Source organism: Mirounga angustirostris, unplaced genomic scaffold (genome assembly GCF_029215605.1).
Source record: "Mirounga angustirostris isolate CCGP_5_RB_7025 unplaced genomic scaffold, mMirAng1.0.hap1 SCAF_13, whole genome shotgun sequence".
Taxonomy (NCBI): domain Eukaryota; kingdom Metazoa; phylum Chordata; class Mammalia; order Carnivora; family Phocidae; genus Mirounga; species Mirounga angustirostris.
This window is the reverse complement of record NW_026991721.1, coordinates 6,957,669-7,076,579: the sequence shown is the minus strand read 5'-3', so window position 1 is coordinate 7,076,579 and position 118,911 is coordinate 6,957,669. Positions and strand designations below refer to the sequence as shown.

Genomic DNA, 118,911 nt, shown 5'->3' with positions numbered 1-118,911 from the left:
CTATCCCTGAGCAGCCAGGCCTATCTGCCCCCTCCCGGTCTGCCCGAGAAATGGCAAGGGCCCCAGGGGCCAGCCTGCCCTTCGACCCACCTGGGCCCATGGCCAGTTCCCGATTCCCCCACCCAACCCACCCTCCTCCTCACGATCCAGGCTCCCCGCCCTCCCAGAGCCTGCCTGACAGCTGAGAGGCCGGCGGCTGCCTGGGCCAAGGGGCCCCTCAGAGGTCTCTGGGACAGCTGCTGCCCAATGACTCTGCTGACCCCTGGTCCCTCTGCGCTGCTCCCGGAGGGCCCAGCCAAGCCCTGTCTCCTCTGCCTGCTCCATCACTCCCAGATCTTTCCAGGGTCTGAAGCATCTGCTCAAGGGTCAAGTCAGCAGCACCCACCCCCCGCCCAGAAGAGTGGGAAGGGGGAGATGCTGGGCTGGCGGAGGCGGCCCCTCAGGGCAGTGGCTCTCTTTGGAAGCAGGCAGCAGTACCCTCCTGGCTTCTCTGTTCCAGGAGCAGGAGGAGAGCTGGGCCAGGGTCTAGAAGGCACGGCCATTCCTGATTCCCACAGGTCCTTCCCAAGGCCCACGTTCCCCTTGAGGACTCCGTCCCCTTCAAATGCTCTGCCCCTTAGAACACTTCTAGTAACAGTGGTCTGCTTCTGGGGATGGGTATGGAAGGGCTAGGGGGCAGGGGCAGGAGGACTCGGAGAATTAGTTGTCATGTCCATGCTCATAGCGCATTTGAAATCTTTTGCCATGTGCTCAGATTACTTTCAAAGAAAATATACACACAGCGATCTGGCCCCTCCACTCTGTTCTCCATGTCCCGTCCCGTGGTAACCCCCTCCCCAAGAATCCGTCAGGATGCCTGCTTCCTGAGAGCAGGGATCCTGTGCCATCCCGATAGAGGACATCGCAGGCAGCAGGCCCACGGGAGATACCTGCAGAAGGAATGCCTTCCCTTCCACCCTCCCAGACAGGCGCCCAGAGAGGAGGAAGCAGGAGTGCCTCTGCCCCTGGTGTGCGGACCTGGAGCCCGAGCCCATCACTTCCCACGCTCGCTCCTGTTGACAAACGCTGGCTGTGGGCCAACTCCGTGTCGGGATGGGACCAGGCTGCAGAGGGGAACCGAGCAGACAATGCCTGCTCCCTCCAGAGCCCCGCTCCAGTGCAGAAACCGCAAACAAGCAAACACCAGGCACAGAAGCAGGCAGACGCTGTGGAGAAAACCAAAGCCGGGCCCAGTGCAGAGGGGGCGCCAGGGCGGGGCCCGCAGAGAAGTCCTTGGCTCCGGGCTCTTGCTTCCTAAACCCCGTCTCCGACACGCCCCCTTCCTGCTGTCCCCAGCCTCATGTCATTCATTCGCGGATCCATTCGTTTGCTTGTTCAGTCAGGTACCTGCTATGTGGCCCGCACTCTGGGGAGACGCTGGTGGCTACCGTCCGGGGGGGGGCCGGACGTGAATCAGTGGACGGTAGCACAGAGGGGACAGTGGTCCAGGGTTTCTCCAAGGGATCACAAGGGGACTTGACATCAAATGGGGGTGTGGAAGACTTCCCTGGGGGAGAGAGGCCACAGCTGAGAGCGGCATGATGCGCCCCAGGGAGGTGGCCAGGTGAGGCGAGGGGCGGAGCATGTGCAAGGGGGCTGCCCCTGCGGCCGAGGGAGAGGGGGCAGCAGGGGCCCTGCCCAGGGACTGTGGACCCAGAAGTGTGTAAGCAGGGGCATGTGCGGTGGAGAAAGGGCAGGAGGCACATCATCTTCACCCCCAGAATCTTCCACCTCCTTTGGTGGCCCCACCGTCCTCCCTTCCCTCCCCCACCCACTCCACCCTGAGTCATCACCCTGGATTGGGCTCGACGCCCCCCTTCTCCTCCCTCCATGGGCCCCGTGGCCGGTCTGTCACCAAATTCCAATCTTTCTACTTATTATCTCCAACTCTGGCTTTTACGCCACAGCTCAGAGCCAAGTTCCATCTCTTTCCTGAACCAACTGTCCCCAGAGTGGCCCCTGCCTCCGGTCAGGCCTCCCTCCAAGGTCCCCCTTTCTGAAGCGACCTTCCTAAGCGAAACCGTGCAGCCAGTCCACAGAGGAGGAACAAGGAATGGCCCCGAAACCAAGGAAAAGACGGCCAAACTCACTTCGCATAAGAGAAACACACACTAAAGCTACACGGAGGCTCCTTTGGCTAGGTTTAGTTTTCCCTTGCAGACTAGCAGAGATCAAAGAGCTCGAGAACCAGGCGCTTGGGGAGGCTGAGGAGAGAGGGGCCCCGCAGTCTGTGCAGGGGCCTGGTACCCAGCACATCCCCTGGGAGAACCAGCAGACAGAGCTGACCAATGACAACAGCGTGTGTCCTTTCACCGCCCCCACCCCCAAGCACGTAGCAATTATTCCACAGCTGTGCTCACGTGTGTGTGAATGCGCAGCTGTACAAGGTGACTCAAGGAGCCCTGCTTCTCATAGGAAAGGGCTGGGGGCAACCAAAAGGACGGCCAGCTGAGAACGACGTAGGTATACCATGACACCCTGGAAAGCTAGGCAGCAGCAAAAAAGGGAAACTGAGGACACTTTCTGTGTACTGATATGGGGTGGTCATACATGTAATGTTAACTGAAAAAAAGCAAGGTGCAGAACAACCGGAAGGGCAGAGGCTCAATGAGACGCAGTTTCCCAGACGCCCTGGGGGTCACCTCCACTGCTTCTGACATTACGTAGAGCCTGTCCTCCCCCCAGGACCTGCCGGACCGGGGTGGGGGGGCCCTACTCACCTAGATATTGCCATTTGTGTAGAAAGGATGGGAGGGGCTTTGCTTACACAGGCAAAGAGTATCTCCAGAAGTGTTTACAAGCTGATAATGCTGGTTGTCTGCCTGGGGGCAGGGGTAAGAGGGAGACTTTTGCCTTGGGGGTGGGGTTAGTCACACTGGAGACTCTGGAAAACTGAGTGGTGGGCACCAAAGTAAGAAGGTTGATGGGGCGCCTGGGTGGCTCAGTTGGTTAAGCGACTGCCTTCGGCTCAGGTCATGATCCTGGAGCCCCTGGATCAAGTCCCGCATCGGGCTCCCTGCTCAGCAGGGAGCCTGCTTCTCCCTCTGACCCTCCCCCCTCTCATGTGCTCTCTCTCATTCTTTCTCTCTCAAATAAATAAATAAAATCTTTAAAAAAAAAAAAGTAAGAGGGATGCATGCTGGACAGGGAAGACAGTGCTCACCCACTACCCTCTTGGACTTTCCGCCTCTCCTATGCCATGGTCTACTGGATATCTCTTGTTTCCCAGATCACACCATGCATCTACTTGTATTCTTCCTGACCTTTGCCTTTGCCTCTCCCTGCTCCTTCTGGAACATCTTTCCCTTTCCCTGCCTGGCGAACTCCTATTCATCCATAAACACCCTGCTCAAATATCACGTCCTCCTTGAAGTTTTCTTAACACTCCCATCAGCCTCTACCCCGGAGGACCTCCTTTATGGCACAGAATGTGTTGTTTTAGCATTGGCTATTTGTTTCATTTGGGGTTATCTGTTCCCTGCAAGCCAGGGACCAGCCTTGGCCACCTGCGTCTTCGCTAGTCCAGCATAGACATAGGCAAGAAGTAGAATCAAATAGGAGTTTTCAAAATGAACAGTGACAGAGTGTCTTGAGGAGGTGGGAAGTGGTGAAGACTGCCCCTGCTGATTCTGTGTTCCCCAGGCCAAAGGACAGCCATGCAGCTGGGATGCTCCCAAAGGCCTCTGGGGGAAGTGCCTGGGCTGGTCCCTCCTAGGACAGAGCTGTCCCCACTCTGGAAACCCCCATGGTTCTAGGCCTGGGGCCAAAATCCAGACCCAAAGGAAAGTCCCCCCACAAGGCCTGACACCCAACTCCCCAGGAGGGGTTCAAGACAGAGGCGAAAACTGGGGGAAGCTCCAAGGGGACTCTCATCTGGAATCCCAGCCTCTGGCGGATCAGAGTTCTCTAAAGGGGGGTGAAGAGCAAGGAGTGCAGGGCTGGAGTTGGCAGGAGCCCAGGGGAGGAAGGAAACAAGAAACAATCAAGGAAAAATCCAACCCAGGCCTGGGGTTGGCGGAGGCCATGGGGCCCTGCAGACTGAGCTCAGGCTGAGGTGGAGGAGGCTTCCTAGGGGCGGATGGAGCTCCTGCCCGGCTCCCTGCTGCCCTGTGGCCCTGGGCGGTAGGGGTGCTGAAGCCCCTTCCAGATACTTTGTCTTTTCCCACTGGCCCCCTAGGTCCCCCCAAGATTATCACTACCCTTCCCTTGTGACCCTCTGCTCCCAGACCTGCTCCCAGACCTGCCCCCAGACTCCTGGTCACTATTGTCCCACCTGCATCCCAGAGCCCTAGCTTCCCAGGTAGGTGGGGCTATGGAGAGCTGGCTGCAACCTTGGGGTCCTTCCCTGCCAGCCCCTCCATCCTCCCCACTTAACCTTGGAGGAGAGGGCTTCCGACTCTCTCCATGGGGGCTCGGGCTGCTGACGTAGATGATTTCCAGGAAGAAGGGGCTGGGAGGGGAAGGAAGGGCTGAGTCAGTCACTGTGTGGTGATTACAGGGCCCTGTGGGGGAGGGGGAAGCAGCCATGGGGTGGGAGAAACCAGCTAGACCCATCTCCGGGCCAAGGAGAGCTCCCAGAGGAGGAGAAGGAAGTTGAATAGCCCATTCCAGGCATTTCTCCATCAGTAGCCTTTCTTGCCTCTAGCCCCTCCCAAACGCCCTTCAGGGTCCTGCCCCTTCAGCTACCAGGGTGTCCAGGAGTCCTTCCAGTGAGAACAGTCCAGGCCTTGGCTGAGGTATTAGACCCTGGACATGGGGTGCAGGCGGGGTAAGGGGAGGACACTTGACCTGATTGTCTGTTGAGTCAGAAAAGCAGGACACCCTGGCTATCCCCTGGCCCAGGATCCCAGCCTCCCCGCCCACACTCAGGCCCTTACACACAGCCTGAGAAGTTGCGTAAAAAAAGCCAATTTTAGCAAATGAAATCCTGTTTCATAAATGCACATTAATTGCAGGGCTTCCACAGCCACCGGGTGTGTATGCAAAGATCCTGCCTATTCAGCAAAACCTCAAGGAGAGGAGCTGTCAGCAGGCTCCTGAGGGATTCCTCCAGCCCCAGCCAAGTGACATAACCTCATCTGTGCATGAAGAGGATGAAGCACTCACCTGAGTGCTTGCAAAGCATAGAACCCACCACCAGGCCCCAATCATGCCTTGGATGTAGGCTTTGTGCGGGCGGGCCCTGAGCTCTGGATGATGGCAGGGGTGTACCGAGCAGCATGGGGAGCCAGCACTTAGCTGGAACCTTGTCACATCCAGGTGGACTTAAAACAGTCTCCCCCAGAGCACAGATGGTCGTCCCCATGACTCTGGGCCCTGGTTAGGAGTCCTGGCCTGGCAGCCAGGCTGGAGAGATGGCTCCCTAGTCCCTGAGGGAGGGGAGCAGGGGCTAGGGCCAGGCTGCGGGGGCCAAATCCACTGTTCTCTACGCATCCCCCAATGTTCCCCAGTAGCCCCCCCCCAACCTCTCTGGAACTGGTTCCCAGTGTCATGTGGCCTCCGATGTCTTTGCTGTCCAAACTTCCATCCCTGCAACTTTCTATTTTGTCACCAGCTCTGAATGGAGCTCTTGACCCTTCCCAACCTCCTTCCCCCAAAGGAGGACTCTCAGCAGATGGGTAGAGGGTAGGGGGCCATGTCTCAGCCACATTCCTGCAGGCTCAGGAGGTCTCATCTGTGGAGTCATTCCAGGTCAGGTGGTGAGGCCAGCCTGCTGTCCCTCAAATCGACTGTTCCAATGTTTGCATGAAAGTGGCCTCTGTGTGGGCTCTGTTCCCATCCACAAAGCACACACAAGTTTCTTATCTTGTTTGGGACTCATGTAACTCTCCTTTTACAGGCAAAGAGGCTCAGAAAGGGACTGTCCTTTGCCTGTGGCCACAGAGCAAGTGGGGAGCAGAGCCAGCACGGCACCTGTGTCCATGGCTCAAAGGCAGTGCTGAAGGCTTGGCACAGAGCAGGGGTCCCCTCAGGGCTGTGCTGTGGGAGGAAGTGCAGGGCAAGGGGGCTAGTGGCTGGGTGAGAAGCCTGAGGCAGGAGGAAGGCCCAAAGACCACAGGTCTTGCCCTTTGAGGCGGAGCAGATCACCATCAGGGCCCTGAGCTTCAGTTTTCTGGCTTTCCTAGAGCGCTGAATTCCCAGCGACAAGAATAGCAGCAGGTGCTGCTAGATGCTTCAGTCTCTGTTGAATCACTGAATGGAGGGAGGGCAGGTTCCTTCTGCCTATGTCCCGTGCCCCGTGCAGGGCCTGCCCTTCAATAAATGTTTCTAGTACCGAATGAATGAATGAATGAATGAATGAATGAATGAATGAATGAATGAATGAAAGAAACAAAGTTAGAAGGAGTCTAAGTATGGGTTCCACCCCCGCCCCGGAAGCCACCTAAACTGATGGCAAACGGGCGTGTCCAGGCCACTCTCCCTGCACACCCTCTGTGCCCTCTTTGCTAGGGGGCGGTAAACTCCTGAAAGCTCTTGCAAGTTTGTTAATATTTTAACTCGGGTGCCTCCAAGGCCTCATTCATTCCCTTAGTGGCCACTGAATACACTCGTGCGGGCGCCTCCCCAGACCCAGCCCTCCAGGGAGGGAACGGGTCCAAGGACGCTCGGTGAATTCTGAAGAACTACAATTCGGTCTTCCGGCTGCCGCCCCCTTGGCCCTTCGAACACCGAGAGTTCTGGTTCCGACAGGCACAGCCGGAGTCCGCAGAGTCCAGCCCGGGCACCCGAAACCGCCCGGCCCGCAGCCGCCCGAGCCTACACTGGACCCCGCGCCCCCGCGGCTGCTGGACCTGGGCGCCGCGCCACGGAAGGGGGAGCACAGGCGAGGCCCCGGGTGGGGCGGGGTGTGGGCGGGGCCTGGTTGGGGGCTGCCCGGGCATTGGCTCCCCGGGCCAGGGGCGGGGCCTCAGGGGCCACGGACCTCACTGTGAGTTCAGAGCCGGGATCGCGTCCCAGAGCCGCGCGTCCAGCTCCCGAGCTTTCGCAACCCGCGGGTCCGCCGCCTGCGCGCCTCAAGGTGAGTTCGGGCCGGGACTCTGCAGCGAGTCCGCGACTCCCGGGGGCCCCCTGAGAGGGCCATCCCCGTGGCGCCCCGGCCCGGCTTGCGCCCCGGCCCCTGTGTCACCCCCGCGCATTTCCTTTCCCGGGAGCCTCGGGCTCCATGGTGTTTCCCGCCCGCGCCTCGATCCAGGCGGCCACGCCCGCGCCCCCTCCGCCTGCGAGGCGCCCCGCATCCCGAACCCGAACTTGTGGTTCCGCCCTTCACCCTGAGCCCTCGCCTCCGCCCACACCCGGGACGCGGGAGCGCCCTCCCGCCGCCCAGCGTCCCCGCCCGAGCTGGGGGTCGTATTTTTAGTCGATGGTGAGGTGTCCTCCTATCTTTAGCCGCGGCCTCGAGTGTCCTGAAACGGATCCAGCCTGGGCGCTCCGACAGAGGGCGGGGAGGGGTCGGCGCCGGAACCCGAGCTGGGGCTGAGGAACCGGACCCGCGGGAGCCAGGGGTGGGGGCCTGCTCGTCCGAGCTCTGGCCCTGCGCCCAGCGGACACTCGGACATCGCCCAGGCCGGAAAGCACGGGGGAGGATCCTCCCAAAGCTTGGAGACCCTGGCAAGATCCCCGATCGTCCCTTTTCCCCCCTACTGTCTGGTTGTGAGGCCAGAGCACCCCAAAAGAAGAAGACCCCTCAGACGATCCGCATCTGATACGCGAACGTGCCACTCCTTGGGGGGCCCCTGCCTGGACGGAGTCCGAAGCGCGCTCCAGACTGCGATGCGCGCCGGGACTCCTCCGAGATGCGGGGCGACAGAGCGCGCGCGCGCCACCTAGCGGTCATCGAGCCGTGCGCCGCCCCGCACAGGGACCCCGGGAGACTCCCCGCCGCCGGCGAGCGGGACTCTGCGCAGGCTGCCTCCAGGGCAGGCGGGAGAGGGCGGTCGGTTGGAGGCTGGAGGCTTTCGTTTTTGGTCTTGTTCGGAGCAGTGTCCCCGATAACCAAAATGCTTGAGGAAGCCCCTACAGCTATTTGCTGTAGTGGCCACTAAGTGAATGACAGGGCTGACAGGGACCCCCTAACCCTGTCTGTCGTACATCTCTCATTTGCGCTGTGGCAGTAGGGTCTTCCAGTAGCCCTCTGGTGACGGCTTTGTCAGCCCATTTTATGGATGGGGAAGGTAAGGGCCAGAAAGGAGAGGTGTCTTGCCCAAGTTCACAGTGAGTCCCAGATGGAGATGGATTCAAGGTACGGCTCCTGATTTCAAGGTCAGGGGGTGGCTCTTTGAACACCGTTGGTGGGGAGTGGCCTAGTACTCCTAGCGACAGAAGGGGCTGTGCCTCCCGGAAGTATTTCTCTCTGAAGGAGGCCCAGGGCTCCTGTCCAGGGCAAGCTCCCATCTGCTCCTCCCACTTCTGGGGGAAGCCACCCTCAGGCCCCCCATAGCCTTGTCCTGATGGAGAGCTCATTCTCATATCTCTGGATCCTTGCAAGTTGGGGGAGAGGGGCAGCCAACTGGACTTAAATGGAGGAGGCCTGGGGACCGAGTGGCCCCAGCCTAGCTGGGAGCCTGTTTCTTCCCGCTCCCCAGTTTTCAGAGGTTGGGTGGCCCACTGCATCAGAGCCACAGGAACCTGGCTGGGTACTGGGGCCCACTTTTCCTCTTCCCAGCGGGCGACCTCAGCAACATTAAGGTCTCTGAGGTTCAGCTTTTGCCTCTGTAAAAGGCGGTGGTGACGCCCACCGTGCTCTGCCTGGGAGCTTTAAAATGGGAACCGTGCAAGGGCAGCTGGAGCCTGGGGTCTCATGCTTGCCAAATCTGAATGCTTGGGGCTTGATGAGTGCAATTCCCAGCTCTCCCCTGGGTGGCTGATGCTGGCCCAACCCTTCCCCCCAGCCCCAGTTCTCCCCACATCTGGAACTGGGTGGGTACATCTGGCTCAGAGTGAGACAGCTGTCAGGGACGCCCAGTTTGTTGTGGAAACACTCAGGCTGTCTTGGCGCCCTGTGTGATGGGGCGGGGGATGACAAATCCCACCAGTCTGACCCACTCTTCATGAGTGGAAAGGAAGGAAAAGCTGCCCCAGGACTGCTTGCCTACCAAGGAGACAGGTAGGATGTGTGTTGGCATGCCCCCAGGTCTGGCATGGTGGTCACAGGTAAAGGTCTGTTCTGTGAGTGAGGGATGGGATCCCAGGACCTCGCAGTGCCCACTGCCTCCCCCACCCTGCGCACAGCTCCTTCCAGGCTTAGCTGGAATCCCGCCACTGGAGAGTCATTCCTTTGTTTCCTGTTAAACTGCAGGTGCTCAGGGAGGGGCAAGATGTCCGGTCTCTGTGGCTATGTGTGACTGACCTGGGGTGTCCGGTCCTGGGTGAGGTTTCCTGAGTGAGGGCCTGGGCTGGGAGTTGGGACTCTGCCTCTCCTGCATCCCCCTTCCTTCTTCCTGCTCCCTCCTGCCAGCCCCTCATTCTCTCCTCACCCTGCCCAGGATGGAGAATGGGGCCTAGGACCCGCCAGGGCTCCCAGCTGTGGCTGGCTCCGCCCCTCCTGGCCAATTTCCTACCTGCTCAGCCCCTGGCGGCTCAGGGAGGGGGCAGTGGGGGAGGGGTGCTCATCTGGTTACCCTCTGGATGACCTTGGACACATTTCTTTTCTTTGCCTTTTGTGCTCAGATTCTACATCTGGGCTCTCTCGTAGCCCCGTTTGAGGCGAGTCCCCCACCGTGGGAACGCCAAGGAGGGCCTGCATCGCTTCCTTTTTCTGTTAAACCAGTATGACACCCCGCCAGAGTGCACTTATTTTTTCCACATTAAAAATAGCTTTATTTTTTCTGATTACATAAGTAATATGTGCACCTAAGTAACACATGCTTATTATTAAGATTTTGAGCTTATAAAAGTATGAAGAAGAAAGGCAAAGTCATCTGAAATCTGCTATCTTGAGAGAACCATCACCAACATTTTGGCAACCATCCTTTTCACAGTTACATATATCATTTTATAGTAACAGTACCAAATATTATAGGTAATTTTTTTCGAGGACACCTTTCCATGTCACTGACCCCACACCCCTTCCCTGACCCCCACCCCACACCCCTTCCCCGACCCCCACCCCAGTCTACATAGCCCATATGACAACTCAGCGCTGGCCTTCCAGATTCTTCTCTCTTTTTATGTAAGATTATATCTATGCGGACCTGTGTCTGTAGGTACACATACATGCATGCATATATGGGGAAGGGGCAGAGGGGAGGGGAGTTGGTCACTGCTGTCAGAAATGGAATTTTTTTTTTAAGATTTTATTTATTTGAGAGAGAGAGAGCTCTCGAGTGGGGTAGAGGTAAAGGGAGAGAATCTCAAACAGACTCACCGCTGAGCGTGGAGCTCAACGCAGAGCTCGATCTCACGACCCTGAGATAGTGACCTGAGCCAAACCAAGAGTCAGACGCTTAACCGACTGAGCCACCCAGGTGCCCCAGAAATGGAATCTTCCAGACTACGCTTTTGCATTTTGCTTCTCTCCCTCGGCAGTGCCTTGTGCAAATCCCTCCAAAATGTGTTCTGACTGCAATGTTTAAATGAGGATGAGAGGAGGGTGGTTGCAATGATTAAATGAGATGTGTTTGCAAGGAACTCAGCAAAATGCCAGGCACAGAGCAGAGCCCCCCAGAATATTTGTACCCTCCACTCCATCTAACCCTCAGGTGCTGGGAGGGGTGGAGGGACAGTAACTATGTCAGACTCGGTCCGGGAGCTAGGAACCGCTAACCCGGAGGAAAAAGGGGGAACTCCAACGTGACCCCACTTCCAGGTGGGACGAGATTGGGCCGATCAGAATGTGTCTACATTCGGCCCTGTTGGCTGAACACCTGCCGCGTGTCCAGGCCTGGCACAGACAGGTGGGCGAGACAGAGGTTATGGGATCTCTCTCCTTGGTCAACTAGGGGATTGAGACAAGTCTGTGAGACCGCCCCCCCAACAATCTTGACACTTGTTACATCTTGGGGCACAGTTGATGTGCAGTAGGGGCTGAGCACCCAGACAACAGTGAAGAGCAAAGCCGGAGACCCAGGGCAGGAGACCAGAGCCAGGACTTGGGATATGACTCCGGGCCCGTCACCCAGGTTCGCGGGCCTCAGCTTCCCCACTGGTCAGGAGGGGGGCTCGGCGCTAGTTATCCAGGCCCCAAGGGGCAGTGAGTCTGTAAGCGAACAGGCCCTTCTTCCAACATGGTTTCCATGGGAGAGTGGCCCCACCTGGGCTCCCGGGGCCGACGCAGGGCCCCCCAAAATGGCGCGGATGCCTCTGCCTTGTGTCCTTCTGTCCCTCACTTATACCTTTGGTATTGCAGCTCCTCAGCCCCCGGGAGACACTCGCGAGGACAAGACCGGAGAGCGTTGCTCCCTGCAAGACCTCCACCTTGCGGCTGCTAATTTTCCAGAGTATTTTCAACTCTTTCGGGAGAAAACGATTTTCGTTGTCTCAGCCCTCTGACTTCATTGATCATTACTCTTTCTTTTTCTCGTCCCTTGGGCCAACGTCGGTCACACCCCACACGGCAGTCTTCGCCCTTCGGCGAGGTTTTGGTGTCTCTGGCCAGGGCGGCGAGAGGAGGTAGCAGGAGGCCGCGGTCCCCGCGGGTGCACCGTCCCGAGCGCCGGCAGCCAGGCCTGGGCGCTGAGGTCACAATGTCCACCAAGGTGCCCATCTACCTGAAGCGTGGCAGCCGTAAGGGCAAGAAGGAGAAGCTGCGGGACCTGCTGTCGTCGGACATGATCAGCCCGCCGCTGGGGGACTTCCGACACACCATCCATATCGGCAGCGGTGGGGGCAGCGACATGTTCGGCGACATCTCCTTCCTGCAGGGCAAGTTTCACCTCCTGCCAGGGACGGCGGTCGAGGGACCTGAGGAGGATGGCGCCTTCAACCTGCCCTTCCAGTTCACCCGCACCGCCACTCTGTGCGGGCGGGAGCTCCCCGAAGGGCCGTCCCCTCTGCTCAAGAATGCCATCTCCCTCCCTGTCATCGGTGGGCCCCAGGCCCTCACCCTGCCCACAGCCCAGGCCCCACCCAAACCCCCTCGCCTGCACCTGGAGACCCCACAGCCTTCCCCGAAGGAGGCAGGGAGTGTGGACATTTGGAGAATTCCAGAGGCTGGCTCTGCCCACAACGGGCTGACCCCCGAGTCAGGGGCTGAGGAGCCCTTCCTGTCCCATGCCAGCTCCCTGCTCTCCCTGCACGTGGACCTGGGGCCTTCCATCCTGGACGACGTCCTCCAGATCATGGACCAGGACCTGGGCCACATGCAGATCCCCACGTAGGAGCAAGGCTGGCCAGGCCAGGTGCTCAGGATCAAACGATTGCTGGGAGGCAGAGGGGCGATGCAGCCCTGGCCTAGAAGTCAGGATTCCCGAGGTCCCACTGTGTGGTCGCTGGCCAGTGATTTCTTTCTTTGAGCCTTTGTTTCCCTCCTTCCCAGCCCCTCCCTAGGGGCAGAGTGTGCCTCATTGCTTTCCCCTAAAACGCACTAAGGACACCTGCAGAAGTCAGCCCAAAGTGCCCTGAGCATCTTGGGCCACCTGGACCCCCACCACCAACTGCTCCTCCTTCCCTCACATCCCTTGGATGAAGGCTTTGCCAAGATGGACTCCTCTTTCCACCTGCCTTCTGCCTCATCCCCGTGGGATGCCCTGATTGGGGGTGGGGCGGGGGGGAGGCACAGCACAGCCAGGTAGACCTTTGGCTCTGTGTCCTGGACTGAGAACATGGCATTGATGACCGAATGTCCCTCGGCCCCATCCCCCTCACATGACCAGGAGGTTCTGGTCGCAATAAAACTTGCTGCTGCTGGTGGTTGTGCTCCCCGCACCCTTGACCTAGGTTCCCTCTGGAAGACAGACCGGTCTCTGCAAACTGGGCTGACCTGGGGGCGGGGGGACCCCACTCCCAGAAAGTTTCGTGCCCTTTGAAATCTTCTATCTGGGAGTAGGAACCAACCAAATGCCAACTGGAGATATTGGTGTTTACAGGAGGTGGCTGAGCACTGGTGTAAGCCAGGCGCCGTGCCCAGACTGCAGGGGTCTATTGGGGGAGACCCAAGAATGAAAGAATAACCCCTAGTGCAAGGGACCAGCAGCTTCTCCAGCTTCAGAGGACTAAGGGAGCACACAGGAGGGAGGGCCGGGCCTGGGGCCGGGAGGTGTCCGACTGTGCTTGTCAGCACTATTTAATGAGCATCTACAGGGCACTCAAGCGCATTCCAGGTGCTGGGGATATCAGACAGACGCAATCCCTGCTCTCCTGTAGCTTAGATTCTAGTGGGAAAAGGATATTGAATTTGTAAGCAAGTAAGAGGATTTCCTACCATGTTGAACAACTATGAAGAAAACAAGATCGAGAATGCCTGGGGCAGAGGTGCAGCTGGTGTCAGGGCCCATTAAGATGGTCAGATGTGATTCTGAGCCAAACCTGAAGGCTAAGATATGCTTGTGCATAAGCAAAGACACTGAGGCACCGGAGTGAATGACAGAGGAGCCGCCAAGTGGTGAAAAGAGCATAGATCTCTGGGTCTGACATAGTCTGTGTGAGATTCAGTTTCTCCATCTCTAAAATGGGTCGACTACCTACCTTGCAGGGTTGTGGGAAAAAATAGGGACAAGGTTTATGAACTGCCACATGGAAGGTACTCAAAAGTGGCTATGGACACAAAGGACTCGGAGATCGGGAGAGGCAGGACTGTGAAAACAGGTTGGAGTCAGCTGGGAACAGCTTTGCTTACAAGGCTGAGCAGAGGCAATGGGGAGCTGCAGAAGGATTTTAAGCAGGAGAGACACGTGGTCAGATCCAGGTTTTAGGAGGGTCACCACCGGGGCCAAGGGACGATGGACTGAAGGTCAGAGAGGAAGAAGCCATTGCAGGATGAGGAGGCCTGGACGGGGCAGGGACAGTGGGGACAGAGGAGGGGAGAGTGCCAAGGTGGGGCTTGTGTCCGACTGGTACAGACCACGCGGGTGGCTGGGGACAGGTTCAAGCCTCGGTTGTTCCCTTCTTCCATTCTCCGCTGGTTCTTCTCCATCCTCCTGACCCTGAGGATCCCAGACTCCCAGCCCGCCCCCAGCCTCTCCTGCCTCCGTTCCCTGTGTCAGATTTCAGAGTGGGGGCTGAATTTGACCCCGAGGCATTTTGCTTGGCCACAGAGCTACGTGTGTGTGTTAAAATATATACAATATGAGACTGACCATTTTAACCATGTTTAAGTGTATGATTTAGTGGCATTAAATACATTCATGTTATTCTGCAACCATCACCACCATCCATTTCAGGACTTTCTTCATCTTCCCAAAGTGAAACTCCATACCCATGAAACACTAACTCCCCACTCTCCCTTCCCCCAGCCCTCAACCACCATCTACTTCCTGTCTCTACGAACGTGACTACTCTTGGGACCCGATGTAACTGGAGTCACACAGTATTTGTCCTTTGGTGATCGGCTTATTTCGTTTAGCCTGACATCTTCAAGGTTCATCCATGTGTTGAAATTTCCTTCTTTTAAAGGCTGAATAATATGTCATTGTCTGTCTATCCCACATTTTGTGTATCCGTACATCCATCAATGGACACCCGGTTGCTTCTACCTCTGGGCTACTGTAAACGATGCTGCTATGAACATGAGTGCACAAATACCTGAATCCTTGCTTTCCATTCTTCTGGGTATATACGCACAAGTGGAATTGCTGGATCATACTATGTCATTCTATATTTGATTTCTTGAGGAACCACCATCTTATTTTCCATAGAAGCTGCATCATGTTACATCCCCGCTAAACTTTGTCTTTTTAGTCAGAAGATTTTGCCATCATTAGAGATTAGGGGTTTCACTATCAGTAGTGGGATTTTACCCAGATCTGTGAGACCCTGAAGCCTATACTCGACTGCAACCCTCTCCCCCAACACGTGTTCCACCCCAGACCCTGGTAAAGTGTGAAGGCCAAGGGCAAGGAGCAGAAGAGCCCAGCTCCTTGCCTGCAGGCTCCCTCTCTGTGCTTGAAAGGCTTGTACCTTATGCCTTGGAAAGGGAAGACAAGACAAAAAAGCAAACCTTCCTTAGAGCTTTGCCCAGCTGGAAGGCTGCACCTCACCCTGGACCTGAGCTGAGGTCACAGAAGCCATGCCTGTCTTGGGTCCGTTGGAACTGCTCCCCACCCATCCTGCATCAGGCACCCGCCCAAGGGCCCTGGAAAACCACTTGGGGCTACTGTGTCAGGCTGGAAAAAGGGAACTAGGCAGGGCACCTGAAGCGTCAGATTAACTAAACTAGGAATACTTGCTTGCACCAAAGTAGCCATGGGTGAAGAGAAGGATCTTTCCTCTTCAGCTTGTATAATGCTGCTCAGGCGCCGTGCCCTCCAAACACCACCCACAAAAAGGAATTCCCCAAAATAGAAGAAGTTGTTGGGCACCCAGTGTCCCCACCGTCCACTGTTTGAGATGCCCAACATCCATGCATTACTTCCTATAAACGTGAGGTAATATAAGCCTCCCTAGTATAATGCATCTACTCCTCTTTCTGTCAAAAATGTATTCACTCTTCTTCCAAAGGGAGACAACTCAAAATCTTGTTCATGATCACACCCACTTGCAAGGCCAGGATTCTCAGATGTTCATTCCTCCCTCCTGCAGTTTTTTTTTTTTTTTACCAACCCATCTCAATGTTTTGCAAACTATGAACTATGCTGTAAAGTTAATTACCACCAGTACACCCTATATGCAAGAGTGGAAAGAAGGAGAGAAGAATGGGAGAATTAAAATATGTAAGAATATACTTGACACAGCAAGAAGAGAAATATATGTAAAAGCGACAGACTTTTTCTACAAAATGTGGCTGGTATGAATAACTTCCCCTCCTTCACTATCCAGTTCATATTCCCCTTGCCTTCAAAGATTTTCTTTTCCTTTTTTTTTTAAGGATTTTATTTTTTTAATGTAATCTCTACCCCCAGCTTGGGGATTGAACCCATGACCCCGAGATAAAGAGTTTCACGCTCTACTTACTGGGCCAGCCAGGGGCCCCTTCCCTTTGCCTTCAGCCTGCATCTTGGTGGTTCAGGGTTTTTTACCAGGGCCACATCGTCCCATACCTCTATTTTTAAAGAATCTGAGTCCTCGGTGGATCTCCCTGTATAGAGTTGACTTTTTCCCCAAAGGTTTTATTTTGAAACATTTCAATCCTACAGAAATACTGAAAGACAAGTACAATGTAAATCCATATACCTTCATTCAGATTTGCCCTTTTTTACCATTTGCCTCATTTGCTTTATCTCTTTGCCCATAAAAATTATTATCCTGACCTTTTGAAAATAAGTTGCAGACATTATAACACTTCATCCCAAATACTCTAGCATTTACTTCCATGAAGTCTTTATTTAGCTCAATTCAGTCTTATTTGGCTTCTTCAGTCTATGGATTCACATCTTTCAGGGATGCCTGGGTGCTTCAGTCGGTTACATGTCTGCCTTCAGCTCCGGTCATGGTCCCACAGTCCTGGGATGGAGCCTCTCAACGGGCTCCCTGGTCAGCGGGGAGTCTGCTTCGCCTTCTCTCTCTGCTCCTCCCCCCTGCTTGTGCTCTCACTCTCTTTCTTTCTCAAATGAATAAAATCTTAAAACAAACACCTCTTGGGGTGCCTGGGTGGCTCAGTCGTTAAGCGTATGCCTTCCGCTCAGGTCATGATCCCCTGGTCCTGGGATCGAGCCCCGTGTCGGGCTCCCTGCTCCGCAGGAGGCCTGCTTCTCCCTCTCCCACTCCCCCTGCTTGTGTTCCTACTCTCGCTGTGTCTCTCTCTGTCAAATAAATAAATAAAATCTTTAACAAACAAACAAACAAACACCCCTTTTAGCATTATTGGAAAATTATCATTTTCTCTTTAAACATTGCCTCTGCTCCTTTCTCTCTCCTTACCCTCTGACATCCAATTAAATGTATATTAGGGGGAGCCTGGCTGGTTCATTCAGTTAAGCATCTGACTTTTGGTCTCAGCTCAGGTCTTGTTTTCAAGGGTCGTGAGTTCAAGCTCTCGTTGGGCTCCACACTGGGCATGGAGCTGACTTCATAAAAACATCTTTTTTTAAATGTATGTTAGATCTCTCTGTATATCTATGTTTCTGCTCTACTTCTGTATTTTCTGTTCTTTTGTCTTTCTATGCAGTAATAAGGACAATTTCTGCCTATCCAGCTTCTAGTTTCTATGTTCTCTCTTCAGCTATGAGTAATCTGCTTAAAGGACTCATTGTGTTCTTAATTTTGATTATCGTATTATTCAGTTTGAGAAGTTCTATGTTGTTCTTTTAAAATTCTGTTGTGGCACTTCTTAATAAGTACTTGTCCCCTGCAGATGTGGGTTGTTTTTTTATTAAGATTTTATTTATTTATTTATTTGACAGAGCAAGAGAGCACAAGCAGTGGGAGCAGCAGAGGGAGAGGGAGAAGCAGGCTCCCCGCTGAGCAGGGAGCCCAATGTGGGGCTCGATCCCAGGACCCTGGGATCATGACCTGAGCCGAAGGCAGACGCTTAACCAACTGAGCTACCCAGGTGCCCCCCCCACAAATGTTTTTATACTGGTTTTTTACTCCTTTATACACAATAAGCAATGTTATTTTATGGTCAGTATCAGATAATTCTGATATGTTAAATCTTTGTGTGGGTCAATTTATGTTTTATATTTTTTGTATTGATTCTTGTGCAAGGTTTCTTTTTACTCTGTGCCTGATTATCTTTGACCATGGGTTGGATGTCATATCTGAAAAATATATTTTTAGAAATAATTTGGGGGGCACCTGGGTGGCTCAGTCGGTTGAGCGGCTGCCTTCGGCTCAGGTCATGATCCCAGGGTCCTGGGATCGAGTCCCGCATCGGGCTCCCTGCTCAGTAGGGAGCCTGCTTCTCCCTCTCCCTCTGCCTGCCTCTCTGCCTACTTGTACTCTCTCTCTGTCAAATAAATAAATAAAAATCTTAAAAAAAAAAAAAAAAAAAAAAATAGAAATAATTTGGGGACTAGGATGACAGTACATTCCTTCATAAAACTCATTACTCAATACCAAATATTTTTGCTTCTGCCAGGTAACCTGGAGCAGTATAAGGATGGTTCTACTTTAATCCAAGTTCAAGGCTTAAGCTTCCCTGAACCACCCAGATATGATTCTGGGCTACAAGTCCATACAATTTAGGATCCCATCTTAAAGCGTGTATGTGTCCATGGTGGGGTGTCCATCCTCCTACCTTGGGCAGGCTTTGGATTTTGATTTTTAACCCTCCCCACCAAAAACCACGAAACAACAGCTCAGTTTCACAGTTATATCTTCCAGATCAGTAAATGTCCCCAGGACAAAAATTGCTTCGAATTCTAGACTTACCTCTTTGGGTTTTAGCTTCCTAAATATTGGTTCAGTTATTCTTCACTATGTCATTATCTTTTCAGTGCTTTTAAGATTTTTTTTTCATTTCCTCTGTTTTTTAGTTTGTTCAGTTGGTAAGATTGGAATTAAATACCTAACTAGGAGCTTGTCTCCCATTAACTACCCGAAATTAATATTAGGGAGATCCCCTGGGTTTCATTTCTGTTTCTCCCTGCCCCTGCTGGGTAATAGCAATCCTATTTTACAACAATAACCTTGACAATTACAATCACCCCAGGGTACCTGGGTGACTCAGTTAAGTGTTTGCCTTCAGCTCAGGTTATGATCTCAGGGACCTGGTATCCAGTCCCACATCAGTCTCCTTGGTCAGGGGGAGTCAGCTTCTCCCTCTGCCCCTCCCCTGGCTTGTGCTCATTCTCTCTCTCTCAAATAAATAAATAAAATCTTAAGAAAAAAAAAAAATCAATCACCCCAGCCAGTAGTAAGTAGTACTCCCTTTTTACTTTTTTTTTTTTTTTAAGATTTTATTTATTTATTCGACAGAGAGAGTGAGAGAGTACAAGCAGGGAGGAATAGTAGAGAGAGAGAGAGAAGCAGGTTTCCCGCTGAGCAGGGAGCCTGACGCGGGCTCCATCTGAGGACCCTGAGATATGACCTGAGCCAAAGGCAGACACTTAACCATCTGAGCCCCCCAGGCACCCCTACTTTTTTTTTTTAAGATTTTATTTATTTATTTGAGAGAGAGTGAGAGAAAGAATGAGCATGAGAGGGGGGAAGCGGGAGAGGGAGAAGCAGACTCCCTGCTAAGCAGGGAGCCCGAAGCGGAACTCGATCCCGGGACTCCAGGATCATGACCTGAGCCGAAGGCAGTCGCTTAACCACCTGAGCCACCTAGGCGCCTGCTTTTTACTTTTTTGCCAAGTGGCAAGCGGAACAAAAAAATGGCCCATTGGTAATCTTAGCTCCTAATTTAGAGAAATCATTATTGTGCCCCCTGGTGGAAGCATTCCTCCCTTGGATCAGGCCGAACCCAGAGGCCCAGGAATAGGAAACATTTTGCAAGAGTCATTCATTGAGATTGCGAAAGGCTGCACCCCACTTGCACTCCTTGGTTCCTTCCTGTAAGAGAAACACTATATACTGGTCACTGGTTCAGAGCATCCGTTGTTCAGTGATGCAGCATTTCTTAAAAGAATCTGAAAAGAACTGAAAGGCATTGATTCTGGGCCCACAAACTATCTTTCCAATTATACAGAACTAGCCTGTGTATTATTTCCAATAGTTTTTATTTTAAATTTCTTATTGAAATATATATGCAGCGGGCGCCTGGGTGGCTCAGTTGGTTAAGCGACTGCCTTCGGCTCAGGTCATGATCCTGGAGTCCCGGGATCGAGTCCCGCATCGGGCTCCCTGCTCAGCAAGGAGTCTGCTTCTCCCTCTGACCCTCCCCCCCTCTCGTGTGCTCTCTCTCAAATAAATAAATAAAATCTTAAAAAAAAAAAAAAAAAGAAATATATATGCAGCGAAGTGCCCAAATTTTGCATAGTTCAATAAATTTTTCTAAGATGAACAAACCTATGTACCCACTACCCAGATGAAGAAAAAGAACATTACTAGTACCTCAGTAGCCACCTCATGCCCACTCTTGTCACTATCCTCCAAAGATAACTACTCTCCGGAGTTTTAGCCCCAGAGATTAGTGTGTCTGTTGGTGTAACTTTATATAAATGGAATCATACAATATGTCGTCTTTTGTTTCTTTTTTTTTTCTCTCTCTTTTTTTTTTTTTATTTATTTGCGAGAGAGAGAATGAGAGACAGAGAGCATGAGAGGGAGGAGGGTCAGAGGGAGAAGCAGACTCCCTGCAGAGCAGGGAGCCCGATGCGGGACTCGATCCCAGGACTCCAGGATCATGACCTGAGCCGAAGGCAGTCGCTTAACCAACTGAGCCACCCAGGCGCCCAATATGTTGTCTTTTGAAACTGGCTTCTTGTATTCAGTATTACATTTTTGAGATTCATTCATATTGCTGTAGAACAATAATTTGTTCTTTCCACTTTGTTTAATCCATTCTACTGTTATGGGCATTGGGTTTTTTTCCGGTTTGGAACTATTACAACGAATGCTGTGGTGTATGTACATCCTTGCACATGCTTTTGGGTGTGTATCCCCACAAGTGGAGATGCTGGATCACAGGAACTCTGTATGTTCAGCTTTAGTGGTAGCATGCTGTCTTAGTCAGCTTGGGCTGCTATAACAAAATATCACAGACCGGGTGGCTTAAACAACAGGCATTTATTGCTCGCCATTCTGGAGGCTGGGATGTCCAGGATCAAGGTGCTAGCAGATTTGGTGGCTGGTGAGAGCCCACTTCCCGGCTTGTAGACATCTGCCTTCTTGCTGTGACATCACATGGCCTTTCCTCAGGGATAGAGATATCTGTCTTCTTCTTATAAGGGCACTAATCCCATCATGAGGGCCCCACCGTCATATGAGCCATCATCTAAACCTAATCACTTCCCAAATACCTCACCTCCAAATACCATCATATTGGGGGTTAGTGCTTCAACATATGAAGCGGGGGGGGGGAGCACAAACATTCAGGCCACAACACATATTGTACTTTTATTTTTTTATTTATTTGACAGAGAGAGAGAGCGCGCGCGTGCACAAGTGGGGGAGTGGCAGGCAGAGGGAAAGGGAGAAGCAGGCTCCCCGCGGATCAGGGAGTCCGATGTGGGGCTTGATCCTAGGACCCTGAGATCATGACCTAAGCCAAAGGCAGATGTTTAACCAACTGAGGCACCCAGGCGCCCACATATTGTACTTTGACTCCTGCTTTGTAGTCACCTCTGATACTCTTTGTCCCCACAATCATTTGGTTACTAGGGGTAAAACAGTGCGCCAGTATTGTTTCTGGGTTTTTCTTCCAAGCTGCTGGTACCTATTCTGCAAGTTTAGTGCAGGGTAGGCAGTGACAAATAGCCCACAACTCCCATCTGCCACAGTGATGATAAGATGGGAGGCACAGTGATGCTAAGATGTCGCCTGGTTCTGAACTATTAAAATAGGGGAGGGGGGCAGGAAGAATGTGCATCTTGGACTTGATGGAATAAGGTATATGGCAAAGACCAAAGACCACACCCTGAGGACTGTGACATTTAAAAGTGGAACAAAGGGGCGCCTGGGTGGCTCAGTTGGTTAAGCGACTGCCTTCGGCTCAGGTCATGATCCTGGAGTCCCGGGATCGAGTCCCACATCAGGCTCCCTGCTCGGCAGGGAGTCTGCTTCTCCCTCTGACCCTCCTCCCTCTCATGCTCTCTATCTCTCATTCTCTCTCTCTCAAATAAATAAATAAAATCTTAAAAAAAAAAAGTGGAACAAAGGACAGAATCAGCAAAAGAGGCTGAAGGAACTGCCAGTGTGTTCAGAGCACAGCCAGGAAAATGCTCATCTCAGACCCTGAAAAGAGCTTGAAAAAGGAGGGAATGTGGGGCACCTGGGTGGTTGGATGGGTTGAACATTGGACTCTTGATTTTGGCTCACATCATGATCTCAGGGTCATGGGATCCAACCCCCTCCAACCCCTCATTGGGCTCCACGCTCAGCTTGGCCCTCTCCCTCTGCTTCTCCCTCCTCCCCTGCGCATGCTCTCTCTCTCTCTCAAATAAATAAATTAAATCTTAAAAAAAAAAGAAAAAGGAGGGAATGATCAGAGTGTCATGGTGTCTTGGTTAGGACCTCTTTCAATGAACCAGTGGGAACAAAATTGCCATTAAACCGGGCAGAAACTGACTTGGAAATAAGTCAACAGAGATAGGGAGGGTAAACAGAAACTTTGCTTTGAAAGGGTGGAAAGAAAGGGGGTGATAATCCCAGGCAACCATGGGCTGAAGGAAGGGCTCTGATTTTTTAAGAGGATATTAAGCCATGTTTGTACATGAATTTGCATGATTCCACAGTGAGGGAGAAATGAGTGGTACAAAAGATTTACGGATAGTTGCGGGAGGAAAGTTCTTCAGAGCCTAAGTGGAGGGACAAAAGTAGGAAGCAAGGGAGGTGGAGTGGATATCACTGAGGTTGGTGGCTGGGTTTGGTGGCGGGAAGGGGTGGTAACTTTTGCCAAGGCTCCAATATTCAGGCCAAAGAACTGCCCAGTTCAGGACGTTAATTTTCCTCTCCTTGAATGGGCACACGATTGCGGCCCCAGGTGGATCGTGCATCACTCCTGTCTTCTGCTACCCACCAACAGCTCCCTCCCCGCGCCCATGAGTGAAGGCAAAGGGTTAAACCACAAGGTTAAAGGTCGGTGAGGTAGCAGAACGTATATGCTCCATCTAGCCCATCTCTGGGTCTCCGGTTTTCAACATCTTCATTCCATCAATCCTCTCATTTCTGCACCAGGCCAGGTCCTCCCTCTCTGGCCCCGCCCTCCCCATGGAAGACACCCGGCTCCGGCAAGAGCCTCGGGGCGCGCGCCCGCTGCCGTCGCGCCTGCGCAACGGGCTCCCTCGGCTCCCTGGCCCGGGCGGACTGTCACGAAGCCTGTTCTCCGTGCCTCGCTCTCGGGCGCGCGCCTTCTGGCAGCGCCTGCGCAGAGGAACGAGGAAACCGGTTCCCCGGTGCGGTCCCGGCGCCTGCGCGCTGAGGGCTCCGGGCCTCCCGGCCTGAGGGAGAGGAGCAGGGAAGATGGCGGCTGTGGTAGAAAATGTAGTGAAGCTGTGAGTAGTCGTTTCTTTCTCTCCTAGGCCGGGAGGTCTTGTAATGGGCCTGGGAGTAGGGGGCGGTGCGGGACAGGACGGGGCGGAGGGAAGGACGTACCCGAGAAGGCCTTGTTGCGACTCCTAGTAGGGAGGGCAACAGGAGACTCCAAGAAGACGTTGCGCTTCTTTGGAAACTTGTGGAGGCCCTGAGGGGGGCACACGGGAGCCCCTTACGGGCAGCCTCCCTGCGGGGCCGTGCGGTAGAGCGGTCCTTCGGGCTTACGGCGGCCTGAGTATGGCGCCCTCGTTGCGTATGAGAAACACAGTCTGGGTGCGCTCCCGAGACCAGACGCCTCGGTCCGGAGGGGCCGGGCTGAGGGCGGACCCGGGACCGACCCGTGTCCCCGCGAAGCCCGGCGCCGACCCCTCCCAATCCGCTGCCCGCGGCCGGTCCTGGAGCAACAGGCTCAGCAGCCCTTGTGCGGTTAAGCACCGCGGGGCTGTTTTGTTTTAACAGCCCCTTGACGTCGGGGTGGGGGGTGGGGGTCTTGAGTATCTGATTCCCAGGACCAGAAACATTATTGGGAGGAATTTGTTGAGCAGATACAGAAGGGAAAGAACTTCAGGGCAGAGGACCTTTGCACCGGTCAGTCCAGCCACCAAAAAACGGGAACTGGACGGAAGCGGTCCAGGACGCCTCTGCAGCCTAGAGGGGCATCTAGGTCGGCAGGCTGCGCGCTGTGCAGTCCCCTTGTGCTGGTCAGGTTTCGAGCAAAGTTAAAGGTAATGGTGGTTGGGAAGAATGGAGAGTGGTCTGTTGGCTGTGAGTTAAAGATGCTTTGGGACTTGATTCAACAGCCTTCTCCCTGAAGAAGATTGAAGGGGGTTCATGCCTGGTGGGCCAGTAGAGCACGCTCTTTTTAGTGGGTAAATTGGGCTGTGGTGCAGAGGTAGGAAATTTGAGAGGTGACCAGTTGTCCAGGCAGGGCTTTTGGATTTTGACTGGATGACAAAGATAAAGGTTTGGGAACTATTCTGAGGGACTTACAGCTTCTCATCTCCCTTTGTGGTGGGCTGAGCCCCCACTCTTCCCAAGAGCCTTTTTAAAGAGTACATTGCTTTGCCCACCGCCCCCCCCCTCCCCGCCTGGAGCCCTTTCTTTTGAGAATGCCTTCCCACTTCCATTAAGCTAAGTGCCTTCTTCTCCTCTTGTGGGTTTTTGTTTTTTTTTTTTTTTTAACTTGCTTTCAGCTCCATCCCGCTGCCTCTTTCAGCTACCCCTCCTCCCAACACTATTATCTTTCTCTCTGATCTGCCCACTCCAGTTTCCCCCAGCTCTTTCTTCAGGCTGACATTTCCCTCAATTTAGAAATGTCGCTGTTGATCTACCATTTATATAGTTATCCTTCCTGACTCAGATGTTCTTTCTTTGTTTCCCTGCCTTTCTCTTTGTTGACTAACCCCCCACACCCCAATCCCATTGTAAAGGGAGGTTTTACACAGGTTTCATGCTTCCCGGAAAAGAATCAGAGCTCCTACCTTGGAAATCTTACTGTACTGGGGGAATGTCAGACTTCCCTAGGTTGAGAATTAACAGGTAATGAGACTTTATGTTGGAAGACTTTCTTCGGGGAAATAGAGTTGCCAACCCTTTCATGTAGTGCTAGAAAAGAGGAGTTGCCCCTTTCAACAGAGAACGACTTATTTCTCTTAAAGGAACTGCAGAGATTGTGAGGGTCACAGTCACTGGTTCCTGAGTACTAGTAGTGAGTGAGAAGCCAACTTTCTCCTCAGTTCTAGCTGCAGAGGCTGTGGACCACAATTAATACATTTCCCTACAGAACTTGCCCTTTAAGAAGGGGCTTCCGTTCTTCCTGTAACGTTCTCACCCAGGAGAGAGATACTTTTCTGGAGCTTCTCTTGATCGTGATGTGCTTGCTTTTTGAACAGCTGAGGTAATACATTGAGGTCAGGACTACTAGCTCATCTTTTCTGACTTGCATCTTGTTCTGGGAGAAGAATTTTCCTATTTATAAATTCTCTCTCATTCTTAGTCTCTCCTCATTAGATCCTCTCTCCCCCTAACCTATGTGTTTCATTCCCAGTTCTCCCACGAGACAGTTTGCACCACCTTCTGAAATCCCACTTAACTCGCAAGTGCTGTGATAGAACGTCTCTCATTGTTCTCCCCAAAACCAATTCTAGCCCCCGTGCTCTGACTTTGCGGCCCTCAGCCCATCTCCCCCCTTCCTTCCATTTGACTTACAGTGTCAGTATCCATTCCCATCAGCAGAAACAAAGGAGCTGCTGCACTCGGCCTTGTTTATCCAATTTTCCTCTGTGTGGTGAGGACATGGCTGCCTCCTAAAGGCCAGCTAATGTGAGCCTGTTCCCTTTTTTTCACTCTCCAACACAAGATTCATGCTTACCTCAAATTACAGTCATTACCACTCATTGAATCAAGCCAGGCCGTCTTGTGTTGTCATCGCCTTGTGTGTGGTGTGTCTTTTTCAGTTGCTTGGGAACATACTAAGCTATGCCTAAGTGGTCTATTGTGACTGCTCTGTGAAAGCCCCCCTCGATTCCAGAGCATGGGTTTGTCAGTGTAGCTTGAGTTATGGACAGAAGCAACAGAGACTCACTGTCCAGCTTCTCATGCTAGGGGGTCGTTAGAGCTTATCTAGTCCGGCTTCCCCAGTCTAGCAGAGGAACCTGAGCTCCACATGGGCTGACTAAATGTCCACATTCGTGTGGTGACTTGCAGCCATGCAAGGTCTTTTTACTCCCAAGTCAAGTCAGGATGTCCCAGACACCTTCATGGGTACTGGGGATACTATGGGAAAGAAACCACCTCTGCCCTCAGTTTATTTAAGATTGACTGAATATGTAAATAGGAATCACTATAGTTCCAATACTAATGTGCTTGTTCAACCCTGAGGATGAGAACAAGGTTGGTTCTATATACATGCTTCTTAGAATCAGGTAACTCCTGGCACTGTGTAGTTTTCCAGCTTTTTAAAGCACTTAAAGGTTTACTCTTGATTTAGATTTCAGACCGAGTCTTTTGAGTGAAAGAGGGTTCTTTCCTATATAATTTGATGGTGTGAGAATGGAAAAGGGCCTCGGATGGGCCTATGAGCAAACAGGTTTTATTTTTTTTATTATTATTATTTTTAAAGACTTCATTTATGTAGTTGACAGAGAGAGACATGGCGAGAGAGGGAACACAAGCAGGGGGAGTGGGAGAGGGAGAAGCAGGTTTCCCGCTGAGCAGGGAGCCCGCTGTGGGGCTCGATCCCAGGACCCTGCGATCATGACCTGAGCCGAAGGCAGACGCCTAATGACTGAGCTACCCAGGCGCCCCAAGCAAACAGGTTTTATATCAGTCTAATGGCACTCAGGAAAAAAGTAGGCTTCAAGGAAGTTCAGGTATTTTCAGATGGTTTCCATTGACTTTAAAATTAGCATATAGAATTAATTAGTTGGCTAAATACAGGTCTCCCCCCACTATCCAAAAGTAGAGTGTTCTTATGAAACTGTTCATAAGCTGACATGGCATAAAGCAAAGAAGCAATTGCTACTTCTTAAAAGCAAAATCCTCTCTGGATCTCTTTTGGTTAGTGAAAAGAGGTACTAACGTAGGTCTTTTATAAAAGCGAAGTGCCAGAAAGTACACCATCAGATAGTGGGAGAAACCTGTACCTAGGGCAGAATTCAAAAGATATAAAATAGCATATGGAAGAAATTCCCTCCCAGTCACCCAGTTTTTCTCTCTGGAGGCCGGGAGTTTCTTTTCCACTTCTTGTTACATAAATGGTAGCATCCTGTAACACTTCTCAGCACTGTACCTTGCTTTTTTTTTTTTTTCTTGTCATCTTGGAGATTGTTTGAGATCAGCACATGAAGAGCTTCCTTCTTTTTTTATGGCTTAATAGAAATTCATTGTGTAGACGTGCTGTAGTTTGTTAAATATATTTTAGTAAGGGCCCCAGACCTTGTTGAACTCTTCCTCATTTGTGAAAAGAAGCTAACGTGTGCTTCTCAGAGTCATGAGGGTTAAGAGAAACAGCATCTTGACTAGCACAGGGCTGGACTCAAGAGAGGCACAGAATGAACATTAGTTTCTCCCTGTCCTTGTGGTTTAGGCTTAAATCTGAGTAGGCACATGAGAGATCATGTGTTCCTGATGGTAATTTATTTATAAAGTGCCTCTCCTCATAATGGCTTAGTGAAGGGGTGTGGTGTCCCATGAGGCAGAAATGGAGGCAAATAGGACTGAAGCCACAGTCTCCTGGTCCCTTGAGCCTTCTAAAGAAGCAGATGGCGAGGAGAGGGGTAGCCCCGCCCTGCACTGACACACACACACCTGATCTTTGTCTCTCCTGCAGCCTTGGGGAGCAGTACTACAAAGATGCCATGGAGCAGTGCCACAATTATAACGCCCGCCTCTGTGCTGAGCGCAGTGTGCGCCTTCCTTTCTTGGACTCACAGACTGGAGTAGCCCAGAGCAACTGTTATATCTGGATGGAAAAGCGACACCGGGGCCCAGGTGAGGGTTCAGACTCAGGAGCACAGGGAAGGAAGAAGCTTCCTCATCTTTTTTTTTTATTTGATAGAGACACAGCGAGAGAGGGAACACAAGCAGGGGGAGTGGGAGAGGGAGAAGCAGGCTTCCCGCCGAGCAGGGAGCCCGATGTGGGGCTCGATCCCAGGACCCCGGGATCATGACCCGAGCCGAAGGCAGACGCCTAACAACTGAGCCACCCAGGCGCTCCTGAAGCTTCCTCATCTTAAGTGATGAGCCAGCTGAGAGTTTTCCTTACTGCTTTCCACGCATGGATGAATACAGTCTTGCCTTGATTAGAAGCCCAGGGAGGATGAGGCAGACAGGTTCATACCAGCATTTTGTTTTCTGCAGGACTGTCCTGCTGAGGCTGTCGTTGGGCTTCTGGGGAATGTGATAGCCAAGGCTCCAAGCTTACATATGTTTGTCTTTTCCATAAACTGCCCTTCCTCCTACCCCCAGGCCCTCACTGTCCATATTCCTCCCTCACTGTAGAACTCAGTGGGCGGTGGGGAGTGGGGGGGTGCTACTCCTCTAGATAAAGTGTTTGATATTATTGCCTAGGACTGGGTTAGGGTTTGACTTTTCTCTCTTTCTTTTTTTCCACAGGATTGGCCTCTGGGCAGCTATACTCTTACCCTGCCCGGCGCTGGCGGAAAAAGCGGCGAGCCCACCCTCCTGAGGATCCAAGACTTTCTTTCCCATCTATTAAACCAGGTAAAGCACACCCCTCCTTGAGCAGGGGTATGGCCTGCTGCATGTAAGGCCTGTTAATCACCTGTTACGTACCAGGCCCAGTGCTAGATCCTGAAGATGCTAAAATGAATGAGATGCCATTCCTTCCTTTAAAGAGCTCAGTCTAATAGAGGAGACAGGTAAACAGATAAGTTACGGTGCCAAGTAAACTGGGGTGTCTTGGTTCCTGGGCAGCCAGGGATCAAAAGACAGTGACTGGCCCATGGCTGGCCTAGCACTGTGTAGACCCAGAGCGGTCTGCTTTCAGCCCTTCTGAGCCTCGCCTCATCCTGACCTTGCCTGCAGACACAGACCAGACCCTGAAGAAAGAGGGGCTGATCTCTCAAGACGGCAGTAGTTTAGAGGCTCTATTGCGCACCGACCCCCTGGAGAAGCGAGGTGCCCCAGATCCCCGAGTGGATGATGACAGCCTGGGCGAGTTTCCTGTGACCAACAGTCGAGCACGGAAGGTATAAGATGAACACTGTGGCTAAGGGAGCTTTGATGGAAACCAGCCTCCTCTTTATCAGAGGCCACCCAGTAATCAGAATGGAAGCAGAAGCTTTGGGCCAGGCGGCAGGCCCCTGGGATTCTGTTCGTGCTCATTCCCTCATTAGCACTGAGTACTGACTGGCTTTGCTATTAGTATCCAGTTTTTCCTGTTCCTTTCCTTCTAAGTGCAGACTCTCCCTCATTCATCTTTTTTTTTTTTTTAAGATTTTATTTATTTATTTGAGAGAAAGAGAATGAGAGAGAGCACATGAGAGGGGGGAGGGTCAGAGGGAGAAGCAGACTCCCTGCCGAGCAGGGAGCCCAATGCGGGACTTGATCCTGGGACTCCAGGATCATGACCTGAGCCGAAGGCAGTCGCTTAACCAACTGAGCCACCCAGGCGCCCTATCTTCTTTTGTCACAGATATTTTTTGGTGCCTGGGGTTACATGGGTGAAGCAGACCTGGTCCCTACCAACAGGGAAGATAAAACTATACACAGAAATAATAAGAGCTAAAAAATATGGCAGGCACTGTGCTAAGTGCTTTTCCATCATTTTCTCTAGTCTCTAAACCGTACAAAGTAGGTATCGTGGCCCCTGTTTCACATACAGGGAAGCTGAAGCAGAGAAGTTAGAAAAATAAACCTCCTATAAGCCCACACAAGTAAGCAACAAAACTCTTTTTTTTTTTTTTTTAAGATTTTATTTATTTATTTGACAGAGAGGGCACAAGCAGGGGGAGTAGGAGAGGGAGAAGCAGACTCCCCGCAGAGCAGGGAGCCCGATGTGGGGCTCGATCCCAGGACTCTGGGATCATGACCTGAGCCAGAAGCAGACACTTAACCGACTGAGCCACCTGGGTGTCAGAGCTCTAATTTAAATCCAAGAAGTGGCTAAGTTGGTACAGCGTGCTACTCTTGATCTTGGGTTCGTGAGTTCAAGTCCCACGCTGGGTGTGGAGATTACTAAAAAAAAAATAAATAGACTTTAAAAAGTAATCTAAGAAATGAGGTGAAAGAAGGGAGCCACTCGTAGTGTGTTCCTAGGGCATCAGATGAGAGGCAGGAGAGGGCATGGCTACTTGGGTTACCAAGGAAGACTGAAAACATGGCATTGGAGTCGACCCCTTGGAGATGGTGGGGAAGGCACTCCAGGAGAGCAACGGAAGAGAGGCACAAAGGAAGGAAAACCCAAAGCATTGAAGAGAGAAGCAATAGGATTCTAGGGTGTTGAAGGGCAGCAATGAGGAATGAGGCCAGAGTGGAGGGGCCGGCTCATGGAGGAGGTTCTGGGTGGCTTGGCCAGGCCCATCGCGGGGGAGCTTTTGGGCGTACATTGTATCTGCCCATCGTAACCCTCCTGTCCACTCAGCGGATCCTAGAACCAGATGACTTCCTGGATGACCTGGATGACGAGGACTATGAAGAAGACACTCCCAAGCGTCGGGGCAAGGGGAAATCCAAGGTGAGGAGGCAAGGCGCTGCCTACTGGGGAGCCTGCAGAGCCCCCTGCACTATTGCTTGTTGCCATTTTTCCTCTCGAGTGAAATTAGCAGCCACTTCCCAGAGAGTTTACTCCTCAGAACTAGACATCTTAATAAGGGCATCTTTTTGGTTTTTTGGCAGGGTAAAGGTGTGGGCAGTGCCCGTAAGAAGCTTGATGCTTCCATCCTGGAGGATCGGGACAAGCCCTATGCCTGTGACAGTGAGTGCCTCACGAGTGGGTGGGTAGTCCCTGCCTTGGACCCAGCCCCTGCTCAGGATCTGAGAGGAGGGAGGGTTGTGTTCTTGCTCAGAGTGGTAACAAAAGGCCTGAATGCTTTCTCCTGCCTGCTGACTGGCTCCCTCTGAGACCCTTGGGAGGCCCCAGCCTCTGCTACCCGATGGGTGGGACCTGCATGCTCTGGGAGAGGTTTCTGCTGTCCCCTGGGGTGGGGTGCTGGGGCCAGGGGCACACACAGCAGGCAGAACTGGCCCCTTGATAGACCGCATCCAGGTCTGCTGGCTCAGTCAAGCCAGGGCCCCCAGGGTCCAGCACCGAGTTTTTCAGTGTCTGCTCTCCCCCTTTTCTCTGACTCGCCCCACTTCTGTCCCTCCGCCCTGGGAGCACCATCGCCGCTGGCTTCTCTCTCGTTTGCTCCGCTTTCCTGCTGCTGCCGCTCCTGTCTCAAGCGTATCAAGGCCTTCTTCTCATGACTTTTCTTTCTGTCTTTCAGATAGTTTCAAACAAAAGCATACCTCGAAAGCGCCCCAGAGAGGTAGCTCTCTCCACTTTTCAGACTTTGGTTTTCCTGTCCCTTTTCCCTCCTCCCTTGTCTCTCCCACCTTCCTCATGTCCTGTGGTGCTAGTGTAAAAATCTCTGGAATGGCATGGGGATCGGAGCAGTGGGCTTTTGTTGTGCTCCACTCCTCACAGTCCTGGAAGCTGCCTTTACCACTGCTTGTCTCCCCCAGACTTGCTCCCGGGGCTGCTCCGCCCGCTGCGTGGGGTGCCTTCCAAAGCGTTCTCAGGAACCCGCGACAAACAGATCCGCCGCTTCCCCTTCCCCAGAGCAGACACGTGGTGGTCAGCTAATGCTTCTCACCCTCCCACCACCTCCTCCCATCCTTCCCCCACTCCTCCCTGCTGGCCCCCTTGCTCTTCTCGGGAGCACTGCTTAAGAGTACAAGATGCCCTGTGCGGATCTGCATTCCTTGCTAGGTGGCGGGGAGTTGGGCAGGGTACTGATGTGGGAGTGTCTTCGAATTGCCTTGGGGGCCAGAGACCCCAGCAGACTTACTGATAGGTGATCCCCCAAGTGATCCACTCCCTACTCCTTTATCCTCATTGGGCAGAGATGAGCTCTGTGGTATACATGGAATAGCTTGAGCTTCCCACGTTTACTGAGAGGTAAAAAAGTTTGGAGTCTCTTCCTTACCTTTTTTTCCTTCCTGCCATATTAACAAGATTTTAGAAAATCCCCTCCCTTCCTGACCTGGAGCTCCCCAGACTATTCCCAGGGCAAGTGGTAACTGGGCCAGGGTTCAGCCTCCCAGACAGCCAGTGTGGGAGAGCAGAGGTGGCTGTGGGCTGGGGTTTAACAGAGGCAAGAGCCACGGAAACTGGAGAGCCCCAGGGCCTGATGCTCCTCGCCGAGGTGAGGGCAGGTGGCCGGCACTGAAGGCCTGTCGCAGACAGAGCCGATGGGGGCAGGGGTGGTCGCTTCTGCCTCAGGCGAAGCCCCATAGCTGGAGGGGGCGGCGGGGATGTGTGGCACCTTTCCTAACACCTCGGGTCCTAACACCTCGGGTCCTGACACCTTTCTCTGTCATCTTTTTCCCGCTCAGTTTGTGGAAAGCGTTATAAGAACCGACCAGGCCTCAGTTACCACTACGCCCACTCCCACTTGGCTGAGGAGGAGGGTGAGGACAAGGAAGACTCGCAGCCGCCCACCCCGGTTTCCCAGAGGTCGGAGGAGCAGAAATGTAAGCTGACGCGTCGGAGGCGGGGCAAGGGGGAGTCAACCTTCTCGAGGAACGCCCTCCCCGCGGGGCTGCTGGGTACCTAGAGGCCCCCCGTGAGCCTCGTCGGAGCTCTCTTCCTCTCCGTAGCCAAGAAGGGTCCCGACGGACTGGCCCTGCCCAACAATTACTGTGACTTCTGCCTGGGGGACTCCAAGATCAACAAGAAGACGGGGCAGCCCGAGGAGCTGGTGTCCTGCTCTGACTGCGGCCGCTCAGGTACCTCCAGCCCCAGGGCCCAGAGTCCCCCGTAGGAGTCCCTCGCCGCCTGTGTGACACCCCCTCCCCCGCCCGCAGGCCACCCATCTTGCCTGCAGTTCACCCCAGTGATGATGGCGGCCGTGAAGACCTACCGCTGGCAGTGCATCGAGTGCAAGTGCTGCAACATCTGCGGCACCTCCGAGAACGACGTGCGTGTCCCCACCCCACCCCCCACCGCCCCCGGCCCACAGCTGCCTCCCAGGGGGGAGCCGGACCCTCCCCAGCGCCCCCGGGAGCACTTGGCTGGCAGGTGTCTCCAGAGCACCAGCTCGGCGTCAGATGCCCTTCCGGGCACTCAGGGCGCCAGACAAGACCAGCGGGGGTCCCTCCCTTGGTGGAACTGCCCTCCTGTGGGGAACAAGCAGCGAGCCAGGAAAGGCGCGACGGCTTTATGGCGTGCCAGGAGGACAAGGACAGCAGCGGTGTGGCAGGGTCGCCGGGTACCTGACGTAGATAGTCAGAGCTGGCTTCTCCGAGGAGGTGGTGTTTGGGGTTGAGATTCGGATGATGCGGCGGAGCCAGTCCAAGAGGGTTTGCGGGCACAGCCTGCCTGGAAGAGGAGCAACGAGGGCAGGGGCCTTCAGGCAGACAGGCCGGCTGGGGCCTCCCTGCAGCTGGAGCACAGTACAAGCAGGGGTTAGAAGGCAGGCATCGCCAGGCTTGAGGGTTTAATTGGGAGTGACGTGCTCTGTCTTAACATTTTTAAAAGAGAAGTTTGCTCTGTGAAGAATAGAATGTAGTGGGCAAGGGTGGAGGCTGTGAGCTGAGTTCCAAAAGTGTTGGGGTTCGGTGGAAGGACAGTGACTCACTTGGTCCGGGTGGGGAAGTTCCTCCAGAAACTCCTGAGTCTGCGCTTCCCTGCCACCTGCCCCGCCGCTCTTGGAAGGAGTAGCAGCGTCTACAGAAGCTCCCACCCTGCCCTCCCCCAGTGGGCTGCCTGAGGCCCACTGGTCGCTCACCTGCCCCTTCCTCTTCCATCTTGCCTCCTCTAGGACCAGCTGCTCTTCTGTGATGACTGTGACCGTGGCTACCATATGTATTGTCTCACCCCGTCCATGTCTGAGCCTCCTGAAGGTAGGTTGCCCTGATCTCTTATGCAGAACAAGTATCATATTAGTGACTTGGAAAATCCCTTGTACGGGACGTTCTCTTAAGTATGCTTTCAAATCAGGGCATAGACACTTTGCCTTCACTCAGAATGCTTTCCTGGCATTTCAGCTTGGAGGGTTTACCGTTTGCACGTTAGGTACATTTAGAAATGCAGAACATCAACAGCCAAAGAGAAAACTGGTGCTGAGCGGAAAACAGTTACCAAGGAGTGGTTTGCTTCCCTCCAGCCAGTCCAGGAAACTCAGTTTGTAGTTTGTCTGATGTCAGGCTTTGGTATCAGCTCTTTGAATGTGACGGGCTTGAGTGTCCATTTCTTCCCTCTTCCCTTGCCCAGTCTGGAAACGTATGGAACCTGGAGCCTGAATGGGTCAGTCTGCCCCTCCAGTAGTGCGCTTAATAATGCTCCAAGTTTGCAGAAGTTCTTCAGCCAAACCAGTGGCGGCACCAGAAAGTGGCTGTCTCTCTGCCCGTCCCCCTCCAGCCAGGTCTCTGTGCCCAAACTCCTCCTTTACAGAAATTCAGGAGCTTACTCAGGAGGATGTGAATGCCCAGTGGCTTTTCCTGTACACAAAGGATGTGGGCCAGCATTACAGACAAGAGAAAGTGTCTCACTGTGTGGTTAGGCTGACTTGTAATATAGGTCACACTGCTGTGTCGTCGTCGTCCCCCCGTCCTCCCCCCGCCCGGAAAGGAGACACGAACAAAGTCTGAGAGTCCTTTGGAAGCTGCAGGCGAGCACAGAGCTATTGTCGTCTGTCATGCCCAGTTTATAAATCTACTCTGGGGCGAAGTAGTGTGTTCTGTTTTTTCTCTTTTTTTTTTAATCATAAAATACCAATTTACAGACAGAATTCTACATGAACTGTAGAAGGGCCTTCCTACTGAAGTACTGTCAGAGGCTGAGGCAGTGAAGAGCTGCAGGCAGCTGAGGGAGAATCCTCTAGAAGCCATGAGATGGTCTAGGCTCTTAAGTCTAAGGGGTCAGCAAACTACAGCTCATTCATAAGCCAGATCCAACCGCAGCTAGTGTGTATAGCTCATAAGCCAAGAATGGTTTTTACATTTTTAAAGGAGATTTAAAAAAAAGAACATGGGACCAAGACTGTATGTGGCTCACAACGCCTAAAATATTTAACATTCTGGCTGGCTATTTACAGAGAAGCCTGCCAGCCCCTGTGGTATTGACCTTTGGGTTAGAAAGGACCTTCTTACATTTTGAGAGCCCTGTGTCTCTGAAGAACTTTTAAAAGGGGTGGATTCTTTCCCCCATACACGTCCACATACACAGATGGACAGTTACACTTAAAATTCTGAGGCATTGAGGACTAATTTTGTTTCTCAAGAAAAAAACACAGAAGAATGCAACCATAATAAATATTAATAAGCAAAGTATGAAACACTTATTTTTCTGCAAGGGACATTTTTCCCAGTTACTCTGAGAGATAGATCATAACACACTGGGACGTCAGAGTTCACCCCCTTTTCCTGTCACGGGTCCTTGGCCTCTTCTCAAACACCTAGTGATGGTGGAGAGCCCATCTCATCTTTCCATGGCTTTCCCAGAAAGCTATCTTATGTGGAGTCAAAACTGGTTTCTCTAGAACCACTATTCATGATCTTCATTCTGACCTTTGGGGCCATGAGAACAAAGTCTGTTCTTCTGTAATCACAAGTCTAAAGCTGAGATGCTTTAAAAAGTTCTATCTGCCCAGGCCCTCCTAGAGATTCTGATTTAAGAGGGCCAGGAGGGTCTAGGAGTCTGTATTTGGAGGTAGGCCTCCAGGTGATGATTTCTTTCATCACCACTGAGAATTATTTTTCATGATATTTGAAGCCCTAAAGGCTTCTTCTAGCTCAGGATAACCGTGAAACTTTGCTACCGCAGAACATCTCCCAGCCTTCCTGTAGCTGATCTGCTACTGGAAGCGAGGTGTGGGGAGTGGGTGGTAGAGGACCCGTCCTGACCCGCTTCTGCTTCTCTGCAGGAAGTTGGAGCTGCCACTTGTGTCTGGACCTGTTGAAGGAGAAAGCTTCCATCTACCAGAACCAGAACTCCTCTTGATGTGCCCCCCACCCCCGCTCCCCCCATACATCTAGGGCTGTTTCCCTCTTCCTCTCTTGTTTTTCATACCCACCTTTCCCCTCCTCCTCTCTCACAAGTCCAGATAACCGCGGGTGGTCGTGCCGACCCGCCTTTGGCAGCACCAAGCAGAGGTGGCAGCTCTGACCGCCTCTGGCCTAGGCCCTCAGGGAGAATGGAGCAGCATACTGCCCCAAGGCATACCTGTGACCCAGCTTCTCACTGCTCTCCGTGAAGTGCATTCACTCTGCCTGCCTTGGGCCCCAGCCCTGGCGATTACAGGGTTCGAACAGTGTCCTCCGAGAAAGAGTGGGAGAGCAGCTCACTTTTCTCTCAGCTCTGCCTCCACTCTGGTCCCCAGGGTTTTCCCTTCCCCTGGAGGCGAGCCAGACCAGGGCCTCTGCCAGGAGCAGCTGGGCATGAGCAACTGAGCAAGCTGAGGCAGCGCTTGCAAGGAGCTTTCCAGGCCCTTTGTGCTGCTTAGCCTCGCTGCCTTCTTCCCCCAGAGCGGCTCTCCCCAGCCCTCTCTTCCTGCTACCCAGGATCCTTTGCCCGAGCCAGGATGCTCTTGGTCACTTTCCTCGCTCTGCCCTGACCCACTCCACCCCACCCCACCCCAGGGGGAGTCGCAGCTTCACCTGATTCTTCCTTATGCTCACCTGGCTCGCTCACAGGCGGTCTCTTAATGACCGAAGCATTCCCCGTCCTTGGAATTTCCTGTCTTCTGCCTCCCCCCCCTTATTCCCTTTGGTTTTGTGGGGAGAGGGGAAGAATCAGGGGGCCAGGCCAGCAGCTTGGGGGCCACAGGGAGACATTGGATAATGTGCCTGTTTTTTAACTCAATGAAAAAAGCCTACCTCCGAAATCCCCTTTTTGTTCTTCCTGGACCTGGACATTCAGTTCCTGCCCTTGACTGAATTGGGGGTCTCTGCCTCCTGCTCTGTGTATCCTGGCCCCTGGGTCACAGGGAAGCCACATAGACATCCCTTTCTTCCCTTGCACGCTCGCTAGCAGCTGGTAAGGTTTTCACACCCTGATTCCTCAGTTTTTTGCCTGGTGACACTGACATGAAGTAGTGGGGGGAGATAGTCCATACCAGGACCCCCTGGAGTGGCCTTCCCCTTGGCTGTGGGCAGGCCCTAATTCACTGTCGCTTTGGAGTTGAGGTGTCTTTCTTTCTTTAGTTCCTGTATTCCAAACATTAGTACAAATAAACGTTTTTACACAGAACTCCCTGCTGGGTGGTTTATCTCCTGACTCCCTTTCCTGGTTGAGAAAGTCATTTCATCCTAAAACTCTCTTCCTCAGGGCAGTGGTTTTTAAGTGTTTTGAAATACAACTTCTAATCCCAAACGAAAATTTTTGCTGAAGTCCAATATGTAAAGCAGAGATAAAATTGAGACCTTTGTTCTGATTTCTTTTCCTGTTTTTAAGATTTTTTTATTTGAGAGAGCATGAGTGGGGGTTGGAGGAGAGGGAAGGGGAAAGAATCTCAAGCAGACTCCACACTTAGCACAGAGCCGGACTTGGGGCTTGATCCTATGACCCTGAGATCATGACCTGAGCCGAAATCAAGAGTCTGAGGCTCAACCGACTGAGCCACCCAGGCATCCCTATTCTGATTTCTTCATGTAAGTTCATGTTCTAACAATTCCTTGTTACAAAAGAGAAGTTGTTTTTGTTTTGTTTTAAAGATTTATTTATTTGACAGAGACACAGAGAGAGGGGGAACACAAGCAGGGGGAGTGGGAGAGGGAGAAGCAGGCTTCCCACGGAGCAGAGAGCCCGATGCGGGGCTCGATCCCAGGACCCCGGGATCATGACCTGAGCTGAAGGCAGACGCTTAACTGACTGAGCCACCCAGGCGCTCCTAAAAGAGAAGTTGTTTTGATTAATACAAAACTTGAGTTAAAATCAACTTTAGCATCCTGTTTCTATATTTTGGTTGGTTTGAAGGTAATTCTGCTAGACTTGTATATGCAAGTGGTGACAGTTTTCTAACGGTTGATTTGGGATTTCAGAAGGTTAGTTATATAAATACCAAAGAATGACAGAAGAAAAGAACATCACGGTGGGACATGTGAAAGCTTTGTTCATGAGGAGCACAGAGGCCCCTCGACCTTGCTTGCCTGGCATTCCTTCCCTTACCTGCCATGTGCATAAACACCCGCACGGCCACCTTCCTCAGGGAATGTCTATGTGCACAAAAAATGACTCCTTTCCTTGGAGCCAACATTTTATTGTTGACGGCCTCCGTAATGGATCTTCTTTATCTCGCTTGAAAGTGTGTTTTGTGGGTGCCTGGGTGGCTCAGTTGGTTAAGCGACTGCCTTCGGCTCAGGTCATGATCCTGGAGTCCCTGGATCGAGTCCCTCATCAGGCTCCCTGCTCGGCAGGGAGTCTGCTCCTCCCTCTGACCCTCCCCCCTCTCATGTACTCTCTCTCATTCTCGCTCTCTCAAATAAATAAATCTTAAAAAAAATAAAAATTAAAAAAATAAAAATAAAAAAAAAAGAATGTGTTTTGTAGTTCTTAAACTTTTCAAGATTTCAATTATGAACCGCCCCCCCCCCCCCCGAGGAATCCTTAGGGTTTTTTGAAACAGCCTGAAAGCCACTGTTACCCACTGAAAGACGGTGGCCTGGCGATTGCATTCAATAAATAAGCAGGGTGCTCTGAGCTGGGAATTTTATTAGTAACAGAGCATATCCCCTGTCCTCAGGCTTTTACATGGAAGTAGGCCAGAAGCAGAGGGAGTAAAGCAATGATCCTTGGTGTCTGAGTAGTCTAGGAGTCAGAAGAAAAAGAAATGTAAAAAAATAAAAGATGCCGTAGCAGGCATAAGTGAGAAGAACTTTGGAAAGGGGTTGCAGGAGTTGGGGTTTAGGATGGGACATAGAAGGATGGAAGAAGGACCAGCCATAGATTGGGCTGGGGAGGGAAGCCTGTGAGAAAGGCAGAGAGATGGGGATTCATCTGTGGCCCTGGGCTTCCCATCAGAGCTGGGAGTGGAGGAGGAAAAGCAGGCTGAAGTTCAGGATGGGGAGCACTCGACCGCAGGTTAAGATACCTACATTCAGGGGCACCTGGGTGGTTCAGGTGTTAAGCGTCTGCCTTCGGCTCAGGTCATGATCCCAGGGTCCTGGGGTCAAGCCCCGCATCGGGCTCCCTGCTCCGCGGGAGGCCTGCTTCTCCCTCTCCCATTCTTCCTGCTTGTGTTCCCTCTCTCGCTATGTTTCTCTGTCAAATAAATAAAATCTTAAAAAAAAAAAAGATACCTACATTCAATTGCTAAGAAGAGGCAGGACTAAAGGTTGCTAAGGAAGGGACTGGTATTAGATCTTGAGTTTAGAAACTTGAATTGTGGGGTGCCTGGGTGGCTGAGTTGGTTAAGCATCAGACTTAATTTAGGCTCAGGTCATGATCTCAGGGTTGTGAGATCCAGCCCCACGTGGAGCCTGAAGTCGGCTCTGCACTGGCCATGGAGCCTGCTTAAGATTCTCTCTCAGCCAACCCTGTCTCTCTCTCCCTCTCTTAAAAAAAAAAAAAAAAAAAAAAAAGAGGGGCGCCTGGGTGGCTCAGTCGGTTGAGCAGCTGCCTTCAGCTCAGGCTATGATCCCAGGGTCCTGGGATCGAGCCTGGCGTCGGGCTCCTTGCTCAGCGGAGGGCCTGCTTCTCCCTCTCCCTCTGCCTGCCTGCCACTCCCCCTGCTTATGCTTTCTCTCTCACTATCTCTGTCTCTGTGTCAAATAAATAAAATCTTTAAAAAAAGAAAAAGAAACTTGAATCTAGCCACCAGTTACCAAAACTAATAAAAATTAGTCCTTATTCGCCCTAAATCAGAACGGGCCATGGGGCACCTGGCTGGCTCAGTCAGTAGAGCATGCAACTCTTGATCTTGAGGTCGTGAGCTGGAGCCCCACACTGGGCATGGAGCCTACTTAAAACAAACAAAACAAAACAACAAAAAACCTGGCGCCAGGCAGGTAGGTAGTTGTCCCTTATCCCTAGCTGGACAGATCAACCTGAGGCCAGCGCTGTCCATGGTAACAGCTTTCGTGTGGCTTAAAGGTTTCGTCCATTTTCCTCACAACCACTCCGTGAGCGGTATTAGCCCTGTTTGGAAGATGAGAAAGCTGCGACTGCCTAGGTCACGGCCAAGAAGGCCTTAAGAAGCCGGGGCTGCTCTCCGGCCCCCGCGCTGCCCCGAGGCTCCTCAGGCCCCAGCTGCTGGCGGCGCCTCCGGGACTCCCGCGGGGTCTTGGCTCCGCCTCACCGCCCGTCTCTCTGGAAGCACCGCCCCCAGGAGGGCCCCACCACTTCTGCGACGTCCAATGAGACTTGGCTGGGGGCGGGACGGGACGTCATTGAGGGCCAATCTGATGGGGCCTGGGCGGGGCTGCGGCGGGTGGGAGCCGAGCGGCCGCACCGCGGTCTTCCCAGCCGGGAGAGAGCCCGGCGCGGGCGGCGCGCACGGGCCCCTGCTGTGCGCGCGCGCGCCCCCCGCCCCCCGCCCCCCGCGGAGCCCCTCGGCCCACTCCGCCCGCCGGGTCGTGGCGCCCGTCCCTCCTCTGCTCTCCCGTCGCCGCCCGGACAGGGGCTCCGAGCCGAGCCGAGCCGGGGCAGGGGCGGGAGCCGCGGGACGAGCGCCTGAGGTGGGTGCGGAGCGGGAGGCCGGAAGGCGGGGAGGCCGGGCGGGCGGGCGCCTGGGTACACCCCGCCGACGGACCCCGCGTCGAGGTGGGGAGAGGCCGGCCAGGTTGCGGAGCCCGGCTCCCGGCCTGCCTCGGCCCTAGGCGCTCGTGCCCGCGCTCTAGTACCCCTCCCAGGCCACCTCCCTCCCCTCTGGGGACACCCCGTCCCTCTTGCTGCCCGCGGCCTCCTCACCCCTCTTGCTGTTTGTCGCCTGTGCACCTGCCATCTCGGCCCCGTGCTCCCACTCCCTCTCCCTCTCCAGGCCGGACCCCCGCCCAGTCTTAACTCCTCGGGACCCAGCACCAAATTAGCCTCGCTCCTTCTGCCCGCATCTGTCCCTCTTTGTCGTCTGTATACTTGTCACCTCAACTCAGCTCATCCACTCGCCACCCCGCCCCCAATATCATTTAAGTCCAGCCCAGGCCATCATCCCTCTCCCCCTCCCAGGGACTACCGCCCCCCCCACCCTGATTATCTCCTACACCTGCCCCACTCAGTCCCAGTCCCCTGTCCTCCCCCATCCATACTCCTTTGTTGTCTCTGCAGCTGTCCCCTTGGCTTTATTCATCCTTCTCCCCCCGCAACCCCAGGCCAGACTCCTTCTCCCTCTGACCAGTGAGCCACCCCCTCCCCAGCTCTGCTCTGGCATTCCTCCTGGTCCGTGCCCAGCCCACTGCTCCCTCCGCCTAGCTCTTCCCTTCCTTCCAGCCCAGCCCTCTGAACACCCTCCCCAGTGCACCCTCTCACTCTCTCCCAGCTGGCCCAGTCTCCCCTGGTCTCTCCCACACACCAGCCTCTTTCCCTGTCCTCATACCTTCTCGTTTCTGTGATCCTTGCCCGTCCCCCCCGGCCTCGGCCATCTGGACACCGCTCACTGTTTCCTACCCCCACAGGTGCCGTGGAGAAGCCATGGAGCTGAGCAGCAAGAAGAGACTTCACGCCCTGTCCCTGGCCGAGAAGATCCAGGTGCTGGAACTCCTGGATGAGTCCAAGATGTCCCAGTCGGAGGTGGCCCGGCGCTTCCAAGTCTCCCAGCCCCAGATCTCGCGCATCTGCAAGAATAAGGAGAAGCTGCTGGCCGACTGGTGCAGCGGCACCGCCAACCGGGAGCGCAAGCGCAAGCGGGAGTCCAAGTACAGCGGGCTCGACGAGGCCCTGCTCTGCTGGTACCACATTGCCCGGGCCAAGGCCTGGGACGTCACGGGGCCCATGCTGCTCCACAAAGCCAAGGAACTGGCCGGCATCCTGGGCCAGGATTTTGTACCCAGCATCGGCTGGCTGGTCCGCTGGAAGCGCCGGAACAATGTAGGCTTCGGGGCCCGCCCGGTAGCGGCGGCCGCCTTCCGCCCTGAGCCACCGCCCCCGGGCCCCACGTCCCGGGCGCAGCCCCCTCTTTCTCTTCAAGACTTCTCCCCCGAGGACGTTTTCGGCTGCGCCGAGGTGCCTCTGCTGTACCGGGCCGTGCCCGGCAGGGGGCGCGCCTGCGACCGCGTGCGGGTGCTGCTCTGCGCCAACAGCAGAGGCACCGAGAAGCGGCCGGTGCTGGTCAGCGGGCTCCGGGCCGCGCCCACGTGCTTCTCCGGAGTCAGCAGTGAGGCTCTGCCGGCCTCCTACCACCCTGACCTGGGCACCCCCTGGTGCGAGTGGCTGGCGCAGTTTGACCGGGACATGGGCCAGCAGGGCCGGCGGGTCACCCTGCTGCTGGCTGCCCGCGTGCTCGAGGAGCTGGCCAGCCTGCCCGGCCTCTGCCACGTGAGGCTCCTGCCCCTGTCGGCCGCCGCCGCCGCCGCCGCGGGCGGCACGCCGGCCCTGCCCGGCTCCGTGGTGCGGGCCTTTAAGACCCACTACCGGCACCGTCTGCTGGGCAAGCTGGCCGCCGTCCAGAGCAAGAGGGCCGGCATCTCGCTGGCCGAGGCGGGGGCCGGCATCACGGTGCTCGATGCTCTGCACATGGCGGCGGCGGCCTGGGCCAAGGTGCCCCCGCAGCTCATCGTCAGCAGCTTCGTCCAGGAAGGGCTGGCTCCCTGCAAGATGCCCCTGTGCCCGGACGAAGCCTCCCAGATGCCGCCCGTCCCCGGCGGGCTGAGCCTCCAGGAGTTTGCCCGCTTTGTGGACCTGGAGGGCGAGGAGCCCGCGTCCGGAGCGTGCAAAGAGGAGACGGGCGCCGAGGCCGGGCAGGGGGGCCAAGAGGACGGCCTGCAGCCCCTGCCCACCAAAGCCGACGCCCTCCGGGCTCTGGGCACGCTGAGGAGGTGGCTGGAGTGCAACAGCACCTCCCCTGAGCTTTTCGAGAAATTCTACGCCTGTGAAGAGGAGGTGGAGAGGCTCTGCTGCCTGTGAAGGGCCGCTCGCTGCTCCCGCTCGCCGCTCGCTCGCCCGAGCCTCTCCTCTCCTGTTTCCTATGGAAACGCCCCCTCGAGGAAGGCAGACGGGAGGCTGGCCTCTTTCCCGTGGAAATGGAGCTCTTGTGAAAGGTGGAGAAGGGAGACAAGCTGGGAGACCCAGTCTAAGCTCTGAGAGAAAGTTGTCCAAGCCCTGAGAAGAGGGGGCTAAAGATGGGGTGCGAGCTAGCGCGAGTTTCCGACCCTCTAGGGAGGCTGGGACTCGGGAAGCTGGAATTGGGGCTTTACACACAGGCCGATCCCTCGACTTCTGTGTTTGAAACAGTTCTGCTTCTGGAAATAAAGTTTTTAATCAGAAAAGAGGTCAGGGTGTTAATTTCCTGGGAGGAGGGCGAACGCTTTCAACTCAGATTCTTTAAATTGGCTGCCGAGGCTTGCCTCAGCGCAGCTGTCTGGGCAGATGACCAGCAGGACTCCCCTCTTCCAGAATTCCAGCAGCAAGGGCTCCCAGGGAATGGGGACTCCTTACCCGCTGACAGTCAGATCCCGAGTACCGCCCTGGGACATCCTGTGGCACTAGGACTCCGCTCTCGGGTCGCGGCTGCACGGTGGTGTTAGGAAGGAGGGGGCCCAGGCTAGGGACAGTCCAGAGAAACCGAAAGGAGCCAGAACTTGGAAGAGTCATTTGTTCATCTGATCATTTCACAGCATCTCTTCCGCAAGCCTCCTGCGTGCTGAGGTGGCAGACATGGCGTCCCCGCTGGGCAGGACCTTGCAGACAGTGACAGCCCAGCATGATTAAAGGCTGTCACCCAGGCGCGTGCAAAGTGCCGTGGCCCCGCAGAGCCTGGGGAGACTCCTGGCGGGGGTGCGCTTCGAGCTGCAGCTTGAAGGACGGCCGGCAGAGAGGAAAGGACAGTCCAGGTGCAGGGGCCGACGGAGGGAAGGAGCACGGTGTGGCGGGGGGAAGCAGGTGGTCCCTCCAGAGCGCATGGGGAGGCCTGGGGAGCAGGAGGGCTGCTTAGCTCTGAGGGTCTCCGTCAGGATGGGAAAGGTCATTCGTGGGGGTTCTAGAATGACTGAGACATGGAGGGTGGGTCAAAGATGGGAGAGCTACCGGCAGAGAGAGGCCAAGTGGTCCAGGTGAGAGATGGGCAGCCTGAGCCAGATCGGGAAGTAGGACTTGAAAAGGACGGATTTACCTGGAAAGGCCATGGGCCATGGACACAGACAGACCTGGGCTGGTGAGGAGTCCAGCTCAGGCCAAAATCCTCCTGTGGCCTAAAAGGCAATAGGCCACCACAAGCCAATGTGGTGCAGCTTTCTGGGGGGCACTGCGGTCCAGGACTCAGCGCCCAGGGCAGCCACACAAGCGAGGGGAGGGGCAGAGGGAGAGGAGAGTCTTAAGCAGACTCCCTGCTGAGTGTGGAGCTGGACACGGGGCTCGATCCCAGGACTCTGGGATCATGACCTGAGCCCAAATCAAGAGTCAAGCTCTTAACTGGCTGAGCCACCCAGGCGCCCCTGACAACTCACTTTCTTTTTTTTTTTTTAAAGATTTTATTTATTTATTTGAGAGAGAGAATGAGAGAGAGCACATGAAAGGGGGAAGGGTCAGAGGGAGAAGCAGACTCCCTGCCGAGCAGGGAGCCCGATGCGGGACTCGATCCCAGGACTCCAGGATCATGACCTGAGCCGAAGGCAGTCGCTTAACCAACTGAGCCACCCAGGCACCCCTGACAACTCACCAGGCACCCCTGACAACAGTGCTGAGGCTGCCCGCCAGTCTTCCATGTCCCAAATCCTACAGGCTTTCCTCACAGATCCTAGTTTTCCTACCTCTATTAAATTGTCCCTTTTCTGAAATCATCCCAGTTCTGACCTATCTCTTTAAATGTTAAAGCCAAAATTATACGATCTCTAAAGACCTGACCAAAGCAACAAGGAGGGGACACACTAGCCCTCCGTTCTGGGTGCCCTATTCCCATCAGAGCAGCACAGCCAGACGGCCATACTGCTGCCTTCTTCCCACAGCTTTTCTTTTAAAGCCACAAGGAACCCCTTCCTTTCCTGCACTGCTGTTCTATATCATGCTTTGCCTGTTTGCAGGCGACTTTGTTGGCTCATTCAAGCAGTATTCACTGACCTTTCTGTTTGTGGGTCGGGCCCTGTTCCAGGACTCTGCAGCTCGTAGAGAACAAAACAGAAAGGATCCCTCCTCTCCAAGCTCTTTCTTTCTGGTAGAGGGAGATAAAGAAGAAACAAGTAAGCCAATAAACACGGGTCATCTTAGATGGCAATCAGTGCCAAGACGAGAATAAAATAATGATGCCCTCGAGAGAGGCCAGGAGAGGGGAGTTAGGGAGAAGGCCTTTGGGCTGAGTCGCAAAGGTAAGGAAGCACCTCTGGTTCCCAAGGAAGGGTTCTCTGTTGCTTTTTGTTTCTGCTGATGCTTTAGCTCATGGTGGCTTTTTTCTTTGTGTGTCTCTTAATTTCTGGCTGTGGGAATAATTTTTAAAAATATTTTATTAATTTATTTTTTATTTTTCATCTCTGGAACACCTGAAGGTCTGATTTAGGGATCAAAAGATGTGCGATTGGGGCGCCTGGGTGGCTCAGTTGGTTAAGCGACTGCCTTCGGCTCAGGTCATGATCCTGGAGTCCCGGGATCGAGTCCCGCATCGGGCTCCCTGCTCGGCGGGGAGTCTGCTTCTCCCTCTGACCCTTCCCCCTCTCATGCTCTCTATCTCATTCTCTCTCAAATAAATAAATAAAATCTTAAAAAAAAAAAAAAAAAAGATGTGTGATTACTCCTACCAGGCACGAGAGGGCGCTACTGCCGTGATAAATTAAATTTCTCCCGGAAAGATGTTCCAGAGCCAAAGTGCCGTGAGTAGGCACGTGGTTCCTGGTTCACAGAGGAGACTCTTATTAACTTCTGTCCACCACGAGGGCGTGGTAGGTTTGTTTGTAAATTCCCTTTTTGGTGGGTGGAGGCTTTCTGGTTTACTCTTTCACTAAAGGTGTATCCCTTTCCAGAATCTTGGTTTATGAGTGTTGGGTTCATCTCCCCTGTGTGCGGTGGACTCAAAGTCTAGTCTTCAGCTCCGTGAAGTTCTTTAACCTCCCAGGTCTCAGCATTAGTGTGAGCCCTAAGGTCAGCTCCAATTCCAACACCCCAATTTGCACTTACTTCCTTGGTTCTTTTTCATCGGAGGAAATCCTTTTTTTTTTTATTTAATTTTAATATGTTATGTTAGTCACCACACAATACATCATTAGTTTTTTTTTTTAAGATTTTATTTATTTATTTGAGAGAGAGAGAATGAGAGACAGAGAGCATGAGAAGGAGGAAGGTCAGAGGGAGAAGCAGACTCCCCGCTGAGCAGGGAGCCCGATGCGGGACTCGATCCCGGACTCCAGGAACATGACCTGAGCCGAAGGCAGTCGCTCAACCAACTGAGCCACCCAGGCGCCCCACATCATTAGTTTTTGATGTAGTGTTCCACGATCCATTGTTTTCGTATAACACCCAGTGCTCCATGCAGTACTTGCCCTCCTTAATACCCATCATCGGGCTAACCCATCCCTCCACCCCCCTCCCCTCTAAAACCCTCAGTTTGTTTCTTGGAGTCCATAGTCTCTCATGGTTCGTCTCCCCCTCCGATTTCCCCCCCTTCATTTTTCCCTTCCTTTTCCTAATGTCCTCCATGCTATTCCTTATGTTCCCAGCAGCAATGTCCACAATAGCCAAACTGTGGAAAGAGCCGAGATGTACTTCCTTGTTTTGAAGGGGCGCTTGGGAAGTTCCCTTACTTCTTGAAAAGTTAGCGATGGTTTTAAGATCGCATTTGTAATAACGTATCTGGAATGTAGCCGCCTTGTAGTAGCAGGGCTCTAGGTAAATAAAGCCTAGGGCACCAGCCTGCCAGAGGGGATGTCAGGAAGACCGGTTTTCTTTCTTTCATTTACTCATTCATTCATTTGTTCAAAGCTCTTCATTGAGCAACTCTGTGTGCCCGCTAGCGTTTTGATGATAAACAAAAACAGACAAGGTCTCTGCTTCACGGAGTTCATAGCTTAGAGGAAAGACAATTATCATAAAGGAATCACACACACAAAAGCCTGTGATTCCAGATGAAGTGGGGATTATGTGAGAGCACAGGGGTTCTCAAACTGCGGCCCACACCGGCAGCATCAGTAGGAACCTAGGAAAGCACAGATTCTTGGAGTTTCCTCAGACCTACTGCTTCAGAAACCCCAGCATGGGGCCCAGTAATCTGTATTTGAACAAGCTTCCCAGGTGATTCTAAACCACTGGGATAAGCCAAAAGAACTTGACCTAGACAGAGGGGCTGAGGAGAGCTTCCCTAAGGAAGTGGTGATGACAGCAGAAGGATGAGTGGGAGGTGCACAGGCAGTGAGAACTGTACATGCAAATGGCCTGTGGTGAGAGGGAACATGGTTGTTTAAGGAACCAAGAGAAGGTGAATGTCCGAGGGCCTTGAAGGTTGTAGAAGGAGCTTGCCCTGATTCCTCAGAGTAATGGAAAGCCATCAAGGGGGACAAGGAGAGTAGGAGAAAGTTGAGTTATTTGTCCAGATTCAGGACAGGACCAGGGCTGTGGCTTTAGGACTGAGAAAGAGGGAGTGAGTCTTAGAAAACTTTGGGAGCAGGGTTAGCAGGAGCTGGGGACTCCTTTGCTGTGGGAGGAGGGGAGCTTCTCTGAGACCTCTGGCCTGAGGACATTCCTGGGTCACAGAGCACTGACTTCAGCAGAAGCAGGCTGGCGGGGAACGGGAGGCGCTTTTGGGATGCTCAGGGATGCGTGACCAGAGACAGCCAGCAGTGGTCAGGCTGGAAACGCCAACGAAATCACATTTGCAAAGTGCATCCCCACGGCTCAGCTGTTTAGTGAGTCTGGAAGAAGTGATTTAAGCCAGAATCGTCCCACGGTGTGTCATTTCTCCCTATCCCTGCTCGTGTGGAGTCCACATCAGTTAGCTTCCTGTAATTTCTCCTACTGTGATCGCTGCTATAAAAATAAGGGTCACGTTTGACAGCACGAAAACCAGCGAGATGTTTTTCACGTTTGCCCAAGTCACAGGCTCCCTATGTGCAAGGCTCAGACACCAGCCCCATTGTCAACCTCAAAGCAAGTGCATTTGCTATTTGGTTCTTAGGGATTCCTTCGATCTCAGTGAGCTCTCAGAAAGAATGATGACCTCTAACAACATGTTAATTCCTTGAGGAATTTAACATGAGTATTATGAGACCCTGCTGATGTAAAAACACGTGCCTTTTATTTATTTATGTTTAAAGATTTTATTTATTTATTTGACAGAGACAGAGAGAGCACACAAGCGGGGGAGGGGCAGAGGGAGAGGGAGAAGCAGGCTCCCCGCCGCTGAGCAGGGAGCCCGTCGCAGGCTCGATCCCAAGACCCTGGGATCATGACCTGAGCCAAAGGCAGGCACTTACCTGACTGAGCCTCTCAGGTGCCCCTCAGCTCAGGTCTTGAATTCAGGGTTGTGAGTTCAAACCCCATGCTGGGCTCCATGCTAGGTGTGGAGCCTAAAGAAAAAGAAAAAGCAACTCCTTGGCCACCTCCTGCCTGATCTTTAACCCTCACGTCACTCCAGCTCTGTTCTGATGCCTTGCTTAGCAGCCCTCAGCACCGCAGCGGAAGGAGCGGCCCTGCGGGAGGCTTGCCTTCTCTCTGGTTCTAAGTGAGCAGCTAGAGGAGAGGAGCCCCAGCTCCCAGAGACACCTCTGGAAAGAACCAGATAGGCAAAACGGACAGGACAGAGGCAGGCTTTGGGCATAATTACTCCCCCAGAAGAGGATTTAACTAAAGCCAAATCAAAAAAGGATTTTTAAATGTTATTCTCCTGCTGACTGGTAACATGACTCATGGCAAACTACAGAGGGCCACCCTGACCCCCTGCTCCCTTCTGGCCCACTTATAAGCACCACCTCCTCTTCACAGGCACCCACTGCCCCCCCTGCCCCCCGCCATGCCCCCAACGACCGTCGGACCATCACTGCCGTATCCAGCCCCAGATGCCTGGTGCCACAGACCACAGAGGAGTCACCCCCGACCTGGAAGCCCGCAGACCCCTACCTACTGCATCAGTAAGGGCGAGGCGAACTATCGCAGCAAGGAGATGCCAGGGCGCGGCAGCCTGGTGGGGGGGGTCAGACGGGCTGTGCTCCCCGGCACCCAGGCTCCTGGCTGACCTATGTGCAAGGGCCTTGGGGGGTCAACACTTCCGGCCAAGAGTGAGGCATCTCCTTGAAGGCAAGAGACAGGTAATTTGCATGCATTACACATTTCTCCATCTAAAGCCCAAGCGCGGGGGCCCAGTGAGCTCTAAGGGAGGTTAGGAAGCTGAGCCCGAGTCCAGGCCACGGGCCCTGCGGCCACACTGTGACAGTGGAGGAAGGGGGGCACGATTCGGGGCCACCCGCCGTCGGCAGCCCACGATCCAGTGAAGGAAAGCCCTGGCGAGCACAGGGGGGCTAATGCCATCAGGCCTAGCCCGGCTGCGTTTGAACTTTGGTGGGAGACTGTCTCAGGCCCCAGGTAGAGCAGAGCAGCTGAGTAACTGTGCTCTGGAGCTGGAGGCTCAGATGTGTCCAGAATGTGTGGCGTTCTGGCTGTGTGATCTTGGACAAGGTAAACACTGTCTCTGAGCTGAGGCTGTGATAATAGCTGTAACGTTATAAACTGTGATAATATGGTGACGTGTTGTTGTTGTTTTTTAAGATTTTATTTTTTTAAGTAATCTCTGCACCCAATGTGGGGCTCGAACTTACAACCTTGAGATCACGAGTCTCACGCTCCACCGAAGGAGCTGGCCAGGTGCCCTCATTGTGATGGTTTTTAGAGGGAGCCCCCAGTAAATGGCAAGAATTCTGGGCATTCAGGTCACCATGAGGTGGGCCCAGGTTGACCTCAGACCAGATCGGGACATTAGTGGGTACAGACTCAGCTCAGCTTTATTGCCAATTAAGTAAACCTTCTTAGCCAGCTTGAAATTGCCACTTAGCAACTGGGGTGGGTAAAGAAAACAAGGACCATCAGGGAGGGTGGGCCGGGAGACACCCCCGGGGGGAGTGGCCCCCGACTTCTGGCACTCCGAGAGACTCCGAGGGGGGCCGGGCAGGCAAAACCTCTCAGTGGAAAGATGGGGGACAGGACCAAGGAAGCAGGTGTGGTGGCTGGAGTGGGGGAACAGATCAGAAGCCTGACCCCTGATCTCAAGGAGCTCCCTGTGTCACGGGGTCAGGTTGAGAAGTGAATCAACAACCGTGGCAAAGCATGGGGGGGGCTGTGATCAAGGCCACATGTGGGGGATGTGGGAGGGAAGGGGTTGGGGGAAAACCCCACAGTCAGTGGGGGACAAGGGGGACTCCCTTGCCTGCCAGGAACGACTCCGGGGGACAGTGCTCAGCCTGGGCCGAGGAGCGGGCTTAGCCAAGGGGTGATGGAGTCACCCTGGGGGTGCCGCCCTCTGCTGGGCAGGAGGGAATGAAGAACAGCCCAGCCTGTGCTCCCCACGCAGGGCTGGAGGTGGGGGAGGTGGGGCTTCTTCTCACAGGCCAGGGGAGCCACTGAAGGATTCTGGACCAGCAGGAGACAGAAGACTGCTCTCCAGGAGGGTCGTGCGGGGAGCGGTTTGGAAGGAGGCGAGGTGGGGGGCGGTGAGGACCGTTGCTGGAATCCAGGGGGTGGCTAGCACCCAGGAGTGCAGGCCCTGAGAGCTCTCTGAGGGGTGAAGTCACAGGCGGGGGCCGGAATGTCACCAGCACCAGGGGCCCGTGAGTGTGTTTCACAGACTCGGGGAGCACGGGTGCCAAGGCTGAGGGCTGCTGGGAGGCTGAAGCCAGCCCTGTGTTCCCGAGGCCAGGACCCCGGGCCTCCTGCCCCCCATAGCTGCGTGCCCATAAGGAAGGGCCGGGCCTCTCGAATGGCAAAGGCAAGCTGGTGCTTTCCCCTTATTCTCCCATCTGGGCGGTAGGGCGGGGGTCTGGCGGGGGAGCTGCGGCCACGACCTGGCCACGCTCATCCCCATCAGCGCAGGAGGTACTCGTAGCTGAGGAAGGTGACGGCGTTGACAGGAAAAGCACGGGCGCTGTTGATCGTAAGCCCCCGGAAGAAGACCCCCAGTCCTTCCTGCCGGACACTGCTTGCCATGCAGTCCAGCACCCCCCGGTACACCCTGTGCTTCAGCCCGGCCATCTGCATCCAGGACTTGATCACGTCCAAGGGGGTGGCCACGGCCCAGGAGATGATGCCTGCGAAGCCCCCTGCCGCCAGCACTGTGGCTGAGCCTGGGGCAGAGGAAGCCCAGGCGGTGTCAGACCAAGGAGCAGAGCACCCCCACCCCATCCCTAGGGTCCCTCCCCCATCCTCCAGGGCAAGGGCCAGCTCCCCTCCCCCACTCCTGTCTGTCCCCCCCCCCCCCCCGCTCACACACCCCACTTACTGGGGTTCTGGCCGTCCGGCGTGGACTGGCGGCACAGCCACTCATAGATGACAAAATAGATGCCCAGCGTGGGGGTGTCCCTCAGCGTCAGGGCCCAGGCTCCCCAGAAGAGCCCCTGGGGCCCCTCCTCCTGGCAGATGGAGACCGCACAGTGCACGGGCCCCCGGTACCAGGGCGGGGGGCTGCCCAGCCGCGCCCTCAGCTCTGTTTGGTTTTGTAGCCGGACTTTGATGAGGTCAAAAGGGGCCAAGCAGTAGACCTGTAGGGAAGGAAGCACGGAGAGCCTGGGTGGGGCTCCGGGCCAGCACGGCGGCCCACCCTAACAAGAGGAAGGTGGTGGGCAGAGAGGGCGGTGGCCCACCCTAACAAGAGGAAGGTGGTGGGCAGAGAGGGCGGCGGCCCACCCTAACAAGAGGAAGGTGGTGGGCAGAGAGGGCGGCGGCCCACCCTAACAAGAGGAAGGTGGTGGGCAGAGAGGGCCGCATCTGCCCGCGGGGCCAAGCACAGGCCAGACCACTGCCCTTAGCATCTGCCCCTGACGGCCGGCGGCACTGCCCGTCTCCTTGGGCAACAGCACTGAACTTGCCTGGCCCGTGCATAGAGCTCAGAAACAATCCTGCATTGTTTCTCCAAGAGTGGGGGTAGGTTCTAGCCCCCCAGAAGCCAGGGGTGGGCACGCACCTGCGGTGACGGGGTCTGAAGAAAGGATTCAGTCTGTGCCCGTGAGACAGGTCTGACCCCTCCCCACAGTGAAGGAGGTCACCTCAGTCCTGTTGGGGACTCAACTTCATAGAGTCTCGCTCCCCCCACTTCCTGCGGGACACCTCTCAGAGGCCCCTGAGGGGGTCAAGCGCTGGGCCAGCCTTTCCTGCCTCCCGCAAACCCCCAACTACTAGGGTCCCAACAGAAGGTGGGTGATGGTGGGATCTGTGTCCCAGGACTCTTATCACCGGGCTGAGGCAGAAGGGACAAACATCTGGGGTAGTATTAGGACTGAGGGTGGTTCTGAGTGGAGGCGGAGGGAAGCTGGGGCCCGGGGCTAATGTGAGGTTCACGGATGCACTAAGGTCAAGGTCAGCTGTTAAAGTTCGGATGAGAATTGAGGTCAAGCTGAGGTTAGTGTGTCGTGAGGGGTTTCTGTGGGTTCTGTTTCTTTTGCGGAAAGTACACGAGCTTAGTCCCTCAGCCCTGGAAGCTGGCTCCGGCGATGGTGTTCCGAGGGCGGCGGGCCCACTTTGCTTACCTCCTCCCCGGCTGGAAGGATGGTGCTCTGGGCTCCCTCCCTATAAGGCGGGATCCTGATGTCATCCTTCAGAGCCTGCGGGCAGTGCCAAGCTCAGGGCTTCTCCAGGGGACGTGACCCTGAGCCCAGGGCTCCCGACGGTGAGCAAATGGCTGAGCCAAAGCTAGGGTGGCTAGCAGGGGCAGGTTAGGGCCCCCCGGCTCCCCATCCTGCCCGCAGGCGCGGTGGGGATGGCACACAATGCCAATGTTTGAGAGCGTCAGGCTTTCTGAGCCAAAAGCAACTTCTGTGCCCATCACAGGTTGTCATTCCCTGCCCTGGGCTGGCCAGAGTCACATCCTGCCTCTTCCTCCCCATCTCCACACTAAAACACAATTTCTGCTCCCAGACCTGTTAAGCCGAATCCATGAGCTTGATGGCAAACCAGGTTCCTGTTGGTCCTTGAACCCAATCCCCATCCGTGACCCTACAGTCCCCAGTTCTGCTATCTGTCCGGCTTTGCAATGAGCTGGAGGGGAGGGTGACTTAGGAGCTGGGCCTGGCTGGGCCGGCCACTAGCATGGAGTCTCAGTTTGCTTCCTTGTTTTGGTGAGGTGCAGGTCTCAGGGCTGGGGAAATATGCAAGCGTGTGCCCCGTACAAGAAGGGGCAGAAGAAAAGCCAGGACCTTTTGGGGGTCTCATGAATCATTAATTCACTGGAGTGAGCCACCTGATTCTGTCCTTTGTCCTTGCTCTCTGCCCCAGAAAGTGTGTTAGGGGCATCAGGGCAGGTGCCAAATAGAGGGTGACCTCAGGCGCCTGGCTGGGGTGTGGGGTGGAGCCAGAAACGGGCCCCTCTGCCTCTATGCTCACACCCCTCAATCAGCTGGGGCTCCCCCTGGTGCCTGGAGGCCCCTCTTTCCTCCACTCCACCAATCAAAAGGCAGATACTTAAGTGCTGAGAACAAAGACCGAAACTAAACGATGGGAGCTATTTAATGATTAATACCCTGGGTCTCTCCCAGCGAGATCTGTGGACTGGGGCCCGGTGAGGCTGCAGGCAAAGGGGCTGAGCAGGGTGTGAGCTGGAGGGGTGCCAGGACCACACCAGGACTGGAGGGGCTGGGCTCGGGGCTCCTGGTGGGAGGTCGCTGTGAGTGCCAGCAGCGTGTTGCTGCAGACCCCGAACAGGACGGAGTTGACCACAGCTATGCTCGCAATGGGGAAGCTCATTCCCTTGAAAAAGCCCAGAAGCTGTAGAAAGACATGGCGACCCTAGGGCAAAGGGGGCCTCCTCTTTGCCCTTCCCATCTCTGGCAGGGTCTCCTCTGGCCGGAAACCACTCCTGAGCCCTGCCGAAGGGAGGCTGAGGCAGGCTGAGGCTGGGGACAGCCTCAGGTCCATCCTTGGGGCACTGAGCTACCACCCAGCCCCCAGGAGGCCCCGACTTTGGTCTTCTCTCTTCCAGCGGCAGAGAGCCCTGCCGGGGAGAAGAAAACTGCTGCTGACCACCCAGATGCCTCCCATGCCAAAGCCCCAAAGAAGCAAGACACCCACCGACTCATGGCGGTAAGTCTTAACCATACAATCGATGATGCCCTGGTATGTGGTCTGGGTCTGTAGCCGCACCTTGGGGAGGAGGACAGAGCAGGCAGCCCCGTAGGGGCGGGCAGGGATGGCTCCAGCCCCGTTCCTCCCTCTGCCCAGCAGGATGCCAGCAGGGCAGGATTGATAGGAAAGATCCCCATCAGCCAGGCCCTGCTCTCAAGGCATCCTGACATCTGGTTCAGGTGACATCCTTCATTCCTTGGGTGCCTCCCCTCGACTCACCTTTACAGTGTCAAAAGGGTGTCCCAGGACCAAGCCCAGAGCTCCTGCGTGATAAGAAGATGCTATAAGTGAGGCCCCTTGCGCCTGTCTGAGGAGAGGGGGATTCGGGCAGGAGAAAATGAGGCCAGGCCTTCCCGCCAGACTCCAAAGAAACTCCCTTTGCATCCTCCTCCACACCAAGCGCTGGGCTAGGAAGGTGTGGGGACAAGGGGACCATGGAGAGGGCCTTGGCCGTGCCCAGAGGACACCCAGGCAGAAGGGAGGAGCCAGCCCCAGACGCGGTGTCCTCACAGAGTCCAGCACTGACCATCCTGCTTGCTTACCCAACTGTGGGGCCGTGGGACAGATTCTCCAGTGCTCCTGCCTGCCTGCCCGACTCCTTCCTTCCTTCCACGCATGACTGCTGTTGAGTACGGGGCCTTGATCCAGACCAGGCCCTGCCCTCCCAGCACTCTACCCCCTCAGCCAGCAGTACGGAGCTGGGGGCCCTATGGGCAGTCTTGCTGGCACCCGGGGAGGAGAGCCCAGCCCCCAGGCCACCTCCCCACCTTCCGATCTTGCCCTCCATAGCCGTGCTGGCCCTGGAGTCTTGGGCGAGGTCACAGCCCCAGGAGGCAGGTTTGGAATGACCCTCTCATTCTTCTGAGAGAACTGTCAGCCAGAAGCTGGGCTGGGTCCACAACACAGCAGGCCTCCGCGCCAGGACATGCAGCCCATCGCAGGGTAGGGCAGAGGCCCTGAGGGGAATGCAGGACAGCTGCTGGGGTCAACAGTGGAATTGCTTTCTGAGCCCCACGGGGTGGGCCTAGAGAGTGGGGTTCACGGCGAAGGTCTGCAGGTGTGTCTGGGAGAGGGCTCACCTTGGCCCTGCAGGTGAGGACAGCGTGGCTTAGGGACCTGCACCTTCCTCCCCGCGCCCCTGAGGCAACTGCCAGGAGGCATGGGGATAGCTGGTCTGGCGCTCCAGAGCCACCAGGGCTTTGGTCTCAGCTCCTTCTGTGTCCCCAGGCAGTGACCGACCGCTAGGGGGGATGTGACAGAAGGAAGAAAAACGTCTCACCAGAGATCCAGCCGGCCACAAACTCCTCCACGGGCATTGTCTGGCAGGGGCGGGAACTGGTGGCTCCGGAGAGGAGACGCTGGGGAGTGTCTGTCGGTCCCTGATCTCCCTCCCCCTCGCCCACCCGATAACCTTCCACTAAATGTTTAACTTGGCCTGGAGAATGAGCAGTGGCCCGGTGCCCAGACCTCGGCACCAGGAGAGGGGAGGGAGCCACCTTGGGTGGCCCTGACCCTGGAGGAAGTGTGTACGGAGTGTGAAATCTTCCGGGCAGGGATGATGGCCCGGTGGCCCGCCCCCTGCCGGCCAACGATGGCCTTGCAGCCTTGCAGCCCTGCAGCGGGACCAGGCAGGGCGGCCAGGCCCCAGCCAGCAAGGCCTTAACTAACCCTGCCTGCCCCACCTGGCCGGCCCAAACCCCCTCCGTCCCCACAGCGCCACCCACCAGGCTGCCGCCCGCCTGGGACAGGCGGCCAGGCCGGCAGAGATAGAGCATGGCCACCAGGGGCCAGGCCCTGCGCAGTCCCCGCACCCCAGGAACCCCCAGAGCCGACAGGGTGGGACCCCAGAGAGGAGTGACTCCCGGTCCTGAAGCCCTGCCTTCTCCCAGGGTGGTGTGCAGCTCCCCCAGCTCCCTTGTGTGAGTCACAAACAGCCTCCCTCGCTCGGCCTTCTCTTCTCCGGGCCTCCCTCCCAGGGGACAAGCCGGGGATTTGCGTGTATAAAGGGTGGCGGGTGTCTCAGCTCTGGGGTTATGAAAGCCCATTTCTCTTTGGACAACAACCCAAGCTGACAAGGCAGGGAGACCTGCATCCCTCTCTTTTCCTCTCTGCTTCCTTCGACCAACCTTCTGTGTGGCCAGTACACTAAGCGTGTTAGAGCGTGAATTATGATTCCACTCACCCATCGGCTCCTTACGAGCGGAGTCCGGTTAAATACGCTCACTCTTCCCTGTTTTTTTTTTTTAAAAGATTTTATTTATTTATTTTGAGAGAGAGAGAATGAGAGAGAACACATGAGAGGGGATAGGGTCAGAGGGCAAAGCAGACTCCCTGCCGAGCAGGGAGCCCGATGCGGGACTCGATCCAGGGACTCCAGGATCATGACCTGAGCCGAAGGCAGTCGCTTAACCAACTGAGCCACCCAGGCGCCCTTCCCTGTTGTTTTGAAAGTGATATTTTACATCATTTATAAATTCGTTGCATCTTTTTACAAATCAGATGACGGCTCACGCCCCGTGTTTCTCACACCTGCCTGGTACTTTTCTTTTCCCTGCTCCCGTCCTCTCTCTCTCTGCCTGAGAGGGGCCAATGGACACCAGCAGAGGCAGCAGGGGCTCTGGTGTCGTCCAGACTGGGGTTCCAACCTCAGCTCTGCCCCCCACCAGCCCAGTGATCCGTGGCAAAGCACATGCTTCTGAGGTTCTTTTCTCCCATGTCCTTTGGGAGGCTCTGGAGGTCATCCAAGGGGGCTTCTGGGGTGGGGGTGGGGTGGGGATGGGGGCGTTCATGCTCAGGATCACCTCCATTACACTTCAGTGATTCCTAGGCAGTCCCATGGACTTGGAGACAGGATGCGGATGGACGGGGATGCACACGGCGGGGGTGGTGTAGAGCATCAGGGCAGACCCGAGGATGGGGGCACGGGCAGGCCAAGTGCTGAGGCTGCTGCAGATGATGAGCGTCCGACATTAACAGAGTGTATGGGGGGGAGGCGGGTGCTGATGTAACCTGTTGTCTACATCCACGGCCACAGGATATTCTGTCAGATTCTCTTCTTAGGCATGCTGAGAAGTGGGGCCGGGGCACAGAGATCCAGGGCGCAGGTGCCACCGCCCATAGAAATCTGTGTGAAGGCTCCAATTGTGGGTGCCAACCCTTGGAGTCCCCCCAGCCCCCTCCCTCTGTCTCACACCTCACCACCTTCCCCTAAGGAAATTGTGTTAGTCTTGCCTTTGAAGCATGTCCCAAATCCCACCCCTCCTCGCCTCCTCCACTGCTACCGCCCTGGCCCAAAGCCACCGTGGCCTCCACCTGGATTCCTGCCTGGCCTCCACCTGGATTCCTGCCGGCCTCCCTGCCTCCGCCCCTGCCCCCTTCCAGTCTGTTCTCCACCTAGTAGCCAAAGTGATGCAGTTGAAATTTAAGTCAGACCATGTCTGTGCTCTGCTCCACACCCTGCAAGGGTCCCATCCTGCTCAGGGTGAAAACCGAAGTCCTTCCTAGGCTCTAGGAGCCCTCAAGGTGCAGCCCCACAGTCCTTTGACCTCATTTCTGGGCACGCCCTGGTCACTCTGTCCCAGCCACCCTGGCCTCCTTCTCTTCTTCAAACGGGCTCCTGCCTCCAGGCCTTGTTGGCCTGGTCTAGCCTGGATTCAAACTTGTCACCTGCCGGGCATTCCTGGTGCCCCTTCCCTGGCTCCTCCTCTTCTTTCTTCCATGGCACTCGTGACCTGCTGAAGTACCAGTAATTAACTTGTTGTCCGTCTGTGCTGGGATCTCTGGCTGTTTGTTCACTGATGTTATCCCGAAGGCTCAGCACAGCACGTAGCAGAGAATGGGCTCTCAATACATATTTGGTGCAAGAATGAATGAGTGGACAAGCGAGAGAGCAACATTAGCGGGCAGCCCTGCAGCCAGCCCTGGGTCTCCACTTCTCTCTCCCCATCTCCAAAGGGCCCCAAAGAAGGTGAAGTCCCAATAATATCCCTACCTGCCTCTCCTGATCTCGTGGCAACTCTTCGTTCCCCGTCAGATGCCCAAGGACCAATCCCACTCACCCTTCCGCTTTCCCACTGTGGCCAAAGTAGAACCCACTCACCACTACTTTCTCACGGGCAGACGGGTTTTAGGAAGCAAGGCTCATCTCTGATCTCCTCCTCCTAGACCCGCCCCGGGCTCCTTGGGCTGTCCCAGCGAACCCTCCTGAGCATGGCTTCTCACCGAGGGCTGGGCTGCAGTCCTCATTCTGCTGCTCACTCTCTCCCAAGGCATAGTGGGCAATCCCTTCTGTGGGCCTTGGGTCCTTTCCTGCTTACAAAAGCAGGAAATCAGCCCAGCTGATGGCTGAGTCTCAGGCCTCTTGGCTCTAAAGGCCTGATGACCGCCACCCTCACATCAGAATGAGCCCCACTCTCTTCTCTCGTCCCACCCCACCACCCCATTTCAAGGCAGACCCGCAACCCCTCCCTGGAGCCTTGCCAAAGGGCAGTCCCAGCCCGGGCTGGGCTCTCCTGCAAGTCCCACCAGGCCCATCTTCTGCCTGGCAGGGCAGAGCTCTGACCTTGTCCCCCCTAGCTCACAACCTCCAAAACCTCCTCGCCACCTGCCAAACCTACCACACACACACCCCCCGTGCCACCCCATCTTCACAGCCTCACCTGCTGTGCTCTGACTGCCCAGGGCTTCCCCGGGGTCCTCACCACAGTTCCCCCTACTGGAACACCTTCGGGAATCTCTTCCAGTGCCTCCCCCCCCCGCCACTGCACCTGGGTTCCAGGTTCCTTACCACCACTGTAAATACTGCCAGATGTTGGCTTTGTGGTTTGACCTTTCCGATCCTGTTTTCTCTACTGCACACCTCCTGGTGTGGTGTAAGAACTAAAGCACTTAGAAAAGAGTCTGGCACATTGTACATACACCATGAACGGCAGCTACTATTCCTGTTATTTCCACTCACAGGGACCCCGAGGGTGACATGAGGGGAAACAGGGGAAGGGCCTGGCACACAGTAGGGCTCAGGAATTGAGGACCCTTCTCTTCCTGCTTGTAGTTTTTCATAGCTCTGAAGGCAATTCTGTCATCTTACGTAGTTTTAAGCATGCATTTCTCGGGGCACCTGGGTGGTGCAGTCGGTTAAGCATCCGACTCTTGGTTTGGGCTCAGGTCATGATCTCAGGGTCCTGGAAGTGAGCCCCGCATCAGGCTCCACGCCAGCGTGAAGTCGACTTGAGATTCTCTCTCTCCCTCCCCTTTTGCTCCTCCCACTCATGTTGTCTCTCTCTCAAATAAATAAATAAAATCTTTAAAAGAAATTACTTAAAAAATAAAATAACCATGCATTTCTCCTGGCCTTCCTTCTTCCCCCTCTCTACCTCCACTCCCTGATTAAATCATAACTTAGCTTCCTCAGGGCAGGGCAGTGTCTCACCTGGGTCTCTGTCCCCTGCCCTAGGCCAGACCCCACACCCAGTAAGCACTCAACCACACTGAACTGTGTTCCCACTTTGATCCAGCTGGTTAAGGGAGGCCACCAAGCCATTGTGTCCTAGTCTGAGGGTCTCAGAGCTTAGAACCTGGAAGGAGATGCTTGTCTGTTTGTTTGTTTGTTTGTTTTGAGAGAGAGAGAGAGAGCACAAGCAGGGAGAGTGGCAGCAGGCTGAGGGAGAGGGGGAGAAGCAGACCCCTACTGAGCAGGGAGCCCAATGCGGGGCTCGATCCCAGGACTCAGGGATCATGACCTGAGCCGAAGGCAGACGCTTAACCAACAGAGCCACCCAGACACCCCTGGAGGAGATGCTTGTTATTGCACACTGTTCTCTCCAGCTGACATCTGAACTTCTTTGAGTCCTTAGTTCATGCAAGGAAGACATGTTGTAATGGGCTCAAGTGTGGGGTAGCATGGATTCTGGAGGGCAGGTAAAGAGCTGTTTATATTGAGGATACTTGGACTGGGTTAGGAGATGGGGCTGCCTTCCAATGCCAGGGAATAAGGGCAGGGTGAGCCCATTTCCCCTCTTGCTCCCCACCCCCATCCCTGATCATCCAGCCCATTGTTGTAGCTAGAACAACTTCTGGTTCTTCTGGCTCAGGAAGGTGCCCCATGGACCTGTTTTTCTCCCTGAGATCTACACCTCAGGCGTACACATGCTGGCGTTGCCAGGACATGTTGGTGACGTGATCCTGGGATAGGTGGTTTCACACCTGTTTCTTTCCAGCCTGGGAACGGCTCAAGGTCTCCAGACTGTGTGTCTAAGATAGAGAGGGCTCATGTGACTGCTCCTTGGAAAATCAAGTATGCCTGGCCTGGGTTTCTAGCATATAATTGGAGAGTCGCTGGAAGTCATTGAGTTCAACCTCTTCATTTTACAGATAGGAAACTGGGGCCCCGAGGAGAAGGGGCTTGTCCAGGCTGAGTCCGGCCAGGGACCCCCAGTCTTCTGACCACGGCGAAGAGTCTATCACCCCTCATGGCCCAGGCGCGCCTGCTGTACAGGCTGCTGCCTGGGTCACCTTTACCCAGCACCCAGAACGGTGTGGATCCCTGACACGTCCCAGGAAGCATCTCCCTTTTACAGGTGAGGGGACCGGCCCCAAACCACACGCGAGTGAGCGCCCAGAGCTCGGCCACCATTCTCGACTTCCTTGAACCTTCGCGACACCTTGTTACAGGCCAGTGGGCAGGCCCGTGGGAGGCCACCTGGTGGCCGAGGACGTGAGCAAACCCGCGAGGCCACAAGGCGGGGCGTCCCAGGCGTGCGCGGGCCCGCGGGAGGGGTGAGGGCGCGGACGCCGGGCAGAGCGCATGCGCCGCAGCCCCGGGCTCCCATTGGCTCCTGCGGATTGGGAGGCGGGGCCGTGCGCGTCGCGCTTCCTCCGCCCCAGCTTCCGCGTCGCAGCCCGGGGAGCTGGAACCTAAGCGGTTGCTGGAGTCCTGGCCCACTTCGGGGCGGGAGCCGGGGCTGGGGCTCGCGGTCAGACCGGGAGCCTGCGCTGAAGCCGCGGGCATTGACTCCCTGCGAGGTGAGAGCGCGGCGACGCCCTGCGCGGGTCCCCGCCCCGGATGGGAGGGCGCCGTGCCCTGCCCGGGCATCCCGGCCAGCCGAGCTTCGACCCCGCTCCTGACCATCGGCGCCCTGAGCCCTCCCACCAGCCTCGACCTCGAGTTGGCTGAGGACCCACTAGTCTGCACACCGGTGCCTCCAACTAACACTGTTCACCTTCGCAGATCAGACGGGACTCCGCCTTTCTTCAGTGAGAGCTTGAGGGGCTCCCCAACCCTCACATCCCTGGACCCCACAGTAACCGTTCTTTCTCTTTCCCTCTGCAGATGGACGGGACAGAAGGCAATGCTGGGCACCTGGGCCCCGCTGAGCGGTCCCATCGAAGCAGCGTGTCCTCCGTGGGAACCCGAGGTGGGTCCCTGTCTCCATCACCTACCCTGCATAGGCAGTTGGAGCCCAGCCCCGGGGAAGTGGCCCTGGCTCGTCATCTCTTTCATTAGAGAGAATTTTATATATTCATTAACAAATAAGGCCTGTGGAGGTGTGGAGAAGTGATAGAAGACAGAGCAGCTGGGCTCTGTCATTAGGCTGTTGGCCAAGGTGGGTACTGTTTCTCATTTGTAAAAGGCGCATGTCTTGCAGAGCTGTGAAATTCAAATGAAATCTCATGAATGAAAGGTGACACGTTTCCATTCTTTGATTTCTTTCTCACTAACAGCGGCTTGAAAGCAGGGATCATTATTTTCATTTTATAAGGAAGGAAATCGGGCCCTAGAGAGGTTAAGTCACTGGATGCTAGAGCCTTCCCTGCCTCAGATGTCCCTACCTGAAAAGTGAGTCTGAATCACAGCCTCCTGGAGATGATTTTATGGTCTGTCAAGAAAGTAGCGGTTATAGCAGAACAGACTGGAAATCCAAAATGCACTTTCACTTGTGTCAATGATAAACTACGCCTTTGCCTTTCATAGGCTTCACCCCGATTTGATCCACAGCCACGCTTTGTTCGCCCTGCTTTACAGATGAGGCAACTGACACTCACGCTTGCTGAGGTCAGCCTGCTGGCCAGGGCCCAGGCCAGGATTGGGACCCAAGTATATCGGCCTCCAAGCTCGGTCTCCTCCACGGCACCTGCAGCTCGAGGGATGGGGATTTGAATCTGGCTGCTCTTCCAAGGGTCTCCCTTCGGCACCAAGCTCCAAATGAGAATGCCATGGGCTGTCACAAGTAAACACTGAACTTTTTAGACAGTCCTGAAAGGCCATGGTATTGAGTCCTGAGGCTTGAAGACTCCTATGGAAGCTAAGCCCTGGAAATTGCTTTACCCTGGGGCAGCTTTAAGAATCCTCTATTCCAGGGCGCCTGGGTGGCTCAGTTGGTTAAGTGACTGCCTTCGGCTCAGGTCATGATCCTGGAGTCCCGGGATCGAGTCCCACATCAGGCTCCCTGCTCAGCAGGGAGTCTGCTTCTCCCTCTGACCCTCCTCCCTCTCATGCTGTCTCTCATTCTCTCTCGCAAATAAATAATAATAAAAAAAAAAAATCTTAAAAAAAAAAAAGAATCCTCTATTCCGGTCTTAGCCTGGGCCAGAGAGAGATAGCTACTTGCCTAAGGACAACAGTGAGTTGGCAGCTCTCCTGCCTCCCAGCCTGATACACTAACTCCTATAATCTCAGAATGGATTGGGCCTGTCTCTACCTCAGTCCCCACCTGTGGAATGTTCTCTGTCAAGGAAGAAGCCCGGCAGAGTCGTTGGGACTGCCAGGAGAGGGTGCGGGAGTGCAGTGGCCAGCCTATTTGAACCTTTGTGAGTTAGAATGGGGCTAGGCTGGTCCCTGGGCCAAAGTTGCTGGGTTTCTGGGTGGTTTGAGGATCTCGAGTAAGTCTTAACAGCACTTTTCACAGCGTCCTTTGGGGCTGCTGGGCCTCTGTCTCTGGAGAGTAGCCTTGGTCACCCCAAGGGGTGTAGGGTGGGGGGTAGAGGGTTCCTATGCCTAGGTGGCAGGCCCAGCTGACCCCGCCCAGCCTCCATTGCAGCAGCTGATGTGCTGGTGTACCTGGCGGATGACACAGTGGTGCCCCTGGCCGTGGAGAACCTGCCGTCAGTCAGTGCCCACGAGCTGCACCGGGCTCTCCGTGAGGTCCTGCAGCTCCCGGACATCGCCCTGGATGCCTTCGCACTCTGGCTTGTGTCCCCCCTGCTGGGTAAGGCTTGGCAGTGAGAAGCCCAGGCTGGAGGGTTGGAAGGGCAGTGACCAGGGGCAGGGGAGGAGGTTGCTTCCAGAACCTCTGGCCACTGTGCATCAGGAGAAGGTGGGACTTGTGTATGGCCTGGAGCTAGCCCCCACTTTTAGGCCCCAGAGCCCCGAGAGGACTCCTGGCTCTTCTGCCCGCACCTTCTTTCTTTCTGCTGGTGGCAAAGGAAGGGTCAAGCCTGCCCCTCAGCCTCAGTGGTGCTGGAGCCTGGGGCATCAGGTGAAGCAGGACTGGGGGACAGGGAAGGAAGGGATCCACATTCACTGAGCATGTGGTCTGTGCCCCAGCCTGAGCTGGCATTTCTTGAGTGGAATTTCTTCTTACCCTAGTGGCCCAGCTCTGTGTTGCAGATGAAGAAGTTGAGGTTTGGAGTGGTGGGTTCAGTGAGTAGTAGGACTCAGAACAGAATGGAAGCAGGAACTGCATCCTGCTCCTTGGGGACAGGGAGGAAGGGGGGACCTGGCCCGGGAAGCAGCCACCCCTGAAGGTGGGGAGGGCGGGACAGGTGGGAACCCGCCTTTTCTGCAACCCTGCTTGGCTTCTGGTCCAGGACCATCTGTGTCCTGCCCTTTCAGGCTGAGATCGCAAGGCAGGGTTGGAGCAGGAGTGGGGGCAGGGGAGGTCCCTGGGGCCTCCAAATAGGGCCTCTAACCTGCTGCTTGCACAGGAAGGGGGTCAAAGGAGAGGAGGCCCCAAGAGGTGCCAGGGCCAGGCATGTCTGCTGAGCTTAAATACTCTCCTTTCTTGTAGAGGAACAGGGGCAAGAAGGGGGTGACTGGTCCCTCGGGACCCCTAGCAGTTACCTCTTTCTTGAGGCCAGTGGGATATGTGCCTCTACCCTAGAGGGGGACCTCTGGCAGCCTAGTAGGAGAGGGAGTGCCCCTCCCATGTGTCTGCGTCCTGTCCGTCCCCCCCCCCCATGGAAGCTTCCTGTGCAGCTGCTGCTCTCACCCACCCTCTTCCTGCTGACATGTCTCCTCCACCCATTCCCCACCCAGCCCAGCTGCCCCTTTATCACCCTCCGGGTATTGGTCGGAACTGTGGGCCCCTTGGTTTGTATCTTTGGGAAGCGGGGGGTGGCTGGACCCCGTGCTGCCTCAGGCTCCCTGTCCCTGCAGCTGGGCCCCTTGTCTCCTCCTCCTGCTTCCTCCGCCCCCACTCCCTTCTCATCACATTCCTGCTCCCCCCTCGCAAGAACATGAATGGGCTGCCTTTGTGGCCGGCAGGGTCACCCTGGGCCACCGCCCTGTCCAGGACAAGGGTGGCTAGAGGCCCCAGCCTGAAGTTAGCACCCACTTGGTTCCCAGGCTGGGTTTCAGGAAGCCTGAGAGGCCATTTCAGCTCTGACTCGGGTCCCTCGGAACCCTTGGCTGCCCCCAACCCCGAGTGGGTTAAGCAGTGACAGATGCCCCAGGGCTATCAGGCAGGGACGGGGTGCAGCCTGCTGGAGCCGCCTTACAAGCTGGCTGTTTGGGGAGTGTTTATCCTCAGTGCCCTTGTCACTCTGCGTGGAGGAGTCTCCAGGGACCACCAGTCTCGTTGGGTGAAAACCTCCAGGGGAAGGCCCCACCCGAAAGTGTGTGGGACCTCAGGGTCAGGGTCCTGCTGTGATCATGGGAGTCCTCTGAGCTGCTGGGGCTCAGGGTCAGGACTGGGCTGTAGGCAGAAGGAAGGGCACCATTGTCCCGGGTCCACTCTCCTCCTCAGTGTCTCCAGGGGTCCCAGCTCATCAGGTAGAGCCACCTCCAGCACCCCCTTGCTGGCCGGTGATCTAAACGCTGGGGACACAGTGGGAAGCAGGACTGAAAGTGTCCTGCCCTTAGGGACCTCACTGTCTAAAATGCAGTACAGGAGCTCGGATCCTGGTTTAGCCACTAACTCTTGGTGGCCTTGGGCAGGCACTGTCCCTCTTTGGGCTTCAGTTTTCCACCTGTTCCGTGGGTGGTCTCTGTGCCCTCTAGCTCTGGCATCCTAGGAGTGTCCAGGCAGAGAGCACACAGAGGCCCCACTGAGTGGCCGGGTCGGTGGGGTTGCAAAGGGAGCCTCTCTTGGAGGGGAGAGGACCCTATCGTTGGGGGTGCGTAGCCAGTCCCCCTCCTGGGGAGTGGTGAGGCAGGGGTGGCGACGGATGGGTGTGGTCAAGGATCTGGGTTGGAAATGAGGGCTGAGGAGCCGCTGGGAAATCTAAATCTGAGAAGCATTGGAGGAGAAGGGGTGTGAGGAAGCCAAATGCAGGGGTGGATGGGAGAGGCTGCGGGCAGGAGGGAGGTCAGTTTGAGGACTGTGGCTACTGTTTTGGTTAGCATCAGGGGCCAGATGGAAGCCCAGAGAACAGAGATGAGGACCTTTGACTTTAAGCCGGCACCGGGCCCTCTGGTGGGGGGTCAAGGAGGGAGATAGGGCTCAGAAGCGAGGTCAGAAGGCAGGGGAAGTCAGTTGATGGCATAGATGTTACCATTCCTTGCTCTTTTATCCATAGCAGCCGTACTCATTCATCACTGATGGCTTGGAAATGGCCTCTGACTTCTCAAAGGCCATGGTCCCCGGCACATGAGGTGAAAGCACTTTCTCATTCCTGGCCCAGGGTGTTGAGTCCCGAGGCCAGCTGGCTGCCCAGAGTCAAGGGGCCGGGTGTGAGTGGTGCACTTGGCCACTCTGCCCACCTCTGTGAGGGCCTGTGGCGGGCCAGGGGTACAGCAGTGGATGGGACAAAGCCACTCTTGCCAGAGTGACCTGAGGACTCACTGGCTAGTGGGGCATCGACAGGGAGGTGACATCAGATGGTGGTAAAAGCAACCAAATGAGGGTGCAGTTGGCGAGGTGGAAGGTGATGGGGGCGCTGCCTCAATGAAGGGTCTGGGGAAGGGGACACTAGAACCAAGACCCAAGCCAGCCAGCCATGTGAGGGTCTGGGGAGGGAGAGTGCCTGAGGCAGGAGGAACAGCAAGTGCAAAGGCCCTGAGGCACTGACAGGCTGGGAAGGTTCAAGCAATTGAAGAAGGGCGGTATGGCAGGAGCAGAGTGGGAGAGGGAAACAAGAAGGAAATGAGGTGGGGGAGCTGGATGGCATGGAATGAAGGTCAGCCGGAGGTCAGGCCTGGTGACGGGGAGGCCCAGGCTGGGGCAGGGGAGGGCAGCCCCTTGGGCCTCTGGGCCTCAGTTACCAGCTTTGGGTTCTGCTTCCTGAGGCCCTGTGGGGACCATCCCTGGCACTTTCTATCGGCCAGAGCCTGCGCTCCAGCCCACCCTCGGTGCCATAGTCAGAGGCTGGCGCTGCCTGGGGCCCGACCCTCTCTCCCCTGTGTGACTTTGGACAAGTAACTTAACCTCTCTGAATCTCGTTTCTCCATACGCGTGATACTGTTATCACGGGGCAGATGCATGTAATCCGCTGGAAGTGTTTCTGGAAGCTTATACCTGCTCAGTTAATACTGACTGTGACTGGGGCGCCCGGGGGGGCTCAGTCGGTTGAGCGACCCACTCTCGGTTTCGGCTCAGGTCGTTACCTCAGGGTCGTGAGATCGAGCCCCGCATCAGGCTCCGCACTCAATGGGGGATCTGCTTGAGACTCTCTCTCTCTCTCCCTCCCCCCCACCCCCTGCATGTGCGCACGCACGCGCTCTCTCCCTCTCTCTCTCTCTGTCTCTCAAATAATAGATAAATAAATCTTAAAAAGAAAAAACCGTCGGCCACGACTGCCGTCCCTGTTGCTGGGTCAGCGGGCGGCAGTCGTCCCGCCGAGGCCACAGACGCAGGCCCTCTCGTCCTGCAGAGGTGCAGCTGAAGCCCAAGCACCAGCCCTACAAGCTGGGCCGCCAGTGGCCCGAACTGCTGCTGCGCTTCACGGACGCCCCCGCCGACCACGTGGCCGTGGGTTAGTGGGGGGGACAGCCCCTCGGGCCCCTGGGCCTCAGTTACCAGCTTTTACAGGTTCCTTGAGGGGAAGCCGGGAGAGGGTGGCTGGGGCGGGGGGGGGGGGGGGACAGCAAGCACGTTGAGATGAGCCAGGCGTCCCACTCTCGGGACGGCCCTCAGGTCCTGTCGGTCGGGGGGAGTGAGGGCCGGGCTGGGCCGGGCAGGGGGGCCAGGCAGTGACCCCAGCCTCTCTCCTCAGATGAGCCTTCCCTGCAGTTCCGAAGGAACGTGTTTTTCCCAAAGCGGCGGGAGCTCCAGGTGAGGCCGTGAGCCCCGGGTGGGACCACCCATCGCTGGTGCCCTGTGTCCCTAGAGCCCTGGGCGCTGGTGCGCCGACCCAGCTGAGCAGCCCCTCCCTACCGCGCCGGCCCGCAGATCCACGATGAGGAGGTCCTGCGGCTGCTCTACGAGGAGGCCAAAGGCAACGTCCTGGCCGCACGGTACCCGTGTGACCTGGAGGACTGTGAGGCCCTGGGCGCCCTGGTGTGCCGTGTGCAGCTGGGGCCCTACCAGCCGGGCCAGCCCACTGCCTGCACCCTGAGGTGAGGGCCCGTGTGACCCGGGGCAGGGGCCCGGGGTGGGGAGGGCTGCCCCGGAATCCTACTTCCAGGTGATCTTCCAAGATCGAGAGTCAGGAGGCCTCGGCCCTGGGGCTGGCCCTGATGCTGTGTGACCTTGGGCAAGTCACCCCACCTCTCTGAGCCTCCTTGCCCTCATCTGCAGTGGGCCGAGGGGCCTGAGAATTGGGAGGTTTGGGTGAAGTGACATCTGGGAGAGGAGCCCCAGGTGTGTGTGAGGGTGGAGCCCAGCCTCCATCTGAGGTCAGGAGGGGCTTGAGCTTGTTCTTCTGGGGTTGCAGCCGGGACTGAGCACATACTGACCCCCCGTCACCAGTGACAGCCCAGCTTTGTCCCAAACTCCAGGGACAAGGCGCCATTCCTCAGACACCCCAGCACGCTGGCTCTGTGCTTCCCACCCCCCCTCAAGAGGCCGCACTCCTCGCTGTGTCAGTTGAATCTGCCCTGGAAGCAGACCAGGCCATCCTCCGACCTCCATGAACCATGATCCTGAGGTTCAGAGATAACCCTGGTGGAGATGAACTTCAGCACAACCTGCTCATAGACCCACGCCCCGCCCCACCCCAGCACTGCAGGGGACAGTGTGTCGGAGGAGACGATGCGCAGAGACAGGGCCCTGTGCCGGGTGACCAGCAGCTGGGGCCCCGCATGGACCACCCCGCTCAGTTGAGCCTCAGGGCTCCCCAGCTGGGCTGGTGGCCATAGGAGCCCCAGCCCTGGGGCATGGCTGTTGCTGTTGCAGCTGATAACAAACACAGCCCAAAGCGTTTATGCTCGAGGGACTCTGTCAGCCCGAGCAACGGACAGTCCTCGTTCTCCTGGTGCGGCCCCGTGTCCTCTGGGCCGGCTCGCACTCAGGCAGGCCAGGTAGCCACAAGAGTTGCGTATTGGCAGGGAGAGGCCTCTCCCCTTACACACCAGAGTCCTCAGACTCACGCCGACGTCCCCTTCCCCTGGCTGGAGCCTCAGGTCCACCCGAAGGGGACACCGTGACCAGGGCGCTGAGAGGCGGGCCCTGAGCCCGTACAGCCCCCATGGTGGGAGTGAGGAAGCCTGGATTTCCAGATGACAAGTGACAGTTGTGGCTGGAAGAAGGCATGTGGGGGCACAAGCCACGAAAGCCATGGCAGCCCCGAGAAGGGTGGCGCCCCCTAGACACCCCTCCTCACACCACCCCACGGTTGGGCCTCGGGCCAGCACGCGTTCCGTCCCCGCCTCAGCCCTGCTGCTGGCTGGGCTGCCTTTGCCGGTGGCCTGGGGCGTTCGGGCAGCAGAACCCCTCCCCTCTGAGGTGAGAATGGCATCCTCAGCGACAGTTGGTGCCAGGCCCGTGCCGCCGCCCTTCCACGCAAGTAGCGGTTAGCGTTCTTGTTTTATCCGCGGGGAACCCCTGAGAAGGTGCTCGCTGCCCCGAGACAGAGCCCCGGCTGCGCTCGGCCCGGGAGCAGTGCGGTACCCCGGCTGCCTGCTTCGCGGTTGCGTGATTGGAAGCCTTTCCTTCTCGAACCTGTGCTGACGGATTGTGGGTTGGTGGTGGGTTTTGTTTTTGTTTTTGTTTTAATATATCCCTCTTTGGCAGAAAATATGTGGAGAGCTATAGGTCACTTGCCGCACCGTGTTTTCGCTGTCAAAGTTCCACTAGCTCGGAAATCCAAACCTCTCCGAGTCGGTGACACGGGAGCTGCGCTGAAACCCTCCAGCCACGGGCTGGCCGGGAGCCGGGCCTGCTCGCAGCTCCCCTCTTGGTCTCCCGGCCTGCCCTTCAGGCCCCTCGCCCACCAGGCGTGCTGCTGGGCCCGCGGTCCTGGTCCGGGGCCTCGCCTGCCCTTGCCCGGGAGCGTGCCACCCCCTGAAGCCCTCGGCCCCTCTGGCCCGGCCCCCAGTGCCGGAGCCCCTCCTCATGCCGGGCACCCATCTTCCTTCCTCTGCAGGGAGAAGCTGGACTCCTTCCTCCCCGCCCACCTCTGCAAGCGGGGCCACGGGCTCTTTGCTGCCCTCCGGAGCCGAGGGGCCAAGGCGGGGACAGGCGAGGAGGGCCTGCTGAACGCCTATGGCCAAGTGAAGGAAGCTATTGGCAGCGACAGCGAGCATGGGGCCTCCCTGAGCCCCCACTACCGCGCCTACCTCCTCAAGAGCCACGAGCTGCCCTTTTACGGGTGAGCGACTCCCTGGCTGGCATCCTCACGGGCAGCCGCAGCCCCGGGGGCTCTGCTGTCCCCTCCCCCCGGCAGCCCAGCGGTCTGTCTTGGCCTTTGCCAGCACAGCCTGCCAGGGTGCCCATCTCTGCGCCAGCCAAGCTCTGTCCTCACGTGAGGTGTGTCTTCGTGCCAGCACCCCGGGCCCCACGGGTACCGAGCTGGACGCCTATCCTTCCCTCGCTCCCGTCACAGGCCAGGCCACCAGACGGGTCCTCTGCTTCCACCCGCCATAGTCACTGGGTCGGTGGACCTGCTGACCTTCCACTGAGCCGGTTCTCTCTCTCACGCTGTCCACATCGGCTCGGTGGCTCCTGTGTACCTACCGTGGCATTCTGGGCGCTGCCAGTACCTCGGGGGCAGAGAGGCCTGGCCCTTGCCTGGTGAGGCTGACGTTCCAGTGGGAAGGGAGACAGCAGCAGAGGTAGGAACAGACTGCAGGCAGGCAGGCAGGGGGGCAGCCGGGCGACCAGTGGGGACAGCATGACCGTACTCGGAAGACGAGATACGGCTCAGGCCAGGCGGTGATAACGCCAGAGATGTTGAGAGTAGAGTCGACAGAATTTGCGAGATGGATGTGCAGTGCAACGGATGAAGGAGAGGAGAAGGGACTCCAGGAGTCTGGTCCAAGCAACTGGAGGATGGCATTGTCATCAGCCGAGATGGGCCCGGGCCATGGAGCGGGTTGGGGAAGGTTGGGGGTTTGGTTTTGGATGTGTTGATCTTGAGATACTTGCTAGATACCCAGTTGGCGATTCCGAGCAGACATTCAGGTTTCGGAGTCTAGAGTCGGGTCATAATTGGTGGGCATCAGCATTTGGGTGGTTTGAAACCTGGAGCCCCAAGATGTGGCCAAGGAGATGAGTGTGGACCAGGCACGAGGAGGACCCGGGCCAGCAAGGCGGGCAGGTGAGTCTACGAGCCAGGCAAAGGGAAGTGTCCTACAAGGGAGTGACCAGGCGTCCCATGCTGCTGCTTCCAGGTCAAGTTCAACATCCCCTGTGAGGCCGATAGTTGACCTTGGCTCCAGCCTCATGGGGGTGGCAATGGGTGGAGGAGAGGGAGAAAAGACCGGAGATAGCGAGTGTGACCAACTCCTTCAGGGGTCAGTGCCATGAAATGGAGTCAAGAGGTGCAGCATTTGTGGCTGGAGTGGGGGCAGAAGGTCTTCGATTTTTATGATGGGTGAAATGCGTGTGTGCAGACAGACGATCGGCGACAAAGTGGGGTAGGTGAGGGCAGGCAAGTGGCTGCCCCGGGTCGCTTCAGGGACTCAGTGAAGTAGGAGTCCGCGACAGGAGTGAGGCTGCTCTTGGGGATGGGAGGTAGCACGTGCATGTCCCCAGGCCCGCCCCGGGGCGAGGGTACAGGCAGTCACAGAGCGGGATTCAGCAAGGGCTCTGGCTGAGCCTGGTGCAAGGGGGCGATGGGCCAGGCAGCCATAGGAGGGGGAAGGACACGACAGGGCCATGAGAGGGTGGCAGCTCAGTGAGATGGCATATCAGGGCCACTGCACCCTGTCCCATCCCCTTCTCGGTGTCGAGCCCGAAGCCTCCCGGGGTGCTCCTTCATGGGCCCCCCACACAGGGGCAGCTGGACCCCACTGCTCCTGAAGGGTCGTGGCCTGACAGGCACGGGCCACGGGGCTCTCCCCACCCTGACATAGCCTGGCCGCCTCCTGCAGCCTCAGCCTGAGTCCTGGGGCTCCAGGCCGTTCCCCGAACATAACTTGCTGTCCCACACCCAGGTTCATGCTCTTCCCTCCATCTGCAGTGCCCACCCTTCTCTGTGCCCCTCAGTTCCTCCCCCTGCCTGTTCAAACCTTCCTGTCCTGCGTGACCAGCGCAGCTGCCACCACCTCCAGGAAGCCTCCCTCCCACTCCCTTCTCAGTTTTCGTTCACCCTTCAGTCACCAAAACAGCTTAAACTTCTCATGTGCCCGGGACAGGGCCTGGCCAGAGCACTGTGGTGATGGAGCCCAGACCCTGGCCCGTCTGTTCTTGGTGCCCGAGGTGACAGGCTAACGGCAGTTCCCCTCCGCAGGTGCGCCTTCTTCCATGGCGAGGTTGACAAGCCGGCCCAGGGCTTTTTGCACCGGGGTGGGCGGAAGCCAGTGGCTGTGGCCATCAGTCTGGAAGGCGTGCACGTCATTGACAGCAGGGAGAAGGTACCTCCAGCTCCTCCAGGGCGGGACCTGGGTGGGGGGCGGGGGGCCTCACTGGAGAGGGAGTAGGGCCCTTAACCCAGGCCTTCCTGGTTCTCCTGGGCCCGTGGTTGGCCTGGAGGCAGACTAGATGGCTCATCTGGCCTCCCTCCCTCCGATGTCCTGGGGCTTCCGGTGTCATCCGGGAGCTTCCTTGAGGTCTGCTCTAGATCAGCTTCTCTGCCTAACAGGCTGAAGCAGGAGGGTGACTGGGGCAGGGGGAGGCTGCAGCTGGGATTAACCCTCTGAGTGGAGGGAATCTGGCACGGCCTGGCCGCTCTGTTGGACCAATGGCTAGAGACTCGCTATTGGTTTTCCAGAAAAGCCTCACAACTAGAAGCCCTCCTTGATTGCCTGAGTCCTGCTTCTCCCCGCCCCCTACCCACCGCCCCATGTTTGGCGCAGGCTCTCTCTTGGTTCCCTATGTAGAAGGTCGCATCCGCATCCCGCCCTGTGGGGTGATTTGCACTTGGGCAGGAATCTCTCCTAAGCCAGCGGGCAAGTGTTGGGTGACTGCCGCTTGTCCCCAGAGTGGGACCTCAGCCCCTCCTGGGCACCTGGGCCCAGAGCCCAGCTCAGCCTCCTGCTGAGATGCTACTCAGCTGAGCTCCTGGAGAAGGTTGCCCCTCCCACCTGTCGCTCCCCCCGTGTGACTGCCCCAGCTGTCAGGGGCTTGGCCCACTGGTGAGAAGTGTGGCAGCTTAGGAGCTGTCACCTCCCCAGACCACAGTCCCCTGTGAGGGTCTGATGAAAGCAGGGACGCCTCGGAGAGACTCGCACAGGAATTTAGATTCAGCCTTAGAGGTAAATAGCCTGGCCAGGTGTCCCCTCCTGGTGGCACCTGAGCGGGACAGGGTAGAGGAATGGACTCCGCTCAGCCGAATCCAAGCTCTGCGTCTCCCTCTGGGCAGCACGTTCTGCTGGGCCTGCGCTTCCAGGAGCTGTCGTGGGACCACACCTCCCCCGAGGAGGAGGAGTCTGTCCTGTGGCTAGAGTTTGATGGGGACAACGAGGGCACACCAGTCAACAAGCTCCTCAAGATCTACTCCAAGCAGGTAGTGGGCGTTGCCGGCACTGGGGTGGGGTGGGGGCAGGGTAGCTGGGCGCAGGGCGCCCCAGACTCTTGGAGGCTCCAGGCTGGCTGACGAGGAGCTGAGAGGGCTGCTGAGGGCCTGGGGACCGGGGAGGGGCTGACACCAGCTGACCTGGAGCCACCTTGTGAGTCAGAAGGCCTGGTTTGGCACCTCCCTGGGCTTCCCGGCGCTCTGTGACCCGCCCGCACTGGCTCTCTGTCCGAGGCCCCCTGGGAGTTGGGTGCTCTCGGAGCAGGGCAGGCAGGGTAGGGCGAAGGCCCCAGAGGGCCTTTGTTTCATGCCCTTTACTCAGCGCCCACCCCTGGCCCTCCTGCTCCTGCCCTGGTCATGGCACAGGCCTTCCTCCCACACCTTGTCCTTCCCGCTCAGCACTGACACTGGTCGGGATTCCTGCCCCTGAAAGCACACCTCTGCCCCGGCCGCCATCTGGGGCACCCTAGATCCCTTTTTTAAAGTAAATATTTTATTGAATTATACATAGAGACAAGCGCCCAAATCCTAAGTGTATAGCTCAACAGGTTTTCCCAAAATAAACCTATGTAACACCTTTCAGGCTGCGAAATAGAACCAGGACCCCAGGAGACCCCTCAAGCCCCCTCCCAGGCCTTCCCTCTCCCCCACCAGGGGACCCCCATCCTGACTTGTTTCACCTGGAGTCGTTCTGGCTGGTTTTGAACCTTCTAGCAGCAGGGTGTTCTCTTCTCTCTGGTCCGTTCCGCTCTGTCCTCGCCCGGGTAGGAGCGGCTCGATCTTTCGAGATGCTCTCTGGTCTTCCAGCATCCAGATTCGCCAGTCTTGACTTCCACGTTCCATCACTGAGGGACACCTGGGTTTCCGGTTTGGGACCGTTGCCAGCAACACTGCCACGGTCACACGTGTCCTTCGTGCCCATGTGCAGGAGCGGAAGGGCCAGCTGTCCCCAGCGGTCATGCCCCTGTGAGCCTGCCCCGCATCCTCTTAGCCGCTCTGGAGGGGGAGTCGCGCGATCTCCTGATGTTTTTTTCCTTTATTTTTCAGTCCGTTGTACTGAGGTATAATTTACAGTCAGCACCCGTTTTAGCAGTAAGTTCTGACACATCGACGTGCCCGTGTAACCAGCACAGTCGGGCGACAGAGCAGCTCATTTGCTAAGCTGGTATCTTCCCAGACCTGACACGTCTGTTTACACCTTTCGTCTGTTTTTTATTGGAGTAACTTGCATCACCCCCCAAATCTCCGCATGGCTTTTGTTGCCATCTCCCCCCTGTCTGATGACGTTGAGCAGCTTTTATGTATTTCCTTGCCATCTGGAGATCCTGTCTGTTGAAGTCTTTGCCAGTTTTTCTTTGGGGTTGTCTTTTTTTTTTTTTTTTTTATTCATCGTTTTGTACATTTCTTATTGCTTTCAGAGTCATGCCCCACCAAGGCATCAGGTAGCCTCCCCTTAGCTCTCCCTAGAGTTTCACTTTCTCCAGAGCGAAATAAATACACTCAGCTTGGGGCACCTGGGTGGCTCAGTCATTAAGCGTCTGCCTTCGTCTCAGGTTATGGTCCCAGGGTCCTGGGATTGAGACCCGCATCAGGCTCCCTGCTCGGCGGGAAGCCTGCTTCTCCCTCTCCCACTCCCCCTGATCGTGTTCCCTCTCTCGCTGTGTCTTTGTCAAATAAAGAAATAAAATCTTTTTAAAAATAAATAAAATAGGGCGTCTGGGTGGCTCAGTTGGTTAAGCGACTGCCTTCGGCTCAGGTCATGATCCTGGAGTCCCTGGATCGAGTCCCGCATCGGGCTTCCTGCTCGGCAGGGAGTCTGCTTCATCCTCTGACCCTATCCCCTCTCAGGTGTTCTCTCTCTCTCATTCTCTCTCTCTCAAATAAATAAATAAAATCTTTAAAAAATAAATAAAGTAAAAAAAAGATTTTAATTTATTTGAGAGAGAGAGCATGAGCCGTGGGGAGGGGCAGAAGGAGAGAGAAATAGAAAAGCAAACTCCTCCAAAAAATAAAAAAGAAAGAAAGAAAAGCAAACTCCCTACTGAGCAGGAAACTCGACGCAGGGCTCGATCCCAGGACCCAGAGATCATGACCTGAGCTGAAGGCAGATGCTTAACCGACTGAGCCACCCAGGTGCCCTTCTAATTCTTTTTTTTTTTTTTTAAGATTTTATTTATTTATTTGACAGAGAGAGACAGCGAGAAAGGGAACACAGCAGGGAGAGTAGGAGAGGAAGAAGCAGATTTCCCGCGGAGCAGGGAGCCTGATGCAGGGCTCGATCCCAGGACTCTGGGATCAGGACCCCAGCTGAAGGCAGACATTTAATGACTGAGCCATCCAGGTGCCCCTCTAATTCTTAATAAAATTTCAGAAACTAGACGTTTTATAATTTTAAGTCTGTGATTCAAGTTACTTTTCTACATGAAGTATGATATATAGATCAAGATTCTCTCTTTTTCTTTTTGTTCCAGTGTTATTTGTTGAAAAGACTACTCTTTCTTCGTTGAATTGCCCTTGTGTCTCTTTTGCATTTCTTTTTTTTTTTTTAAGATTTTTATTTATTTATTTGACAGAGAGAGAGAGAGCACAAGTAGGCAGAGCGGCAGGCAGAGGGAGAGGGAGAAGCAGGCTCCCCACTGAGCAGGGAGCCGGACATGGGGCTCGATCCCAGGACCCCAGGATTATGACCTGAGCCAAAGACAGCCGCTTAACCGACTGAGCCACCCAGGCACCCCTCTCTTTTGCATTTTTTTTTTTTTAAGATTTTATTTATTTGCGAGAGAGAGAATGAGAGACAGAGAGCATGAGAGGGAGGAGGGTCAGAGGGAGAAGCAGACTCCCTGCTGAGCAGGGAGCCTGTTGTGGGACTCGATCCCGGGACTCCAGAATCATGACCTGAGCTGAAGGCAGTCGCTTAACCAACTGAGCCACCCAGGCACCCTCCTTTTGCATTTCAATTGGCCAAGTGTGTGGGGTTCTATTTCTGGATTATCTGTTCTGTGCCCTTGATCTATGTGTTTGTCTTTCACTAATACTACTGTATTGATTACTGAAACTTTATAGTAAGTCTTGAAATCAGGTAGTATGATTTCCAGAACTTTGTTCTTTTTCAAAATTGTTTTTGACTATTCCGGTTCCTTTGCATTTCCATATACATTTTAGGATAAGCTTGTTGATTTCTGCCCTTCTTTCCCCAAAAAAACCTTCCGGGATTTAGATTAAGATTGCATTGAATCTGTAGATTAATTTGGAGAGAACTGACATCCTAAGTCTTCCAGGCCATTATTTGTCTTTGATTTTTTTCACTAATATTTTATAGTTGTCAGCATAGAGATATTGTACATCTTCTATTATATTTACCCCTAAGTATTTCTTTGCTTTGCTTTGCTTTCTTTCTCTTTTTGGTACTACTGTAGATGATACTTTTTATTTATTTAATTTTTTTTTTAGTGACATAAAAGTTTATTCTTCTCTCAAATAACATTATGGGTAGGCAGTCCAGTCCAGATCTGTTGTTGTGAACTCAGAGTCCTTTACCTTGTTGCTCTGCCATACCTTTAAATTCACCTCATGGTCCAGGAGAGCTGCTTCAACTCCAGCCATCACATCTACATGCTAGACAACAAGAAGAAGAGAAAGGGAGAAACACCATGACTTTTCATTTCAATTTTCGGTTGTTCATTGTGGTATGTAGAAATACAGCTGAGGGGCGCCTGGGTGGCTCAGTCGGTTAAGCGTCTGCCTTCAGCTCGGGTTGTGATCTCAGGGTCCCGGGATTGAGGCCCACATCGGGCTCCCTGCTCAGCGGGGAGCCTGCTTCTCCCTCTCCCTCTGCCTGCCGCTCCCCTTGCTTGTGCTCTCTTTCTGTCAGATAAATAAATACAATCTTAAAAAAAAAAAAATACAGCTGATTTTGTTATCTGCATACTCATATGCCCTGCCACTTTGTTAAACTCACTCACTGGTTCTGTTAGTTTTGTTGCAGATTCTTTGGGGTTTTCTCTGTAGACAGCCGTGTCGTCTGTGAATAGGGACAGTTGTATTCTGGCTTTCCAGTCTGCGTGCCTCTGTCTGGCCTAATTGCACTCTTTCGGACCTCCAGGACGGTGTTGAATAGGTGTGAGCAGACATCCCGACTTGCTCCTGACCTCAGGGGGAAGTATGTTCAGTCTTGCTCGAAATAAGTATGGGTTTAGCTGCAGGTTTTTCAGAGACACCGTCACTGGGTCGAGGAAGTTCCCTTCTATTCCTGGTTTGCCAAGCATCTTGAGTGGATGTTAATTTTGTCAAACGTGGTGTAGTTTCAGTGGCAGGCCCCCTGACCGTCAGGGAGCATCGCACTGTGATTGAGGCCTTGTCCCAAGGAACTGAGAGGGCTCCCTGTTGTGCTTACAGCCCAGGGCCCTCTGTCCCCATTGGCTGCCGTCCTGTTCTCCAGCCGACTGACTGTAGGTCTGCTTGGCGGAGTCTCAGTGACAAAAGGAGGCAGGTGTGGAGAATGGATGCTGGCTTTTGCTCCTGGGCCCCCTCCCCAGTATGGGTTGTGTTGCTGCAGGGCCACCCTGGGCTGCACTGGGTGGGGGCAGGCACCAGGCCACTTCTGTGTCACCGTGGGGCCATCCCCTTGGCCTCTGACCCCGCTCTTCCTGTCGGTCCTCTTCTTGGAAGCACCAGCAGGCGTCGACCCGCCTCGGTCGCTGCCGTGTCCCACGGCCCATCACAGCACCTGACATGGGGTAGCCACTCTGCAACTAAGGGACGCCGCCCGCTGACAGCTTCCTGTCTGTGGATTCATCCGACCCCTGGCGTCCCCATCATATGGTGTCCAGACCGTGCTCGCTGACAGCCGGTCACTTCCCCTTTTCTGTCAACATGTGTTACATGTCAAATTTGTTGAGAAGGTAGCGCTTCTGAAGAATGGGCTCAGAGGCAGCCACCTACCGTCACCCCGTGTGGCCTGGCCACCACCTTCCTCATAGGCCTGCAGGTTCTTCTCTCAGACAAGTCTCCTCCGTTCCTACAACCCAGAAAGCCCCGCCTGGGTCCTCTTCCTCCCTTCCTCACCCTCCGGTAACAGCTGAGCTTCTTTCCCCCTCTGGCCTGACTGCTGCAGCCCACAGCACTCAGCCTTCTGGGCCTGGGCCTTCTGCCGAGAATGCTTTCTTACCCACCCCACCTCCCAGACCTGAGACGGGGACCCCTACTCGTCCATCAGGACTGACCTCTAAAGTCACCCCAGATGGATGCCTCCCCTGTCGTCGGCCCACAGAGCACCAGACTCCCCCCCCCCCCCCGCCTTCCTTTTCTTGTGTAAATGATGTTTGTCATCTGCCTGCCCCAGCAGAAGGCAGGGGCCCGTCCATCTCATCCAGCTCACTCCACGGGGTATGGAAAGGCTGGGCCTCAGGAGGCCTCAGCGTGGCCCCTCTCTCCTCCCCAGGCCGAGCTGATGAGCAGCCTCATCGAGTACTGCATTGAGCTGAACCAGACGTCAGAGCCCGCCGCCCCCCAAGAGAACGTGTCCGGCCCCCCCGCCGCCACTGGCTCCCCGCCGCCCCCCACTCAGCGCCCACCGCTGCGGAGGCAGGGCAGCGTGGTATGCAGCCGCCTCCAGCATCTCTCCACCATCGACTACGTGGAGGAGGGTGAGCACGCACGCGCCCGCCACGGGGGCCCCAGGGACAGGGCTGCTGAGCAGTTCGGAGACAGCGAGTTAGGGTCCAGCTGGCAGGGACCTAACTGGAGAGAGGGCGTGAAGCCGGGTGAGGGTCGCGTCTTGTGAGCTCTGGGACTGGGAATGGGGGCCTCTGGGGCCCTGGCATCCTTTGCTGTCCCTGTCACTGCCATGTCCACAGATGTGTTCCTTGCGGCCGTGTCCAGATGTGACACCCTAGAAACTGCCTATGTCTGTTATTTCAGGTGTGGGTACAGAAACAGTGGGGCCACGTCCGGTGGAATCAGGGCAGCTGGTAAACGGGCAGTGCTCTGAATGCAGCGTGGTGTCTCAGACCGAGCCCTGGAGCAGACAGACGTTTATGAAAGAACTGGTGAAGTCTTGAAGTGTGTGCTTTAGTTAATCATGTGGCACTAGTGTTTATTTTTTAGTTTTGGCAAACATACGATGGTAACGGAGGATGGCAGCCAGCATCATGAGACGCTGGATGAAGGCATATAGGAACTCTTTGTATTACTATCTCTGCAACTTCTCGATAAATCTAGAATTATTCCAAAATAAGCTTCTAAATGCAGTAACTAAGACTTGCATTTATTTATTTATTTATTTAAAGTTTTTTTTTTTTTTTTTTAAAGATTTTATTTATTTATTTGACAGAGAGAGACACAGCGAGAGAGGGAACACAAGCAGGGGGAGTGGGAGAGGGAGAAGGAGAAGCAGGCTTCCCGCCGAACAGGGAGCCCGATGCGGGGCTCGATCCCAGGACCCTGGGATCATGACTTGAGCTGAAGGCAGCCGCTTAACTGACTGAGCCACCCGGGCGCCCCTTATTTAAAGATTTTATTTATTGGGGCACCCGGGTGGCTCAGTCGTTAAGCGTCTGCCTTCGGCTCAGGTCATGATCCCGGGGTCAAAATCTTTAAAAAAAAAAAAAAAAAAAGATTTTATTTATTTATTTGACAGAGAGAGAGAGACAGCAAGAGAGGGAACACAAGCAGGGGGAGTGGGAGAGGAGAAGCAGGCTCCCCACCGAGCAGGGAGTCCGATGCAGGGCTCAATCCCAGGACGGTGGGATCATGACCTGAGCTGAAGGCAGACGCTTAACGACTGAGCCACCCAGGCGTCCCCGGATACAGTATTATTAACTAAAGTTCTTCGTTTTAGCCTAATGTCCTTTCCAGTGGCAGGCTCCCATCCAGGATGCCACACTACATTTAGTTGTCAAGTCTCCGTAGGCACCGCCGGGCTGCGAAGGTTTCTCAGATTTCCCTGGGTTTCAATGACCTTGACAGTTTGGAGGAGGACTGCTCGGGGATACCGTAGGATGCCACGTTACTGGAATTTGCCTGATGCTTTACTCGTGCTCAGGCAGGGGTTGTGCGCTGGGGAGGAAGGTCCCGGAGGTAAAGTGCCGTTTTTATCACATCATATCAAAGGTGCATTAGGACAGTTGGTGTTGACCTTGTCACCTGGCTTGAAATTCTAACTTGTAAGAATTCTTTTTGTCTTACTGAGGCTCACCTTCAGCCAGCCGTCCGTGTTGTAGGTGTTTTATTTCTTTGGTCTGTTCTTGAACTGGTTTGAGCAAAAGCCCCTTGGACAGCATAGCTGGCCCGACATCACATGCAAACCCAGATTTGCCTCTGATTCGGGAGGCTGGCCACGCGGCTCGAAGAGCTTCCGTGCAGGGCTGAGGCTCAGACAGTTCGTGGCTGCCACGAGGGGGTCTCCGTCTGAACAGGCTCTGGAAGGAGCCAGCGTCTGGCTCCACTGGGGGCCTGGACCATCGCACCTTGGGAAGCCCGCCCTCAGCGTGTTCTTTTTTCCTTGATAGGTCAGCAGATCAAGCGGGTGAAGCCGAAGCGCACCACATCCTTCTTCAGCCGGCAGCTGTCCACGGCCCAGGGGAGCTACACCGTGGTGCAGCCCACCGACAGCCTGGAGCAGGGCTGAGGGCAGCGGCGCGGGGCATGGCCGCGGGTCCTGGCCCAGCAGTCTTCTCCCAGACGGGCAGGACCAGGCTGCAGCTCTGGGGTTGGGCGGGAGGGCTACCTCGACAGGGAAGAAGTGGCTTCTGCCTGTGACAGCACACGGGCCGCACACAGGCTGGTGGGGGACTCGCGCAGGGTCCTCCTTGCAGCCTGCCTGTCCTTCCCCTGGACTCAGCCCCACTGCTGTCTCAGGACCATCGGAGGAGGCTCTGGCCGCCCCCTCCCAGCCAGGGACTTGCCCTTGTGCCCCTCTCAAGATGGACAGTGTCCCCTGCTCTGAAATCCTCGGTGTCAGTGCTGCCGGCAGGGGACCGATGAATACGGTTTGGGACCCGTAGGTCCAGTGTGTCCTTGGTCATTTCCCCGGACTTTGGTGACCACATCCCTGCCTTCCTTCTGCCGCGTTCCACCCCCGCTGCCAGTCTGGGCATGGCCCTGTGGGGCAGGAAGGAGGCCTTCCAGCAGGGACAGAGAAGGTGAAGCCTCCCACTCATACCCTCTCTGGCTGGACGGAACTGGAGGGAGCCAGGTGGGGCCCGGCTCAGGGAGCACTCTGTGCCCCTCACTCAGGCCTCGTGGTCAGGACACATTCTGACCGGAAGGAAAGTGCCTTTTTGCCAGCCTTTGGGGACAACACTGTGCCTGGAGGTGGCTGTCCTATGGACCAACGTGCCCACCAGACCCATACTCCACACCTGGGGAGGCTCCCAAACCACCCTGGTCTGCAGGTTTTCGTTTTGCTCTTTTTTCATCTGCTTCGGTTCCACAAAGCCTGGGAGCTCTGAGGTAACTTGAGGAGGACACCCCCACCAACCTCGGAGCTGCTGGCTCTCCCTCAAGATGGCACCGTGGTGTCCATCCGCCCGACCCGGGGATGGCCCATGCGCAGGGGACGTCCCATGCCAGCTGGTCTCCTCTTTCCAGGGACATTGTAGGGAGGCCAGGTCTGGCGCTGGGCGTAGCCTTTCCCCCTGCTTCACCCTCCTGGCTTCTCCCAGAGGAGCCAGCCTAGAGGAGGTAGAGGACGGCCTTCCCAGCCCCTCTGCGCCTCCGTGGTGGGTCCATGGCCCTCACGGCGCTTCCTGAGACTTTCTGCAGGGAAGAGGCCGGCCAGCTCAGCGCTGGGCTCTGCTTTGTCCTCCCTTCCCTGTGGAGTGCCTTGGCAGAGGAAATGCAAACTGGCCTCCAGGGTCAGAGCCTGCTCCCTCCTCTTCCTTTTGGTGACTTTGGAGTGCTCCAGATGTTCTGAGCTGGGCTTGCCTCCAGCAGTAGAGACTCTGTTGTTTGTTAAAATAAATTGGGGTCCCCAGGCTTTTGGAACATCCCAGCCAGGGGCCATCTCATCTCCCCTCCTGGAGTCACCGGAGCGGCTGCCCAGCCAGCCTGGCACCCAGCCCTCTGGTTCTCTCCTCCCACTCACTGTTTTGACCCAGGTGAATGTTTATTTGCTAGGCTGGTGGGTTGAGGGGAGGGCCTGCTGGCGTGGACACACATCACTTGTTCTTACTCTTCAGTCTCTCCGCTGTTCTCTGAGCATCCCTTGTGTGCCGTGACCTTTTCTGCCTGCCCTTTGGGACAAAGCAGTATTTTACCAAGTGCCCTTTGAATACTCTCATTCTTTTGTATCATGTGACTTAATAATAAAATCAATTTCCAACAAACTTTGGGTGGTTTACGTTATGAAATAACGAGAGTGTGTTAATTATACCCCAGGAGTCAATTACAGGCTGCTTGTTTGCTTTGTATCAGATACCCATCAAGGTATGCAGCTCTCGGCGCTGCTGAGCTGAATTTGATGGAGGGCCCAGAGTGACGTTTCCCAGTCTCGGTGGTTGGTCAGGGACTCCCAGGGTAAGGAGGTCCAGGAGGAGTTTGGGGGTTCATGGTGGGAACCAAGCGGGGAGGTCTGCAGGGAGGCAGGGGAACAAGGAGCTGACAGGGAGCAGGCTGGAGCCTTTGTCCCTGTCCCATGAGTGTATGCCATGCCGCCATGGCCTGTTAGACCCCCTGCTTCCCCGTTCCTCCTCACACCTAGGGGAGGGGGCCCCGGGCACAGTCCGGACTCCAGCACCTCAGCCAAGAGGCCAGAGAACCCAGGAGGTCTGGGTGATTCTCGCCCACGCGGAGGGCTCCTCATGCCCTGGGCCTGGCCAGGAGGCAGCTCGTTTGCCATGGATCCTGTTGTGGGGCCACGGGCTTTGGCCCTGAAGGGTGAGCACACCATTCGGGGTTTGGAGTTCACACTGTGAACGATTTGGGAGCTAGGAGGAGCAAGCCATGTGTCTCTGTGGCAGTGAGGACTGGGACCAGCGCCTCTCCCCTAGTCATGCCTTCTGTGGGGTCTTCCAGCTGGCAAGGTCAGCACGATGCCACCACTGGGGGCACTTACATGAGCCTCCACTTCTTGACCTTTAAGATTGGACTGAGAATAGTACCCTTCTCGTAGGGTTGTTGCAGTGCTTGAGGGTCTGGCGGTGACTAGGCACTTGGTAGGTCTTAGCTATTTTCACCATCATCTAAAAGTCCTGTGTCTGGAAGCTGGCAGGGATGACGGGACCCCCTGAGAGGCCAGAGCCTGGCGATGGCACGGGCACCCCCACTCTGGTGGGTAAGGAGTGCCAACAGCCTGGAGCCCCTTCCTCGTACCCAGGCCCCATCAGCCCTAAAAGATGGGCCCAGCCTTAATGGCTTAAAACCATACACATTCATTGCCTCACAGTTCTGTAGGTCAGAAGTCCGAAATGAGTCTCACTGCACAAGGGTCAAGGTGTTGGCAGGGCCTCATTCCTTCTGGACGCTCCTTTCCCTCTGCAGCTTCTAGAGGCCGCCTGCACTCCTTGGCTGGTGGCCCTTCCTCCATCTTTGCCTCCAGCCAGTGCAGGTGAGTGACATCCTCACATCTCTCTCTTTTCTGCTCTCCTCTTCCAAGCCAGTGTGGATAATCGGGGGCCATCTCCCTGTTAAAGCCGGCTGACTGGCACCTTCCATTCCTCTTTGCCACACACCCTAACATTCACAGGCTCTGGGGATCGGGACGCAGACATCTTGGAGGGATCTTATTCTGCCCACCATGCCACCCCTCCCGCCACAGCCCTGCTCCACTTTGGGCTCCAGGTCGGCCCCTTTGCCTCCTCTGCCCAGGCCTCATCCCACTCCCTGCCCTGGAAGCCAGGGGAGCCACCTGTCCTGTCCATGGGCAGGCTCCAGCTGACTGGGGGCCCCCTTCTAGGACCACCACCCGGTCTCCACCGCCAGTTCTCCAGGTGGTTCATGGGCCTAAGTGCAGAGTGTGCCCCCTCAGCCATACACATACACACCGTTTCAGTCACCAGCGGCTGTCCCTCACAGAAGGGCCTTTGTGCTCTCTCTGTGGCCACCCAGCATGGCAAAGGAGGGTACACTGCCCCCACCCTTCACTGTGTGTCATCCTCCACCCCCCCACCGGCTGACTCTGACAAACCACCCCTTGTGATCTGCACAGGGACCAGCAGATAGACGGGGAGACCTGGGGGCTGGGGCAGGCCTCTCAGTTGTCTGAGGCCTTGGAGCCTGTGACCCCAACCCCAGGCACCCTTGAGATGACCAAAGAAGGGTCCGGGGAGGGAAGCCAACCGAGAACCAGTCCCCCGAGGGGAGGCAAGGTGGCTGCCCCAAGGTCCCCTGGGAGTCAGCTTCCTGGTCTGTGAGGCCCTCTGCCCTCTCTTCTTCATGTGGGCAGCATGCAGGGGGGTGGGGGTGGGGTCCCCCTGCCTCCCCCATGAGCACCCTGGGGTCGGGCGCTGAGGTGTAATCAGCCCAAATCCCTGCTCCGAGGGGGCGCTCAGCAACATCTGACTGGATGGTGAGGGCGGCACATACAGTGCAGACCCTCAGCCATGGCCGCCGCCCCCCCCCCCCCGCCCCCCATGCAGCGTGCCCGGAGGCTACCGCCTGGACCGAACGAAGGTCAAGCTTCAGGGCCCTCCCCTCTGCAAGAGCTCCTCCCGAGGCTCTGGGATGGCCTATCAGCGTGTTCAATGGTTTGGGGGTTTTTTTGTTGTTTTTGTTTTTGTTTTTGTTTTTTTAATTTATTTGACAGAGAGAAAGACAGCCAGAGAGGGAACACAAGCAGGGGGAGTGGGAGAAGGAGAAGCAGGCTTCCCGCCGAGCAGGGAGCCCGATGCGGGGCTCGATCCCAGGACCCCAGGATCATGACCTGAGCCGAAGGCAGACTCTTTTTTTTTTTTTTAAAGATTTTATTTATTTATTTGACAGAGAGAGAGAGAGCGAGAGAGGGAACACAAGCAGGGGGAGTTGGAGAGGGAGAAGCAGGCTTCCCGCCGAGCAGGGAGCCCGATGCGGGGCTCGATCCCAGGACCCTGGGATCATGACCTGAGCCGAAGGCAGACGCTTAACGACTGAGCCACCCAGGCGCCCCTCAATGGTTTTGTAAAATACGCAAAAGAAGGATTTAGATTATTTTTCCGGAAAGAGAGCCCCTAGAACTATTTAAGCTTCAGTCCACACAAAGCCTAGCTTGGTCTCTGCCCACCAGACATACTGGCTCCCCTTGTTTTTAGAACCTACCCTGCAGTCTCCCCACCTGGGGGCCTTTGTTCAGCACTCCTTAACCCCCTCCCCACCTTGGCTTCCCCACACACCCCCAGCCCACATTCCCTTCACCCTAGCTCCCCACACGGGACAGGCGTCCCTGTCCTTGGGATCAGACCTTTCTCCCCTGGAGGCCAAGACCCTATTCAATGTCTGACTCCTCCTCCCAGCTGTGCAGCCTTAGGCAAATTTTCTCACCCTTCTGGGCCTCCACTGCCTCATCTCTAAAATGGGGATGGTAAAGGGGCGCCTGGGTGGCTCAGTTGGTTAAGCGACTGCCTTCGGCTCAGGTCATGATCCTGGAGTCCCTGGATCGAGTCCCGCATTGGGCTCCCTGCTTGGCAGGGAGCCTGCTTCTGCCTCTGACCCTCCCCCCTCTCATGTGCTCTCTCTCTCTCATTCTCTCTGTCTCAAATAAATAAATAAATAAATAAAATCTTTAAAAAAAATAAAAAATAATAAAATAAAATAAAATAAAATAAAATGGGGATGGTAGCAATACCTACTCGTCCAGCTCCTGGGAGAGATAGGAGGCCTGTGTAATGATTTCTTCCCACGCCTAAGGGCAGATCACGGTGTTTTGCACACATCCGCAAATGAGAGGCGGGCCCCTGTTCGCAGAGGCAGGAGAGGTGGTCAGTGAGATCAGGATCCCCCACCGTCGTGAGGCCGGAAGTCACCTCTGTGAGCCCCGGTTCCTTCATGTGCGAAGTGAGGATGATCAGCCCTGCTTTAGGAGGTTGTGGGTGACGCTGCGGAACAGCCCGTGTGGCTGCGTCTCCGTGTGACTGTGTCAGGTTCGCTCACTCACTCACCCCTGAAGACCACGTTCCAGAAGGCATTTTCATGCATATCTGTTCCACCTACAGGAGGTTCCTGGGGCTCTCATGACAAAGTACCACGAGCTGGGGGGGCTTAAAACAATTGAAATGTATCTGACGGTTCTGGAGGCCAGAAGTCCCAAACGAGCTGTCGGGCGAGCCATGCTCCCTGGGAAAGCTACAGAGGAACCCCTCCTTGCCCCTTCCGGGCTTCTGGCGCTTTTCTGCAGTCGTTGGCGTTCCTTGGCTCTACATCCAGTCTCTGCCTTTGTCGTCACCTGGCTTCTCCCTGTGTGTATCTGTCTTCTTCTTCTAAGGACACCGGTCTCACAGGGGATTATGGGTCCCGACCTGTGTCACTTCATCTTAACTAATTACATCTACAATGACCCTATTTCCAACTAAGGTCACATGCTGAGGTCCCAAGGATTGGGACTTGAACATATCTTTTTGCAGGGGACACAATTCAACCCCTAATACCACCCTAATGGCGTATTGTCTTGGTCCTCTTTGGGGCTTTTTAGTGCACCAAACGTTGCTATTTTAAAATACCAGCTGCCCTTGGCTTGCATAGTGGCTTACCTCCACCAGCCTGGCTCACACAGCCTGGCCCAGCCAGCACCTGGCTCCAGAGGCCCCTGACCAGGAGAGGTCCGGGGGGGTCAGTGCAGTGGTCCGGGGTCTTCAGGGCCCCCTGACCCCTTAACGCTTCAGAACTTGAACAGCAGAAGTCATGGGAACAATCAACACAGGCAAGCCCTTCTGAGGCCGGGGCATTTCTGGAGCATTCTCTACCACTTACAGCATCGGGGACCTTTCGGCAGGCCTCCCCCATCCCAGCTTCTCAGCTAGTCCGGCAGATCCAGCCACAGAAGGGGGCCCTGGTGCTTCATGCTGTGGCCAGCAGCGCGCAGTACACCGAGATACCCACAGGAAGCCAGAAACCCCACTGGGTTCAGAATACAGCAGGGCGGGCGCCTGGGTGGCTCAGTTGGTTAAGCGACTGCCTTCAGCTCAGGTCATGGTCCCGGAGTCCTGGGATCGAGTCCCACATCGGGCTCCCGGCTCAGCAGGGAGCCTGCTTCTCCCTCTGACCCTCTCCCCTCTCATGCTGTTTCTCTCTCTCTCTCTCTCAAATAAATAAATAAATAAAATCTGTAAAAAAAAAAAAAAAAGAATACAGCAGGGCAACCCGGGAAGCTGTCATGCTCAGTCCAAGAAGCCAAAGGCTCAGGGCACAGAGGCTGGGAAGGAGAGGTCTGGAGGGACCGTGTCAGGGGCACCTGACACGTGTCAGCAAGCAGTTCTAGATGCCCCTGCACCAGGAACTGAGAGTATCGGTGACTGAGCTGTCCAAAGGGTGTCAGCTCAAAGTCCAGCTGGCTTTGCAGGGGACACCGGGGGTGGGAAATGACACAAGCCACTTTGGACATGCACATTATCCCAGGCAGATGAGCCAGCCACACCCAAACTCCAGGAGACAAAGGGAACAGACAACAGATGGGGAGAGTCGGTGATCAAGGAAGGCTTCCTAGAGGAGAGGTCCTGACAGCTTCGGTATAACAGAGACAAAAGGAGCACTGTGAGAGGGCATGGGGGTTTGGGTGGGGGGCAGGGGAGTCCCACAAAGCCTGGCTGGGACCTCGTGCCTGACAGACACTGACAGCCCTGAGCCAAGGGAAGTGGGAGACTTCGGGGCAGATTCTCACTGCTCCTCCTTCTCCCAGGCAAGGAGGACATTTTAGAGCCGCCTGACACCTTCTCCGTGTCCAAATCAGAAAAGGCAGGCAGATTACCCCGATGTCACCAAGAAACAGGGTGGCAGGGTAAGCCCTGGGTCAAGACTTCAGTTTTAAACAGCAAGTCGGGCCCCCAGGGTTGGCTGCCTTTTTTTTTTTTTTTTTTTTTTTTTGCCCCAACCAGGTTGACAATTTGGCAAGGGGAGTAGTATGCGGAACTGGGGAGAGTCGGCCAAGGTCACTGCTTGCAGGTCCAGCTAAGGCCAGAAGGGGGCAGCTGAGCCCGCCCTTTCCTCCTCCAGCTCCGTCGCAGAGGCAGTGAGCCGGCATTTCCTGCCCAGACCAGTGTAATCTGGAGGGGACGGGGGTGCTTCAGTCTGGCGCTGCATAGGTCTCTCCTTTCAGGGCAGGGGCCCTGACTCCCGACGGCCACCACCTTCCTACAGCCCATGATAGGGGGTCCTGGACCTCCAAGGGCACCAATTGGTGAAGGGACTCCTTTTTCCAAAGATCAGGATCCATATCCTGCAAACAGATTCTGCTTTGGAATTTTTGTTTTTCTGCGAAATGAAAATCAAGTCAAAATATTTAAAACTAGGGCTATTTGGAGAAATCTAGGAGGTGGGGTGGGCACACCCCGGGTTGGTCATCTCCCTCCTGCTCCACCCTGTGCCCACAGGAGCTGATTGTCCCAGGCCCCAGCCCAACAGGGACAGAGACAGGGAGTTCCAGACAGGCCCCCCTCTTCCCAGCTGTCTCTCAGCACCTGCCTCCCCCACCCAGACTGAGCCGGCCAGCTATTTTAAACTACTTGTCATAAATACAATTTGCAAGAGGGAGGTTAATAATAGTCCCCACTCTTCCTCTGGACTTCTGTGTCCCCTGCCTATCTGACCTTGGCATTTGGTGGAGGGGGGGTGGTGGTAGTCGCTGGTACTCGAGGCCAGTGAAAGCACAGGCCTCCTTCACAGTGTCAAGGTCAGCACCTTCCGGCGGCCAGAGGCACCGCTCAGGATTCCTGCTGTACGTGCGGACGCCCTGGGTCCATGCACAGCTTGCTCCCAGATGCCACTCAGGGGGTTGGGGGGTTGGGGGCACAGCGGGGGTCCGAGCAGAAAAGGTTCCTTCAGAGGTTCAGGGACAGTTTAAACGATCAGTGCTCCGGTGGAGTGACGGTCGGGACAAGACAGGACTCGGGCCTGAGGACAGGGTCTCCAGCAGCAGGACCCTAGTGCAAGGGGGAGGCTTGGCCGTGGGGGCTGCAGGCAGCCTGGAGAAGGAAGAGGGTTTCTGTGCAAATCTGGTGGGATGTCAGCGTCCTCCAGCTCTCTGCCCAGACGAACTGTCGCCAGGATTCCTGGTGGGTGGGGCTTGGGGAGAGACTGGCAATGGGTGAAGGCCTGGGAAGGTGGGACTTGCTCAGTCAGCAGCAGGGAGGCTGAGGAAGTCTGGGGGCCACTGGTAGGACACTGCAGGGGCTGAAGGATTCAAGGCTTGTGGGACCGGGTCCCTAGTGCCACAGGACTTCCCTCTGCTGGGGGCTGGGACGTGACGGCACACGCGCTCCGGGGAAGGGGGCAGGTGGGTCTGGGGCGCGCTTAGGGACAGCGGCTGTGGGACATAGGGAGGCGACCATGAGCTGGGGAAGAGTTGGCAGAAGGGCAGGGCGAGCTCTAGGCAGAAGGTCAGCTTGGGCAAGACGCAGGAGTATCAGGTGTACGTGGCAGGGAGTCCAGGAGCTCCAGATGCCGGGACTGACACCATCCAAGTTGTTTCCCGGAGGCGTGGCCAAGGTGCAAAGTCTGGCTCTGGGAGCTGGGGGGCCTCAGGAAAGGGCTTCAGGGACTGAGAGCCCAAAGGCCCCGTCCCCTGACAAGAGACAAAAGTCAAATATGTAAGGACCCCTCTCCTACCTTAGGATCCCCTCCCTGCTCTGCCTCCCTCTGGCTGCCTGCCTTGTGGTGCACACGGGCTAAGAAAATTTGAGCATGAAATGTAGGGAGGTAGGTCCATCTCCTCCTCTGCCTTATAAACCAGGCTCTAGGGTGTCTGTACCCCAACACCCTCTCCCTCAAATGCCTTCTGCCGGCTCCAGCAGAGACACGTTCCCCTAGTTTCCTCAGCTGGCCCCAGGCATTCAGGGTGAGCTGCTGGGCCCCTTTGTCCTTGTCTCCTGACCTGGGCATCCAGGCTGGACAGGCCCCGCTGTCCCTAAGCGTGCCCCAGACCCACCTGCCCCCTTCCCCTGAGCACCCCCAAATCTGGGCCTGTCATTGAGTTTGTGGGGCTGCTGCTGACCTGGGCACCCATTTCCTTCCTTCAGTCTGCCAATATCACAAATATTTGTCGAGAGCCTCATAGTAGACAGAGCGACCTTTACAAAACATCGACTGCTTTTGTCAACACATTTACTGAGGCCCACCGCGTGCCAGGGACTGCGGGTTTGGGGATCCAGCGGAGGGCAGAACAAACAGAAACCCGCCCCCCTCAAGAAGCTCAAGTCCCAGGGCGGGCACAGGACCCACTGCGAAGGTGACCTCTGGGCAGAGGCCTGAAGCGGCGGAGGGACGGCCGGGCCAGATGGCCCCTGTGCGAAGGACTTCAGACATAATGATATTGGTCAGAATTATGAAGTGGATCCGAGAAAAGAATGTGTGGGACAGGTTAAGAGTGGGCCCAAGGGGACGCCTGGGTGGCTCACTCAGTTAAGGTTAAGCGTCTGCCTTTGGCTCAGGTCATGATCCCAGGATGGAGTCCCGAGTCCCGAGTCGGGCTCCCAGCTCAGCGCGGAGCCTGCTTCTCCCTCCGCCTGCCGCTCCCCCTGCTCGTACTCACTCTCTCTGTCAAATAAATAAAATCGTTAAAAAAAAAAAGTTTCTCTCTCTCCCTCTCCCCCTCCCCCCTGCTCGTGTGCTCTAAATAAATAAAATCTTTAAAAAAAAAAAAAAAAGAGCGGGCCCAGGGCCACCCTGTGAGATGGGGGCTGGGTGTCTGAGCCGAGCTTAGCCAAGCTACCCCCCGGGGGCAGCAGAGGCTGGTGGGAGCTGGGCAGGGGCAGGTTGTGGGTCCTACATGGGCCCCTGTGAGGCAAGGCCAGGCAGGGCAGGAAGGGCTCCCAGCCAGCACAAGTTGACTGTGCAGCTTCCTCTCCCAGGCTCTGAGGCAAGGGGCCTCATGGCTCAGAGGGAAAAGGCCCAGCCGAGAGGGGCTCCTGTGCATGGACAGCCAGGGTGACCCGGGCGGCCACAGCTCTGAAACTGGACCTGTGGGAACGGGAGCAGGGTTCTGGCACATTCTCTAGTTGCCCTGCCCTTGGTGCGAACCTGAAATACTACCGGTTTCTCGCCCTTTTTCTCTCCCCTTTCCAGGGGCTCCTGAAGGAAATCTCCTGGGTGCTTTCCTAGGCTGGTGTGTGTTTGGAAACAGAAGTCAGAGCTGGTTTCAGAACAAGATGGGGAGGCGGCCATGGCTGTGAGAAAGGCCTTGGAATCCAGGTCCTGACTCTGAAAAATCCAGATGCTGCCCAACGGGCCCTTTCCTGTCCTTCTTTCCCCTCCAACCCTGAGCTCCTAAGTGGGCTGCCCAGGAAGGAGAAGGCTTCAGCCACCCACTCCAGTCGGGTGGACCCATCACCAGCCCCGCCCAGGAATCCAAGTTCCTGTTTATGGACGCTTCCTGGAACAGCTTGTTTTGATCCAAAGAAATCTGCTGACGCACTGCCCGCTCTCTTCCTCCCCCAGGGTGGAGGTATTTTTAGCCTTATTTGCAGAAAAAGAGGCAGAACCGGGCGCCACATTTGTCCACCTTACTGTGAGACTATCTTGTCCCGTCCCCCGTCCACCCCCAAGGCAGGACAGGGATGTCCCTGTGTGGTTTTCTACCATTAAAAAACAAAAATCAACTGAGTAAACTTAAAGACCCAACTGGCCATATTCAATGATTCATGAATTGGGTAACGTTCCAACTGATAAACAGAAAGAGGCTCCAGGGAGCTCTACAAAATAGAAGGGTTTCATAGACAGAAATAGGGCATGGCAAGAAGGATATTAGCAAAAGAGACATTGTTTCAAGCAAGGTCACCTTCCTTTAGGAGGCAGAGCAAGGGGCCTTATAATGTGAGCCTACCTCACTATAGCTGATTAGGAAATTCCAAACTAATCAGTCTGAAGCTGCAGTTGAGTTAGGTATTAAATCTTGGTGGGGCTTCATCCGGCTCCCTGCTCGGCAGGGAGTCTGCTTCTCCCTCTGACCCTCCTCCCTCTCATGCTCTCTGTCTCTCATTCTCTCTCTCTCAAATAAATAAATAAAATCTTTAAAAAAAAAAAATCTTGGTGGGGCTTAGCACAAATGACTCCATTTTAGACATGTTGTTTCTTTTTAACACCATTCTCCTCTCATCTCTCCTCAAGTACATCCCTTTCCCAAAGAAAACCAGCTATGTGGGACTGGAGGCCAAGAGAGCCTCTAAACAAGGACCCTCTGAAACTGCCATTTTGTCCTTGAAAATGGAGTGGGTAGGGACGCCTGGGTGGCTCAGTCATTAAGCATCTATTCGGCTCAAGTCATGGTCCCAGGGTCCTGGGATCGAGCCCCATGTCGGGCTCCCTGCTCCGAGAGAAGCCTGCTTCTCCCTCTCCCACTCCCCTTGCTTGTGTTCCCTCTCTCACTGTGTCCCTCTCTGTCAAATAAATAAAATCTTAAAAAAAAAAAAAAGGAAGAAAGAAAGAAAGAAAGAAAGAAAGAAAAGAAAAGAAAAGAAAAGAGGAGTGGGTGGCCAGGGCAGCTCCAGACACAAGGGCACAGAGGGCTTTAGTTCCTTTTGTGACGGATAATCCCAAGCTTTGTAAAATCCTAATGTTTTCTGTTGCTATTCCACCTACTCCTACTTTTTTGAAAAACAAAATCTAAGGAAGTTTGTTTCTGGGACTTAGGATTTTTATGTTTGAATGAGGGTGATTTTTAGACCAGAGGTAGAGAAAAGCAAGCTTAAGACTTCAAGTTGGGCCCAGGAAGCAGACACACAGCAGTGACGTCTATCTCTCAGGCGCCCTGTAGATAAATAAAGGGCTGACCCCACCACCTGGTACTGTGACACAGCAGGAAAGGAATTTGCTTAGTATTATACACACCTCACAGTTTTCTAGAACATTCTGATAAATAAATCCCTCTTCCCACACTGTTCTTTCAGGCCAAGTCTCTCCAATCGACCCCTGGAAACGTTGCCATGACTAGACTGAGGGGGCAGGTCTTGATGAAGGGTGAGCTGTCAGAATCTTTCCCAGGAGAAAGAGCTCAGCTAAGCAGCGGCTGGTAAACAAGCCTGGGCCTGCCTCAAACTCAGTCTTCAGTGCTGAGGGTCACATGAGACTCATCAGTTTTGCAAGAACCACAGGAAGGGGGAGCCCAGCCCCACCTACAGATGCCATCTCACTGAGGTTGGGGAAGAATTCTTTCCCAGTTTCCTCCCAGTTGCCAAGGGAGCCTATTGTCAGGGAAGGTTTTGTTTGGGTTGTGGGTGGTTACCCTGGGAGGAGACTTTCTGGCAGGGAGTTGGTCTAAGAAGCTCTTCTCACTTCTGGCTAATCTGACCACAGTCCTTCTTCCATCCTATGCTTCCCAGGGCCGGGGCTGAACGGAAGCCACATGGGGGTCTCAAGCTGTGGTTCCACCTCACCCTGCTGAGGAGATGCCAACTGCCCTTTGCAAAAGCCTCATCCAAGCGCTCAGGCCTGGCCTGGCCTAGGTGGAGGGGCTGAGAATCGAAGGGGTTTGCTTTTGCCTCTGCTTTAGAAGCCCCAGGTTGGGGGTGCCTGGGTGGCTCAGCTGGTTAAGCATCTGACTCTTGGTTTCTGCTTGGGTGGTGATCTCAGGGTCCTGATCTCAAGGTCATGGGATCGAGACCCATATCAGGCTCCATGCTCAGCATGGAGCCAGCTTGAGATTCTCTCTCCCTCTCCCCCTCCCCACTCATGTATGCTCTCTCAAATAAATAAAAATTTTTTTTAAGATTTTATTTATTTGACAGAGACTAGCGAGAGAGGGAACACAAGCAGGGGGGAGTGGGAAAGGGAGAAGCAGGCTTCCCCCGAGCAGGGAGCCTGATGTGGGGCTCGATCCCAGGACCCTGAGATCATGACCTGAGTCGAAGGCGGACGTCTAATGACTGAGCCACCCAGGCGCCCCTCAAATAAATAAAAATCTTGGGGCGCCTGGGTGGCTCAGCTGGTTAAGCGACTGCCTTCCGCCCAGGTTATGATCCTGGAGTCCCTGGATCGAGTCCCACATCAGGCTCCCTGCTCAGCAGGGAGTCTGCTTCTCCCTCTGATCCTCCTCCCTTTCATGCTGTCTCTCATTCTTTCTCTCTCAAATAAATAAATATCTTTCAAATAAATAAACAAACAAATAAAAATCTTTAAAAAAAAAAAAAAAAAAGACCCAGGTTGGAGGCCTTGTTGTAAGCAGCCAGCCAGCAGTGCCCCCAAGTCATCAAATGGGCTCCCTGAGGCCCATCACTGGCTGTAAACTGCCCTGGACAAATGCAGGGGGTTTTTTTTGTTTGTTTTTTAAAGTCTCCCTTTTCCCCTACCTCCGATTGCAAAAGCAAAATGGATTGAGCATCTACACCCGTTTGGTCTTGTAGCCATGCAGTTCTGTACTGTGTTCCGCATAAACAAGACTTTGACCTCATTATTTTGCAACCTCTTATTTCCGCTTAATACATCATGCAAAATCACTAGGTAGCCTATCCCAGGACGGAGTTTTCTTATGAAATACTTCAAGCCTTCAGGCCCCTGGTAACAGAGAATAACAAAACCTAACACACTCCCCACAAGCCACCACGCAGCAACCTCATGGGGCTCAACGTTTTACTCAACTGGCCCCCAACCATTTCTAATCCTACACAAATCACAGCAGAGTTTCTCCAGCAGGGACGCTACAGGCGCAGCTCCGTGTGCGGTTCACAGCCGACCACCCTCGGACAGCCCCCAGCTTCCCTGGGGAGGGTCCCGAACCCTCCCGCCGGCCCGCCCCGCCCCCACCCGCGCGCCTCGGCGCTGACGTCACCGGCGCTCACGAGGCGAGGCCGAGCCACCGCCCGAGGAGTCACGCGGAGGCGCCCCGCCCCCACCCGCCGCCGGCAGTGATGCGCCCTCCGCAGAGATCCCTCCGCCGCCGCCTCCTGGAATTTTCCAGACGCTCTGCCGGCCCTTCTTTCGGGCTTGTGCGGGGCCGGGTGACCTGAGGCGACCCCAGCGTTTCGGTCGGCCCCCTCGGGAGTGCGGCCCCAGCCCGCTTCCCGCACGCTGCCCCCCCGTTTCAGGGAGCGCTGTTCCTACGCTCTCATCCCCCAAGAAGGAAGAGGGGGCTTCTCCCGCACGGAAATCGCATCCCCAATGTGACCTTGAAATTTTTTCCCGCGTGTCACGAAGCACTGCTAAAGGGGAACCGCGAGTAACCGGGGAACCCAGATGGTGGACACGGGGGAGGCGGAGGAGGGGGGAGACAGAGACCCGCCCGAGTCGTCTCCTTGGGCAGGGTCGGGGAGGGACTTTTTTCCCCCCGTGGCGGTGGAGGAATCGTCCCGTTGAGTAATGCCCCCGAGTGACGCGGCACGGGGCTATAAAAGCAAAAGTTGTGGCCTGTCCATCAGGAGTCAGCGACAGGGAGGGCCGTGGCGTGGGGTTTAGTGGTGGGGAGGAAGTTGCCAGTTTAGGGCCTCAGGGGACAGATGGGGGAGATGACAGATGAGACTGAAGGGGTTTGGGGTACAAGGACAAGGAAGGCTAAAGAGGAAGCTAGACCTTGGGGAAACTATGGTGGGGAGAGTTGCGTTGACAGCTACCGCAGTGACCCAGCGGAGGACAGCCCTTCAGGCTGGACTGTCGCTGCCTTCTGGAGAAGGGGAACTTGACCTCTAGGAGGGCGCTGCCCTGTGTGGCCCCAGCGAGCCCCAGTGTCCTGGTTTGTGTGGGAGGAGGAAGGCAGAAGCGAGAGGAGACAGGATCTCGCCACCCTTGCTGGAGAGGAAGCGGAACTGGGCAGTTGATGCCAGGAGAACGATCAGGAAGGAAGGCAGTGGGTTGTAGGGCTGCAGGTGGGCTGGGAGGGCAGACCTTGAACTTGTCAATACCAGCAGCCCCCTTTTCTTTCAGAAGGCTGCGACCCCGCGTGGGGATGAGGCCTGGTCTTGTGGAAACTGAACTTAGCTTGGCGGGGCTGACCGCTCTGGCCCAGGGTGGTATGTAATTTTGGTTCGGCCTGGGACAGGGTCCCGGCCGTGGCCAGCCTGGTGGAACCCGGGTCTGGGTGTGAGGCCAGACCCCTTGTTGGAGGCGAGGGTGGTCTCCGGAGTGATTGAGGAGGCAAGGTGCCATCTAAACAGTTAATTGGTGTGGCGCCTGATGTCTGACAGGCTGGGGCTGCTGAGGCAGGATGTTTGTGTGTCTGTGGACAAAATTGACCCACACTTTATTTTCCAGGTGTCAGTGCTCCCCTTTGGACTTTTCCTCTAGGTTCGGTGCTAACTTCTGTGAGCTCACTCTGCTCCTCCTCCTCCTAACTTTCTTGAGGTTATCCATTCGCTTAAAACATTGCTTCTGGTAACCTGGTAAGCCTGGGAAAGTTGCCGAAGGCCCTGAGAAATTCGGTTGTGTTGGTAATCGTGAAGGAGGAAAGGCCCTCCCTGCTGAGACTCGGGGTGGGATGGGGTGGTGGTGCTTGCCTGCAGAGAGGGTGGGGATCGGATGTGTACCTTGGGTGGGCCTGCAGTAAGGGCACCAGCTGGAAGTTTACAGAATGCCTCATGGACCATGGTTTGTTACTGTAGTGTTCATCGTGGTGATCAGATGGCACCCAGGAGAAATGGAGCCCCTGGCCAGTGTGAGTCATAGCAGTGCAGGAGGGGAGACCCTGAAGGAGAGAGCCCGCCTAAATTGATGTCTGCAGATGGAATTTCCAGAGGCTTAGGAGGTGGAAGTTCTCCGATGTCCCGTTTCCAGGCCTTGCTCAGGAAGCCCTGTATTCAGGAGGCTGTTTAAGGTTTTCAGATGAGCTTATGAGGGGTCAATCATTAAAAGTCCAAAGCAGATGCATCGGGCCATCCGCAGATGTGTTGCATTGATTGATCCGGGAGCGCCAACCTCCAGGCATGTGGATGCCAGCAGGCACCCCTCCTTTCCTGGGGTGGAGGTTTTCAGATGCTGCATCTTCTAAATTGAGCCTCCAGTCATAACTGGTTCTGGGCTACGAACTTTGCTTCAAGAAGATTCTTAAGCTGTAGGACGTTTTAACATGCCACAAGCAGAGGGATGCCTTGTAGATGAATCTTGCAGACGGAGCCCAGTGACCCTCTCACCTGCCCGCCCGCCCGCCCGCCCGCCCGCCAGCCCGCCAGCCTGCCTGCCTGTGCGTTGGTTGGAGGAATTAGTGTGATGGTTTAACCTGTATTTTGGGAAAGTGTTCACATTTGAAATGCCTTAGGCGATACTTAAATGAAGCATACTGGCAAATTGGGGGGGCGGTTATTGTGTTATGCTACAGTCTTGGGGGTAGAAGTTGGTTGTGGCCAAATTCTGTTAGAAATGGCAGGTCTAGTTTGGGCCTTTCAATTGCATTGCAGGTAACTAAGCGAAGGGAGAATAGCTGGGGTACTGTTATCTTTGATTCTTCTATGTATTTTTTTAATGTGAATTTTGTTTGATGTAGTTTTCAAAGTAATCTTTAAATGGGAGGACCCTGAGGTGTGAGAGGTGGGGGTGGGGCACACCTTGACTTGGTACTGGGAGGGGTGGGGGTAAGGAAAGGGAGAGGGTTGGGTTTAGGTATATGCTGCAGAGGGTGGGGGTGGTAGGGAATGTGGGTTGAAAGGAATTCTGGCAAAAAAAGGTCAAGTAGAGCTCTGGGGAATATAACAGACAACTGGGCAAAGAAAGTACTAGTTAATGCTGGTTAAATTGTCTCTTGAAAGCACAAAAATTGCTTAGAAACTTTAAAAAGTCCTTTAGAAATCTGCTAAATGCAGGGAAAGCAAAATTTGCTTTGCTGCTAGGTGGGGAAGACTGAAAAGCTGTAATTGAACAGGAATGCCCATCTCTTGAAAGTGGGGGAGGGGTACAGAAATTCACACCGGCTGAGTAATAACCTTCACTGCTTCACTAGCTTCTTCAGTGGTTTATGTGAAGGTGTACAGTCAGTGTTGGAGCTAGAAATTTTAGGAAAGACTAAATGCCCGAGTTGTAAGCTTTTAAAGTACTTAAATTTTAAAAAAAAGTAAATTTAAAATTTTGGTGTGCACTTGAGATTTAGATGTACTCTTAACAGGTTTATAACGTTTCTATTTACTGAGATTTTGTGATTGAAAATTTTGAGCAAAATGAAAATGCAATGGCTTTTAAAGGAACTTTGTTTTATAAAATCTCTCCTCTTTGTGGTCTGTATTAAGAGCAAAGTAAAAATTGTTGCTATTACCTTAGTTCTTGTAACAGAATAACTTTTTTGTGGTCCCTGTAATACTTGGTAGCAAACAATCCATGTACCCTTACAGAGGTTAGTGTTAACCGATTGTATCTTTAATTTGAATGTTTGCTTTTTTTGCGGGGCAACTCTCAAGTCAAAATCAGTTTGGGGAATAAACAAAATGGGCGGTGGGGGGGTTGGGGTGGGGAACCTATACTTGATGTGGTCTGTTTTTAAAAATTCAGAGAAGGATCTGAAAAACCATTTATGGTGATTCTTGTTTTTGAGATGCATTTATTGAATTGGTGAGGTAATAACCAGTGGCTTTTGATCCTGTTCCTCTTCCCCTTAAATTCAAATTTAAATTTAAACTCCCCAGTATAAGCCTTTGGGATTTCTGTCTTCTGGGTTCTTTTTTAATGTTTAGAAATCTGTTGGTATAGTCCAGCTTTTAATCGGTGACTTGGGTACGATGAAACTGCTGTCCTAGGAATTTAAAGAGTATTGGTCATGTCTGTATGGGGAAATATGTATGGGTGTATTGGTTCGAGTACTTCTGTGTTGCTCTGTCAGAAAAACTAGCTCTCTGTTGCATCATGTATGGGATTACTAATCATTTTCTTCCCCTCTTTACAGCACAAATAAAGGTTTGAGTTCTAAACTCGTTAATTGTTGTATTGGTATGTTACGTTTTTTGACCTTTATCTTTTCTGTAAACCAAGTTATCTTTAATGAAGTTGGATGTATTTTTCTTACTGTAGATTTAGGCTGTGATTTGCTCTTTAGGAGCTTTAAATAATTGAGGTCATTTAGTGGAGCGTGGTAACCTCAAACAGAACTGGGATGTCTTGAATGGTATGGAGCCTGGTGGATGGCAATGGGGGCTCCTCCGCTCACTGTCGGGGTGTCTAATGGTTGTGCAAAATGTGCTGCTGAACCTGACAGCTGGTGAAGGTCCGTGTCAAGGTGCTGGGGGCATACTTTGTAATATCCTGGAACTTTAACTGGTTAGATTTCCAAATGGTGTTGTCAGAAAGGGGGCCTATCATTGCTTAGGGGAAAACGTATGAAGAATACAACACGTGTAATACATGTTTTCCGTATTTGTGGTGTGGGGGAGGCTGGAATGGAACTGGGTGTGGGTCTAAGCACATAATTCTCTACTAAAGAGTTTGGTTTGGCTCTTTATTGGGTGACACAAGAGTTTGGGCTCGTGTGTACCTGCTGCGTGAAGCAGGCCAAGGTTATGCAGAGGGCATGAGAAGCAGCTCTTGGAAGCAGTTTGCCTCTTGACTCTGAATTGTGTTTCCTGGGTGGGGAGGTGGTGGTAGCTCCATCCGGGGAGCAAAGTCCTGCTGCTCTGGTGCCTTTACCCGTGGGCCCTAAGGTTTTGCCTCACAGGAGACAGACTTCGGGCTCAGACTAGAAACTGCCACCAGGCTCTGTGAAGAAGGCTTTTGTTTTGGAGGGAGCTGAAAGGGAAGCTCGCCTTTGAAGGGGAGCTAAGACCTGAATTGGGAACAGATGAGCACTGTGACCTAAACGGGGGGGGGGGGGGGGGAGCTTGGCCTGAAGAATTCCTCCAGGAGAGCAGCTGTGGGACTGGCTGTCCCCTCAGTCCTTGCATCCAGGTGGCCTGCTTGTGGGTCCTCAAGAACCCTGATGCGCCTGCTTCCAAGAACCTGGAGTTGGGTGCTGGGGAGGAGGAAGGGGCCTATTGTGGGGGAGGTCATGGCGCTGCTGTGAGTGGGGGCCGCTGCTTGTGGGTTTGGGGATCCTTTCCCTGCTTGCCACTCTGGTTCTTGATCCCCCTGGAACAACCTAGGTCTCCTTTCCTACTTAACTCTTCTCTCTGCTTTGTACCCCAGCCCTCCCCCATCCGCCCTGCCCTTTATGCCAAACTGGTTCCTCCTCATTTTTTACATGGTGATTATGAAACTCTTGCTTCCAGCCTTGAGGGTAACTGCTATAAATGCCTTTCTAAATGTCACCGTTTCCTAGCAACTGTGATGGGCTGATAAAGAATTTCCATAAGGGTGTAAATGTTTGCCATTGGCTGAGAGCAGGCAGCTGAAGGCCTCCTAGCCTCCACCCAATCCAGGGGCGCCTGTGATGGTCAGTGAAAGAGATTTCTACCTGTCTATGTGCACTTACTCTCAGGTCAAGTGGGATGGGTTGCAGCTGTGGATGGCTGTGTTGGTGATTTTTGCTAATCAGTTTGCATTCTGGTGCATAAAATTGAGCCTTCACTCTTGAACTCCCACAGGCAGTGGATGATACGGTGAAATCCATTAGGTAGCAAATGGTGATCTGGTGCAAAGTAAAAGTGATGGGGCATAAGGATAGCAAAAAGCGCGTTTGGAAGTCCTCTGAAAAAGGACAATAGCCTGAGAGTGAGTATGGGTGGAGGCTCCTCTGCGGGCCCAGGTTGGACACTGCGGGAGTGGTCGGCGTCACAAAGGGGATTGGACCCTAACGGCCCCCTATTCCGCCCTGTCAGCCGCCCTTGGTTTGTGTCATTGACCATGGACATTAAGGGACTTGTAGGACCTTTTATGCCGAACCTTGCCTCCGTGTGTCGCTAAGTCTCTGGCGGAAATGTTAACCTCTGGTCTCGTGCAGTGCTTTTTATTGTGCGGTGCTGATACTAAATGAAATGCAAAAACAGGCTTACGGATTCTTGTATGTTTTAAATGTTCATATGTATGTATACAGAACTATACTGATGCAGTCTGGAAGTGTCAAGAGGAAGGTAGCCAAACAACCCAAAACAAAAATTTGTGAAGGTGTATGTCCCCGGGAGCGTGGCCTTTACCTTGCTGTGGTGGGTGTCCCCTCCACTACCTTTTGGCCACTGGGTAGGACAGTGCCTGCTCTGCTGGGGGCCTCCACCCTCCAGGCCGCCCAGCTCTGTACCTCCTTCCCTCTCTTTTAACTAACTCTTAACTGAGTTCTCGTATATAAAAAGGGTTTATCGTGGGGTTCACAAATAAAATTGGAAAAAAACAAAATCCTCAGTAATCATCTGTTACTGGCATATTTGCTTCTAGAGGTTTCTTTCTTCCTATGCATAGGATATGCATTTTTTTTTAACAAAAATGGGATTATACTGTAAATTGTTTTGCAGCTCCTTTCACTTAACATATAGTGAACCTCTTTTCCTGTCATTCGAAGCATCTTTTGTGGTGGTGAGGTACTCCACTGTGTGGCTGTATCAGTTTAAACAATCTCCTTTAGATGACATAAATTATTTTCCAGTTGGTTTTTTTTCTCTCAGGTAGTAAAGCTGTGATAACCTTCCCTGTAACTCACACTTTCTCTGAAGTCATCTGATATGACTTCTTTGGGATACGTGAATATATGAAATGCCTGTGTCAAACTTAGGACTTAAGATTCATTCATGGTGCTGAGTAGCCCTCCTGAGAGGGGTTTTTTAAATTTGTTTTCTCACATTGATGTAAACCTGGCTGTTTACCCTTTTCCATAGAACAGGTATTGCCATGTTAAAAACCTTAGATCCTGGGGCGCCTCGGTGGCTCAGTCGTTAAGCGTCTGCCTTCGGCTCAGGTCATGATCCCAGGGTCCTCGGATCGAGTCCCGCATCGGGCTCCCTGCTCGGCGGGGAGTCTGCTTCTCCCTCTCCCACTCCCCCTGCTTGTGTTCCCTCTCTTGCTGTGTCTCTCTCTCTCAAATAAATAAAATCTTAAAAAAAAAAAACAAAAAACTTAGATCCTTGGGGGGATCCAGGCTACTTTACTGGGGTGTTGCTTTGCTGCTGCTGAGACTGAACGTCTGTGTGGATTGGCCATCGGCAATGGTGTGTGTGATTCTGTGTGTGTGCACGTGTGTGTGCACGTGTGTGTGTGCGCGCGTGCGCAAGTACACACAAGCTTCGGCTTCCTGATCGTTTTCCTATTGGTTATTTTGTAAAAGCACTTACATGTTAAGGCTATTAATAACCTATGTTTGATGCAAATATTTTTCCTGGTTTTATAGATTGCCTTTCATTTTGCTTATTGTGTTTCAGACACACACAAGTGATACCGGTTTTCTGAGGTCATCACTCTTTACAGTTTCTGTACTTGGCGTTGTGCTTAGATCTCTCCCACCCCAGAAGTATATAAATATTCTATATTGTGACACTTATGGTTCATTTTTTACATTTACACACGGGCTGCAGCTGGAGTTCATTGTGCCGCCTGGGGGCGGGGGCTGATGCGCTCTCAGAGCCGCCGGAGCTTGCTCTCCTCCCAGTGTCGGCCTCCCTGGGGCTCCATGATGGAGTGAGTGGCAGAGTCCTGTGGGCCATGAGGGTTGTTGTCACAATGGAGAGGACCGTGGGGACAGGCTGGTATGGTCTCCTAGTGGGGTCCTGGTTGTTGCTCCCCCCTGGCTCCCCATTTCGCCATCCTAATTGTTTGGGACCTATGGCAAACCCCCTCGGGGCGGGGTGTCAAAAGCAGGTACACAAAGATGGATCTGGGTTCTACTGACTTGGCTACTCAGCAGCTTTACGAACCAGAACAAGTTACTTAAGCCCACCCATCAAGCCTGCTTCCCTCATCTGCGCCGTGACGGTAAAGGCATGGGCGTGTTGGGCACACGCGGGTGGCGGTGCAGCCTTCCTCTCCTTTATTGCCCAGCCTCAGGGCCGACCCCTTGGTCCCGGTGCCCTGTCCCTGCCCTCTAGGCACCTGCCTGCCTTGCTCTGAGCCTCTTAGGGAACGACAGTCAGTGTGCATAATCTGGTCTGTTCTGGTCTGTTCTGGTCTTGCATTTAATTTTGTTTCCATCCACATCTCCCTGTATCAGCGGAATCCACAAACAGATTGGAAGTGGCTTTTTCTCCGGGTGGTTGGTTCTCCCACAAGAATGCCACAGATGGGCTTCTAGAGGTCTGTGAATGCTCAAACTGCTTGCTGAAGAAGTCCATGATCTCAAAAAAGATCAAATGAACAACTGCATTATTTTATCCCACAGCGCTTAGGCTGTAGGATGTGTAGTCAAGTCTCTTAAGTTGTAAGCAGTGTTTTGACTATTTTAGATGGCGCCTGCTGTGAGCATCTCTATGAATTTGGTGTCCCGTTTGTTCCCCAGAGTGGCGTTGCTTGGTCCGTGAGTGTGTGTGGTTTTACAGCTCTTGTCACAGACTCAGATACTCAGATACTCTCCGGAAAGCTTACATTTCCTCTTGTGAGTATATCCCTTTCCCCACATAGTTGCCAACGTCAGGTTTTTTAAATGGTGGTAAAATACACGTAACGTAAAATTTATCTTCTTAATCATTTTTAAGTGCAACGGTTGAGTAGAGTTCAATTTATTGTTGTGCAACCAATCTCTAGAACTTTTTCATCTTGCAAAACTGAAATTTTATACCCAGTAAACTCCCCATTCACTTATCCCTTTAGCCCCTGGCACCCGTCATTCTGTTTTTCTCTCTCTGAGTTTGACTACTCTAGGTACCTCGTGTTAAGTAGAATCATAAAGTATTTGTCTTTTTGTGACTGGCTTATTTTACTTGGCATAACGTCCTCAAGGCTCATCTGTGTTACAGCGTGTGTCAAAATTTTCCTCCTCCTTAAAGGAGTTGAAACAAAGGCGCCTGGCTGGCTCAGTCCGTACGGCGTGCAACTCTTGATCTCGGGGTCGTGAGTTTGAGCCCCAGGTTGGGCGTAGAGATGACTTTAAATAAATAAGCGAGCGGAAGCATATTCCATGGTATGTAACATCTTATTTATCATCTGTCAGTTAACACTTGGGTTCCTCCACCTTTTTGGTTATTGTGAATAATGCTGCTTTGAACATGTGTGTACAAATACCTTTGGAAACCCTGCTTTCATTTCTTTGGGCGATACACGCGGAAGTGGGATTGCTGGATCATACGGTATTTCGATTTTTTATTTTTGAGGAGCCACACAGTTTTCCATAGCAGCCGCGCCACTGTACATCCCCAGCAGTTTGCAAGAATTCCGATTTTCCACATTGTCACCAACACTTGTTCCCTGTTGCTGTTTGAAATAGCGGCCATCCTACTGGGTGTGAAGTGCTGTCTGCTTGTGGTTTTGATCTACATTTCCGTAATAATTAGTGATGTGGCGCATCTTTCTATAGGATTGTTGGCCATTTGTATGTCTTGTTTGGAGAAATAATCTTTTCAAGTCCTTTGCCCATTTTTAAAACTGGGTTATTTTTTTATTGTTATTGATTGGTAGTTCTTCAAATATATTTTAGATATTAACCCTTTATCAGATCTGTGATTTACAAATATTTTCTCTCATTGTGTATGTTGCCTTCTCAGTCTGTTGATGGTGTCCTTTGATGCCCAGAAGTTTTTAATTCTCATGTAGTCCAGTTTATCTTTTTTTTAATTTTGTTACCTGAGCTTTCCAAGAAATCATTGCCAAGTCCAATGTTATGAACTATTTATTGCTACTTTTAAAAGTACTTCGGTAGTCTTAATCCATATTTTTGAACTTAATGGTTAGTCTGTTTTACCATTTGATTTACCACCTGCCTTTTCCTCTTTGACCACTTACCATATGAAATTCCATATTGATTTTCATAATGATCGTGAGGTTCTTTGTTCACTTCAGAAGGTAAGCTTTTGCCAGTTATGTTTGTCAAACTTACTCTGTTTTGTCCCTTTTATTGTTGGTGCAAAAAGTATCTATCACACAAGGACTGTTAAAACATTCATCTACCAAGTCTAGTGATAACTAATAAGTCTGTTGGTTTTGCTTCTGATTAGTTTTTCTTTAGTATCTAAATATGTATGTACTCTCATGGTTTAATAAGTACTCGTCACCATTTAAGGAGTTATGAATCCAACTTAGGAGTGGATCTAAATTAATTCTACTTATAAAGTTGAAATGTCAAACTTTTATTGAGCAAACACTATCTTTGTTTTGTTCCAGGTCAATATTAGTGTCTTACGATCATCTGCCTGAATCTGTTTCTGGAGTTTTTATCCTTTAGTTTTTGTTGCTTCTAATCAAATACAGCAAATTTTAATGACTGTCACTGTTCATTATGTTTAGTAAATGGAGACTCTGCTACTCTTTTTTTGACTCTGCTACTCTTTTTTTTTTTTTTTTTTAAAGATTTTATTTATTTATTCATGAGAGACAGAGAGACAGAGAGAGAGAGGCAGAGGGAGAAGCAGGCTCCCAAGGAGCAGGAAGCCCGATGCGGGACTCGATCCCAGGACCCTGGGATCATGACCTGAGCCAAAGGCAGACGCTTAACCATCTGAGCCACCCAGGCGCCCTGACTCTGCTACTCTTAAAGCAAGAATATTCTCTCCCTGTTGGAACTCAAGTACACAAAACTGGGTTAATCTTTGGTTCATGATATAACATGGCTCTTTTATTTGCTACATTGATGTTTTTAATAATGTGGTAAGCATTTCTGAATCTTCTGTTCAGTATGAAAACTAGGACTTTAGACAGTAGCTTCCTCTACCTATGAGGTCGTGCCCGCCCCTGCCATCTCCTGCCATCTCCCTGCCTCCCTCTAGGCCAGCGTATCATCATCCTGAATACTGGGTTTACCTTTACTTGCTTTCTTTTCGTGTAACTCTAAAAAAAAAAAACCTACCTCAGTGTGTTTCTTGAGGAAGGTCCAGGTATTCACAGCCCCTCGGGGACAGCACAGCACAGTCGCTCTCCCTCCTGTGCTGTCTGGGTCTGAGACTGCCCATTTAGCACAAAACAAGAATGGACCTAACAGACTTACAGTCTCCTGGTGCTCTTTCCCCTAAGCAGGTCCTAAACTATTCTAGGACACCAGTTGTGACCTGGGCAGAAAGCAGCATTTAACTATATCTTATTTGTTGGTTGGTGTGGTCTGTTGAAATCTCGCCTGGCATCCAGCTGTAGGCATTTCTGATCCTAAGTGGAAAAGGATTGCACTCCGGCGGGGCACAGTCCGCTCTCTCTCCCACCCTTCTGCTCAGAACTGCCTCTCAGAGGCCACCAAATGCCAGGAACACAGTTGGGAACCTGGCTCTGTCTCTTACTCGCCTAATAGGGTCACAGAGAGCTTAACATTGGGAATCCCAAGGCCCAGGATCTGCCCCGGCAGCCTTATTCTTGCCCCCTTAGCCTCTGGGGTAATCGGTACACTGTCCCCCTGACTCCTCTGTTATGTAACAGTCGTGTGACCAGCAGTCTGTGTGTCAAAGCAAGGCCCTGCCCCTGCCCCATGCTGACCCCAACGGCAAGGCTCTGCTAGTTTTCTTCCGATTTATTTCAAGGCATAAAAAATGTTCAAAGTAATACCTGCATGTGTTAAAAATTCAAACCCTGTAAAGGGGATAGAGTGACATCTTTCTCTAACCCCCAGCCTCCCTTCCCACAGGGGCAACTATTGTGGCCAGTTGCTGGTTCTTTCTGGAGAATCCTGTGTACGTATTTCCCTATGGAGGTCCTGCTACACCACACACCCTGTCTTGTCCTTTGGATTGTTCAGTTAACAACAGGACATCAAGGAGCTCACTGCATATCTCTTTTTTGGTCTACCTTGGGCTTTTTCCACATCTGTGTGATAGTCCATGTTTGAATTAACCCATTTCCCTTTGGGGGAACAATTAGATTGTTTCTAGCAAGTTTTACTGTGTATAAGGCTATACTAAATATGGGTCTACATGGTTCTTGGTGTACATGGGCAACCATGCCTCTGGGGAAAGCCTTCTATACAGGAGGATTCTGGGTCACGGTCCATGTGTCTTTCCAAACATGATGGGCATTGCCCACCTATGTACACGGTGCTTAACACGGTCCTTAAGTTGTTCTGGTTGATGTTTCCCTACACCTTTACCAACACTGTATTCTTAAATTTGGTTGTCAGTGTGAGAAGTGAAAATAGTATTTCACTGTAGTTTTGACTTCTATTTCTGTCGGGCTGTGTGCTTACGGATTTTCAAGAGCTTTATATATTGAAGAAATGAACCCTTTGTCATTTGTGCTGCACGTACTTTCCTGATTGTCCTTGATCTTGATTTTACGTTTCGTGCTAAAGATTTGCTGTTCAGGGTTTTAAATACACTTAAAGTTATTTATCAATGTTTTCTTTTATGGCTTCTGGGTTTTAGGACTCAGGTTGCCAAGTACCCTCCTTAAAGACGGGCACACCTCCGCCTTCCCCAGCCCGCCAACAGCTATGGTTCCCTGCAGCCCTGCCCTGGCCATTTTGGGGTTTATCTTTGCTGATTGGAAGGCAGATCCAGCATCTCCATGTGTCAGTTTGCACTTTTTGATTCTGTGAAGTTGAATCTTGTTGGCTGACGTGTGTGTCTGCTTTGTGCTTCACTTACATTTTCATTTCCCGAGAGCTCTTTACTTGAGGACATTGACCCTTGTATATTACAGAACATTTTTCAAGTTTATAGTGTGCCTTTCTTTTCTCTTTTTCCTTTCTTGAGTGTAGTTGACACACGACGTGACATCGGTTTCAGGTTGTAGTTTGTCTTTTAAATGTACAGGTTGGATCTTGCTGATGGTTTTAAGTTTTGTCATCAAATCTGTTGTTACCATCATGGTTTCATACTTTGATGTTAATGCTGTATTTCCCACTGGTTTCTTTGTGCTTTCATTTTTGACATTTGACGTAACTCTTTAATCCATCTAGAAGTTGTTTGGGTGTTTGTACAGTATGAGGTGAGAATCTAAAGATTTCAAGATGGGCTAACCGATTTCCCAGTACCACTTCCTGAATAATGCTTTCTCTACTGATGCGAAATGGCATTTGTTAGTTATGGACTAAATACTTTAATATAATTGAGTCTATTTCTGAACTTTCTGGTCTTCCACCAGTTTCTTTCCTCTGCCAGCCCAATGTTTTCGTATGTTAGCTTTATCCTATCTGATTGTAATATGTGCTGATACCATCCCCTGACATTCCTTTTGAAGGTATTCTGATTTTTACTGGAATTGCATTACATTTATCAATATATTATGATATCGAGACATCCCATTTAGGAACTGGCCTCCCTGTTCATTCAGGATAGGATGATTTTCATGTCCCTCAGGAATTTGAGACTTGTACAAGTTATGTACATTTATGAAGTTTGCTTCTAGAAATGTTATATTCTGTGTTGTGGTTAGATATATTTTTCTATTAAAATTTCTGATTAAGGTAGCATATGGTAAGACTTGTATATATATGTTATTTTGAAAATAAATATGCTGATTATTAGGGCCGATTGGGAGGCAATAAGACATCTTGGCTAAAAGGGCAGGCTTTTGAGTCAGATGACCGTGCTCTCCTGCTGGACCTGCCTCTTACTTATTTTCTGTGTGACCATCTCCCTGCCTGAGTTTCTCCATTTGTAAGAAGGGATAATCCAATATCCACTAAGAAGCGGGATGAGGGTTAATGAAATGATGGAGGCATTGTGCTGGGGGCCCTGCTGACATGGAGTGAGCACTGTTCTGTTGGGGTATTAAAGTAAGAGTCATCTAATGGTTCTGTCCTCCACGTGATTTATTCCATTTTTCATGCTTCTTTCCTCCTGTCTTACTGGCATTGGCTGTCATCACTAATGAGCATGAGCATTGTGGTCTTGTTCCCACCCAACCCTCTGGTGGGATCTGTCAGCAGATGGAGAAGGGTCAGGCTGGCCCTGGGAGGTGCTGGTGAGCCCCCAGCAGCACATGTCAGGCTGCCCATTGATCATCTTTCCGGTGGTCCTCAGTTGGGGTGATCTGCTGGGGAGAGACCTCTTAGATTTTAATATTTGCGTATTTTAACAAATATTTGAAAATTGCTGGTTTTCTATTTATGGTGCTAATGTTTCCTTTTAAAAGGAATTTATTTTTCCTTTTTTTAATTGAAATATCCTACACATACCATAAAATTCAGCTTTTGAAGTGTATAATTCAGTGGTTTTTAGTATATTCAGTGTGTTGGCAATCATCACTATTATCCATTTCCAGAACTTGTTCATCTTCCCAGACAGAAGCATGGTATCCATAAAACAGTAAGTAACTTCTATCCCGCCCTCCCACTGGTGCCTGGTAACCTTTATTCTACCATCTGTCTCTATGAATTTGCCTATTCTAGGTTCCTCATGTAAGTGGACTCATAAGACATTTGTCCTTTTGTGTCCATCTTATTCTGGCTAGCGTAATGTTTTCAACGTTCATTCATGTAACAGGACGTCATTCCTTTGTGAGCCTGCATAATATCCCATCGTCTGGCTAGACCACATTTTGTTTATCCGGTCATCAGTTGGACACTTGGGATGTGTCCGATTTTTTTGGCTATTATGAATAATGCTGCTATGAACTTTTTATTGAACATGTTTTAAATTGTCTTTGATATGTACCTAGGAGTGGGACCACTTGCTGGGTCTGATGATAACTCTCTAACTTTTTGAGGAACTGCCGAACTGTTCCCCAGTGTAGAAGCACTACTTTTCATTCCCGCCAGTAACTTAGGAGGGTTCCAATTTCTCCACATCTTCAACACTTGTTCTCATCTGGCTTTTTGTGTTTTTTTATAGAAGCTCTCCGCCCAATGTGGGGCTTGAACCCATGACCCGGAGTCACGTGCTCTTCCAACTGAGCTAGCCAGGTGCCTGTCTGGCGTTTTGATTATAGCCATCCTAATGGGGGTGAAGTAGTATCTCGTGTCATTTTGATTTGCATTTGTTGTGAAGCACCTTTTCCTGTGCTTGTTGGCCGAGTGTAGATCTTCTTTGGAGGAGTGTCTATACTGAGCCTCTGTTCCCTTTTTAGCTGGGTGTTTCTCGTCTCATTGAATTTTAAGAGTTCTTTGTATACTCTGGATACTAGACACCAAGCGGATAGATGATTTGCAGATACGTGTTCCCCTCCTGGGGGTTGTGTTTCCACTTTCTTGGTAGTGTTCTTTGACATAAATTTATATTTTAAAAGTAACTTGATTTAGGGGCGCCTGGGTGGCTCAGATGGTTAAGCGTCTGCCTTTGGCTCAGGTCATGATCCTGGGGTCCTGGGATCGAGCCCCACATCGGGTTCCTGGCTCAGTGGGGAGCCTGCTTCTCCCTCTCCCTCTGCCTCTCTCCCTGCTCATGCTCTTTCTCTGTATCTCTGTCTCTCAAGTGAATAAATAAAATCTTAAAAAAAAAAAAATAATAACTTGATTTAAGGGAAAAAAAAAAAAAGGATTGGCCGTACTCAGATGTGGCAGAAAATGTCCAGGTGTTGTATGAATGATTAAGGTGGTGGGGGCAGAGAACAGAGTGTGACCCGATCCTGCTCTGGTGCGTCCCTTCACTTGCGGTGTCCCCAAGCATCTCCTGGTGCGTGAGCTGGGATCATCTGTCAGTAGATTGCTTAGAAGTTGCTGTTTTGTCATTTAAGTTCCATAGTAGATAACTGGATTTATTCAGCTGTCTTTCCTGCATCTTTTTAAATGAGCATCCAGTTTTTCTCCTTTCATTTTCTCATGATTAATTGCATCATGGATTATTAAGCGCTCCTGTGATTTCTGAGACACACCATTCCCAGGCCTGGAGCTTTAGTGTGTCAGCGTGGAAATGAATCGGAAGGTCCACTTCACCTTCAGGGCGCGGTCAGGCGGGTGTTGGTGTCAGGATGTCCGGAAAGGCAGAGACGCCGTCTGAGCCCGTCTGAGCCGCATATCAGGCGCTCTGCTCAGCAGGGAGTTTGCCTCTCCCTCTCTCCGATCCTCCTCCGCTTGTGCTCTCTCTCTCTCTGTCTCAAATAAATAAAATCTTTAAAATATATATCTATTTTATTGGCCTTTTCAAAGAAGCAGCTTTAGATAGAATAAGCAGTTCTACTGCCTTCATGTTGTAATTTGTTAATTCTGCTGCTTTCCTCAGATGTTGTTTTGTTTCTCTTTCTGGAGTCCCGCACGGTCATGCTGAACTGGGCAGGCAGCAGGCAACGCGAAGTAATGGAGGCTGTCAGTCCTGCGCCAGCCCCGCGGGGCCACCAAACCCAGGGAGGGCCTTTGAGCTCTCCCTTGAAGGGTGCATGAAGCTGTAAAGAAGAGCATTCCCAGCTGAGAGAAGGGCATGAGCAAAGCCTCTGAGCTGTGAGGGGAACTGGCGGGAGCTGGGGGGGAGGGGGTGGGCACGGTGAGGGTTCAGGATGTGCCCCGCAGGTATTTGGGGAAAGAGTTTGCTGTCCTTATTCCCCATATGCTTTGTGGTTTCAGTTCTGGTGTATAATTTGAACATAGTTATTTAAGAGTATGCTTTAAAACTTCCAAGATTTGGAAAGGTTTTTGTTTTTGTTTTAACTATTATAATCTATTTCTGTCTTAATGAATGGCTACCCAAGGAAGTGTCCTGTACAGTTTCTGCCTTTTTGAATCTGTGGCTCACTTTCTTCATTGCTTAAGGTATGACTATTTTTATATATGTTCTGTGGCATTTGAGAAGGTATTCTTTGTCCCGTTCCCTATTTTTGGATTGGTCCCTCTCAATGGTTTTTGGTCCAATCCAGATCCACTATATCCCTCTGTAATGAGAAGTGAAGATGTTTTCCCCACCACTTCTGGTTCCCCGTCCATTCCCCCCACCCCGCGCCCCCAGACTGCTTACCAGTTTTGTTATGTGTGTTTTGCTGCAGTGTGTGGGGTACATGGAGACTCCAGATGGCACGATCCACTCCTGCAGGGGTGGAGTGCAGGGGTGGAGTGCTTGATGCTGGCGGGGGCCCAGGAACCTACTCCCCTACCCCGCCCCCAGCCGGACTGTCTTCTGGTTTGCATTTGAATGAAGTGCCTGTGTGTTGGGGAATTTTCAACAGGTGAATTTTGAAACGATTTTTACATCTAATTTCTGTTTCCTGCTCACATACGTGTTCATCTTACACAGTTGGGGCTGGTAGTTATTTTGCTTTTTTCACTCCAGGTTCCGGGGTGGGCAGGGTTACCCGTGCTGAAATAACCTACCTGTTGTGATTGAGGCCCCCAGGACATTCCAGGGTGTGAGCCTGCCCCCGGGCCGCTGGGGGCTTCTGTGTGGGCTGGTTCCAGCATTTTGTGATTATAAATTACACGGTCACAGACACCTTTGGGCAAATCCCTTTTATACCTCAAGGCTGCTTTCGGTTTGCACTCCGCACTGGCCAGAGGGAAGGAGCGGCCGTTGCTGGCTTCTCTGCTCCCTGCCCTGTGTCCTCCGGGTGGTTCGAGGGGCCCGTGATATACCCGTTTCCGCCCGCGCCCCCCGCCCCCCGCCGGCCCTGCGAACACAGTTTGTTCTGGTTTTGACTGTGAGTGCGTAGTGCTTCCTGGAAGCGATTTTAATCTTCACGGGGACATGTCTCCCGGTGTAGATCACCCTCTGGTTTTCCTTAAGTACACACCTCAAGGGTTTTGTCACTAATGTGTTGAATTAATTCTTTCCTCATCTTACAGAGTGTTTTTTGACTACCCACCCCTCCATTTCTGAGGCCTTTTAAGGCCAGAGCTTTGTTGCTTCGTCAGGTTGGGACTTAGATGGCTGATTCCTCTCCTGCTGCAGTAAGTAAGTGCCTGTCCTTTGTGGTGTGTTTGGGGGGCTGAAGCCTGAAGGGAGCCTACGAGGGGAAGCTAGGAGGCCGTGGAGTGGGGGGGCATGAGGGAGGTGGGGGGAGGAGGGATGGAAGCCTGGAAGCCCCAGACCTTGAGGGTGTGTGTGTGTGTGTGTGTGTGAGAAATGGGACTGGCTCTGCTTGAGTTCCTCAGGACTAGTAGAGAGGACCCTGTTCTCAGCCTGACCTGATGCACCTGTGTGACCCTGAACTGGTTTCAGTCCTCTCTGAGCCTCCGCTTCTCATCTGGACCCTGCTGGGGAGCGGCTACTGAGCTCCTTGGGGCCGACAGGAGGGTCCAGGGGCCCTCCCCTAGTGAGAGGCCAGGCCAGGACTCCTGGACCAGGACCGCAGAGCTTGTGGGGGTGCTCCCACCGGACCCGCCGTGGGCCCGCGGGAGGCAGACCCTAGCCTGGGAGCTGCAGGTGCTGTGGGCAGCAGACTGGGAGGGTGGCCCAGGGCAGGTAAACTGGCCAAGGGTCCAGGGCGGGCTTCCTGTTCCTCCTGTCTCTTGGACCCGTCCTCTCAGGAACTCAGACCCCCGTGGGAGGCAGGTGGGGGCGCTGTGCTTCTGACTTCATTTTCGGGCAGTGGCAGTTTCCAGGTAGGACCCCACAGCGGGCAGCGGTGGTGAGACGGAGGATGGGGGGCGAGGCAGCTTGGCCGGCCTGTGTGGCCGCACGCAGCGGGGCACAGCCTACTCCGAGGACCACTGGCGTTTGAGCTGGGCCAGGGTGCTTCAGGTGTCCCCTAGTTCTTAGACTTCCTGTTCCAATGAAAAACTTGAGATTTTTGTCTTTAATTACAAAAGGAATCTGCATAGACTTAAAAATTCAAGCCATGGAAAAGGTATAAAGTAAAATAAAGTCCCTCTCCCATCACCCATCTCAGCCCTACTACACTGAGGTGGCCTCTCAAGTTTCTCAGGATCTTTCTGGAAATTTCTGTATCCGTACAAGGACTTGTCACTGCTGACAGTGTCCTAGAGTAAGCAGGACCGTAACTTGTGGTTCCGTGTTCCCTCTGACTTCATGAGCTCCTGCGGTCGGGATGTGCACGCAGCACCACAGGAAGCCGTGGCCACGCAGCCAAGGGGACGCTCAAGGGGACGCTCGTCCCCCTGGCTCTGCCTTTGAAAGGGCTACCAGGGGAGGGAGGGTAAGCCTGGGAAGGGGGGAGGCGCGGAGCCGCCGCAGGTGTTTCTTTTACTGGATGCGGCTTGTGGCCGCATTCAGGTTTTGCTTTTCACCTTTGAGTCTGTGAGAAAACAAGGAGGAAAAAGCAAAAGGCGCTGGTGGTGGCACGCCCAGCATTCCGGGCCAGGGTTCGAGTCCCTGTGGCGTCCCTGCTTCCTTCCTTCCTTCCTTCCTTCCTTCCTTCCGGCTCCCAGCTCCAGGCCCCTCCTCCCCCTCCGTGGTCCGGAGAGAGACGTGTGGGGCTCAGGTGCCGCGGGCCTCCCCAGGAGCACGCCCCTCCACGGTCTCCTCCCTCACCCCCTGGAGGACCTGGGGCTGGGCGGTCAAGGGCTCTCGCGGCTGCAGCCCCTCCCCCCTGCCCTGAGCCATACGCAGAAGATGAATTAGTACCTTTGAGAAGAAGAGAGCTTGGGGGCTCTGAACCCCAAGGCTGAGGGGCCCACCTGCAGCGCCCACATTCCTCAGGGTGTGCTCCCCACCTGGCCGCTTCCGGCTGAGGCTCCCAGGACCAACTCCCCACTGCCCTCCACGTCCGAGGACCAGGAGGATGGCTCTTCCGGGAGGGCTGAGTGGATGAGGTCAGATGGCAGAGCTCTGGGCTGGCAGGTCGGGGTGCAGAGTGGCCCTGGGGGAACAGAAGGGAGGGGCCCACAAACTGACCCAGGGGCAGGAAATGGGGCAGGAGGGGCCAGAGTGGGCCCTGAGGGGTCTGAGACTGTCCAGGCACCTGGGACCTGGAGGATGGATCCCAGGAGACCGCCCCCCCCCCAGGTCAGGACCCAGCCGGGGCAGTGTGCCGTGATCCTAAGCGAGTTCCCTGCAAGCCCCTAGCAGCTGCCATCTCTGTCTCTGGGATTCCTTTGGCCTCTCTCCCAGCTTTGGCCAGCCTCCCCATCCCTCCCCCACATCCCCGGAAAGAGGTCAGAGGATCACAATCCAGTTCACTGGCCATGATACTGATGCTGTCTGCACCTTGGAACAGGGCTGCCTTGGCTCCAGCCTGAGCCCACGGTTCCCAGGGAACCCCTGCCTATCACTGCAATAACCTCTTCCTTCAACAACCCCTGTCTCATCAGGAACACTGGAAGCAGAAGGGGAGGTGTGCAAAGTTGGCCTGGCAGGCGGGGCCTTCTCCTAGCCAGGCGGGGGGCTCCCCTACCTCTCAGAACCCAGTTAGAATCCCAGGTCCTGGGCTCAGCCCAAACTCAGGTCACATGATAGGACAAGTCCTCTCTGGAGAGCTGGGCTCCTATGAGCTGGAGGGGACACCAGACCTGGACAAGCCTGAGGGAAATGCCATGTGCAGGGCAGAGGGAGGGGATCAGGATACACAGAGGGGCAGGAAGCTGGTCAGCTTTGGTTGAGAGAATATCTTTTTTGTTGTTGTTAGAGCACAAGCAGGGGGAGTGACAGAGGGAGAGGGAGAGGCAGGCTCCCCGCTGAGCAAGGACTCAATCCCAGCACCCTGGGATCATGACCTGAGCCGAAGGCAGGCACTTAACCGACTGAGCCACACAGGTGTCCCAACAGAACATCTTAAGGGACCTTGGGGGTCAGGGGGCGCCTGGCCAGCTCAGTTGGTGGAGTGTGCGACTCTTGATTTCAGGGTTGTAAGTTCGAGCCCCACAGTGAATTTATTTAAAAAAAAATTTTTTTTAAGATTTTATTTTTAAGTAATCTCTACACCCAACATGGGGCTGAAACTCACAAACCCTGAGATCAAGAGTCAAACTCTCTACCAACTGAGCTAGGCAGGTGCCCCCCAAAAAAATCTCTTAAAAAAATAAGGGACCCAGGGGCGCTCAGGTGGCTCAGTTGTTAGGCATCTGCCTTCCGCTCAGGTCATGATCCCAAGGTCCTGGGATCGAGCCCCACATCAGGCTCCCTCTCCCACTCCCCCTTCTTGTGTTCCCTCTCTTGCTGTGTCTCTCTCTGTCAAATAAATAAAATAAAAATCTTAAAAAAAAAAAAAAGACTTAAAAAAATAAGGGACCTTGGCTTGGGCCCTCCTAAAGGAGAGTGATGGCCGGTTTGCCATCATCTGCAGTCCCTCAGCCCCTTGGCAAGTTTTGGTGACAGAAAATTGCCCTCTGGATCTGGTGTTCCTGGTGTAGGCAGTGAGAGGAAACAGCAGGAGGCCTGTGGGTGGCCTGTGTGTGTCCTGAGCAGCCAGGCCTGGGCACTAAGGTCACGATGTCCACCAAGGTGTCTGTCTATGTGAAATGCAGCAGCCACATGGGCCAGAAGCAGCTTCGGGACCTGTTGTCCTTGGACATGATCAACCCCACTGCTAGGGACTGACAGGCGTATTATGCTCGTGCATAAGCAAAGGCAGGAAGCCCAGGAGTGAATGACAGAGAGGAGCCAACATGTGGCAAAGAGCATGGACCTGAGTCTATGCTCTGAGTCTGATCTAGCCTGTTTGAGACTCAGTTTCCCCATCTCTAAAATGGAGTCAAGGGTACCTGCCTTGCAGGGTTGTGGGGAGAATTAGGGACGTTTATGAACTGCCACATGGAAGGTACTCAAAAGTGGCTATGGACACAAAGGACTCGGGGCTCGGGAGAGGCAGGACTGTGAAAACAGGTTGGAGTCAGCTGGGAACAGCTTTGCTTACAAGGCTGAGCAGAGGCAATGGGGAGCTGCAGAAGGATTTTAAGCAGGAGAGACACGTGGTCAGATCCAGGTTTTAGGAGGGTCACCACCCGGGCCAAGGGACGATGGACTGAAGGTCAGAGAGGAAGAAGCCATTGCAGGATGAGGAGGCCTGGACGGGGCAGGGACAGTGGGGACAGAGGAGGGGAGAGTGCCAAGGTGGGGCTTGTGTCCAACTGGTACAGACCACGCAGGTGGCTGGGGACAGGTTCAAGCCTCGGTTGTTCCCTTCTTCCATTCTCCGCTGGTTCTTCTCCATCCTCCTGACCCTGCGGATCCCAGACTCCCAGCCCGCCCCCAGCCTCTCCTGCCTCCATTCCCTGTGTCAGATTTCAGAGTGGGGGCTGAATTTGACCCCAAGGCATTTTGCTTGGCCTTCTGGACTTTTTTTAATGTTCAAAAAAAATTTTATTGTGGGGGCGCCCGGGTGGCTCATTCGGTTAGGTGTCCAACTCTTGGTTTCTGCCCAGGTCATGATCTCAGAGTCTCCCTCTGCCCCGCCCCCCTGCTCTCTCTCAAATAAATCTTGAAAAAAATTTATTGTGGACACACACACACACACACAATGTAAAACTTGCCATTTAACCATTTTAAGTGTCTAATTCCATGGCATTAATTACATTCACAATGTTGTGCAACCATCACCGCTGTTTCCAGATCCCTTTTATCACCCCACAGCAGAAACCATATCCATTAAGCAGCTGCTCCCATTTCCCCCTCCCCACAGCCCCTGGTATCCTCTAATCTACTTCCTGTTTCTATGACTGCCAATTTTAGGTATTTCATGTAAGTAGAATCTAAAATAATTGTCCCATGAAACTAAAATAACACTGGGCGCCTGGGTGGGTCAGTCGTTAAGCGTCTGCCTTCCATTCAGGTCATGATCCTGGAGTCCGGAGATCGAGTCCCACATCAGGCTCCCTGCTCGGCAGGAAGCCTGCTTCTCCCTCTCCCACTTCCCCTGCTTGTGTTCCTGCTGTCGCTATCTCTCTGTCAAATAAAAAAAAAAAAAAAAAAGAAACTAACACTGTTAACTATTGGAATTTAAATTTTTTGAAAAAGAAAAACACCCTTATATTTTAATGAAAAAAAAAAGAGTAACATCTTCCTTTCATTAGTAAACATAAACAATAAATTAATTGTCGTTTTGCGTCTGGCTTCCTTCACTCGGCATGTTTCCAAGTTCATCCATGTTTTAGCATGTGTCAGCCCTTCATTCCCTTTTATGCCCAAATACCGACATTGAAGGCACAGGGTGGGGAGCTGAAGCGCCAGCACCTTCTTGCCTCCAAGGTCCCCCTCAGTACTTGGGTGGCTCATCCCCTTCCGCCTTAGAAGAGGAAGACAAGAAAAAAGGACACCCTGCTTAGAGCTTCACCCAGCCAGAAGGCCACACATCACCTTGCTCCCCATCCTCCCTGTATCAGGCACCAGCCCAAAGGCTGCTATGTTGGGCTGGAGAAAGGGGGTCTGAAGTGGAAGAGATGGGGGGTGGGTGGGGGGCAGGCCATGGCTGATCCTCTGCCCTGAGCCCTTCTACCTGGGGGCAGGGAGCAGGACTATCCTTCAGGCCCATCTCTGGGTCAGCTCTGTGGGGCTCAACACTGCCCAGCCGGGCACAAGGCAGAGGCTCAGCCACACTTAGAGGAGTGAGATCACAAAGACAAAGTGGCCAAGGAGGGAGAGATTTGAGGCTCACCCCCTCCCAGCACCATACCCACTTCCAGAGCCTTAATTCGCCTCCTGCTTGAGTTGTGTTAGGATATATACTCCCACCAGGCAGAATGGCCACTGGCC

General features: G+C 54.0%; 5 protein-coding genes and 1 long non-coding RNA gene across 16 annotated transcripts; 5 read left to right on the top strand and 1 right to left on the bottom strand.

Annotated features, from left to right (window-relative positions):
* The first annotated feature begins 6,936 nt into the window (after window positions 1-6,936).
* CDC42EP2 (CDC42 effector protein 2) lies at window positions 6,937-12,885 on the top strand. The gene is made up of 2 exons (XM_045893315.3): window positions 6,937-7,057; window positions 11,384-12,885. Exon 2 carries the CDS (start codon window positions 11,721-11,723, stop codon window positions 12,351-12,353), a length of 633 nt encoding a protein of 210 aa, XP_045749271.1. The 5' UTR covers window positions 6,937-7,057; window positions 11,384-11,720; the 3' UTR covers window positions 12,354-12,885.
* A 10,132-nt stretch (window positions 12,886-23,017) lies between these two features.
* DPF2 (double PHD fingers 2) lies at window positions 23,018-37,120 on the top strand. Of its 2 annotated transcripts, XM_045893313.3 has the most exons (12): window positions 23,018-23,165; window positions 27,536-27,696; window positions 28,321-28,428; window positions 28,753-28,916; window positions 30,311-30,403; window positions 30,565-30,643; window positions 31,155-31,196; window positions 32,266-32,403; window positions 32,530-32,658; window positions 32,737-32,849; window positions 33,693-33,774; window positions 35,796-37,120. In XM_045893313.3, the coding sequence occupies exons 1-12, from the start codon at window positions 23,134-23,136 to the stop codon at window positions 35,870-35,872; spliced, it is 1,218 nt and encodes a 405-aa protein (XP_045749269.1). In that variant the 5' UTR covers window positions 23,018-23,133; the 3' UTR covers window positions 35,873-37,120. The 2 variants fall into 2 exon arrangements, with proteins under 2 accessions (XP_045749269.1, XP_045749270.1); XM_045893314.3 differs by lacking the exon at window positions 31,155-31,196.
* Window positions 37,121-40,003: 2,883 nt separating this feature from the next.
* TIGD3 (tigger transposable element derived 3) lies at window positions 40,004-43,859 on the top strand. Its single transcript, XM_045892549.2, has 2 exons — window positions 40,004-40,545; window positions 41,479-43,859. The coding sequence occupies exon 2, from the start codon at window positions 41,495-41,497 to the stop codon at window positions 42,923-42,925; it is 1,431 nt and encodes a 476-aa protein (XP_045748505.1). The 5' UTR covers window positions 40,004-40,545; window positions 41,479-41,494; the 3' UTR covers window positions 42,926-43,859.
* A 7,136-nt stretch (window positions 43,860-50,995) lies between these two features.
* SLC25A45 (solute carrier family 25 member 45) lies at window positions 50,996-55,760 on the bottom strand. The gene is given in 5 exon segments (XM_045892548.3): window positions 50,996-51,264; window positions 51,420-51,678; window positions 54,200-54,271; window positions 54,473-54,516; window positions 55,533-55,760. Coding segments are annotated over 5 exon segments (681 nt in total). The 5' UTR covers window positions 55,570-55,760.
* Window positions 55,761-61,112: 5,352 nt separating this feature from the next.
* Window positions 61,113-82,788, top strand: FRMD8 (FERM domain containing 8). Of its 10 annotated transcripts, none has more exons than XM_064576190.1 (12): window positions 61,113-61,273; window positions 61,581-61,665; window positions 63,289-63,456; window positions 67,280-67,381; window positions 67,622-67,680; window positions 67,798-67,964; window positions 69,932-70,156; window positions 72,239-72,362; window positions 73,310-73,453; window positions 78,903-79,107; window positions 79,382-79,522; window positions 80,971-81,105. In XM_064576190.1, the coding sequence occupies exons 2-11, from the start codon at window positions 61,581-61,583 to the stop codon at window positions 79,519-79,521; spliced, it is 1,419 nt and encodes a 472-aa protein (XP_064432260.1). In that variant the 5' UTR covers window positions 61,113-61,273; the 3' UTR covers window position 79,522; window positions 80,971-81,105. The 10 variants fall into 10 exon arrangements, with proteins under 10 accessions (XP_064432260.1, XP_064432257.1, XP_045749268.1 ...); XM_064576187.1 differs by having other exon boundaries at window positions 63,277-63,456; XM_064576189.1 differs by lacking the exon at window positions 61,113-61,273 and adding an exon at window positions 61,315-61,446 and having other exon boundaries at window positions 63,277-63,456.
* A 12,212-nt stretch (window positions 82,789-95,000) lies between these two features.
* Window positions 95,001-118,135, top strand: LOC135362284 (uncharacterized). Its single transcript, XR_010406802.1, has 2 exons — window positions 95,001-112,495; window positions 113,109-118,135. It is a non-coding gene; the product is annotated as an uncharacterized LOC135362284 (long non-coding RNA).
* The last annotated feature ends 776 nt before the right edge of the window (window positions 118,136-118,911 follow it).

What these genes read in the sequence shown, in the direction of transcription:
- CDC42EP2 (XM_045893315.3), top strand. Translation starts at nt 11,721, where the DNA reads ATGTCCACCAAGGTGCCCATCTACCTGAAGCGTGGCAGCCGTAAGGGC.
- DPF2 (XM_045893313.3), top strand. Translation starts at nt 23,134, where the DNA reads ATGGCGGCTGTGGTAGAAAATGTAGTGAAGCT. An exon ending in CCAACAGTCGAGCACGGAAG is followed by an intron (nt 28,917 to 30,310) that starts GTATAAGATGAA and finishes CTGTCCACTCAG; the next exon opens with CGGATCCTAGAACCAGATGA. An exon ending in CTCGAAAGCGCCCCAGAGAG is followed by an intron (nt 31,197 to 32,265) that starts GTAGCTCTCTCC and finishes TTTCCCGCTCAG; the next exon opens with TTTGTGGAAAGCGTTATAAG.
- TIGD3 (XM_045892549.2), top strand. Translation starts at nt 41,495, where the DNA reads ATGGAGCTGAGCAGCAAGAAGAGACTTCACGCCCTGTCCCTGGCCGAG.
- FRMD8 (XM_064576187.1), top strand. Translation starts at nt 61,581, where the DNA reads ATGGACGGGACAGAAGGCAATGCTGGGCACCTGGGCCCCGCTGAGCGG. An exon ending in GCTTGTGTCCCCCCTGCTGG is followed by an intron (nt 63,457 to 67,279) that starts GTAAGGCTTGGC and finishes CTCGTCCTGCAG; the next exon opens with AGGTGCAGCTGAAGCCCAAG. An exon ending in CCCACTGCCTGCACCCTGAG is followed by an intron (nt 67,965 to 69,931) that starts GTGAGGGCCCGT and finishes CTTCCTCTGCAG; the next exon opens with GGAGAAGCTGGACTCCTTCC.